The sequence below is a fragment of the Musca domestica genome, unplaced genomic scaffold (genome assembly GCF_030504385.1).
Source record: "Musca domestica strain aabys unplaced genomic scaffold, Musca_domestica.polishedcontigs.V.1.1 13, whole genome shotgun sequence".
Lineage (NCBI taxonomy): Eukaryota > Metazoa > Arthropoda > Insecta > Diptera > Muscidae > Musca > Musca domestica.
Window position 1 is genome coordinate 7,613,528 of NW_026712172.1, and position 144,179 is coordinate 7,757,706.

The 144,179-nt window shown below is 34.7% G+C and overlaps 1 protein-coding gene across 2 annotated transcripts; it reads left to right on the top strand.

Annotated features, from left to right (window-relative positions):
* Positions 1–30,434: 30,434 nt before the first annotated feature.
* LOC101892501 (calcitonin gene-related peptide type 1 receptor) lies at positions 30,435–94,169 on the top strand. Of its 2 annotated transcripts, none has more exons than XM_020037054.2 (11): positions 30,435–30,731; positions 75,193–75,347; positions 79,544–79,943; positions 85,303–85,393; positions 85,484–85,575; positions 85,758–85,884; positions 86,090–86,191; positions 92,866–93,008; positions 93,104–93,177; positions 93,286–93,392; positions 93,503–94,169. In XM_020037054.2, exons 2-11 carry the CDS (start codon positions 75,206–75,208, stop codon positions 93,773–93,775), a joined length of 1,551 nt encoding a protein of 516 aa, XP_019892613.1. In that variant the 5' UTR covers positions 30,435–30,731; positions 75,193–75,205; the 3' UTR covers positions 93,776–94,169. The 2 variants fall into 2 exon arrangements, with proteins under 2 accessions (XP_019892613.1, XP_011292894.1); XM_011294592.3 differs by having other exon boundaries at positions 92,890–93,008.
* Positions 94,170–144,179: the final 50,010 nt, after the last annotated feature.

The following is a 144,179-nucleotide window of genomic DNA, read 5'->3' on the forward strand; positions in this document are numbered from 1 at the left end:
CAATAACCTTAAAAATACCGAAAATCGGTAGCGAATAATTTTTGCAGGTCACCTACTAAGAACCTCAAAAGGAAGTTGTGGTAGAAACTTTGAAAATACCGAAAATCTGGAGACACCGTTATGTGAGGGCTATACTTAAACGTGCGCCAATATATTCCATTATCAATACCAATCATATAAACCATTTTGTGCCAAATTTCAAAGCTCTAGATTAAATAATGTGGACTCTATCGTGATTTCAACAGACAGACTGACGGACATCGTTAAATCGCCGTATTATTTTATTCTGTTCAGGAACTTATTTACTCTTTGGGATCTCCGACAAATATTTCGAGGTGTTGCAATAGTATGGTGGAGGGTCAAAAATAGTTTACATTCATATTTGATTTTCGGGCTACGTTGGTCTTACTTAGTAAAAAAATGTCCACATGGTAGTTTCAGACTGTTGCACAACGGCACTTTTTGTTACCTTGTATTCTTATACCCTATGGTTTCCAGTTAACATTATATATTTATTTCACGTTAAGAAGTTGAAAATCACGAATTTGTTCTTTTTTGTTTTAAAAAGTAATTTTAAATTCTTGAATATCTAACAGCTTAAATATTAAATCCACTAAACCAAGTAACTAACAAAATTCAATTTCCTACGGCATAACAACTAATCCTGCTTTTAACTGAATATCACCAGTTGTCGTTTAAAATTACAACTTTCCAGATATCTAGTTTAAATATATTGAATATGCTTCATTCCCCTCCCGAATGGCAAGGAGAACGCTCACACTTTCGTTTACGGCTCACTTCATCGCCAAGTAAAGTATTTCTCGTCATCATAAAGATATTTATGTTTCAGTTGGAATTCATCCGTATTGTTTTGCCGGATAGTTGTGGGTGTTGGATTTTATGGCAAGGTCACAAATAAATGAGAGAAAAATCGTAAACCACTGAGGCATAAATTTGTTGAATGAAAAGTTGAAATAAAAATGAAAAAAAAAATGCTGAAAATAATAGACGTCACTTGCAAATGTTTTCATCAGTATATGTAACTCAAAATTATGTGGGTAGGATTTTGGAATATTTCAAAGCTTTGAACAGCATTGAAGGTTAAAGCACTGGGCTCAATAGATCTACTGGGTCAACCTTGGGTGTTTACACGTAACCTTAGGTGGATATAAATGCCACTCTGTAGAAGTTTGTTTACGTATAAAAGAAATTTAACAAGAAAATAAATAAAAAAACATTAAGTTCGGCCGGGCCAAACTTTTAATACCCTCCACCTTAGGGTAATGGAAACATTAGAGCCCATTATGACCCACATATACCAAGTTTTAGAAAAAATCATTGGAAAATGTGCCAAAAACCATCAAAATACCGAATATCGGGATGTACGGCTATATGGGGCTATACAAAAACGTGGACCTATACATACAGTGTTTCGCCAAAGGAGCTAGAACCCATAATGACTTGCAACTACTAATTTTAAGAGAAATTCTTAAAAAATGTGTCAAAAATCATCAAAATATCGAATATCGGGAGGTACCGTTATATGGGGACTATACCAAAACGTGGATCGATATATCAATACCACCCATCCTAGACACAATACAAATTGCTCTACTACGCTCTACGTCAAATAATGTGGGCTGTATCGTGATTTCAACAGACTACAGACGGACATCGTTAAATCGACTTAGAATTTTATGTTGATTATGAATATATATACTTTATGGGGTCTACGACGAATATTTAAGGATGTTACAAACGGAATGACAAAGTTAATATACCCTCCTTTCCAAGGTGGAGGGTATAAAAAGCTGTAAGTTCGGCCGGGCTGAACTTTGAATACCCTCCACCATTTGGTAGAAATTTAACAATTTTAAAAAATCCGTTAAAAATTTTGTTCAAATCTTAAAAATACCGAATTTTGCCGTATATTAGGGTCTATACGACGACGTGGACCTGCATAGGCAACTTTTGTCACAAGCTATTACAATATTCAAATGCGAAACTTGAAAAAAATCTGTTTATAATGTAGCTAAAATCATTAAAATATCGAATATAGGGAGGTACCATGGGGGTTATAAGACGAAAAATTTTAAATTTTAAAACGCAAATACCGCATACCGGTAGGTATCGTTATATGGGGGCTATACGAAGACGTGGACCTACGTGGCCCATGTACAATACCAAAAGTCCTGCAGACATAATACACGTTTGAGTAAAATGTTATCAACCTACTTCACTTCGTTCGGAAGTTTGAGTGATTTCCACAAAGGGACAGACGGACGGACATTGATATATCCACATAGAATTGTATGCTGATCAAGAATATATATACCTTGTGTGGTCTAAAATGTATATTTAGAGGTGTTACAAACGGAATGACAAACCTAAAATACCCTCCATACTATGGTGGAGTGTATAAAAATAGCTATAAACGCTAATGTAGACAAAATTTATATTGAAATCCCAACACCTGTTCACTTCTGTGAGGGTCTACAAAGAAAGAAAGTACATGTTAGTTGGAGCAAACACAATTTTCGGTTTTCATTTATTTTCGGTCGAAAACAATCGAATTTCGCCGACAGAAAACGCATTACTAATTTATGGGTTTATAAGGAACATTTTGTAACACTAGTAACACGGACATGTCATAATAGGTAAGAACTTACTAAACTGCTACCAATAGTAAATAAATAAGTTCGAAAAGCGCTTATATTATTTGTAGAACACTAAAGGTGGGTTTGGTCTCATTTTTATCAGACCTAATTTTTTGTTTTCTTCTTGTTGTTGTTGTAGTAGAAATATATTGCTCTTTATGGATAGCTAGTTTATTCTACTCATAGGCCAGATTTAGTAACTCAGTTACTCTTATGGTCTGTGGTCTCTTGAGTGAGTTGGTTGAGTTGGTTTAAGCCAAACTAGATAAACTTGGTTTGTGTACGCAGCCGACGTTATTCGGCTGCAAATTCAGAATTGCCGATAGGCTTCCTGATTTAGAGGTTATCTCTTGTATCATTCGACCTGCCTTTCTTTCTACACCAAGTAGATCCTTCCTGACACGCCTGGGTAGGGAAGTTCACCTAAAGCATATGGTGAATTTTGAGATAACCCAATTGAATAATGTGTATAAAATGGCAAGATACCGAATATCGTAAGATACAATTATATGGGGGATATACGATCACCTGGTCAGGGTGAGATAAAAAAAAAACTGCAACAAAGTCAAACGCCATAATTTTTACATTCTTTTTTTATAAATTTTATTGAATGAAGCAAAAAATGTCAAAAAATTTCTGAAGTAGTGTCAGATTTTAGAAAAAGCTTAGATTTGTTCCAATTGGTACGAATTATGGCCATCAAACGGCCAATGAAACCGTCACACTCTGCCCGAATGTTGCTCTGCGGTATTTTGGCCATTTCCCGGCGAAGCGCTTGCTTGCTTTAGGTGATCGACACATTGATATTTGTTAGTGCCAACCTTGCTTTCCACACAATAGTCCAGCGGATTGGTAGCCGGAGATTTTGGTGGCCATTGTTTCCAGGAAATGAAGTGAGGAACCTCATTTTGTAATTTTTTGCATTGCATTTTCAGGTGGCGCGTGCTGAGTGCGATGGTGCTGAGTCCTGTTGGAATGTCCAATGTCTGCGGCCAAAATGTTTGCGTGTCCAAGGCTTTAATACACCCTCCAGAATATTTCTCGATAATATTCGGCATTTATTCTGAACCATCGGCTGTTATGGCGGCCCACACCATCACCATGGCCGGCGCTTGAGTTCTGGTGGCCAACCGAAGGTGTACATTTTCAGCTGGCCCCTTTGGAGAGTAAACACGATCATTTTGTTTATTCTTGCACTCTTTGGAATTTCAATGGCTTTACCCCCAGCTCATTTTTCAATATTTGCCGAATGGAATATTGCGATATGTTCTGCTCACGATCCATTTTCGGCCACTGCGACGCGGGTTTCGATCAAGTCGCTTCTTTACTTTTCGAACCATTTCTGCTGATGTTGCTGTTTTCTTCCGTCCACTTCCTGGACGTCGGGCTACCCTACCAGTATCGCGGTAACGAGCGATGGTACGAGACACAAAAGATTTATTCACATTGAAATGCTGGAACGTTCTAACGACAGCCACTTGTGTTTTTCCAGCTAAATATAAAGAAATCACACTATCACACTTGAATTCCATCACGAATATATTTTTTTGTGGAAAATTCTTACCAAAATTCTTTTGTACGCTTATAAACAATATAATGAGCTGTCACTGGAATAATTTTAACAGCTGTCGGACGAGTGACAGCAGTCTGAAGTTTGTTGCAGTTTTTTCATCTCACCCTGTATATATATGAGGGCTATATGAAAATGTGGTCTTGTATAGCCCGTTGTCTGCTAGATAAGGCGGCGCGAAATCAAAACAATAATTTTTAGATAACACCTTTGAAAAATGTGTTTGAAATGGCTGGATACCGAATATCGTAAGGTACAATTATATGGGGGATATATTTACGAAGACCTGTATACATAATTTTCTGTCAGAAGAAATGAGACATATAGATAATATCTATGTATAATTTTCTATCAGAACAGTATCGCTAAAATCATCAATATACCGAATATAGCCGATATGTGGGAGCTTTTCCAAAACATGTCCCTACCTGGACAATATGGCTTTTTTAGTCATACCAGTACCAATTTACAGTAAATTCGGTTTAAAACACCTTAAATCTGCCGATACAGTTATATAAAAACGTGGACCTATATGACCCATTTTCAATACACTAAAAATTCTACTGGCCTAAAATACACTTAAGTAAAATTTATTCAACCCAATAAATTTCATCCGGAAGATAGAGAGATTTTTCGGATGAACATAGCTAAATCGATATGGAATGTAATGCTGGGGTCTAATATTTATATTTCAAGGTTTTACAAGCGGAATGACAAACGTAAATGGGCCATGTAGATCCACGTTTTCATATAGCCCCCATATAACGGTACCTCCCGATATTCGGTATTGGAGGTCCACGTCTTCGTATAGCCGCCGTGTAACGGTACCTCCCAATATTCGGTATTTAGATGATTTTAGCGACATTATTCCCCCGGAATTGTTTCAAATTTAGTATTTGAAGTTCGTAATGGATACTACAGCCTATGGAAAAAATTGGCTGTACAGGTCCACGACTTCGTATATTCCTTATATAACGGTACCTCCTTATATTCGGTATTTTGATGATTTTAGCGACATTATTAACCGGAATTGTTTCAAATTTGGTATTTGAAGTCAGTAATAGATACTACAGGCTATGACAGGAAATTATCTGTGCAGGTCAACGTTTTGGTATAGCCCCCATATAACGGCACCTCCCAATATTCGGTATTTTGATGATTTTAGCGTCATTATTCACCGGAATTGTTTCAAATTTGGTATTTGAAGTCAGTAATAGATACTACAGGCTATGACAGGAAATTATCTGTGCAGGTCAACGTTTTGGTATAGCCCCCATATAACGGCACCTCCCAATATTCGGTATTTTGATGATTTTAGCGTCATTATTCACCGGACTAGTTTCAAATTACGTATTTAGAGTTCGTAATGACAACTACAGTCTGTGACAGAAAATTGCTTGTCCAGGTCCAGGTCTTCGTATAGCCCCCATATATCAATACCTCCCTACATTCGGTATTTTGACGATTTTAGGTAGAGTACTCAACAAAATTGTTTGAGATGTCGTATTTGAGGTTCTTAATGGATGTGACAGAAAACTATTTATGCAGGGCCAGGTCTTCGTATAGCTCTAATATAACGGTGCCTCCCGATATTCGACACTTTGTTGATTTTACCGGAATTGTTTCAAATTTGGTATTTGATGTTCGTAATGGATACTACAGCCTATGACACTAAATTGTCTGTGCATGTTCGCGTCTTCACAAAGCATTATATGGCTTATGACAAACAATGCCTATGTAGGTCTACGTCGAATAGACTCCAATATAACAGCTACATTCGCTATTTTTAAGATTTTAACATAATTTTTTTATGGATTTTATTTTTTGAAAATTTCCAAATTCGCTCCAAATGGCGGAGGTTATTCAAAGTTCGGCACGGCCGAACTTATTGCTTTTTGACTTGTTTAAATTGAGTTTTCGTTTATGGATATAGCTATAGCTCTCAAATATAAATGTTTTAAGCAAATTTGATATTAAAGCGCTCTCAAAATCATAAATATGCTTTCATCAATTTTAGTGAAAATCGATTTAGATTAATATGTAGTTCCCATATATTAGCTATATTCGGTTCATTTAATTCACACATGACATTTTTAATGAGAAATATTTTTCAACAGTTCCTTAAAAAAATTGTCAAATCAGTTCACTAATTTTGTCTCGAAAGATAAATGCTCGAATTCCAACTAATCCAACCGTTGAATTTATTAATCATATATGTAAATAAGTTCATTTCTTAGTAATTTTGTTACATTTTTGTAGAGTAAATATTTCAAATCGTCCTTTTCTTCCAAACGACAAATAATTTCCTCCTACGGCATTTATTTATTGGTTTTGGCCTTTCCAAGGCGCAACATTCTCTTAAATATTTAATTAAAATCTCATAGTCTTCTTATATCGTCATTTGTTTTGTTCTCCCCCAACAAAAAAAGGTAGGGTCTGCTAAATTTATCGCAAAGTAAAAAGGTCGCTTCCCTTATTTAAATTTCACAATTTACATTGTTACTTTAATTTATGGCCGTTGTTTGTTAGGTTTTAGCCAATTTGTTGCAAATACAGGATTAAATTTCTATTCTTATTGAGGAAAATTCACTTTGGGTAAATACCTGGTTTCTTTTTCAGCATAGTATTTTCATTAACACATTTTGTTTATTGAATAATCCTTAAGGGTTATACAAAATTAAAAATTAAGAATAATTAAAAATGATTTTTTAATGTGAAATTTGCAATTTCATAGTTGTTATTAAATGCATTCGGAAATAATATTAACATAATTTCACACATTCATAGACATTTAGGGCATAGGGTGAATTTTTAAGAGCTATAGAAAAGTTTTTTAAAGAGAAACCAGTAAGGAAAGCTGGCCGACTAGATGATACCCTACACAACTATGTGTATTTAGTAGAGCTCTCGTAAAAGAAAGGTTTATATTGGACACTTCTAGCTCTATGAGATATCTGGTACCAAATATCATTTTTGTGGAGTGTATATTACGAAAGCGAGAGACTTAAACACCACATCGGATGAAACATATATATGGAGCTAGAGCTATATCTGAAGCGATTTTCACCAAGTTTTAAATGTTAACTTCTAGAATGAATTCGCTCGGAGGTGCAACTTTTCACTCACTTTGGGCTGAAATTAGTCATTTGGTGCACAAGAAACCTGAAATCGGACGAAGATATATAGGGGAGGTATATCCAAATCTGATCTAATCCTGATAAAATTTGAATCATGTATTGCTAGGCTGAATCTAATATCTGGTACCAAATATCATTTTTATGGGGTGTATATTACGAATGTAAGGGACTTAAACACCAAAATCGGATGAAACATATATATGGGAACTATAGCTATATCTGAAGCGATTTTCACCAAGTTTTAAATGTTAACTTCTAGAATGAATTCGCTCGGAAGTGCAACTTCTCACTCACTTTGGGCTGAAATTAGCCATTTGGAGCACAAGAAACCAAAAATGGTACGAAGATATATAGGGGAGCTATATCCAAATCTGAACCAATCTTAATAAAATTTGAATCATGTATTGCTGGGCTGAATCTAATATCTGGTACTAAATATCATTTTCGTATATTACGAATGTAAGGGGCTTAAACATCAAATCGGATGAAACATATATATTGGAGCTAAATCTAAAGAGCCGACCATGTGATACCCTACAACACTACAATATGTTAGAAGCCCCTTTATGTCCAAATCCATTTTGGAAGATTTCGCTTTTGAAATTATATCACGGTGCACTGCCCAGCATTTTGACCAGGGACATTTGCCCAATATTTACGCACTCCGTCTTGCTGTTAGTTGTTGTGGTCCATATTATAGCTAAATATAATCCTTATCCATCTCCAAAAACAATAGGGCTCTATTCTGGCCCTAGCCCCATCTCCACTCTAAATTTCGTGAAGATCGGACAATAATTGCGACCCGTAGAGTGATTACGAATTAACATGGACAGACGGACGGACGGACATCATAGCTAGATCGACTCAGCTCGGCGAGATAGGAAGATCCATACATACTTTCCTATGTGGGAAACCAATATTTCGAGGTGTTACATAATTTTTGGCCCTTGTGTAGAATTTCAGAAAGTTCTATTGTAAATGTGGCTAAAATCATCAAAATACCGAATATTGGGGGATACCGTTATATGGGGGCTATACTATATCGTGGACTGATATAGACCATCTTCGGAGGAACGGACGGACAGGGCTAAATCGTCTTAGAATTTTACGCTGATCAAGAATATATATACTTTGTTGGGTCTAAAATTATTATTTTGATGAGTTACAAACGGAATGACGAACTTAATATACCCTCCATACTATGTATGTTATAATATTATATTATATTCGATATCGTGAACCTATATAGATAATTCTCTTCCAAGGGATGACGTACCCACAAGGAACTCCTTGTGTGGATTATCAGACAATTCCGTTGAAAAATGTGGCTAAAATCATATCAGAGGGTACCGTTATATAGGGGCTATACGATATCGTAAACCGATATCGCCCATATTCGAACATTCTAGCTTCCTATCTTTTTTCGTTTTGATTCTTACGTAATTACAACAGACAGACGAATTTTACGCTGATAAAGAATATATATATACTTTGTTGGGTCTAAAATTATTATTTCGATGAGTTATATACGGAATGACGAACTTAATATACCCTCCATACGTATGGTGGGGGATATAAAGACGTACTTAACGTGAGTTTGCGCAAAAAGCAGTATTTTTGGTTTTTTTTTTTTTTTTTTGCTTTATTTTTGACCCCAACCCTACCCCATGCATGTGAGGCTCGGACGATAATTGCGACTGTATATAATACCCTCAAAACGTCGTGTTGCGGGGTGTACAAATTTGGAAAATTTGCAATTCAAAATTGTAATTCAAATGGAAAAAATCTCATGCGATAAAAAATATGACAAAAATGTAACAAAAAATATTTACTTCTTTATTGGTATATTTTTCCGCGAGTTTTTTTAGATTTTAATGGGAATTGTGGAAATCGGCCAGGCGGTTCTTGACTTATGAGCAGAATAAATAAGATCTATTTCTTTTAAATATATATTGTACATATTTTGCTATATATACGATTTCTTGGCTTTCAACATCCCTGTAAATGTCAGAAGTAATCTTTTAATGTATTTGTAATATGGCTGGGACTAAAAATATTCGGGGTTTAGTGGCAATTTTCGTACTTTCTTACATAAAAATTATTACTATTTTACCCGCTAAATATTGTCCGATGGCTTCTGCCCAGTCCTAAACTCTAGCCTCATGTAAATTTTCGCGTCGATTGGTTCATAATTGTAGCCTTTTTTTGGTCCATTTCAACCCTAAATATTATGCAATCATCTCCAAAAATAATAGGGTTCTATTCTGACCCCAATCCCACCTCCATTTTCAATTTCGTGAGGATCGGACCATAATTGCGACCTGTAGAGTGATTACAAATTAACATGGACAGACGGACGGACGGACATATATAGATAGATCGACTCAGCTCGGCGAGATAGGAAGAACCATATATACTTTCCTATATGGGAAACCAATATTTCGAGGTGTTACATATTTTTTGGCCCAATCAAACTTATAATACCCCCAACACATAGTGTTGTAGGGTATAATAAAATAATGTCACAAAATACTTCAAAATCTATATTAACATCATTATTGGCATATTTTTATGCGATTTTTTTAGATTGTCTTCTTTTATGCCAAGAGGGCATTCTGAATTGACAAATTTGTCAAAATCGGTTAAGCCATTTTTGAGATATAAGTATTCTAGCTAAAATCCCCTCCTTTTGTATATACACATTGTATATGTTTCGCTATATCCTATATCCGATATATTTACTATTGGCATCTATGTAACGGTCAGAATTGACCTGTTCGTCTATTTGTGATTTCGCCGGGATTAAAAATATTCGCGGTTTAATGGAAAATTTTACTTGTATTTAACACAAATGTTATGGTCTATTTCGCCCACCAAATATTACCCGATGACCATCAAAATAGGAAGGCTTCTGCCCAGCCCTAAGCTCTAGTCCCATGCTAACTTCTATAATTGCGACCTGTAGATCAATTGTAAAATCAGGAATATTTTCAATTTTTGGTCCATTTCAACCCCTAAATATTATGAGATCACCTCCAACGGCTTCTATTCTGGCTCTAGCCCCACCTCCACTCTAAATTTCGTGAAGATCGGTCCATAATTGCGTAGACTGTAGAATGATTACAAATTAACATGGACAGACGGACGGACGGACATATATATCTAGATCGACTTAGCTCGACGAGATAGGAAATATGTGGGAAACCAATATTTCGAGGTGTTACATAATTTTTGGCCCAATCAAACTTATAATACCCCCAACACATAGTGTTGTAGGGTATAAAAACTAAAACGAAGGGCCAGCAACGTGGTCTGGGTCAGCTGGTTACTTACATTTTTAACTTACAATTTCATAAATATTCGCTCTAATATAAGGTATCCTGGAAAGGTTTGGTTTTATCAAAAAGGTTGTTATTATTATCTTTCCTTTGTGCAGTTATACTTTGGGCTGGTAGTCATTGTTTTTTTGTATTGTTACATCATTCCCTTGACATGATTTTAAATTAAATACTTGTTGCCGTTGTTTTATTCACGCGGCCGCAAAGTATGCTTTAAATTGATGAATTTTTTCAACATGATTTTATTTTTTTATTACACGAGCACGATTTAAATGTGATTAACACCTCCCACAAATGGTGCCTTTTTTGGAGAGTATGTTATAGCCAAAGCGATGTGCATGTGCTTGTGTTAATACGTGAGAATATTAATTTGGCCGTATTGACATTTGTTTTGCTGGTACATATAATATTAAACCATCAAAGTTTAATACAAGTGGGCGTTTTAAATAAATATAAAAAAATAATTTTAATTATTCACATTTTTACTTCAATGACAAGAGAATTCTGAAATGGACAACCAGTGTTTAATGAGTTCAATACAATAAAACTTTTTTAAATTGAAGTGAAAATTTCATTGTTATTTTGTCTTATATTGAGAAATGAATACGAAACCTTATCAGAGATCACGAAGGATGTGTAAAAGGCAAAAAGAAATGTAATATTATATTGGAAACAATTTGAGCAAAATACAAAAATAAAGAAGGCGTAACTTTATTGTTGTTCAATTTGACTTGCCAAACAACAGCTTCAAATTTGTGGTAAATTGAGCAGACCTTTTTGCGAACAAAAAAAAAAATGAAAATAAAACATCAAATAAACATTGAGGTTTTAATTACATATTTTACAACCCTCAAGGGTCTAACTCGATAAATAATCAAAAGGACTATTTAAATATTTTTCACAAATCTGGTTGAAATCAATGAACAGAAGCAAGAGTTACTTAATCGTTACTCGAAAAAATAATGTTTTACATCTAATATATTTGGTATCAAGAATGAATAATATCTGTTGTTCCATACGAAGAAATACCTTTATTATAGGTATTTCAAAGTTAGTAATCAGATATATTGAGGAAATAAAATACATGCTGCAAAAATGTAAGTCGACTTTTAGTCCCCATAATAATGCCGATCTTCATGTATAACTTAGTATATCGAAAAATTCGATAAAACAAGACATTCGTGAAATCAACACACAGCCCACATTATTTGACGTAGAGCTTTGGAATTTGGCAAAATAGTTTGTATTGTGTCCAAATTTTTTGTTTGGTGTTTTGCCAATTTCAGCCATCTTTTTAAACAGATTTATCTGAAATAAGGTTTTTTTTTCTAATTCGAATTAGTATCGATGGCCGAACATTATTTATATATATTATGTATTGTAAGTATATATATCTGCGTTTTACGTTTGGCGATTGATGCCTCATTTTTTAACGGATTGGTCTAGAAATTGGTACTTGTAGTTTGTAATGGATTCTAGCTCCAGTAGCAGATCTTAGTATATATATATTTTTTTTTCCATAGCGCTAATATAATGTACCTCTCTATTTTCGGTACTTTAATCATTATAGCTTGCAATTCGATTAATTATACCCTCATCCATATGGCTACAGAGGGTATATATCATTTGATACGGCCAAAATGTGCCAAGTCGAAATATCGGTTTTAGACCCTAGGTCTCTTTGGACCAAATCCGTTTCCGAACATTTGGAGTCGATCTAGCGATGTCCGTCCGTCCGTCTGTCTGGCTGGCTGGTGCGCACGATAACTCTCGAAGGGAGTATCCGATTTGGTCCAAACTTGGTACATCGTAATATTTTTGTCAAACTTAGATCGAGTTCGGAGATGGGCAATATCGGTCCACTCCTTCTGGTACCTCCCCCACAAAAGGTCGAAATTTTCAAAAAAAAATATTTTTTGCACAGAAAGTGAAAGGATAATCCGATTTTGCTCCAACTTGTTACATCCTAATATTTGCGTCAGTGCTAGGCCTGGTGAGAGAATGGACAATACGGGTCCACTCCTTCTGGTACCTCCCACACAAATGGTCAAAATGTTGAATAATTACAACTCTCATAAAATGTGATGCAAGAATCCGATTGTCTTCAAATTTCACACATCTCAATATTTATATAGACCCAAGGTATGGTGTTAAGAAGGAATATATCGGTCCACTCCTTCAGGTACCTCCCCCACAAATGGTCAAAATGTTTAATAATTACAACTCTCATAAAATGTGATGTAACATTCCGATTGTCTTCAAATTTCACACATCCCAATATTTATTTTAACCCAAGGTCTGGTGTTAAGATGGGCAAAATCGGTCACCTCCTTCTGGTACTTCCCCAACAAATGGTCAAAATCTATATATATAAATGAAAGTTGTGTTAGTTACTACGCTTATAACTTAAGAACCGCTGAACTGATTTTAATGATTCATACAAATTCGGAATTGTCTCTTATCCGAATAGGATAATATCCAAAAAAATCGCGTAATAATGTGATATATTAACATTTTCATTTTGACTTTTGAAATGTACAATAGTAATGTTTTATTTTGCATGATTTTTTCCATTTTAATTTACTTTTTTCTAATGTACATTTGTAGTGTTTTTTATATTTTATTTTTGAATTCGAATATTAATACCAATTTATTTAATTGACTTGATTTCTTGAGAACTGAAATTGATGGCGGGTTACATGGAAGTGTAGTACCGAATTATGTGGTGGCGAAACGGAATAGATGATACCGAAATAATTTAATGTGGTCACACCTAAGTTAAAAGAAAATTACTTTTTCAAAATCGTTAAAAATATCCCGAAAAAAGAGATCTCATTGCAACAATTCTCAAAACGGGAAAATATCGAAAAAAATTTCCAATGGAATTGAATTTTAAAACAAAAGTACATTCTATTGACAAACTTTGTAAGGATCTTTAAACAGTTGCTGTAAAAAATCAGCGAACAAGTTGAAGATTTTTTCAATTTGTTATTTTTCTTTTGTCATTTTTTTCTATTTGTAATATCATATTGAATTCAGTGGATTTTTGTGAACAAAATAAAGAATTATTTTTCACTATATACAATTTTTCACCAAAAAATGAAATAAGTGCGAAATACGATGGTAACTGACATCTACCTTTCAACTCCAGGGCCTACATCGTGCTTCAGCTGGAAGATGCGCAGACATTTAAACAAATAAAAATGACATAAAAAGACTATTGGGGCTTATTTCAAAGCGTGGCCCTACTTCTTTCATGTGACAATAATCCGTCCAATTAGAGCTCAAAATGCAAACATTTTTGGGAGTACAATCACTAAAATACCAAATATAATTGGTGCAAAATAGTAGAGCGAATGGGATTTTTATTCTTCCAAAAATTCTTCCTGAACATTTAAGATACCTTAAATCGCCTTTGCTGGTCATGATATCGATCATGAATAACCATCGTATGATTTAAGCCATTTTTGGAGTCTTCGCCACTTTCTTCTATTTTTGGCCCTTATTTGGCATCTTTGTTTCTAAGGGGGTAGAGAACCTCTTCGCATAAGATTTTCGGAGTAGGGCCCATATTGTTCTTGACCATTAAAAAATTGTATTTATGCTACCCTGGGGTAAAGAACCATCGTACAGATAATTGCCACATATAAATTTATTCATGTAAAGTCCCCACATTGGAGTATCCCCAAGTCCACTTTCACATCTAATGTGTGGTCAGTAAAGAAAAATTTGTAACCCCAAGAGAATATTGGTTGGGAACGTAGATTTGGGATATAAATCTATATGAAATAAATTGTGAAAACATGAACAAATTACAAATATAAGAAAGTAGCACGGGACCGAACATTTCTTGAATCGTCATTGAATTATGCTATGATGAAAAATGTGGACTTTATGAGGTCTCCAATTTACAATATAACAAATAAAATTAGTTCCCATATTACAGTAATGGGTGTAAAATAGTAATTATATTTGACTATTCTGAAATCAGTCTGACCTCAATTATGAGGTGGATAAAACTATTTTTACTTATTTAAATAACGTGATTTTTTTCGGTTTGACATGCTGTGTTGTTCTGCTATATTTTCGATTTGGCCTCTATTTGTCATCTTGGATTATAAGGGGTGAAGAAAGTTTTCAATGTAGGTCGATGTTTCGCAGTAGTGCCCATATGAAGGTACTTCCTGATTTTACCTTATTTCAAAGGATTTGGCTAAAAATGTGTATTTGGGGGGGTGAAAATCGTACACAAAAATTTCAACATATCTACAAATTTTAGAATTTTCTCCGTGTAATAGTACCCCCACAAGTCCACCTTTTGGCGGACTTATGAGAACTCTAATGCATAATCTGAGGTGTTAATGGGTTTAAAAAAGTAATTAACTTTGGCTATTCTTAAATCATTCAGCCCTCAATTATTATTCCAAATTACTGCTCATTTGACTAAAAACTAAAAATTAATCGACCAGTACATGAACACTTATAACAGTCATATCTTTGAATAATTATGCTTTGACAAATATGCATAATAGACTAAAACTACGGGCCGGCAACGCGGACAGGGTCAGCTAGTGTTTAATAATTACAACTCTCATAAAATGTGATGTAACATTCCGATTGTCTTCAAATTTCACACATCCCAATATTTATTTTAACCCAAGGTCTGGTGTTAAGATGGAATATATCGATTCAATCCTTCTGGTACCTCCCCCACAAGCGGTCGAAATTTTCAAAAAAATACAGAAAGAAAAACGACGAAAAACAGAACGCTCAAAGAAGGCGAAATAAGAATCCGACTCTCTTCAAATTTCACACATACAAACATTTTTGCTAACACAAGATCTGTTGTGAAGATGCTATATATCTGCGAACCCCTTCTGGTACCTCACCCACAAAGAGACACAATTTTCAATACTTTTATCTGTCATAAATTGCGAAACAACTCAGCCCAAAATGTTTGCGTGCCCAAGGCTTTAATACACCCTCCAGAATATTTTCGCGATAATTTTCGGCATTTATCCTGATGCCACGGTCGATAAATACGAGCGGAGATCGACCATTGGCTGTTATGTCGGCCCGCACCATCACCATGGCCGGCGCTTGAGTTCTGGTGGCCAACCGAAGGTGCATATTTTCAGCTGACCTCTTTGGCATGTAAACATGATCATTTTGTTTGTTTACAAACTGCTGGACAACGAATGTTTTCTTATCGGAGAAACCCAAATTCGGCAGTTCACCACTTTCGGTCAAGCGAAGCATCTCTTTAGCTCTTTTGAGTCTATTTTCTTTCTGTTGTGGTGTAAGTTCTTGCACTTTTTACAATTTCAATGGCTTTATCCCGAGCTCAATTAATTTTATATATTTAAATTTTTACCGATTATCTCCAATTTCAATAGGGTTCGTCCTTGGGCCAAACAAATGACTTGTGCAAAATTTCATCTTAATTGGATAATAAATGCGACTTGCATTTTGTTCACAAGAATACATGGACCGACGGACGGACGCACGGACAGACGGACTGACATGCATAAATCAACTCAGAAAGTGATTCTATGGAGGTCCTCAAAAGTAACGATGGGTCTATCTCGTTTCCTTTTGCCTGTTACAAACTAATGCACAAAAACATAATACCCTTACCACTATGTGGTGTAGGGTATAAAAAATTTGGATGCGTCTTTTTTGAACACCTGTTTCTATATAAAGGAGTTGCCAAAATTTAACATGTGTTCATAACAGAAATGGAAGTTTCCAAAACACTTAACTTCATTCTGTTTATACCGCGCTTTTTGTGCTAAACTAAGAAGTTTCCGAACTGCCATCGTAGTATGGATTGTATATTAAGTTCGTCATTCAGTTTGTAACTCATCGAAATAATAACTTTAGACCTAAAAAAGTATATATACTCTTGATCAGCGTTAAATTCTAAGACGATTTAGCCATGCCCGTCTGTTGTAATCACGCTACATTCAAAACGAATTAAGATAGGAAGCTAAAATTTTGCACAGATCGGTCTTTTGTCTGCAGGCGATATCGTATAGCCTCCATATAACGGTACCCCCCGATATTCGATATTTTGATGATTTCATCCAAATTATTTAACAGAATTGTCTTAAAATCCACAAAAAGGAGTTCCTTGTGAGTACATTACCCCCTACAAGAGAATTTGTCTATATAGGTCCACGGTCATATATCCTCTATGTAACGGTTCCTCCCGATATTCGTTATTTTGATTATTTTTGCGACGTTATTCACCGGAATTGTTTCAAATTTCGTATATAAAGTTCGGTACAGTTACTGGAGTCTATTACACAAATTACATATGCAGGACCACGTCTTCGTATAGCCCCCATATAACGGTTTTCATTTGAGCGGTATTTTCCGACGGATTCTTTTTTTTTTTATTAATTTTTCAGGTTTCTTCTAAATGGTCGAGGGTATAAAAAGTTTGGTCCGGCCGAACTTTGCTGCTTTTTTACTTGTTTGTCGCATTTTTAACGCATAAGAGACCACATAGTGGTATGGGTATTATGTCTTTGTGCATTTGTTTGTAACATGGAGAAGGAAGCGAAATAGACCCATAGTTACTTTTGAGAATCTCCATAGATTCACTTTGATTTAGGCATGTCCGTCCGTCTGTCCATTTATTCTTGTGAACAAAATGCAGGTCGCATTTATTATCCGATAGAGATGAAATTTGGCACAAATCATTTGTTTGGTCCAAGGACGAACCCTATTGAAATTGGAGATATAGCTTCCATATATATCTTCGAATGATTTGCCTTTTATTGTGCACCAAACATGTAACATCAGCCCGAATAGTATGGAATTTTGCACATACAACCAAATTAGGCCTGAAAATAAGTGTGCCAAATTTGATCGAAATCGGTTCAGATATAGCTACAGCTCCCATATATATTGTTCATCCGATTTGTTATTTTTGTCCTTCTGAGCCGTAATATGCACTCTGTAACAACAATATTTGGGCAAATATATCAAATGCAGCTCAGAAATACCTTTGCTAAATTTTATCGAGATCGGTTCAGATTTGGATATAGCTCCCATTTGGTGCAAAATTAGTCCGAATTTAAAAGATACAAATGCTTCGGCATATGTAGTCCTTTGATCTTTAAATTATAATTATAATCATAGCGTGTATGATTAAATTCTCCCATAAAATCTTTTATTTGTTATGTGGAGCTCTACAAAATTAGCAAAGTGGTGTAGGGTATCAAAAAGTCAGCCCCGCCCGACTTTAGAACTTTCTTTACTGTTTTTTTTTTTAATGTTCTGCTATATGGTACACTACGATTTTATAGTTCTCCGGCTGCGGAATACTACGATTTTGTAGTGCTCCGACTGCGGTACAGTACGATTCTCGTTGTGCTCCGGTACCGCATCACTAAAATATTTTTCAAGGGTTGTGTTGCGGTTCGGTACATTATCTTAGTGTATCTAACCCACCTCGGAAAGGTACAGAACACTACGGTACAGTACCATACTGTTTATTTTTGAACGCTGGTATTTATTACTATAAATCTGGCTGTCTAGATTAAGTCAATACATTTTGAAAATGGGGGTTAATCCCACCAAAAATGTGTATGTAATCGTTATATAGAATTGGTAATGAGCTATGCTTCGTAAAATATTAAATATAACTTATTTTTTTAACTAACTCCTTAAATTTTAAAAGCTTTCAATGGATAGTCAACATTTTATTATTATTTTAATATCGCACATCATTCCCTTGGCATGAATTTAAATTGAGTACTTGTTGCCGTTATTTTATTCATGCTGCCGCAAAGTATGCTTTAAATTTATTCATTATATCAACATGTTTTTGTTGTTTGATAGTGTTATACTCCAGCACGTTTTAAATGTGATTAACACCTCCCACAAATGGAGCCTTTTTTGTAAGTATGTTATAGCCAAAACGATGTGCATGTGCGTGTGTGGGAGTGTCAATACGTGAGAATATTAATTTGGTCGAATTGACACATTTTTTTGCTGCCATATATTATATTAAACCATCAACACTTAATACAAGTCGGTGTTTTAAAATAAGTAATAAAAATAATTTTAATTATTCTAATGTTTCTTTCAATGTCAAGAGAAATCTTATGGATGGACAACCACTGCTAAATGAGTTCAATACAATAAAACTTTTTTTTATATTGAAGTGAAAATTTCATTGCTATTGTGTCTTATATTGAGAAACGAATACGAAACTTTAACAGTGCCCACGAAGGATGTGTAAAAGGCAAATAGAAATTTAATATTATATTGGAAACAATTTAAGCAAAATACAAAAATCAAGTAGGCGTAACTTTATTGTTGTTCAATTTGACTTGCCAAAGAATCTTTAAATTTGTGGTAAATTGAGCAGACCTTTTTTGTGAGAAAACAACAATGTTGAAAAAAAAAACTTTGAGGATTTAATTAAACATTTTAAAGAATTTTACACCCTTCAAGGGTCTAACTCAATAAATAATCAAAATGCCTATTTAAATATTTTGCAGAAATCTGGAATAAATCAATGAAAAGTAGCAAGAGGTGTAAATTTTACTCGGAACAAATAATTCAAAGGAAAAAAAACAGTTTTAGTCAATTTTATATCAGATATCTTTGGTATCGAAAATGAATCTTATCTTTTGTTTTATACGAGCAAATAACTTGATTTTAGGTATTTCAAAGGTGGTAATCACATTTCCTAAGGGAAATGTGGCAGTTTCTCATTTTATAAGGCAGTTCCTCTTACATGTCGTATTATCTCGAAGTAGCTCATGTCTCGACATAGCTCATGATTTTCTACACATACATTGTATATTCTCATAGATGCTTGACATTTTAAGATTTTTATGGATTATAACAGTTGTTTTTGTGGAACACCTCCGTCCTTTGAACACGGACAAAAGTCGGACGGGGCTGACTATAATATATACAACTATGTAGATTTAGTAAGCTACTCGTAACACATAAAGCTACCGTAACAAATGTATAATAAAACCAGTAATGAAAGTCTTAATGTCGGGCGGGCCGACTTTATGATACCCTACACCACTTTGCTAATTTAGTAGAGCTGCGTATAACAATTAAAAGTTTTTATGGGAGAATTCAATCATACACACTATGATTATAATTATAATTTAAAGTTTAAAGAACTAAATATGCCGAAGCATTTAAATTCGGACTTGTATTGCCCATTTGGTGCACAATTAATTTGAAATCGGATAAAAATATATATGAGAGCTATATCCAAATCGGAACCGATCTCGATAAAATTTGGCAAAGATGTTTCTGAGCTTTATTTGATATATTTCCCTGAATATCGTTGTTACGGAGTGCATATTACGGCTGTGGGTAACAAATATGACAAATCAGATGAACAGTATATATGGGAGCTATTGCTATATCTGAACCGATTTTCACCAAATTTGACATACTAGTTTCTAGACTCAATTCGGTCGTAAATGCCAAATTTCATCCAATTTGGGCAAATATTAGACGCTTGGTGCAAAATCCAAGGTAAATCGGACGAAGTTATATATGGGAGCTATATCCATATCTGAACCGATCTCGATAAAATTTAGCAAATGTATTTCTGAGCTGTATTTGATATATTTCCTCAAATATTGTTGTTACAGAGTGCATATTACGGCTGCGGAGGACAAAAATAACAAATCGGATGAACAATATATATGGGAGCTATAGCTATATCTGAACCGATTTCGATCCAATTTGGCATACTTATTTTCAGGTCCAATATGATCGTGCGTGCAAAATTCCATACTATTCGGACTGATATTACACGTTTGGTGCACAATAAAAGGCAAATCGGACGAAGATATATATGGGAGCTATATCTAAATTTTTACCGATTATCTCCAATTTTGAATAGGGTTCGTCCTTGGGCCAAACAAATGATTTGTGCAAAATTTCATCTGGATAAGGCAATAAATGCGAACTGTACTTTGTTTACAAAAATACTGGACAGACGGACGGATGGACATGCATAAATCGACTCAGAATGTGATTCTATGCATATCATCAAAAGGAACTATGGGTCTATCTCGTTTCCTTTTGCCTGTTACAAACAAATGCACAAAGACATAATACCCTGGGTATAAAAATAACCAGTTAAAAGTACCAGTCCGTTTTACCGACAGATCTATACCCTCAGCCAATGTTCGATCATTTAAATATATATTGACTTCTGTTATGATTATTCAAACTCTTGGCCCTCTATGGAGTGGATTTTGAAAGAAAAAGCCAATCGCTGACTTGTTTCTCAAGTTATTACAGATAAAAGTATTGAAAGTTGTGGCCCTTTGTGGGTTTGTGGCATCTTCACAACAGATCTTGTGTTAGCACAAAAGTTTGTATGTGTGAAATGTGAAAAGAGTTGGATGCTTATTTCTTTTCTTTAAGCGTTTTGTTTTTCAAAATCTTGATTCCTATGTGGGGCAGGTAGCAAGATAAATGGTCCGATGTCTTATCCGATTTTATATTAAAAGGCTCCTCAATGACATAATGTTTACTCTGTGATCAATGATATTGATGACGAGAGCTCACGTACGGCAGATGAAATACCTTCGTAAAATTTAATAGAAATGGATTCAGGATTAGATGTAGTTGTTATGATTTTCCTTTCACAAGTCCCCAATATAAATGTAAATTGTTACGGGTGGAACTACTAGATGTGCATAGTGGTGTAGGGTATCATAAAGTCGGTCGCGTCCGACATCTGTCCTTTTCTTAATGTGTTTTTAATGTATATACGTTACGAGATTCTATGTGCTAAGTTTTTATACTCTCCACAATGCATAGTATGAAGGGTATATTTAGTTTGTCATTTCGTTTGTAACTCATCGAAATAATAATTTTATGTCCTTGATCAGCGTAAAATTCTAAGACGATTTAGCACTGTCCATCCGTCTGTTGTAATCACGCTAGAGTAAAATGGAATAAAGGTAGGAAGCTAAAATTAAAAGATCAGTATTTTGTCTGCAGGCAGGTCAAGTTCGAAGATGAGCTATATCGGTTCGCGATATCTTATAGGTCAGTACCCTTTGCTATTTGATACTATGATGATTGTAGCCAAATTTTTCAATGAAATTGTCTGAAAATCCAAAAAAGAAGTTCGTTCTACGTACTTTACTTCCTGGAGGTGTACTGTCTATATAGGTCCACGATATCATATATCCTCATATAACGGTATCTCTCTATAATCGGCATTTTGATTACCTTAGCTTAATTTTTTAAGGGAATTGTCTAAAAATGTATGCAAGAGTTCTTTCTAAGTACTTTACCCCCTTAAAGAGAAAGGTCTATATAGGTTAACGATTTCGTATAGCCCGTATACAACGGTACCCCCGATATTCGATAATTTGACGATTTTAGGGACATTATTCACCGGAGTTGTTTCAAATTTCGAATTTTTAATTCGTAATGGGTACTTCAGCCTATGACAAACATGTTAAAAAGCAGTTAGTTTGGCCGGGCCGAACTTTGAATATCCTCCACCATTGGGAACGAATTTGGAATTTTTAAAAAGAATACAATCCGTTAAAAATTTTGTAAAATCTTAATATAAATAAAATTAAAATATAGCCGTTATATTGGAGTCTATACAACGTGGGCTACACATAGGCATTGTTTGTCATAAGCAATTACCTTATTCAAATTCGCAACTTGAAATAAACGGTTAATAATGTAGCTAAAATCATCAAAATACCGAATATCATACCGTTATATGGGGGCTATATGAAGACGTGGACCTGCACAGAAAATTTTCTGTCTTAGGCAGTAGTATCCCTTTGGAACTTTAAATAACAAATTGAAACACTTCCGGTGATTAATGTCGCTAAAATCATCAAAATACCGAATATCCGGAGGTACCGTTATATGGGGGCTATATGAAAACGTGGCCATTTACGAACTTAACCTGCCTACTGGCAAAATAAACATGGCTGCAAAATTTTAGCCTTCTATCTCGATTTGTTCGAAAGATAGCGTAATTACAACAGACAGAGAGGGAGAATTTTACTCTGATCAAGAATATATATACTTTGTTGGGTCTTACATGAGTATTTCCAACATAGTATGTTGGAGGGTATAAAAATTACATGCAGGCCCACGTCTTCGTATAGCCTCCATTTAACGGTACCTCCCGATATTCGGTATTTTGATGGTTTTAGCGACATTATTCACCGGAATTGTTTTAAATTTTGGTATTTGAAGTTTGTAATGGATACTACAGTCTATAGCAAATTGTCTGCGCAGGTCAACGCTTTCGTATAGCCCCATATAACGGCACCTCCCGATATTTGGTATTTTGATGCCTTTAGCCAAATTATTCACCACAATTGTTTCAAATTTTGGTATTTGAAGAAATATAACGGGACCTCACGATATTTGGTATTTTCATGTTTTTATCTACATTACTAACCGGATTTGTTTTCAAGTTTCGTATTTGAATATTGTTTCGTATTTGAATATACGTCATCGTAAAGACCCCAATTCCGTATTTTTATACCCTACACCACAAGGTGGTCAGGGTATTATGTCTTTGTGCATTTGTTTGTAACAGACAAACGGAAACGAGATAGACCTATAGTTCCTTTTGATGATCTGCATAGAATCATATTCTGAGTCGATTTATGCATGTCCGTCCGTCCGTCCTTGTATTTTTGTAAACAAAGTACCGTTCGCATTTATTGCCCTATCCAGATGAAATTTTGCACAAATCATTTGTTTTGGCCCAAGGACGAACCCTATTGAAATTGGAGATAATCGGTCAAAATTTAGATATAGCTCCATATATATCTTCGTACGATTTGCATTCTATTGTGCACCAAACATTCAATATCAGTCGGAATAGTATGGAATTTTGCACGTACGGTGAGATTGGACCTAAAAATAAGTATGCCAAATTTGATCAAAATCGATTCAGATATAGCTATAGCTCCCATATATATTGTACATCCGATTTGTTATTTTCGTCCTTCGCAGCCGTAATAATACTCTGTAACAACAATATTTGGGGAAATATATCAAATACAGCTCAGAAATATCTTTGCCAAATTTTATCGAGATCGGTTCAGATATAGCTATAGCTCCCATATATATGTTTCATCCGATTTGGTGTTTAAGGCCCTCGCATTCGTAATATGCACTCCAAGAGACTGATATTTTGCACCAGATATCAGATACAGCCTAGCAATTCATGATTCAGATTTTATCAATAGCTCTTATATATAGCTCTTATATATATCTTCATCCGATCTTAGGTTTATTTTGCACCAAATGTCTAATATCAGTCCAAATTGTGTGAATTTTTGCACTTCAGACTTCAGAATTTAGTATAGAAACCAGTAAAGAAAGTCTTAAAGTCGGGCGGGGCCGACTTTATGATACCCTACACCACTTTGCTAATTTAGTAGAGCTCCGCATAACAATTAAACGTTTTTATGGGAGAATTCAATCATACACGCTATGATTATAATTATAATTTAAAGGTCAAGGACTAAATATGCCGAAGCATTTGTATCTTTTAAATTCGGACTTATATTGCCCATTTGGTGCACAATTAATTTGAAATCGGATAAAAATATATATGGGAGGTACATCCAAATCGGAACCGATCTCGATAAAATTTGGCAAAGATATTTCTGAGCTGTATTTGATATATTTCCCTGAATATCGTTGTTACGGAGCGCATATTACGGCTGTGGGTAACAAATATGACAAATCGGATGTACAATATATATGGGAGTTATAGCTATTTCTGAACCGATCTTCACCAAATTTGACATACTAGCTTTCAGACTCAATTCGGTCGTAAGTGCCATATATCATCCAATTTGGGTAAGGATTAGACGTTTGGTGCACAATCAAAGGTAAACCGGACGAAGATATATATGGGAGCTATATCCAAATCTGAACCGATCTCCATAAAATTTAGCAAATGTATTTCTGAGCTGTATTTGATATATTTCCCTAAATATTGTTGTTACAGAGTGCATATTACGGCTGCGGAGGACAAAAATAACAAATCAGATGAACAATATATATGGGAGCTATAGCTATATCTGAACCGATTTCGATCAAATTTGGGATACTTATTTTCAGGTCCAATCTGATCGTACGTGCGAAATTCTATACTATTCGGTACGATATTACACGTTTGGAGCTACGATATATATGGGAGCTATATCTAAATTTTGACCGATTATCTCTAATTTCAATAGGGTTCGTCCTTGGACCAAACAAATAATTTGTGCAAATTTCATCTGGATAGGGCGATAAATGCGATTTGTACTTTGTTTACAAAAATACATGGACAGACGGACGGACGGATAGACGGACGGTCGGGCAGACGGACGGACATGCATGAATCGACTCAGAATGTGATTTTATGCAGATCATCAAAAGGGACTATGGGTCTATCTCGTTTCCTTTTGCTTGTTACAAACAAATGCAGAAAAACATAATACCCTGATCACCTTGTGTTGTTGGGTATAAAAAGTATTTCAAATAGTTAAAGTATCTCCAACTTTCAGAATATGCACTCTACATAATGATATTTTGTACCAGATATGTCATAGAGCTCAGAAATTGCAATATAAACCTTTCTTTACGAGAGTCGGCACCGCCCGACTTTTGAGCTTTCCTTACTGGTTTTTTAATGAGTTTCAATTGGTGGAGGGCATTCAAAGCTCGGCCGGGCCGAACTTATTGCTTTTTGGCTTGTTGTTATTGTAGTAAGTGAAGTAAATGCCAAATAAATATATCTATCAAAACTCTATTGAAAATCCCTTTATTCACATGACCTTTTGAGCTACGTCATTACAATGACCCGTTTAATTACAACGTACGCAAAATTACACCACATTACTGGATCAAATTTCAATAGATTTCAGAACTGCCACCCTAACTGACGATATGTAAACATAATTACTGTTACAAAACATCAGCGTAAAGAGCGAATGCAAACATTTTCATTTTAATTAAGGTGTGCTATTTTCACATAGCCCAATTAACTTCTTAGCTGTACACTAAGCTTAGGAATATGAACAGTTCAAGAATTCATATCCTAGCCAAAGGAGAGACATTGAAAAATAATCAAAAAGAAAAAAATTAGAAATGATGTAATGAATGTTTACAAACTAATTAGAATGGTGATGGTGGGAGCCTTTGGATACGAGAAGCTAAGTTTTCAATTAAAAAAAAAAAAAAACTCAAAAATTCATCTAACCAAAGATGAGATATTAAAATGACAATCAAAAAATTACGAATTAAAAACTAAACTTCTAATGATGTAATAAATGTTTACACAGCACACAGTATACAGTTGGCAGTTTAGTATGCCAATGGTCGATTAGCAAAACATCATTCAAAATAGATGGTGCCTTGGAAGTGGTATGTTTTTCGTGCTCCACACCCTCACACCTATGTTGGAATCAAAAAATATCGCCAACGTGAAAAGAAACCCGAAAACAAGAACAAGTCCAGTATACAATTACTTGGTTCTGACGAGTAAAATGTGTATTCAGTTCTTAGGTAGGCTTTTTGAAGGATTAAACAGACCCCAAGTTTCGTCGACAAGGCAGGTCCAGGCGCATGAACATAAAGTTTATTTGTCTTAATATGTCTCAGAATCTACTATAGTCCAAGAATTTATATTAAAGAGTAATGAAATAACTGACTTGCTGAATCAACGCCCAGTTGTAACGGCTGAAACTAGAATCTTGAATAAATTTGCCATGAGAGTCAATCTTGATGTGTAGGCGTTTGATAAGCACTAAAATGTAATAAAAATTGTATACTATGTGTTGGTCAAACGGAACGATTTAAAATCCTGAAATTTGGAATGGGTGTCACTGGTGGAGTGCAGTTTAGATGTACCAAAGGGTTTTTATACCCTCCACCATACTATGGAGGGTATATTAACTTTGTCATTCCGTTTGTAACTCCTCGAAATACTCATGTCAGACCCAACAAAGTATATATATTCTTCATCAGCGTAAAATTCTAAGACTATTTAGCCATGTCCGCCTGTCTGTCCGTCTGTCTGTTGTAATCATGCTATCTTTCGAAGGAATTGAGATAGAAGGCTAAAATTTTGCACAAATGTTTATTTTTCCAGTAGGCAGGTTAAGTTCGTAAAAAGGCCATGTAGGTCCACGTTTTCATATAGCCTACATATAACGGTACCTCCCGATATTCGGTATTTCGATGATTTTAGCGACAATATTCAACGGAATTGTTTCAACTTTGGTATTTGAAGTTCGAAATGACTACTACAACCTATGACAGAAAATTATCTGGGTAGGTCCACGTCTTCGTATAGCCCCCATATAACGGTACCTCCCGATATTCGGTATTTTGATGATTTTAGCGACATTATTTAGCGGAATTATTTCAACTTTGGTAATTGAAGTTCGAAATGGATACTACAGCCTATGACAGAAAATTATTTGGGCAGGTCCACGTCTTCGTATAGCCCCCATATAACGGTACCTCCCGAAATTCGGTATTTGATAATTTTAGCGCCATTATTCACCGGAATTGTTTCAAATTACGTATTTTGAGTTCGTAATGGGAACTACAGTCTATGACAGAAAAATGTCTATGCAGGTCCAGGTCTTCGTATAGGCCCCATGTATCAGTACCTCCCTATATTCGGTATTTTGACGAGTTTAGATACAATACACGCCGAAATTGTTTGAGATATCGTATTTGACGTTAGTAATGGATGCTATAGCCTGTGACAGAAAATTGTCTATGCTGGTCCAGGTCTTCGCACAGCTCCGATATAATGGTACCTCCCTATATACGATATTTTGATGATTTTAGCTAAATTATCCACCGTTTATTTCAAGTTTCGAATTTGAATATGGTAATGGCTAATGGTAAACAATGCCTATGTAGCTCCAAGTCGTATAGATCCCAATATAACGCCCATATTTGGTATTTTTAAAATTTAACAGAATTTTTTAAGGATTTTATTTTTTGAAAATTTCCATATTCGTTCCAAGTGCTGGAGGGTATTCAAAGTTCGGCCCGGCCGAACTTACTGCTTTTTTAATTGTTTTTTCTTTTTTTTTTTGAAATTCGAACATTAAGGTTAGTAGAAGTTCTAAAATTGGACTAAATTTCTAAAATGGTACCGTTTGGTATTATTTGAAGGGATAGAGTTAAACCCTGAATCAAGTTTGAAAAGTAAGTTTGATGTATGAAGGTGATTTTGGAAATGTGTATTAGGTGCGCCAACTGTACTAAATGGTAAAAAAATTTGAAGTATGTTAATTTAGTATTAATGAATGAAGCAGGAATTTTAAAATTTTGTATTGGGTCACTGTTGGAAGTAGGTTTATGATAAGAGGGGGCTCATGAAAGGCTTTAACGATATGGTTGAAAATTGCTGAAGTCATAGCTTAGAGCGAGGAGACAGATATAGGAATAAGTTTTATTCAATAAGCGTACAGAAAATGCTCTGCTTACTTAAATATACTTTGTCTTGTGATTATTCATACTTTTGGCCCTTTTATGGGGGAGGTTCCGATGCAGAGGACTAGTATTATCCATTTCGTATCGAGCCACATTTGCACTATATCGACTTTTTTTCACTTTATGTGGGATATGTGATCATTTTTGGAAAATGCTAAAATCTACCCCACGGGAAGTGCAAATCAGAGAAATATTTAAATATTCAAAGTTTGAAAAGAATTGTTAACTTGTTTTGCAGTTTTGAGATATTAGCACTGCAATTCTGACCCTTTGTGGGAAAGGTGCAGAGGGTGTAGCTCGATGTATACTACCTTCATACCAGATCTTGTGTTAAAAGAAATATTTTTAAAATTTGAAAAGAATCAAATGCTTATTTCACGCATTAAAAGTTTCATGGTTATTCCAATTTTTAACCCGTTGTGGGGGTTGGGAGGTTCAAAAGAATTGGACCGATATATGACATCCTCATACCAGATCTTACTTTATCACAAATGTTGGGATGTGTTAAATTTGAAGCATATTTCGCATTTTATGAGAAATATAATTATTCAAAATATAATTATTCAAAAGTGGCCTGACATACTTCACCTACCCACCAGATCTTGTGTTAGTAGAAATTTTGAGGTGTGTGAAATTTGAAGAAAATCGGATGCTAATTTCGCGTTTTATGAGCTTTATGGTAATTCGAAATGTTGACCCCTTTGAAGGAGAGGTACCATAAGCAGTGAAACGATATACACCATCTTCAACTCTTTGATCTTGTGTTAGTAGAAATATTGAGATGTGTGAAATTTGAAGAGAATCGGATGCTTATTTCGAATTTTATGAGAGTTATAATTTTTCGAAATTTTGACCCGTTGTGGGGGAGGTACCAGAAGCAAGGGTCCTACATATTCCATTTTTACAAATATTGAGATGTGCTGAGTTTTAAAATTATCTAATGCTGAGTTTTATGAGTTTCGTTTCTATTCAAAATCTATCTATTGACCTGTTGTGGGGGATGTACCAGAAGGATATGTCTCTATCTTTACACCAGATAGTGTGTTACTAGATGTATGATGTATAGCCTCAATAGGTGGCTGAGGGTTTTTTATGAGCGTTTTTGTTATTCAAAATTTCAACAACTTTTGTGGGAGAGGTACAAGAAAAAGTGGACCCATATCGTCAGACCAGATCGATAGAGGGACATACACGGGGATGCGTAACGAGTGAGAATTTAACGCTGTTTGATGTTAAATAATTTCAGGCAATCATTTACATAAAGGGTTGCCCATATTCGACGGACCCATGCTTTTTTTTTTTTTTTTTTTTGATTACTCTTTATGCCCATTCCAATCGACGAGGCTTGTCCGCAGGCAACATTCTTTGCTTCAATTGAATTTTGTACGGGAACAAATGCAAATCAATGCGAATAATCCGTTGTAAAGTGGACCGAGCCATGCCCAACTGCTGAGAACGGCGTTTTTGGGATGTTCTTGGGGACCTCTCAACACTGGCTCGTACGGCAGCGATATTCTCGGCCGATCGCCTTGGTCGACTTTTATATGGCCTCTTCGGATTAGAAAGAGCCTTACCAGTCGAAAATGTTTCGTATAAACGCTTAATGGTGTTCTTAGAAGGCGCACTTCTCACATTTTTTAATGTTTTAAAAGCACGTTGAGTTTTCACAATTGACTTCTTCTGTTGAATGTAAATTGCAACTATTTCAGAGCGCTCACGTGGCGTGTATTGGTTCAAGGTAAAAATCTGCTTGGACTGACGCTTCAAACGCGGTATGTCATTAAGCGATGTGATATCTCTGTCAAAAGTTATGGTGTTGCCAGATGGGTCCGTCGAATATGGGCAATCCTGCACCTTAATTATTGTTGGGATAATAAGTATTAAATATTGTATATTATTTGTACGAGTAAATAACTAGTATATATCTCCATAAAAGTTGCAATTTGGCATTTTTTCTCAATATTTTTCATCTGTTTTCTTGTAGGATTTTAACTTATTCCAATATTTCTATTTTGTACTGGAAAAATTGTCGTATTCACCTATTATTTAAATGTTGCCTTAAAGCCATTGTTTATAAACATTTGTTTCCTCAACAACAGAGACCGTCGACTACGGCTGTGTTTTTTAAATGTTTAGATACAAAATGAATAGAATGTTGAAATGGATGCTGACAACGACAGGAAACCAGTGGTTGAAATCAGTTGTGCTTCGGGCATCTTAGAAAACGGTCGGTTAGCGGGAAACCCTGAAAAGGATATATTCAGTTTTTTCAGATGATACACAACTATAGAGTGTCTAATGTCGGGAACAAATGTACGTAATTAATAAAGTTTAAAAATACCAGAATTAAAATAATTAAAAAAATAAATTTGTGAAAGGGGTGTAATATTGCGCAGAGGAATGTTATACTTGGTCTAATTACCGAAACTTGTAAAAAAGTTGATTTAATATGTCTTTGGACAATCCTCAAGTGCTGTGGATATTCTAATAAATTCTATTGCATTGTGGATAGCAATAGAAGGTACGTAATTTTAAGAGAGGATTTCTGAATGATATATGTGTGAGAGTTATTTGAAGCGGTTTATATTAGGAGTAACCAAATTACTAGTATAAATAAACAAAGAAACCTTCAAATAGCTACGTGGTGATAAATTTAACACCATCAATGTCAATTTGTTTCCTGATTAAAAAAGGTTTCATAAATAAATCAATTGAATAATTAAAACAAGTGAGCAAAGGCTATAGTCGGGCGGGGCCGACCATGTGATATCCTACAACACTAAAATATGTTGAAGCAACCGTATGTTTACCATTTTGGAAGATTTCGCTTTTGAAATTATGTCATAGAGCACTGCCCAGATATTACCCTTAGCTTCTTGACCAGAAACATTTGCTGCTAGCTGTTGTCGCCCATTTTACAGTTAAATATATTCCAGTGGTCATCCAAAATGCTAGACCTCTTCCCTGGTATGGATGGTATTTTTTCCACACAAAAGTAGTGGTTCATTCTACCCGCTGTTCTAAACTCCAACTTCATGTGAGATTTCGTGTCCTTTGGTTTCTATTTGTGACCCTTGTAACGCCTGCATTGCGGACATCTTTAAAAACAATAGCCCTAGGCCTTCTGAGCCTAAGGCTCCCCTCTGAAAAATTTCTTGAGGACCGGACGATAATTACAATCTGCATATAATTACCTCAACTTGTGTTGTAAAGTAAAACAAGTAAAAAAGCTGTAAGTTCGGCCGACCCGAACTTTTAATACCCTCCACCATTTGGTACAAATTTGGCAATTTCCAAAAAATAAAATCCGTTAAAAAATTCTGTTAAAATCTTAAAAATACCGATTGCTTATGCGACGACGTGGGCCTGCATAGCCAACTTTTGTCATAAGTTATTACAATCTGTTAATAATGTAGCTAAAATCATCAAAATACCGAATATGAGGGGTACCGTTATATGGGGGCTATACGAAGACGTGGACCTGCACAGACAATTTTCTGGCATGGGCTGAAGTATCCATTACGAACTTCACATGCGAAATTTGAAACAATCCCGGTAAATAATGTCGCTAAAATCATCAAAATACCGAATATCGGGGGGTACGGTATATGGGGGCTATATGAAGACGTGGACCTATATGGCTCAGTTTTCGACATAGAATGTAGTATCCATTACGAACTTCAAATACCAAATTTGGAACGATTCCGCTATATAATGTCGCTAAAATCATCAAAATACCGAATATCGGGAGGTACCGTTATATGGGGGCTATATGATAACTTGGACCTACATGGCCCATTTACGAACTTAACCTGCCTACTGGGAAAATATACATGTGTGCAAAATTTTAGCCTTCTATCTCAATTTGTTCGAAAGATAGCGTGATTACAACAGACAGACGGACAGACAGACAGACAGACACACAGACAGACAGACGGACATGGCTAAATCGTCTTAGAATTTTACGCTGATCAAGAATATATATACTTAGTTGGGTCTGACATGAGTATTTCGAGGAGTTACAAACGGAATGACAAAATTAATATACCCTCCATAGTACGGTGGAGGGTATAAAAATATTACAAAATGTGTACTTCAATATTATAAGTCAAATTGAAAGAATCGCATGTGATAGAAAATATCTTATATAAAAAATATATATCTATCTTAACATCATTATTGGCATCTTTTAATGCGATTTTTTTAGAATTTATTCTGATGCACCAAGAGGGCATTCTGAATTGACTAAATTTGTCAAAATCTGTGCAGCCATTCTTGAGATATAGCATTCTATCTGGCATCCCCTTCCCTTGCATATATTTCGCAATATATATCCGAAATGTTTACTATCAGCATCTATGTTACCGTCAGAATTGACCTTTTCGTCTATTTGTGATTTCGCTGTGATTAAATATTATCCGATGACCATCAAAATTGGAAGGCTCTAGCCCCAGGCTAACTTCCTCGTCGATTGGTCTATAATTGCGACCTGTAGAGCAGTTGCAATATCAGGAAATTTTTCAGTTTTTGGTCCATTTCAACCTCTAAATATTATGAGATCATCGCCAAAAACAATAGGGTTCTTTTTTTTCCCTATCCCCATTTCCATTTTCAATTTCGTGGAGATCGGGCCACAATTGCGACCTGCAGAGTGTGTTCTCAAATTAACATGGACAGACGGACGGACGGACATACATAGCTAGATCGACTCAGCTCGGCGTGATAGGAAGATTCATATATACTTTCCTATGTGGGAAACCAATATTTCCAGGTGTTACATAATTTTTGGCCCAATCAAACTTATAATACCCCCAACACATAGTATCTATATCTATAAAAGAGGAAAATGTTTGTACGTTTGTTTGTTTGTTTGTTTGTAATTTATGGACTCGAAAACTGCTGAATAGATTTTTCTGAAAACTTCCATATATACTGCAACATCGCCTTCAAAAATGTATATAGCCTATGTTACTTGGCTATATACATTTTTGAATTTCCACTTGGAACTGGAGATATAGAATCAGAATCGGAGGTACCTCCCAAAAATTTAGATTTTATATGCACATATCTATTGATCGGTTAAAGATACAGTCTCCAAATTTGGAATGTGTAACGGAATTTGGAACAAAAATAAGTTTGCTAAATTATATTGTAATCGGTTCAGATTTGGATATAGCTCCCATATATATTTTCGACCGATTTCGTTCATTTGAAGCCTCAAACACAATATGAATGTTCGATTCCAATGAAATTTGGAATATGTGACGGGATTTGATCCGAAAATAAATTTGTCAAATTATATTGAAATCGGTTCAGATTTGGATATAGCTCCCATATATATTTTCGGCCGATTTCAAGCATTTGATGCACCAAACACGCTATGTATCCCCAATTTCAATGAAATTTGAAACGTGTGATAGATTTTATCTAAAAAAATTTATTTCCCAAATTATATTGAAATCGGTTCAGATGTGGATATAGCTCCCATATATATTTTCGGCCGATTTCATGTATTTGGTGGACCAAATAAGATATGTATGTCCAAATTTAATGAAATTTAAAATGAGTAACGAAATCGGGAGCAAAAATGAATTTTTCAAATTATATTGAAATCGGTTCAGATTTGGATATAGCTCCCATATATATTTTCGACCGATTTCATGTATTTGATGCACCAAACACGCTATGTATCTCTAATTTCAATGAAAATTGGAATCTGTAGGGGAAATTAAAACGAATATACATTTGTCAAATTATAGTAAAATCGGTTCAGATTTGGATAGCTCTCATATATATTTTCGACCGATTTCATGTATTTTATGCACCATGCACGATATGTATGTTCGATTCCAAAGAAATTTGGAATATGTAACGGGATTTTGATTAGAAAATAAATTAGTCAAATTATATTAAAATCGGTTCAGATTTGGATATAGCTCCCATATATATTTTCCGCCGATTTCACATATTTGATGCACAAAACACGATACGTATTTCCGATTCCAATGAAATTCGGCATGAGTGGCTAAATTTGGTACAAAAATAAATTTGACAAATTATATTCAAATACGCTCAGATTTAATTATAGCTCCCATATATATACTCAGCCGATTTCACATATTTGATGCACCCAAAGCGAGAAAGACGAAATCTGGCACCAGAAAAAATTGCCAAATTTTATTGAAATCAGTTGAGGTTTGGGTATAGCTAACATATGTGTGGTTACAATAATAAATGTGACAAATTAATTGGAAATTAGTTAAGATTTGGATACAGCTCCCATATATATATATATTCTCGGCCGATTTCACGTATTTGACGCACCAATTTCAATGAAATATGAAAGGTGTGGCGGAATTTGGTGTAAAAGTAATTTTTTTAAAATTATATTTAAATCGGATCAGATTGGGATATGATTTTAATAAGAACCATTGACCCACAACGCCTTAGGCTAACACTAAAAAACAACACAACAATTTATTTGAAATACGCTTATTACGGCGAAGTATGTTGCTATCTCGAATTCATTAATTGCAACAGAAATGCCACTCAACTTCAAAAGATTGCAGTTTACTGCACGCTTGGTATTTGCTATGAAATAAATAAATCCGAAGGACAAACCCTTCGTGTATATATGTCATGTTACTGTTTTTCTAATGGTTTTGTATATTTACGCATTAAAGTAGTGCAATAATTTTTTTTTTTAATTATAAAATTTGTTTTTTTTTAACCAACATATATTCGTAAATAAAATTTTGAATGCATATAAAATCAAAAGGGGTAGCGAAGCGCACCGGGTTCAGCTAGTTGTAGGGTATAAATATTTGATGTTTGTGGCCACTTGCTTGTGGACAATGTGATATAGTAACAACTAATTAAAATTTTTGAAGTTTTCGGATTAAGATTTCTTGGAATCTGTTGATATAAGCTACACAGTGTCTTTCGCAATATTGCAGATTCAAATACGAGGTATAGTTTAGTTGAAAATATTAACCCCTCAAATTAAATGTTACCTTAACGCCATCAATTCATACATATTATAAATAGATTTAAAGCTTCATTTAATGTCAGTTTTTGCAAAAATCTTCTACAAACCATCTGCAAGGATGACATCAAAGGCCAAAATCTTCCTCAATTTCCTCATCAATTTTCCCAAAATAAAATATAAAAAAATGATTCCTAATTGCTTTATTGCTGGTAATTTAACAGGGTTCCAATCCAAATCAAATCTCCCTTAAAGTTTAATATTTTTTTTGTGGGGAAAGTGTCAAAGAAAAAAATATTCTAGATCAATTGTTTTAATAAAGAAATTGTTAATTTTTCAAAAATTTAGTGCTATATGTGCAATTAGATTTTTAAAATAATTTTATATATTTGTAATTTTATTCATAATTTATGAATTTCAAATAAAAATTCGGATCTGATGCGACACGTTTTATGCTGATATGTATTTAGAAAAAGGAAATATTTTTCATAACCAAGTTATATTTTGTTTTAATTTGTAATGAAAAATCACTAACGCAGATATGTTAAAAATAATATTAATAATTAAAAGTTAATGAATTTTTGCTGCCTACAAAAAACATTAAACGGCAAATACTCTAATGAAAAGCAAAGATTGTCACGGCTATCGGAGTAAAGATTTAGTCTTCTAAAATTGAAGCAAATAAAATGAAATTTGTGGACAATAGCAAATAGCAAAGATATGTTTGTTTGTGTTTGCATTTGACATGTTGTCATTACACTCTAGGTTTTCAACATCTAAAAATATGGAAGTCTGGTGGAAGCATACGCATATTTGAGATGATGCGAATATATGAAGAAAATATTTAGAACAGAATGAAACGCATTTTTATACCCTCCGCCGTACATAGTATGAAGGGTATATTAAGTTCGTCATTCTGTTTGTAACTCATCAAAATAATAATAGTTTAGGCCCTACAAAGTATATATATTCTTGATCAGCGTAAAATTCTAAGACGATTAGCCCTGTCCGTCTGTCCGTCTGTTGTAATTACGGTACAGTCAAAACGAATTAAGATAGGAAGCTAAAATTTTGCCATGTCCGTCTGTCTGTCTGTCTGTTGTTACCACGCTATCTTTCGAACAAATTGAGATAGAAGGCTAAAATTTTGCACACATGTATATTTTGCCAGTAGGCAGGTTAAGTTCGTAAATGGGCCATGTAGGTCCAAGTTATCATATAGCCCCCCTATATAACGGTACATCCCGATATTCGGTATTTTGATGATTTCAGCGACATTATTCACCGGAATTGTTTCAAATTTGGCATTTAAAGTTCGTAATGGATACTACATCCTAAGTCAAAAAAAGAGCCATGTAGGTCCACGTCTTCGTATAGCCCCCACATACCGTACCCCCCGATATTCGGTATTTTGATGATTTTAGCGATATTATTTACCGGGGTTGTTTCAAATTTCGCATGTGAAGTTCGTAATGGATAGTTCAGCCCATGCCAGAAAATTGTTTGTGCAGGTCCACGTCTTCGTATAGCCCCCATATAACGGTACCCCCTATATTCGGTATTTTGATGATTTTAGCTATATCATAAACAGATTTTTCTTCAAGTTTCGCATTTAAATATTGTAATAACTTATGACAAAAGCTGCCTATGCAGATCCACGTCGTTGTATAGGCATCCGGTATTTTTAATATTTTAACAGAATTTTTCACGGATTTTATTATAATTTTTTTTTTTTGGGAATTGCCAAATTTGTACCAAATGGTGGAGGGTATTAAAAGTTCGGCCCGGCCGAACTTACAGCTTTTTAACTTGTTTTTACTTGTTTAGAAACAAGTTCTGACGTATTAGTATTTTTATACCCTACACCACAAGGTGGTCAGGGTATTATGTCTTTGTGCATTTGTTTGTAACAGGCAAAAGGAAACGAGATAGACCCATAGTTCCTTTTGATAGAACTTTTGATGATTCTGAGTCGATTTATGCATGTCCGTCCGCCCGTCTGTCCATGTATTTTTGTAAACAAAGTACAGTTCGCATTTATTGCCCTATCCAGATGAAATTTTGCACAAATCATTTGTTTGTTAGATATAGCTCCCATATATATCTTCGTGCGATTTGCTTTTTATCGTGCACCAAACATGTAATATCAGTCCGAATAGTATGGAATTTTGCACGTACGATCAGATTGGACCTGAAAATAAGTATGCCAAATTTGATCGAAATTGGTTCAGATATAGCTATAGCTCCCATATATATTGTTCATCCGATTTGTTATTTTTGTCCTCCGCAGCCGTAATATGCACTCTGTTACAACAATATTTGGGGAAATATATCAAATACAACTCAGAAATACATTTGCTAAATTTTATCGAAATCGGTTCAGATTTAGATATAGCTCCCATATATAACTTCGTCCGATTTATATTTGCCCAAATTGGTTGAAATTTTCAATTACGACCGAATTGAGTCTAGAAGTTAGTATGTCAAATTTGGTGAAGATCGGTTCAGATATAGCTATAGCTCCCATATATACTCTTTATCCGATTTGTTATATTTGTTACCCACAGCCGTAATATGAAATATATCAAATACAGCTCAAAAATATCTTTGCCAAGTTTTATCGAGATCGGTTTCGATTTCGATTTGGATATAGCTCCCATATATATTTTTATCAGATTTCAAATTAATTGTGCACCAAATGGGCAATACCGAATTTTAAAGATACAAATTCTTCGGTATATTTAGTCCTCTGAACTTTAAATTATAATTATAATCATAGCGTGTATGATTGAATTCTCCCATAAAAACTTTTAATTGTTATACGCAGCTCTACTGAATTAGCAAAGTGGTGTAGGGTATCATAAAGTCAGCCCGCCCGACTTTAAGACTTTCTTTACTGGTTCTATTATCGTTTACATGAATATTATCGCTAATAATAAATTGAATAAAAGGTTTAACCCAAGATATCAGTTTTTATGTGGGAAATTTTAAGACGAAAGGATGAAAATACCTCCAAGGTAGAGTTAGCAAACAATTAATAGTCATATCGATCGGCATTATTATATTCTTGCCAATATACATGAATGGTTTTAATACCTTCAGCCAATACGGTCCAAACCCAGGATACCCAGGATATTTGGAGTTGGTCTGCCATTTGTGTCTATTGGTCCACTTGTGTGTATTCTGTATCATGAATAGGTTAACTCCAGAACAACACTTGAAAATAGTGTACATTTATTTTCAACCTCAATGTTCAAGTAAAAATGCTTATAAAGCAATTCGTGAAATTTTAAAATTGTGTAGCAGTGGCCGAAAAAATGGCTCGAGAGCTGAACATATCTCAATATTCCATTCGGCAAATGTTGAAAAATGAGCTTACCCCGATCCATTGAAATTCCAAAAAGTGCAAGAACTTACACCGCAACTGGTAGAAAATAGACTCAAAAGAGCTAAAGAGTTGCTTCGCTTGGCCGAAAGTGGTGAACTAGCGAATATGGTTTTCTCCGATGAGAAAACATTCGTTGTCCAGCAGTTTGTAAACAAACAAAATGATCGTGTTTACTTGCCAAAGATGTCATAAATGTCGAATATTATCGCTAAAATATTGTGGAGGGTGTATTAGACATTGGACATTCCAACAGGACTCAGCATCATAGCACTCAGCACGAGGTTCCTCGCTTCATTTCCAACACACAATGGCCACCAAAATCTCCGGATACCAATCCGTTGGAGTATTTTTAAAGCAAGACTGGCTTAAAAAAATATCAAAGTGTCACCTCATGGGCCAACATACCGCAGACCAACATTCGGGCAGCGTGTGACGGTTTCATTGGCCGTTTGAAGACCATAATTCGTGCCAAAGGTGACCAATTCGAACAAATCTAAACTTATTCTATAATTTGATGCTATCTCCGATTTTTTTTAAATTTAAAAAAAAAAATTAAAAATTATGGCGTTTGACTTTGATGCAGTTTTTTATCTCACCCTGTATAAGTGTCATATGGGCCCACTCCTTCTGGAACTTTCTCCACCAAGCGTGAAAATTTTCAATAACTATTTATCCGATGATTATCTGAATTCGTTCAAACTTCGAAGATCGTTATATTTCCATCGATCGAAATTCAGGCGCGTAAGAGGAAAATTTTGAGCAAATTCTTCTGGAACATTTCTCACGGTGGGGAAACACTTTCACTAACATCAGAGCTTGTGCGTAGACCGGTATTTTTTGGTATCTTAAACAAAGATTCGAAATTCAAAATGCACAGTATATTCCAGTTTTAAAGTTGAAATATTTCCACCAACATTATATTAAATCAAAGACATAGGTCTTTGATTAAATATGAAGATGGGATGTGTAGGTCGAATTTTTGTTCTACGTCCCTCAAAGTTTGCATATAAAAAATTTTTCAAATTATGAGGGTATATATCAAAAGGAATCAAAATGAATCCCTTAGTCTTAATCAATCATTCATTTCTTGTTTGCTTAAATTGCCTTCATCCGATTTTTTTATACCCTCCACCATACTATGGAGGGTATATTAACTTTGTCATTCCGTTTGCAACTCCTCGAAATACTCATGTCAGACCCAACAAAGTATATATATTCTTGATCAGCGTAAAATTCTAAGTCGATTTAGCAATGTCTGTCTGTCTGTCTGTCCGTCTGTCTGTTGTAATCACGCTATCTTTCGAAAGAATTGAGATAGAAGGCTAAAATTTTGCACACGTGTTTATTTTTCCAGTAGGCAGGTTAAGTTCGTAAATGGGCCATGTAGGTCCACGTTTCATATAGCTCCCATATAACGGTACCTCCCAAAATTCGGTATTTTGATGATTTTAGCGACATTATTCGCCGGGATTGTTTCAACTTTGGTATTTGAAGTTCGAAATAGATATTACAGCCTATGACAGAAAATTGTCTGTACAAGTCCACGTCTTCGCATAGCCCCCATATAACGGTACCTCCCTATATACGATATTTTCATGATTTTTGCTACATTATTCACCGTTTATTTTAAGTTTCGAATTTGTATATGGTAATGGCTAATGGCAAACAATGCCTATGTAGGTCCACGTCGTATAAACCAAATATAACGGCTATATTCGGTATTTCTAACATTTTAACAGAATTTTTTAAGGATTTTATTTTTTGAAATTTTTCAAATTCGTTCCAAATGGTGGAGGGTATTCAAAGTTCGGCCCGGCCAAACTTACTACTTCTTAACTTGTTTTCGTTTAATTCTTTCAAAAACTCAACATTTGTTCTGTTTACGAAGCTATTGATTATTTAACAGCGGATTAAACATGATAATTAGTACTGAGCAAAATTCTTCTGTTAACATTGTTTTATCTCATTTTTGCAAAAAAAAAAAAAAAAAAAAAAAAAAATAGTACAAATTATCGAGTAAATGAACATTCCAAATTCTACATCATACTACAACATGTTGCAGTTATAATGTTCATATTAGTCCGTCCCCAATTGTTAATGAAACGACAAATCAGCTCATTTCCTCCTGTTGATTGGACAGTATTCAGGTTCTTTGTGCCATTCCCCTGAATTCATTCGACACAAATCAACCGAGAATATAAACTGTTTATTAATTGCCTTGGCTGGCACTACCCCCCAAAGTTTCACTGGAATACCAAAGACAAAAATTTTGTGAAAAAGTCGTAATAAAGGATCAACTAAATAATCTGATTTCAGTGTGAAAACTTTCTTTTTGTTTCCCAACAATTTTCTGAGATTTCAGATGTACAAATTATAACCTTTCCCCAACCCCTCACATTTATGCCACAATATAAGCAATTGAAATGATAACGACAACCATGAGAACCGAATAATTTCTGAAAGTTGGAGTGTGTGCAACAATTGAGTTTGGAAATGTGATCTTTATCAAAAAGTTGTCAAAGTTAATTTAGCTGTAATGACAGACAATAAATATTGTCGACATCGAGAGATGGAGAAAAAGTTTACCGAAAAATGAATGGGGTTTTATTTTTCCATTTGTGCATCATTAGAAAAATGATGAGAAAAACTAAGAAAGAAAGAAATGATTTGCAAATATGAATATATAAGTCATACAAAATCAAACTAAACAAGTATAAAAGCAGCTAAGTTCGGCCGGGCCGAACTTTTAATACCCTCCACCATTTCGAAGGAAATTGAAAATTTTCAAAAAAAAAAAAAAAAACAAGTAAGCAAAGGCTACAGTCGAGCGGAGCCGACCGTTGAATACCCTACAACACTATAATAAACGATACTGTTTATATAGGCGAGATACTCGAAAGAATTTCACAAGATATTGTGAGAAATAATAAAAGAAAACCATCAGGTTTCGTTCTCTAATTTTCGAATAATAGCAACTTAAACTAATTTGCTCATTTCCAATTTATTGGTAATTAAATGGTCTTCCTAGATCTGGAACCAATATTTCCCAAAGACCTAAAATCTCTCAGAAGTGGCAAAAGATTAACATTTATTATTGGTTTTTGACTGAAACGCATCTATATGAGATACAGATATTTGACTATATTCTTCCACGAAATCAGCTTTAACGAAATAGTCAGAAGTGCGTCTTTCCTGTATTTGTGAATTCTCCAAAGAGTCACTGGAATGGTCATTTTCGTATTTTGTCTGCAAAAGTTGGCAAGCTATTTCGCACATTGAATATTTTTGGATGGCCATCCAAAACTGCTTGGCTTTTGCAATGTCCGGTAACTAGGTAGGTAGCTAGATCGACTCAGCTCGGCGAGCTAGGAAGATCCATATATACTTTCCTAAATGGGAAACCAACATTTCGAGGTGTTACATAAATTCTGGCCCAATCAAACTTATAATACCCCCAACACATAGTGTTGTAGGGTATAATGAGGAAAAAATAAAAAAGTGTTGTACACAATTTTGAATTAGTCTGACAGGAAGCGGGCATAGCCTCAGACCTGTATTTCTGTAGTTTTACGAAGCTGTTCTACCTCTTTATTGTACCATGCCCTATTGTACTTTTTTGTATTTTCATACTTCTAACGACAGAGTTTTCAAAAATCCCTTAGAATGTCAACCCTGTACACAAACGATGAACCCCCCATAGAAAGTATTAGAAAGTTCAAATTCGCATCAATTGCTTGCTCTTGCATTTAGTGCGAACCAACCGAATTCCACACAATCCAAGAATATTTCTGACCCTAGACGAACATTATAAGATATTACAAATGCTATATCTTGAATATTGCTCAGAACTAAGCAAATCTCTAGCAATTAAGCAAAACCTAGAATAGGAAAAAAGGCGTTTTTTACATTCTAAAGCAAATAATTTATGTACCGCCCCTGATAGCCAAAACCGTATGCCTTGGCATGAACTTGTAATTTGCAGCTGTTTAATGACCATTAACAACAAAGTAACTTCCATGCATTCAATCTGTCCTGTGAACAGCTACAAATGTCTATGAGGCGAATGAGCGCACACACAGGAGCACACAATTGTAACAATAATGAACACAAGGACCTTTGAATTGTGAAAATAACATAAATTAAGCAACAATTGGCTTCAGCATTCCCATTGCCATCCTCATGGCTCAGTAACAGAGAAGAAGCCAAAAAAGGCTAACAGAGAGTAACAGAGAAGAAGCCAAAAAAGGCACTTTTACATACGTGCAAAGTAATTTACATACATACATATGTATGTGTGCACACAGTTGTGGAAATAAACTTAAAGAGAACGATTTAATTGAAACATTAGCTAGCGATGCCATAACATGGAGGTAAAAGTTAACTTCAAAATTAGTTTTTAACGTCAGCAATTGAATTCTTAAGTTATTTTGCCGCTGAAAGTGATAGTAAATTTGTCGTTTGTTCACGAAACTTTTTTTAAAAAGTTTATAATGTGCTATTTAAATAAAAGCAATAAATGTAGCAAACTTTCATAGATCATTTAAAAAAAAATCGATTTTTACATTCTCTGTTGAGTAAACGTAGCTATTAATTTTAAAAGTTTTCAACGTTAGAGAGTAATCAGTGAATATGATAGAGGAATAGAAAATTGGTATGCCTCGGATATTTCAATTTAGATATGATAGTAATATTAAAATTAAATAATACTTATCCAAGCTCTAGAAAGAACAAAACGCTGATAGGTGTGTACCGTCCAAATCCCCCAAAAATACTTATTACAAATCGGGTTATCAACGCATAATTTGTAAGGGCATGTTACGCGAAATAAGAAATCATTTCCTGGATACTAGAAGCGAAGACATAAAACTATAAACATGGGACAAAATACATATTTCTGTTTAGTTTATTCATTTGACAAGATATAGCCTTTTGGTAGCCAAAAAATTAATACAGGTTTTGTTTGATGGATACGAGTACCTAAATCGATTTTAGATTGATTGTGCGATTAAACGCCTCTAGACTTTGAAGCATAAATTCATGAGACACTGACCGAAATGTTGGGATATTAAATTTAATGTTACGTCCGAAGTAAAATTTGTCAACAAATTGGGAAATATTTTCTAGATTTTATTTGTAACATTTATGTAATTTTATACCCTCCACCATTCTATGGAGGATATAATAGCTTTCACATTCAATTTGTTTCTCCTCGAAATATTTATAATAGACCCTTCAAATAATAGAGGTTGAGATGAAAAAACCGCAACCACTTTAGGCTGCTGTCAGTTCTTAGCTCGTCCGACAGCTGTTAAAATTATTCCAGTGATAGCTCATTATATGGTTTACCAGCGTACAAAAGCATTTTGGTGAGAATTTTCCAGAAAAAAAGTTATTCGTGATGGATTTTAAGCTTGATAGTGTGATTTCTTTATTTTTGGCTGGAAACCCAGAAGTGGCTATCGTTAGAGCACTCCAGCATTTAAATGTGAATAAATCTTTTGTGTCTCCTGCCATCGCTCGTTACCGTGATACTGGTAGCGTAGCCCAACATCAAGGAAGAGTGGTTCGAAAAGTAACGAAGCGACTTGATCGAAAACCGCGTCGCAGTGGCCGAAAAATGGTTCGTGAGCCGGACATATCGCAATTTTCCATTCGGCAAATATTGAAAAATGAGCTCAAGGTAAAGCCATTGAAATTCCAAAAAGTGCAAGAACTTACACCGCAACAGAAAGAAAATAGACTCAATAGAGCTAAAGAGTTGCTTCGGTTTGCCGAAAATGGTGAATTTGGTTTTCTCCGATTAGAAAACATTGTTGTCCAGCGGTTTGTAAACAAACAAAATGATCGCTTTTGCTTGCCAAAGAGATCAGCTGAAAATGTGCACCTTTGGTTAGCCACCAAAACTCAAGCGCAGGCCATGGTGATGGTGTGGGCCGCCATAAATACCGAATGTTATCGCGAAAATATTCTGGTGGGTGTATTAAAGCCTTGGGCACGCAAACATTTTGGCCGCAGACCTTGGACATTCCAACAGGACTCAACACCATCGAAATTAGCAGGCGTCACCCAAGAATGGTTAAAAAATGATGTTCCTCGCTTCATTTCCAGTGCACAATGGCCACCAAATTCTCCAGATACCAATCCGTTGGACTATTGTGTCTGGAGTATTTTGGAAAGCAAGGTTGACACTAAAAAATACCAAAGTGTCGATCACCTCAAGCAAGCGATTCGCAGGGAATGGGCCAAAATACCGCAGAGCAACATTTGAAGGTCATTTTTCGTGCCAAAAGTGACCAATTCGAACAAATCGAAATTTATTCGAAAATTTGATGCTATTTCCGACATTTTTTTATATTCGGTATTTTGATGATTTTAGCGACATTATTTACCGGAATTGTTTCAAATTTGGTATTTGAAGTTCGAAATGGATACTACAGCCTATGGCAGAAAATTGTCTGTGCAGGTCCGCGTCTTCATATAGCCCTCATATAACGGTACCTCCCTATATTCGGTATTTTGATGATTTTAGCGACATTATTTAACGTTATTTTTTTTAAATTTGGTATTTGAAGTTCGAAATGGATACTACACCCTAAGTGAGAAAAATTTCTGTGCAGGTCCACGTCTTCGTATAGCCCCCATATAAGGGTACCTCCCAATATTCGGTATTTTTATGATTTTAGCGTCATTATTCACCAGAGTTGTTTCAAATTACGTATTTATACAATCTGTGACCGAAAATTGTCTATGCAGGTCCAGGTCTTCGTATAGGCCCCATATATCAGTACCTCCCTATATTCGGTATTTTGACGATTTTAGGTACAATACCCATTCCATTGTTTGAGATGTGCTATTTGAAGTTCGTAATGGATGCTACAGCCTGTGACAGATAATTGTCTATGCAGGTGCAGGTCTTTGCACAGCTCCGATATAACGATACCTCCCTATATACGATAATTTGACGATTTTTTTTAAGAATTTTATTATTTGAAAATTTCCAAATTCGTTCCAAATGGTGGAGGGTATTCAAATTTCGGCCTGGCCGAACTTACTGCTTTTTAACTTGTTCTGTTCTACTTTTATAACCTTTTTGATTTTCGTTTTAATTATTGAAAACATTGAAAATTTTCCTACATTTTATAGTACGCATTTCCGCCAACTGACCCTTTTTGTAAACGCTTCTCATTCACAGTGATCCAATGCCAAAATTCATTATTTCAGTTATATTCCTACACTATATCAAATTTCAAGATTTTATCTTAATTCGTTCACATAATTCCAAATAGTACCGAATTCAGAACATTTTGCACTTTTGGTACACCTATTGTCTGAATATTCGAAGACGCAACAACAAAGTCCCTCATTAAAAATTCAGATTTCCAACTCCATTCCACCAAAATACCAAGTGTAATTCGATTTATTATTTTACGACTTTTCAAGCTTTTTCATCTTTTCATTCGAACTTGGTATTATTTAGGTTAAGTTGGGGGAGCATAGCTGATTGCTATCGGGCGCGTCCACAGGTTACGGATAGTGAAAAGCTCTGTACGTGAACTGGATAGTTGCAAATTGAATAAGCAGTCGTAGACAGGCATTTTGTCCGGGGGAGAGTCTAGACTTAAATAACCGAGTGGCAATGATCTTTAGACTGACGAGGCGATTTTTCGGAGCTCCATAAAATAGCCAAACCTCTGTCTTGGTCTCTAAATAAAGACGACCTCTTAACCTTTATTCATAAGTGTTATAAGTTTATCCATCAGTGTAACATATGTTGATGTATGTTATAGTCAGGGCACCGACTGTTATGAAGATGAGATATTTCGGTTCTCTCCTTCTGGTACCTTTCCCACAAAAGCTCAAATTTTGAATAACCATTGAGCTCATATCCATGAAGCTCATAAAAAGCGAAATTAACATCCGATTTCAATCAAGACTTGGTACATCTCAATATTTCCATCAACACAAGATCTATTATAAAGATGGTAGAGATCGGACCATTTCTTTGCTTCCTGCCAACATAGGATAAAGCTAAATAAGCATTCAACACTCTTCAATTTACACACATACAAACATTTTTTTGTTGTGTAGATGATATACATCTGTTTTCAATACTTTTATCTGTCATAACTTGCGAAACATGGAATTTATGATTTGATATAAATATTCGATTTTCTTGTAATTTTGTTCATACCAATATTTTTTTATGTATTAGACGACGCATGAAAATGGAATACTTCTGTCGATATCTGGTAACTCACGCACATGCTAATATTTTCTAAAAAAAAAGTAATATTTAATATTTATTTTTTAATATTTTTTTTCCTATACGAAATGGCCAGTATTGGATCCATCCTTCGGAACCTACTCCATAAGGTGTTAAACATTTGAATAATAATCATAATAATCATAATCATGTCGGCAAAACCGACATATACAACATATGTAACAATGAATGGGAGTAAGGGAATCCTTTAATTTGAATTTATATCTTTTTTTGGGATCTAACCCCATTGGCTTCTGTAGAGACTTACGTTAAATGGTTATTCTATATTGGAAATTTTTATAGTTTTTTCCACTGAGAAACGAAATACCAAATTATACGTCTGTAAAAAACTCTGTCTAAACCCCTCAAAATACCTTAAATTAGGAAGTACCTTTACAAACTTTCGCAGGGAGAGATTCTTAAAACTAGGAAGTTCAGTTCTATATGGTCAATATATAATAGTGGACTTATCTTTACAAAATTAGGAGGGAGAGATGCGGTACTCAAAACGTCAAGTTACTCATGACTGGGTTTAGAATTGTGGTCAAAACCTTCAAAATATAGAAAATTTGGAGGTACAGTAATAAGGTGCCTATACCAAATACTGGAGCAATCTTAAAAATTTTTATTCTGAAGAGATTATTTCTACTCAGAAATCTAAATGAAAAGTTACAAATGATATGGTTTAAAATTGTGGTCAAAAGATTAAAAATACCGAAAATCAGGAAACAACGCTATGTAAGGGCTATATCGAAATGTGGACCGATATGTCCCGTTTTTACTTCAATCATACAAGGGGCAATATAAATGTCTGACCAAAATTTCAAAGCCATAGAATGCTTCCCGTTTTTGAGGATCTCACACCATTGCACAGTGGTCGCTGCCATTAGCCAAAATTCAAAAAATTAAAATCAGATATTTATTGTCAAATGTGTGCACATGAAGTCTTAAGAGGTTCAGCTTTTTAGAAAACATAATAATCTTGGCTTCATTCTAACGGGAAACTTCGAAAACAGCATCAAAAAAGAGAAAATGTAGTTAGTTGCTTTTTTCAGTGGGATCAGTAAAAAAAGAGCAAAAATAGATCTATATTACAAAATTAAGTACATTTTAAAATGACAATTCTTGGCATAATTATTGAAAAGCAAGGTATTGACTTATTTTTAGTGCAGTAATTTGTGTGTTTAGTAGTTGTGTATAATATGGACGATGTGAGTGTTGCCTTTAAGATTAATTTTGAAAATAAAATTGGATTTCAGTTAAAGTTTTAATTGTTTTCCCCGCTGAATCCTCCAATGTGATTTTTTTCACGCCATTAGTAATGGTCCTAAGATTCAAGAAGTGCTAATTTAACTTTCATATTTTGTCAGATGTGTATGTTATGCCCAATATACTGAAGTGACTTCTCTCCAATTTTGTCAGTTCTATGGTGCTAGTGACATAGAATATGTTTTTGTTGTTTGGGATTGATAAGAATGTAATTGAGGGGTGTTCAATAATGTTGCCTGCATTGTCTTCTGGGTATAATATTAATGTCCAAAAATGTAAGGCCTTTGGAAATGGCTAAAGAGTTAACAAATAGGTATCCATGGCACTATCTTTCACCCACAGCTAATAAAATTTTAATACATACAAATTTCTCATTGTATCGATTGGAGAATTATAGTAGGTGGCCGTCGAGTCTAGAAACAAAGATATAAAAAAGTTTCGACTAAATCATACCCGAAAAAAGTATTAATCGTCTTCTTCTGAGCTCTGACCCTTTTATAACGGGACAGCGAACGTTACCAATCAATAAAAAAATCTATATTATTAAAATCTGCAATTGATTTACTTGAATAACACTGAAATTTATAAATATCCTTTGATTTAATTTTATATTGAATTTTTTATTTTGTTTACAAAAAATGTCTATTTTGTTTACAAAACAATAATCAAATTTGAAATTTTGATTTGGGGGATTTGTATAAAAAATACTTCTATTTTTGGAGGTACCTTTACAGGGGGACTCTACCTGAAGGCGGGCCATTCCAATTTTTATCCCATCAAGGTACCATAACCAAAGAATCATATTGATATCTGCACTGAAAGTATTTTTGGCCGCTGTTCCCATACGACCTCGACCACTGTGCATTGTGAAACGGTGATCTATGTCTCGAGCTTTAGTCAGGGGACCTGAAGGCATTGATTTGATGTAATTTGCTAACATTTACATTTGTATTTAGCACAGTTTTTATATCCTACACCACAAGGTGGTCAGGTTGTCTATTTGTAAAAGGAAACGAGATGCACCCATAGTTACTTTTGATGGTCTGCATCGAATCACATTCTGAGTCGATTTATGTATGTCCGGCTGTCCATTTATTTTTGTAAACAACGGGCGAGATAAAAAAACTGCAACAAAGTCAACCACCATAATTTTTATTTTTTTAATTTAATAGCATCAAATTTTAGATTTGTTCGAATTAGTCACCTTTGGCACGAATTATGGCCTTCAAACGGCCAATGAAATCGTCACACGCTGCCCCAATGTTGCTCTGAGGTATTTTGGTCCATTCCCGTCGAAGCACTTGCTTAAGGTGATCGACACTTTGGTAGTTTTTAGTGCCAAAATACTCCAGACACTATAGTCCAACGGATTGGTATCCGGATATATTGGTGGCCATTGTGTGCTGGAAATGAAGCGAGCAACCTCATTTTCACCTCATGCTGCTGTTGGCCAACCAAAGGTGCACCTCTTTACAAACTAGCATGAAAGTTTTTTCATAGGAGAAAACCAAATTCGGCAGTTCATCACCTTCAGCCAAGCGAAGCAACTCTTTAGCTCTTTTGAGTATATTTTCTTTCTATTGCGGTGTAAGTTCTTGCACTTTTTGGAATTTCAATGGCTCTATCCCGAGCTCGTTTTTCAATATTTGACGAATGGAATATTGCGATATGTTCAGATCACGAGCCATTTTTTCAGCCACTGTTATGCGGGTTTCGATCAAGTCGCTTCTTTACTTTTCGAACCATTTCTGCTGATGTTGCTGTTTTCTTTCGTCCACTTCCTTGACGTCGGGCTACGCTACCAGTATCACGGTTACGAGCAATCGTACGAGACACAAAAGATTTATTCACATTTAAATGCTGGAGTGCTCCAAAATTCTTTTGTACGCTTGTAAACAATATAATTATCTGTCACTGGAATAATTTTAACAGCTGTCGGACTAGTGGCTTAGAAATGACAGCAGTTTGATGTTTGTTGCAGTTTTTTCATCTTACCCTTTATTGTTCATCCGATTTGTTATATTTGTTCTCCACTGCCGTAGAATGTACTGCGTAACAACGATATTCAGGGAAATATATCAAATTCAGCTTAGAAATACCTTTGCCAAATTTTATCGAGATCGGTTCAGGTTTGAATATATCTCCCATATATATCATTATATAAGTTAATTGGGCACCAAATGGCCCGAATTGAAAATACACAAATACCTCGGCAAATTTAGTCCTTTGGACTTTAAATTATAACTATAATCATAGTTGGTATGACTTAATTCTCACAAATTACACGTAAAAAATTTTATTATACCCTACAACACTATGTGTTGGGGTATTATAAGTTTGATTGGGCCAAAAATTATGTAACACTTCGAAATATTGGTTTCCCACATAGGAAAGTATATATGGATCTTCCTAGCTCGCCGAGCTGAGTCGATCTAGCTATGTATGTCCGTCCGTCCGTCTGTGCGTCTGTCCGTCTGTCCGTCTGTCCATGTTAATTTGTAATCACTCTACAGGTCGCAATTATGGCCCGATCTTCACGAAATTAAGAATGGAGGTGGGGATAATGACAGAATAGAACCCTATTTCTTTTGTAGATGATCGCATAATATCTAGGGGTTGAAATGGACCAAAAACTGAAAAATTTCCTGATTTTTCAGCTGCTCTACAGGTCGCAATTATGGACCAATCGAAGCGGAAGTTGGTATGGTTCTAGAGCTTAGGGCTGGGCAGAAGCCTTCCAATTTTGATGGTCATCGGGTAATATTTAGTGGGTGAAATAGGCCATAATATTTGTGTTAAATAAAAGTCAAATTTCCATTAAACCGCCAATATATTAAATCCCGGCAAAATCGTAAAAAGACGAACAGGCAATTCTGACCGTTACGTAGATACTGATAGTAAATATATCGGATATATATAGCGGAATATATACAATCTATATATATAAATGAAAGTTGTGTTAGTTACTACGCTTATAACTTAAGAACCGCTGAACTGATTTTAATGATTCATACAAATTCGGAATTGTCTCCTATCCGAAAAGGATAATATACAAAAAAAAAAAAAAAAAAAAAAAAAAAAAAAAATCACGTAAAAATGTTTCATTTTGACTTTTGAAATGTACAATAGTAATGTTTTATTTTGCATAATTTTTTTCCATTTTGACTTACTTTTTTCTAATGTACATTTGTAGTGTTTTTTATATTTTATTTTTGAATTCGAATATTAATATCAATTTATTTAATTGACTTGATTTCTTGAGAACTGAAATTGATGACGGGTTACATGGAAGTGTAGTACCGAATTATGTGGTTGCGAAACGGAATAGATGATATCGAAATAATTTAACGCGGTCACACCAAAGTTAGAAGATAATAACCTTTTCAAAATCGCTAAAAAAATTACGAAAAAAGAGATCTCATTACAAAAATTCTCAAAACGGGAAAATATCGAAAAAAATGTCCAATGGAATTGAATTTTAAAATAAAAGTACATTCTATTGACAAACTTTGTAAGGATCTTTAAACAGTTGCTGTAAAAAATCAGCGAACAAGTTGAAGATTTTTTCAATTTGTTATTATTCTTTTGTCATTTTTTTTTTCAATTTGTATTATCATATTGAATTCAGTGGATATTTTGTGAACGAAATAAAGAATAATTTTTCACTATATACAATTTTTCACCAAAAAATGAAATAAGTGCGAAATACGATTGTAACTAACATCTACCTTTCAACTCCAGGGCCTACATCGTGCTTTAGCTGGAAGATGCGCAGACATTTAAACAAACAAAAATGACCGAAAAAGACTAACGGGGCTCATTTCAAAGCGTGGACCTACTTCTTTCATGTGACAATAATCCGTCCAATGAGAGCTCAAAATGCAAAAATTTTTGGGACTACAATCAGTAAAGTACCAAATATAAAGGGTGCAAAATAGTAGAGCGAATGGGACTTTTAGTAAGAAAAGGATTTCTATCCTTCCAAAAATTCTTCCCGAACATTTAAGATACCTTAAATCGCTTTTGCATGACCTGCAATATGATATATGATATCGATCATAAATAACCATAGTATGATTTAAGCTATTTTTGCAGTCTTCGTCATTTTCTTCTATTTTTGGCCCTTATTTGGCATCTTTGTTTCTAAGGGAGTAGGAAATTCTCGGAGTAGGTCCCATATTGGTCTTGACCATTAAAAAATTGTATTTATGCTACCCTGGCGTAAGGAACCATCGTACAGATAATTGCCACATAGAAATTTATTCATGTAAAGTCCCCACATTGGAGTATCCCAAGTCCACTTTCACATCTAATGTGTGATCAGAAAAGAAAATTTTGTATTCTATTGAATTTGTAACCCCCAAGAGAATATTGGTTGGGAACGTAGATATAGATGTACATCCCAAATCAAATAAATTGTGAAAAACAAGAACAAATTATAAATATAAGAAAGTAGCACGGGACCGAATATTTGTTGAATCGTCATTGAATTATATTATGATGAAAAATATGGACTTTATGGGGTCTCCAATTTACAATTTAAATGACAAATAAAATTAGTTCCCATCTTACGGTAATGGGAGTAAAATAGTAATTATATTTGACTATCCTGAAATCAGTCTGCCCTCAATTATGAGATGGATAAAATTATTTTTACTTATTTAAATCACGTGAATTTTTTTCAGTTTGACATGCTGTGTTGTTCTGCTATATTTTCGATTTGGCCTCTATTTGTCATCTTGGATTATAAGGGGTGAAGAAAGTTTTCAATGTAGGTCGATGTTTCGCAGTAGTGCCCATATGAAGGTACTTCCTGATTTTACCTTATTTCAAAGGATTTGGCTAAAAATGTGTATTTGGGGGGGTGAAAATCGTACACAAAAATTTCAACATATCTACAAATTTTAGAATTTTCTCCATGTAATAGTACCCCCACAAGTCCACCTTTTGGCGGACTTATGAGAACTCTAATGCATAATCTGAGGTGTTAATGGGTTTAAAAAAGTAATTAACTTTGGCTATTCTTAAATCATTCAGCCCTCAATTATTATTCCAAATTACTGCTCATTTGACTAAAAACTAAAAATTAATCGACCAGTACATGAACACTTATAACAGTCATATCTTTGAATAATTATGCTTTGACAAATATGCATAATAGACTAAAACTACGGGCCGGCAACGCGGACAGGGTCAGCTAGTACATATATACATGGAAGGGGATGTTAGTTAAAATGCTTATACCTCAAGAATGGCTGGACCGATTTTGACAAATTTAGTCAATTCGGAATGCCCTCTTGGCGTAAAAGAATAAAATCTAAAAAAAAAAAAAACCCTAAAAAGATGTCTATAATGATGTTAATATGGATTTTGTAGTATTTTGTGACATTTTTTTTATTTTTTCATATTTCTTATCGCATGCGATTTTTTTCATTTTGACTTATAAAATTGAAGAATACATATTATAATATTTTTTCATTTTACAACACAAGTTGGGGTTATTATATATAGATTGCAATTATCATCACGAAGAAAGGTAGGGTTAGGATCAGAAGGGTTAGGCCTATTGTTTTCAAAGATGTCCGCAATATATTTAGGGGTTGGACCACTACTTTTGTGTGAAAAAATACCATACAAATATCGTAGAGAAGCAAATCATGTAGATGAGTCTAAATTTGGAGATACAGAGGGGCCCCTTGCTTTTGGATATGATCGCAAAATAGTTAGGGGTTCAAATAAACCAACTACATAAAAAAAATCCTGATTACACAATTGAAGCCAATCGACATGCCTGAGAAGAATATTAAGGACATCGAAGAAGTCTAGTATTTTGGTTGACATTAGATTAAATTTATCCGTGACATAATTTCAAAGGCGAAATCTTCCAAAATGGATTTAGACATAAGGAGGCTTTTAACATATTGTAGTGTTGTAGGGTATCACATAGTCGGCCCCGCACGACTATAGCTTTTGCTTACTTGTTTTTTATATGAAGCTCTGCTACATATATAAAGTGGTGTAGGGTATCCGTCCGATTTTAAGACTTTCTTTAATGGTTAAATCATTGGGCAATGCTTTTTTGTGACCCACTGGTGGGTTGAGACTCATACCTTGGAAATATTGGTGTAAACTTATACAAACCGAAGCATCATAACGAATTGAGTACTTCGATATGAAATGTTGCCTAGTGGACAGTATTATCGATAATTTTATATTCAATTCTGAATGAATACCAAGTGCTTACAACATGTATGGAAACATTTTGCTGAAGGAACATAAACGTGGCAGACGACAATATAAAACACGAATGCTGCTGGTCGGTCGGATGCTGTTAGCAATCGATGGCGCCCAAATCAGTTGTCATTCGCTTGGCACACGTTGCGGTTGATTTTGTCGGTCAAAAAATACAAAAAAATTAAAGTGAAAAAATTAAATAATAATAAAATAGCGTAACATGTTGTGCCGTTTTTTGTTTTAATAAAATGTAAATATTTACTATTTCAACTAGAAAATGTACATACAATACATATTAATGTATGTATACATGTGTTTGTTTATACCACCGTTGAGAGGAAACGGAAATACGCTAAACAAGTTTCACTGAACGAAAGCAATTACGAGTTAAATTGAGTTGCTGTTGTTATTTGGTGAAAAGTGAAATGAAAACGATAGCAAGTGTGGGTGTTTATGCGAAGTTTTTAAGTGCCATAAAACAAAAACAAATATCAGCAAAAAGTACAAGTGTCTGTGCGGATCCAATGTTAAATATTTTTTTTTTATTTTTAACGTTTTCGATCCATAGGCCGCAAATGAAAATGACAATACAACAGGTTGTAGTCTATTTTAAGGAAACCTTTAGAGACTAATAAAACTACTACAACGAGGAATTTTAGCCACGTCTTAGCTGACCAGTCGCAGAACAGGTTGTTCACTAAAAACCAAATGGGTTTAGTTACTGTAAAATATAAGTCCTCAAAGACAATATTAATGTCTACGTAAACCTTTATGGTATTTCGAAATGGGATATTTTTTGCATTTTCTAGTGGTAACGTTGGAAAAAGATAAAATTAATGGGGAATTGAATAAAAATATACTCAAAGGGACGATTAAATTGGTTCAACTCCATGAAAAAGAAAAATATTTAAAGAACTTTATTACAAATGTTCAAGAAAACCCAGTAAGGAGGGTCATCACTATCCATACGTAGCAAACTAACCGCAACAAATATATATTTATCGTGGAAATTTGTGTGACCTAAATTTTAGGAGCTGTCATCGATATTGAATGCGTATTGCTGATTCGGAGCGATTTAGATTTTAATTTCGATAGAAACAAGTATGTGGTGTAGAAAATTGACTTGATTCTGGCACTTTTTGCATAATTTTCATCATTTTTATTTATTTATTTATTATACCCTACACCACAAGGTAGTCAGGGTATTATGTCTTTGTGCATTTGTTTGTAACAGGCAAAAGGAAACGAAATAGACCAATAGTTCCTTTTGATGATCTGCATAGAATCACATTTTGAGTCGATTTATGCATGTCCGTCCGTCTGTCCATGTATTTTTGTAAACAAAGTACAGCCCTATCCAGATAAAATTTTGCACAAACCATTTGTTTGGCCCAAGGACGAACCCTATTGAAATTGGAGATAATCGGTCAAAATTTAGATATAGCTCCCATATATATCTTCGTCCGATTTACCTTTTATTGTGCACCAAACGTGTAATATCAGTCCGAATAGTATGGAATTTCGCACGTACGATCAGATTGGACCTGAAAAAAAGTATGCCAAATTTTATCGAAATCGGTTCAGATATAACTATAGCTCCCATATATATTGTTCATCCGATTTGATATTTTTGTCCTCCGCAGCCGTAATATGCACTCTGTAACAACAATATTTGGGGAAATAATATTAACTGCAACTCAGAAATAGCCTTGCTAAATTTTATCGAGATCGGTTCAGATTTGGATATAGCTCCCATATATATATCTTTATCCGATTTCAAATTAATTGTGCACAAAATGGGTAATACAAGTCCGAATTTAAAAGATACAAATGCTTCGGCATATTTAGTCCTTTGAACTTTAAATTATAATTATAATCATAGCGTGTATGATTGAATTCTCCTATAAAAACTTTTAATTGTTATGCGGAACTCTACTAAATTAGCAAAGTGGTGTAGGGTATCATAAAGTCGGCCCCGTCCGACTTTAAGACTTGCTTTACTGTTTTTTTTTTTTGTAATAGTTGGTCCTTTCGAAATTTCCTTTTTAAGCTATATTTCAATAAGGGTGCATATAGAGTGCATATTATATTAAAACAAGTAAGGAAAGGCTATAGACGTGCGGGGCCGACCATGTGATACCCTACAACACTACAACATGTTAGAAGCCCTCACTTATCGCTCTTCCCAGGCATGTCGATTGGTTTCAATTTATTATCAGGATTTTTTTCTGTTTTTGGTTCATTTGAACCATCCCCAAAAGCAAGAGGCCCCTCTGAATCTCCAAATTTAGACTCATCTATATGATTTTCTTGTCCATGATATTTGGCTATCGTCGGATATCGCCTGTAAGTAATGCTGGTATTTTTTACACAAAGTAGTGGTCCATTCTACACAGAGTCCTTAACTCTACCTTCATGCGAGATTTTGTATCGTTTGGTTTCTATTTGTATTATAACGGCCGTAAAATCAGGAACATGTTTTGTTGGTCAATTTCAACCCCTAAATATATTGCGGACATCTTTGAAAACAATAGGCCTAGCCATTTTGAGCCTAACCCTACCCTTTTCGTGGGGATCTGACGATAATTGCAATATATATATATATATATATATATATATATATATATATATATATATATATATATATATATATATATATATATACAATATCCCCAACCTGTGTTGTAAGGTGAAAAAAATATTACAAAATATACACTTTAATATTATAAGTCAAATTGAAAAATCGCATGCGATAAAAAATATGAAAAAATAACAATATGTCACAAAATACTAAAAAATCTATATTAACTACATTACAGGCGTTTTTTTATGCGTTTTTTTTTAGCCATTCTTGAGGTATAAGCATTTTAGTAGTAGTAGTTGTCCGATATATTTCATCTTCATAACAGATATTGTGTTGTTAAAAAAATGGGATGTGTGAAATTTGAAGACCATGGGACTTTTATATCACATTTCATTAGAGAGGCTTTTATTCAAAATGTTGACCCTTTGCGGGGTATGTATATAATGGAGTGGATCGATATTGCCTATTTTCCCACCGGACATAGCGCTAATAGAAAAACATTAGAATGTAGGGGAGGTATCAGAAGGAGTGGACAATATTTGCCATCTCCGAACTCGATCTAGTTTTAAAAACAAGAAAAAAGAAACTGTTAGTTCGGCTTGGCCGAACTTTGATTACCCTCCACCATTCGGAACGAATTTGGCAATTTTTGAAAAAATAAAATATGTTAAAATCTTAAAAATACCGAATGCAGCCAGATGACTTTATATTTAGTCTGGTTTTACGAGATCCTCATGGACATTTAACCTCGTCTGATGCACGTCAACAGTTTGATACTCTATGTCTCACTGTAATACGGGGAGGATTTGTTTGTAACAGGCAGAAAGGAAACGAGATAGAACCATATTTTCATTTGATAATATTAGATGTTTCCTTGCATTTGTTCATCAAATATTTAATATCAGCCCAAGCTGGATGGACAAACACGACCGAATTTAGGAAGGGAAGCGTATATGTAAGATATACGGATATATTCATCCTTTGATATATCTCAAAGACATGACATGCATTCTATAGCAATTACATTTGGTACGAAAGGTCACATACAACATAAGAATACCTTCATCAAAAATAGTGGAAGTGTATTATGATATAGTTTCCATATGGTCGTTCAATCCGATATCGAATTTATGCCGCATTTGGAATGATCTACTTCAGATAAGTTCGATTCCTCCCGCTTTTGTCCTTCCTTTTCTAGTTAAAATTGTCCTTTCACTAAAATGTTGCTACTAATTTCGATTTAACAACAATTTCTGTCACAACCTGAGACACTACACATCAGCTCAGTTTAAAAATATCCATGAGTCTCTTTAATCAATCAACTTCTTTCACATTGTTGTTTTTTTTTTCATTCAATCAAAAACAATAGCAACAAAGAAAATAAATGTTTTTATGTTCCTGTCATAAAATCAGTGTTGCTGCCGAGGGCGATGTCATTTGATGTCAAACAGAAGTTGTAGATTTTCCATCAATAATCACGTGCGTACTGAGGACACTCATGCCAGGCGAAATCAATTTGAACAGATCTCACGGATACAAATTGATTAATGGAATGTAAAATAACAATGCTAACCGATGCGTGGTTGGAAGTTGGGGTAGAGATACCCAGAAATTAATCAATTGTATTTGAAGTCGATTTATGTACGTAAAAGTACCTGTTGGAAAAGTACAGTGCATTTAAAGGTGGAATTTTAAAGTAACTTTAAAAGCAACATGAGTATAAGTACAAAGAAGGCAAACATAAAGAGAAATAATTTGGTGTGCAGCTATATACAGGAAAACTTCTTCACTTAAGTAGATGACATCCATATTGTGACATTAAAAATATACAGGCAATAATAAAAAGTTTAAAAAGCTTTATATTCAAGAAAAGAAAAAAAAAACGAATAAAAACAGTCGAGTCATAATAGACTTTTGCCCAAATACCCACAAAATTTAATGTTTAGTTTAAAAAATACAATTTTTATAAAAATTTCATGTTCTACAACTTTTGCTTTAGGTGATTTTAAACCCTTGTCGAAAGAAACCATAAAAAACAAGTAAGCAAAGGCTACAGTCGAGCGTGGCCGACCGTTGAATACCCTACAACACTATAATAAACCATACAGTTTATATAGGCGAAAGAATTCCACAAGATATAGTGACAAATAATAAAAAAAGAATAATAAAGAATAATAAAAGAAAGAAAACCATCATGTTTCGTTCTCTAATTTTCGAATAATAGCAACTTAAACTAATTTGCTCATTTCCAATTTATTGGTAATTAAATAGTCTTCCTAGATTTGGAACCAATATTTCCCAAAGACCTATAATCTCTCAGAAGTGGCAAAAGATTAACATTTATTATTGGTTTTTGACTGAAACGCATCTATATGAGATACAGACATTTGACTACATTCTTCAACGAAATCAGCGTTAACGAAATAGTCAGAAGTGCGTCTTTCCTGTATTTGTGAATTCTCCAAAAAGTCACTGGAATGGACATTTTCGTATTTAGTCTACAAAAGTTGGCAAACTATTTCACGCATTGAATATTTTTGGATGGCCATCCGAAACTGCTTGGCTTTTGTAATGTCCGGTAACCCACATTCAAGTGTGCGTGAGGATCGGGCGATAATTACGACCTGCCGACAATTTTGCAGTTTTTTTGGTCCATTTCAACCCCTAAATATATGGCGATCATCTCCAAAAAGAGTAGGCTTCTATTCTGACCCTCATCTTATCCCCATGCAAAATTTCGTAAGGATCGGGCCATTAATGCGATCTGTATATGATATCCTGATATCCTAACTACTTAGTTTTGTTAGCTGTAGAAATATTACCAAATGTTTAATTCAAAATGAAAATATGCCAAAAATATGACAAAATTGAAAAAATATGAGAAAATATTACAAAATCAATATTTTCATCTTTAGAGACATTAGACCTTTCTCGACATATAAGAGATCTTTCAAGCATATCTTCTTTGATAGACATATATCGCACATATTTTGCTATATATCCGATTTGTTGGATGTTAACATCAATGTAAAGGTCAGAAGTAACCTTGTCATGGCCTCGTGATTTCGCCGGGATTTAAAATATTTGCGGTTCAATGAAAAAGATATGGTCTATTTTACCCGCTAAATATTATCCGATGACCACCCTAATTGGTAGGCTTCTTCCCCGCCCTAAATTCTAGCTACATACGAAATTCCGCGTCGATTGGTCTATAATTGCGACCTGTATAGCTACTGCAAAATCCGATATTTTTTCAGTATTTGGTCCATTTCAACCCCTAATCATTTGGCGATCATTTCCAAAAGAAATAGGCTTCTATTCTGACCCAAACCTCACCTCCATTTTAAATTTCGTGAAGATCGGACCATAATTGCGACCTGAAGAGTGATTACAAATTAACATGGACAGACGGACGGACGGACATACATAGCTAGATCGACTCAGCTCGGCGAGCTAGGAAGATCCATATATACTTTCCTATGTGGGAAACCAATATTTCGAGGTGTTACATAAATTCTGGCCCAATCAAACTTATAATACCCCCAACAAATAGTGTTGTAGAGTATAATAAAGCCTTCATAATCCGAAATTTCAGAAATTTTAGTAAATATTAAAAAAACAAGCTTAAAAAAGTCGCTTTTTTGTTCCAAGACACACACGTCTGAAGTATTCTAGGAATAGTTCATGTATTAGTCTTAACAATATAAACACAGTTTTTGAAAACTGGCATATGTACTTGTTCATTAAATTTCTCGAAGGAGATAGAGTCGAAGAACTCTGGCAAAGTTCTTTTATAAAATATACGTCTCTTCTTCCCTACCCTCATATGTTGCAGGTTCTGTCATATTTTGCTGAGAGTGTTCTTCCCTACCCTCATGTTTTGCAGGTTCTGTCATATTTTGCTGAGAGCGTAAATATTTCATTGAATGATTTGAAATTGATAAAGATTAATATGTATTATTACGGTAATAGATTAATTCAATTTAAAATTCATTTCCGTTGAAAAGAATTTTATTCAATTTTAAAAAGATTTCATTTCCCCTATTTAAGGTTTGGTTTCATTGGAAAACAGATATGATTTATTCCTAAAATTCCACACATGAGTATCCTATATTTTCACTTAGGCCTACTCTCGACACTAAACACTAGCAGGGACGACATTGTTCCGTTTCATAAATCAATCCCATGCGGAAATTCTTCGCATATTATTGGCAATTCAAAAAGAATCCTTGGGGAGAGCTGTCTGTTTGTTTTGTATGTTTTGACAGTGAAAGTTTCGAATTTTTCCCAATTCCCACACACACATATATATTTATGTTGTATACCCCCCCCCCCCCCCCCTCTTGACTGAATGTCTACGTGCCAGCAATGTTGGTTGTGTTTTCTGCTGTAACTTTTATCCTGCCATTTTTTTGTTGTTATTGATGGCAGCGTTCTCTGTGCGTAGCGTTTAGGTTTTGGTAAATTAATGAGTTATGCGGTCGTGCTCGTGCGTTTTATGGTTCGAATTCTTATGGCTTATAACATTAAGTTGATGCGGTAAACCAAACAATTTGCCATTTACGGGTTTTCATTTTTATTATTACCAGCGAATGTTTTACCAAAATATTTGTTAAAGAAAAACAAAACGTATGGTGATAAAAAAACACACATATTTAAAATAATCTGGACGTGAAAATTGATGGAAAATCAATCATTTGGTATTTAAATCGGGAACTGGAAATGCCAAAAATAACTTCAAATATTATTTTAATTTGACAAAGAGTCTTTAAAATACCTTCACAAGAGGTTCAAGTTTAATATGGCCATTCTAAAACAATGACAGCTATTAGCATGAAGGGATAAATTCATTGTAAAATATAGTAACCAGTAAAGAAAGAACAAAAGCCGACTTTAGGATACCATACGCCACTAAGCGTATGTACAGGGTTGCCCATATTCGACGGACCCATGTTTTTTTTTAAATCAAAGAAAAAATAAAAATTTGGCGGTTGGCAATGTTAATCATTTAATTTGTTCCAAGTAGATTTGTTTACATCAATTTTTGAATATGATATCTCTCAAATGGCCGCCTCTGGCGTTAATGACGTATTGTGCCCTTTTTGCTGCATTTTCCATCGTTTTTGCCAACATTTCGGCCGGAATATCGGCTATTTCTGCACGAATGTTGTCCTTGAGCTCTTCTACGGTCCTTGGCTTGTTAACGTAAACCTTTGACTTCAAATATCCACACAAGAAGAAGTCAGGCGGTGTCAAATCGGGCGAACGCGGTGGCCAGTCCAAATCACCACTTTTCGACATCAAACGGTGCACTTCTCACATTTTTTAATGTTTTAAAAGCACGTTGAGTTTTCACAATTGACTTCTTGTAAATTTCAACTATTTCAGAGCGCTCGCGTGGCTTGTATTGGTTCATGGTAAAAATCTGCTTGGACTGACGCTTCAAACGCGGTATGTCATTAAGCGATGTGACATCTATGTCAAAAGTTATGCGTTGCCAGATGGGTCCGTCGAATATGGGCAACCTTGTAGTACAACTAAGAAACAATATAATTAATTGCATGTTAGGATCCCATACAATTCGATGAGGATATTCTTGTGTGTTTGTATTTGATCTCTTTTACCAAATATAATTGTTATAGAGTACATGTCATGACTTTCATAAATACAAACCTAACATATTCTAAATTGGGTTGATATTACGCATTCAGATATAAATACAAATCGACAAAAATTTGGGAGATGTTTTTTAAATTTGGGATATGTATAAAATCAAATCAGATTAGACATATATATGGAAGCTATGGTTATATCTAAACCGATATTCACAAAATTTGGTACACTTGTTTTTGGCCGATCCGATCGAATGAGCCTAAATCCATCTATTTTGGGCTGATATTACGGATTTGGTGTACAACAAAACCGAAATCTGATGAAGATATGTATGGGAGCAGTATCCAAATCGGAAACGATCTCCCAAAATGTTGGCACAGGAAAAAAATGGTATGGAGTACATGTGAAGGCTGTGGGGGGCCTTAAATATGAAATAGGTGGACCCGCATACAGGGTGAGATAAAAAACTGCAACAAAGTCAAACGCCATAATAATTACATTTTTTTCTTAATTTTATTGAATGACAGCAAAAAATGTCGGAAATATCATAAACTTTTAGAAAAAGTTTAGATTTGTTGAAATCGGTCACCGTTGGCACGAATTATGGCCTTCAAACGGCCAATGAAACCGTCACACACTGCCCGAATGTTGTTCTGCGGTATTTTGGTCCATTCCCGGCGAAGCGCTTGCTTGAGATGTGCGACACTTTTGTATTTTTGAGTGCCAACCTTGCTTTCCAAAATACTCCAGACACAATAGTCAAACGGATTGGCATTGTGCGCTGGAAATGAAGCGAGAAACCTCATTTTGTAACCATTCTTGGGTGGCGCGAGCTAAATGCGATGGTGCTGAGTCCTGTTGAAATGTCCAAGGTCTGCGGCCAAAATGTTTGAGTGCCAAGGTTTTAATACATCCTTCAGAATATTTTCGGTTGTTATGTCGGTCCACATAATCACCAAGGCCGGCGCTTGAGTTCTGATGGCCAACCGAAGGTGCACATTTGCAGCTGAACTCTTTGGCAAGTAAACACGATCATTTTGTTTGTTTACAAACTGCTGGACAACGAATGTTTTCTCATTAGAGAAAACCAAATTCGGCAGTTCACCACTTTCGGCCAAGCGAAGTAACGCTTTAGCTCTTTTGAATATATTTTCATTCTGTTGTGGTGTAAGTTTTTGAACTTGGAATTTGGAATTTCAAAGGCTTTACCCCGAGCTCATTTATCAATATTTGTCGAATGGAATATTGCGATATGCCATTTTTGGCCACTGCGACGCGGGTTTCGATCAAGTCGCTTCTTTACTCTTCGAACCATTTCTGCTGATGTTGTTGTTTTCTTCCGTCCACTTCCTTGACGTCGGGCTACGCTACCAGTATCACGGTAACGAGCGATGGTACGAGACAAAAAATGTATTCACATTTAAATGCTGGAGTGCTCTAACGATAGCCACTTGTGGTTTTCCAGCCAAATATAAATAAATCACACTAGGGTAAGTGTACCAGTAGTCGGCACTTTTAGGATTTTCGTGTTTTTAATCGCTCACCATTCTAAGTGGAACTTTTCAATTAGTACAAAGTAATTTATTCAGATTCGAAATTTTGTATAGTTTTTGCAATAATAAATAAAGTTTTAATAACTTTTTATTAAATTTCATAAATTTGTAGTTTTATTAAAACAATGCTTTTTTGCCAGTAGTCGGCACCACTTGCCAATTGTCGGTATGGCATGTTCCAACAGTCGGCATACCAATTTTTTTGTAAGAATAATTAATAATAATGATAAATTAAATCATTAAAATATAATATTTTTGATTAGTTAAACTGATTCGACGTCTTTATTGTACTTTTCTTAAGAATATGAATTGTTGAGGACCTTCACAGACAAAAATTTAATTTTTATTAGAATAAATCATCTTTTCTTAGTGAAATTGTGCACAAAGATAGCTGACAATATATTTGAAGTAAACAAAATACATTTAGTTATAATAGTTTTATTTATTTGGGCTTAAAAATAAAAAGTGCCGACTACTGGGACATGCCGAACTTAGGCACACTTACCCTATCACGCTTTTTTTCTGGAAAATTCTCTCCAAAATGGTTTTGTACGCTTGTAAACAATATACTGAGTCACTGGAATAATTTAAACAGCTATCGGCAGTCTGCAGTTAGTTGCAGTTTTTTTCATCTAATTCTATGTCGATTTAGTGATGTCCATCCGTCTATCCGTCTGTGGAAATCACTCTAGCATCCGAACGAAATGAAGTAGGTTGATAAAATGTTACTCAAAGGTATATTACGTCTGACTTTTGGTATTGAAAATGGGCCATATAGGTCCACGTTTTGGTATATCACCCATATAATGGTACCTTCCTATTTTCGGTATTTTGGTGATTTAAGCCACGGAAATATTTCAATATTATTTGTCTGTACACATCTTCGTATAGCTCCCTTATAATGGTACCTCCCTATATTCGGAATTTTTTATGATTTTAGCTACATTATTCAACGAATTTTTTTATTCAAGTTTCGCATTTGAATATTGTGATGGTCTATGACAAAAGTTGCCTATGCAGGCCAACGTCGTCTTATAGACCCTAATATAACGGCTATATGCTGTATTTTTAAGATTTTAACAGAATTTTTGAATGGATTTTATTTATTTTTTTTTTTGAAAATTGCCAAATTTTTGTTTACAATTACATGTGTAAAATTTGTCAGATATATTTCTATCTACCAACTAGATTTCAAGTTCTGTATTTTCTTTATTTCGTTCTTTTATTCTGCTAAAATTTATTGTTTTCATATTTCTCATATTTTATCTCTGGATTTGTATTTTTCTTTTTTATCAACGCTCATTTGTGGAAATGAGAAAAATATGTTATCGTCACCTAGTTATAGCCGGTGTAAGAAAAGGCGAAAGAAACATTTTTATTGCATTATTTAAATCAACACAATTATTGAGAATATTTTCGTTGGAATATCGAAATATCGTTTATTTTGCAGAGGTATCAAATTTTTAATTAATGGGCTCATCACTACACCTGGTTTTTATCGTGTAAACACATCGTTTGGCCAAAATCAATGAACTTCGTCTACATATCTTTGTCTGTTAATGATTTTGTCGGATGATGATGTTGCTGTTATTATTGTAGCTGTTTGGATTATTTATTAGCTTCTGAGTAAAAGAATACCCAATTATACGAATGGTTTCCGTGTATAGGCACTTTTTAAATTTTGAGATTTTTAGCGAGCGTTGATTGCATTTCATTCTGATGTTTGTTTTTGATTTTGTTGTGTTTATTATTTTGAACCCCCTCCGTGTGTGTGCTTTTTGGCTAACAAAATTACAATGAAGACCATGTATTATGGCTTTTAATTGCCTCTCTGTGGGAAAATTGCACTTTATTTGTGAAAATAGTCAATACTTTATTATACCCTCCACCATACTATGGAGGGTATATTAATTTTGTTAATTTTGATGATTTTAGTGATATTATGTACTGGAGTCGTTTAAATTTGGTATTTGAAGTTCGTAATGGATACTACATTCTAAGTCAAAAAATGAGCCATGTAGGTCCACGTCTTCATACAGCCCCCATATAACGGTACCTCCCGATATTCGGTATTTTGATGATTTTAGCGACATTATTTACCGGAGTCGTATCAAATTTGGTATTTGAAGTTCGTAATGGATACTTAATCCTAAGTCAAAAAATGAGCCATGTAGGTCCACGTCTTCATATAGCCCCCATATAACGGTACCTCCCGATATTCGGTATTTTGATGATTTTAGCGACATTATTCACCGGAATTGTTTCAAATTTGGTATTTGAAGTTCGTAATGGATACTACAGCCTAAGACAGAAAATTATCTGTGCAGGTCCATGACAAAGTTGCCTATGCAGGTCCACGTCGTCGCATAGGCATTCGGTATTTTTAATATTTTAACAGAATTTTTAACGGATTTTATTTATTTGTTTTTTTGGAAATTGTCAAATTTGTACCAAATGGTGGAGGGTATTAAAAGTTCGGCCCGGCCGAACTTACAGCTTTTTTACTTGTTTTTATTTTACGAAGAATTATATTTTTTTAATGTGTTACAGAGTGTTATGAAATCGTCATTCGAATGTTGGATAGTGTTTCAAAGCCATTTGCATGACAAAATTCAAAGAGTTCAATAATTACATGAAAAATACAGCAGATTATTAAAGTAGAACTAAATCAATAAGGAAAGGTCAAAAGTCGGGCCGGCCCGACTTTATGATACCCTTCACCACGGTTCAAATTCAGTAGAGTTACTCGTAACAAACAAACGTTTTTATTGGGACTTTGTGTGAAGTAGATCATATGAACAATGATCGTTTTTGGATGCGTATTATGACTTTAGATCAGAAAACAAAAGTAACTAATATATGGGATTTTTATATTACACTTTTTGGCAGGCATATTCAAATCTCAACCGATCTCTAAAAATAATATATATATATATTTATATTCTACATATGATTGCTATAGTTATATGTGAACCGATTTTCACCAAATTTGACACAATTTTTTCCAGGATGAATTCGGTCATATGTTCCAAAATGTATTGCGATGTATATATTAACCATTCAGTAAAGAAAGTCCTAACGTTGGGCGGGGTCGATTTTATGATGCCCTAAACCACTTTGCTAATTTAGTTGAGCTCCACATAACAATTAAAAGTTTTTGAGGGAGAATTCAATCATACGCCCTATGATTATAATTATAATTTAAAATTCAAAGGACTAAATATGCCGAAGCATTTGTATCTTTTAAATTCCGACTTGTATTGCCCATTTGGTGCAAAATTAATTTGAAATCGGATAATGATATATATGGGAGCTATATTCAAATCTGAACCGATCTCGATAAAATTTAGCAAAGGTATTTCAGAGCTACATTTGATATATTTACCCAAATATTGTTGTTACAGAGTGCATTCTATGGGTGTGGAGGACAAAAATAACAAATCGGATGAACAATATATATGGGAGCTATAGCTATATCTGAACCGATTTCGATCAATTTCGATTTCAATTTCTGCTCTTTCCAATACTATTTTAGTTTACTCATAACGTTGTTGTATTTCTAAGTATGTGTATTTTTATACCCTACACCACAAGGTGGTCAGGGTATTATCTTCAGAGGAGGATATTCCCCTCATATATTAGTTCTTTTGGACTTTAAATTATAACTATAATCATAGTTGGTATGATCTAATTCTCACAAATTCCCCATAAGAACTTTTATTTGATATGTGAAGCTCTACTAAATATGCAAAGTGGTTTAGGGTATCTTCCCGCACATCATTACATAGGAGTCCTTGAAACACTTGTTTCATTTTCATTGCTCTATGGACACTTTTAGCTCTCCTGAGCCATAACATTTTCTTACTGGTTTTTCATAAATGTATTTACTTTGTAACTTGTCGGTGATTAAATCCTATAATTTTATTAACCTTGAAATTTTAAAGCTTACTTACAAAGTTGTTCTTGCTTTTAGCGGTTTTGCACATTAGAATTCCTCCATTCAGTTGATTTAATTAAAGTTATGTGTTTTATTATTCCATGTATTTTTAATGCACTTCTTGCAACCCGACAGCAAGCTGCTAAGTACTTTTATGTGCATGTGTGTGTGTGTGTTCACATATACATCACTTTTGTTGACATACATAAATACAGATGGATGGCTGGATATGCTTCTCACATTTCAGCTGGCGGCGACCTTTCACTTGCAGTCATTTCATTTCATTTAATGTATTCTAATTAGTCATGCCCAGAGCAAAGCAATCATTGTCGCAGGTAAAAGGCTACTCTGGCGTGCTCTCAGGCAAAATGTAATTCTGTTGCGTTTTTTTTTTCTTCCTTCTGATTTTCAGACCTAATGGACAGTAATGGAAATGTCAATACAAACTTGCATGGATTTTAAATGACATGGCATTTTTTCAAATCAAATGAAAGCAAATATTAAATCTGATTAGAAGAAATATAAATTATCACAGATTCTTTTCAGTACACCAGAGGTGGTCCATTAGTGTGTGTGTGTTTGTATGTGCGTTCCTCATTAAAAGCTTTAATTTGTATTGCTGCTTAAACAAAAAAAAAAATCTGTTTGTGTTCTGCTTTCTTCATTGGTATTTGCAATCGTACCTAATTTCACTGGTCAAAAACAAGCGATAATAAATCACTCAATCAACGATCCGCGAAGTAAATTCATCTTTCAACCGGATGGAAATGAAACTGCAATTTTCGCCTAAAAAGAAAAATAATTGAATGTTTATTTTGAGTTTCATTCTTAAATTGAAATGGAAATTTTGATATACAAACACTTAAATAAGAAATAACTGTGCCGCAACAATTCTTTTCATCCTTTCTATCAATCCTCGCCGTACATAATAAATTTTGCAAACTTTCTTTTTTCTTAATTGTATGCTAATACGAATGTGCTTCACTTATCTTGCCAGTTGATGTCATTTTATTGTGGAAAACAATATTTTCGCATTAGCAATGTCTGGCAAAATGCAGAATGATACGAAGGCAGGAGGATAAGACATCTTAATAGTTTAGCATAGTGACAATTGCCTGGTGGGTCATGAATGTTTTAGACCACAACTTAGAGAGTGAGATGAAAAAGCTGCCACCAACTTCAGACTGCTGGCATTTCTAAGCCACTCGTCCGACAGCTGTTAAAATTATTCCATTGACAGCTCATTATATTGTTTACAAGCGTACAAAAGCCTTTTGGTGATAAAATTTCCAGAAAAAAGTTATTCGTGATGGAATTCAAGCGTGATAGTGTGATTCCTTTATATTTGGCTGGAAAGCCACGAGTGGCTATCGATAGAGCACTCCAGCATTTAAATGTGAGTAAATCTTTTGTGTCTCGTACCATCGCTCGTTACCATGATACTGGTAGCGTAGTCCGACGCCAAGGAAGCGAATAGAAGAAATAGTAAAATCAGCAGAAATGGTTCGAAAAGTAAAGAAGCGACTTGATCGAAACCCGCGTCGCAGTGGAATAAATATGACGCGTGAGCTGAACATATCGCAATATTCCATCGGCAAATATTGAAAAATGAGCTCGGGGTAAACTCATTGAAATTCCAAAAAGAGCAAGAACTTCCACCGCAACAGAAAGAAAATAGACTCAAAAGAGCTAAAGAGTTGTTTCGCTAGGCCGAAAGTGGTGAACTGCCGAATTTGTTTTTCTCCGATGAGAAAACATTCGTTGTCTAGCAGTTAAAAAAAAAAACAAAATTATCGTGTTGGCCACACAGAACTCAAGCGCCGGCCATGGTGATGGTGTGGACCACCATAACAGCCGATGTTTGCTCTCCGCTCGTATTAATCGGTCGTGGCATCAGAATAAATGCCGCAAAAATATTCTGGAGAGTGTATTAAAGCCTTGAGCACCTTGAACATTCCAGCTGGACTCAGCACCATAGCAATCAGCATTTCTAGCGCACAATGGCCACCAAAATTTCCGGATACCAATCCGTTGGACTCTTGTGTCTGGATTTTTATACCCTCCACCATACTATGGAGGGTATATTAACTTTGTCATTCCGTTTGTAACTCCTCGAAATACTCATGTCAGACCCAACAAAGTATATATATTCTTGATCAGCGTAAAATTCTAAGTCGATTTAGCCATGTCCGTCTGTCCGTCTGTCTGTCTGTCTGTCCGTCTGTCTGTCTGTTGTAATCACGCTATCTCTCGAACGAACTGAGGTAGAAGGCTACAATTTTGCACACCTGTTTATTTTTCCAGTAGGCAGGTTATGTTCGTAAATGGGCCATGTAGGTCCACGTTTTCATAAGGCCCCCATATAACGGTATCTCCCGATATTCGGCATTTTTAATGATCTTAGCGACATTATTCACCGGAAATGTTTCAACTTTGGAATTTCAAGTTCGAAATGGATACTACAGCCCATGACAGAAAATTTTCTGGGCAGGTCCACGTCTTCGTATAGCCCCATATAATGGTACCTCCCTATATTCGGTATTTTGATGATTTCTGCGGCATTATTCACCGGAATTGTTTCAAATTTGGTATTTGAGATTCGTGATAGATACTACAGCCTATGACAGAAAATTGTCTGTTCAGGTCCAGGCCTTCGTATAGCCCCATATAAAGGTACCTCCCAAAATTCGGTATTTTTATGATTTTAGCGCCATTATTCACCGGAATTGTTTCAAATTACGTATTTAGAGTTCGTAATGGGAACAAAAGTCTGTGACAGAAAAATGTCTATGCAGGTCCAAGTCTTCGTATAGGCCCCATACATCAGTACCTCCCTATATTCGGTATTTTGACGAGTTTAGGTACAATACCCACCGAAATTGTTTGAGATATCGTATTTGACGTTAGTAATGGATGCAATAGGCTGTGACAGAAAATTGTCTATGCTGGTCCAGGTCTTCGCACAGCTCCGATATAATGGTACCTCCCTATATACGATATTTTGATGATTTTAGCTACATTATTCACCGTTTATTTCAAGTTTCGAATTTGAATATGGTAATGGCTAATGGCAAACAATGCCTGTGTAGGTCCACGTCATATAGACCTCAATATAACGGCATTATTCGGTATTTTTGAAATTTAACAGAATTTTTTAAGGATTTTATTTTTTTTTTAAATTTCCAAATTCGTTCCAAATGGTGGAGGGTATTCAAAGTTCGACCCGGCTGAACTTACTGCTTTTTAGCTTATTATTTTCTATTTTAAACTTACAAAAAAAAAAATATTAAATACGGCTCCAACCGACATTTGGTTCCAACTTAAACATATCTCTGAATCAGATCTAGTTCAGAAAGCCTTGAATGTTTATACCTCTCTAAAAGTTTGAAACCCGAGTTCGTACTTTTCAAACCTAGGACATTACAATATGTTACATGCTAATATGTCCAGGGAACATACAATAATTTGGGATTTGATAAAGGTAAACTTGTAGCTTTAACTATCGGTATTTAAATTTAGTGTCAAAAAGTTTGGGTTTATTTTAAAAAAACAAAATTCCAAAAAAAAAAAAAAATAAACATAATCATTTCTGTTTAAGGTTTTAATCTTTATCATAACAAGCAAAGATATTCTATCAAACATTAAACACGTGCCTGAATATTGTGTAGAAATTCCAAATTAATAGATATTACAAAATTTCTCTTGCAGCGATCAAAACATGTTTAACGTCCCAATGAAAGTATTTCACCTCTGCAACGTTTATGAGTAAAAAAACTCTGTCAACAATTTGTGCTGTTGTTTTGTAGGAAACTTTTTGTTTTTATACGTTTTTCCAAAAGTTTAAAAGAATGTCCTATTCCAAAGACAATTTGTAATCGCTTAGCAATAGTTCAACCATATCAAAACTTTTGACATTCATTCACTGCTTACTTACTCTCCTCCGGCAAATTATTTGCTGTCCCAACTTAGAATAAAAAACAACATTAAGTAAAAGTCTCATAATTAACGGTTGGAGAAGAAGAATTTATGAGAAAATCTGTTATTCTCATAATAAGTTGGGTTGGGTAAATAATTCGCAGTTTTTTTTGTTATTGAAGGTAGTGAGTCAATGGAAAAGTCGAAAACTGCAATCAAATTTTCATTAACTTAATAGCTATAAAGACATCGATACCGAAATAAAGATAGGTCCTTACCTAATTTTTTTTTTGTTTTGTAAATTTTGGGCAGAAAAAATGGGCTTGAAGAAGAACGACTTATGGGGTTATTCTTTGAAAAATTACAAATCAAAAGAACTTAATTTTTTTTTTATCATCATGTAATGAGTAACGTCGACCATGATCCCGAAGGTTCTAGTCCGAAACTCGACGTCGTAATAAAACACGATGAGTTGTAAATGTAAGACTTTAGTGTTCTTAACTACAAAACAACAAGTTCAAAAGTACCAGTCGGTATTGCCGGCAGATATATACCCTCAGCCTGTGTTCGATTATTTAAATATAATTTGACTAGTGCTACAATTATTCAAACGTTTGACCCTCTATGGAGCAAATTCCCAAGGAATGGGCCAATATTGTCCATTTCGTATCGAACCCAAAAATATTATATAAATATTCCGACGTTCCTTGTATGGATTATATCGACTCACTCCTTCACTTTATATGAGATATGTAATAATATTTAGAAAGTGTTAAAATGTGCGTGATTTACAAGATAGAGTCTACCGAAATAGTCCACTTTTATACTTCATCTAAAACAAATAAAAAATATTGAGCGAAATATTTGGCAACAATACAAGAAAGGATATTTATGCCCAATTTTATGCTAAATCATAAATACCGATAAATTTCGTATTCATATCAGGCTTCTTATTGAGAGAAATATTTGAGAATAGAAAGTAGTAAAGTATTGCAAAATTGTTTCGAAAGTTATAACAGATATAATTATCGTTGCATTACATTGTTTAAGAGTTATAATTATTCAAAATGTTGACCCTTTGTGGGGGAGGTACTTGATGGAATGGTTTCTCTTTCTGTGTAAAAAATATATTTTATATATATTTTTTGAAAATTTTTACCTTTTTTGGGGGAGGTACCAAGAGAAGTTGACCGATGTATTGCCTCTTAACAACAGACCTTAGGCTAATAAAATTATTGGGATGTGTGAAATTTGAAGACAATCACATTTTATAAGAGTTGTAATTATTCAAAATTTTGACCCTTTGTTGGGGAGGTCCCTGATGGAGTGGACCGATATTGTCCATTTTCGCACATGACCTAGCACTGATGAAAATGTGAGGATTCGCAAAGTTCGAGCAAAATCGGATTATCCTTTCTCTTTCTGTGCAATAAATTATTTTCTTTTAAAATTTTGACATTTTGTGGTGGGAGGTACCAGAAGGAGTGGGCCGATATTGCTCATCTCCGAACTCGATCTAAGTTTGACAAAAGTATTAGGATGTACCAAGTTTGAATCAAATAGAATACTCCCTTCGAGAGTTCTCGTGCGCACCAGCCAGACAAACAGACGGACGGACGGACGGACGGACGGACGGACGGACGGACGGACATCGGTAGATCGACTCCAAATGTTCTGAAACGAATTTGGTCCAAAGAGACCTAGGGTCTAAAACTATTATTTCGACTAGGCACGTTTTGACCGTATCAAATGATATGTACCCTCTGTAGCCATATGGCTGAGGGTATAATTAAACACGATCATTTTGTTTGTTTACAAACTGCTGGACAACGAAAGTTTTCTCATCAGTTTTTATATGCAGGACTTTTAGTATTGAAATTAGGCTATATTGGGGACTATACAAAGACGTAGACCTAGTCTTTGTATAGCCCCCAATATAACTGTACCTCCCCATATTCGGTATTTCGATGATTTTAGCGACATAGTTCACTGAAATCGTTTCAAATTTCGTAATGACAGTTCGTAATGGGTACTACAGTCTGTGACAGAAAATTGTCAACGTAGATCTAGGTCTTCGTATAGCCCCCATATAACTATTAGAAATTGTAATGATTTTAGTGACATTATTCACCCGAATTATTTGAAGTTCTTAGTAGGTACTACAATCTATGACAGAAAATTGTCTATGCAGCTGCAGGTCTCCGAATAGCCCCATATATATGTGCTTCACTATATTCGGTATTTTGATGATTCCAGCGACATTATTTACCGAAATTGTTTTCAATTTCGTATTTAAAGTTCTTAATAGGTACTTCAATCCATGACAGACATTTTTCTATGCAGTTCCTGGTCTCCGAATAGCTCCCATATATGGGTACCTCACTATATTCGGTATTCTGTTGATTTTTGCGACATTATTCACCGGAATTGTTTCAAATTTCGTTTTTGAAGTTCCTAATGGGTACTACCAGAATTGTTCCAAATTTCGTATTTGAAGTTCCTAACGGGTGCTATAGTCTATGACAAAAGTTGTCTATGTATGTCCAGGTCTTCGTATAGTCTCTAAATATCGGTACCCTATATTCGGTATTTTGATATTTTTGCAACATTATTCACCGGACTTGTTTAAAGTTTCGTATTTTATTTTTGTAATGAGAGAAAAAATGGTTATGCAGGTCCACGTCTTCGAATATAATACCCTATATCCGGTATTTTTAAGACTTCAACCGAATTGTTAAGGGATTCTAATATTTAATTTCTTTGTTCTGAAAATTTCCAAAATTTTTCCTTTTGACCTTAATGCTTTATTACTTGTTAAATTGTTAAAATTTGTTATGTTTCTGCGAAGTAATAAAAGAAGTGGACTCATATTGTCCATCTTAAAATTGCATATAAATATGGCAAAAATATTACGATGTGGAAAGTTTGGACCAAATCGCACCAGCCAGACTCCTATGGCTAAATCCACTTCAAATGTTCTGAAACGGATTTCTTTCAGAAACATGGGTCCTAAACCATTATTTTGATTAGGGATAAATGATATGTAACCTTTCTGACCAGATGACTGAGTATATGTACATGTTTTACATTAATTTTTTCTATTACTTCTGAATGTTCTAAAAGTGTTTATCAAGTAATGTGTTTATGTGCTCTAAGCCGAAAATCGTGTATGGGATATTAAAAACGTTTGTTCGTGTGTTTAATTATTTTGTTTTTTTTTTTATTTTGTGTCTCTTTTCAGCTTAATTAACAAAATGGATTTCATCTTAAGCCATCTACATCGGCCGAAACGGGAGGCCAATTTAAAGGAATTTCTCTCACATCTCTTTGTGGACTGCATGGTAAAGTACAAAAACCAGTCACAGCAGCTAAATGAAACGTCGGCCAGCAGCACAGGTAATTAATTAGTTAGTTAATTTGATCGTGGACACACAATTAATTAACTAAGTGCAAATGTATGAAGCAATTAGACAATAATATATTGCGAAGCACAAATCAATGTTGTAATACTAACAAACCAATGTTGTAATACTAATAATGGTTTTAAGTAAACCGGTATTCTAATAGTAGTAGTAGAAAAATATAAAAAAATTAGAAAATGAGCTGTAACCGATTAAACACGCGAAAAGTGGCTTCGTGAAACTTGTAAAGAACAAAAATATGGTGTACAATTTCGTACTTTTCGTTTCCTAAAAGTAATAATTTGCAAAAGTACAGACTCATTTTATATCCTGTGAAAATATAACAACTCAATAGCAATGTTGTACACTTTAGTACTTTTGTAAAAAAAGCCACAAATACAGATATATCTCAGCCCAAATGCAATTTAATCAAAGTTCTACCTATTTTCAAGCGCTCAATATTGATGTTGTACCGTTAAGAGTTTTTCATACCACTTGATTATAAAAAATCCATCTTTGTTCCAAATTTTTAATTTTAGAAGTCAAATTGTTTATGTTCCAACTCTTACCTGTATTTTAATAATAGTACATACTATTTTGTGCTCCATTGTAGTTTTGATACTTTTGGAGTACAAATTTTCAAAAATTCACAGGATATGTGACCCTTATACCCAGCTTATAAACTTCACATTTTTACATTTTAGATCTTTTAAGAATCAACAAGTCAAAAAGCAGCAACGTTCGGCCGGGTCGAACTTTTAATTACCTCCACCATTTCGAAGGAAATTGATAAATTTAAAAAAAATAAAAAAAAAATTCCACTTAAATGAAAATCTCTACACGAAATCTCACATGGAGGCTATACGACACGAGGACCTGCATACGATTTGTTTGCCATAATTTTGCTGAAATCGTCAAAATACCGTCTATCGGGAGGTACCGTTATATGGCGGCTATATGAAGACTTGGACCTGCATATAAAAATTGTTGTCATAGGCTTTAGTACCCGTTAAGAACTTCGAATACGAAATTCGAAATAATTCCGGTAATGTCGCTAAAATCATGAAAATCCGAATATCGGGAGGTACCGTTATATGGGGGCTACACGAAGATCTAAGTCTGTACACAGAAATTTTTGCCACAGGCTGTAGTACCCATTGGTTTCTTCCAGTACGAAATTTGAAACGATGCCGGTGAATAATGTTGCTTAAATCACCAAAATACCGAATATCGGAACTTACTGTTATATGGGGGCTATATGAAGACGTAGACCTGCATACAAACCTTTTTTCATAGGCTGTAGTACCCATTACGAACTTCAAATACGAAATTTAAATAATTCCGGTTAATAATGTCGCTAAAATCACAAAAAAAAAACAGAATATCGGGAGGTACCGTTATATGGGGGCTATACGAAAACGCGGACAGACATGGCCCATTTACAAACAGCCGGACAGACAGACTGACATCGCTATATCGTCTTAGTATTTTACGCTGATCAAGAAAAAATGTTACTGAACTTGGTATACATAAATATTTAAAAACTGGAGCTCATAAGGTCGGAAATTATGCCGGAAATATACAAATATAGCATTAAATATAAATATAAATATAAATATAAATGAAATTTCAGCAAACTATCTTAAAAAATGCAACTCTATCGAAACTTTAGCGGACGGTCAAACAGATATTAAAGCCTTGGTTTCCTTGTTTAGGGCTTTTGGAGCTGATCTAGTGGTGTCCATCCGACTGTCTGTCTGGCGGACAGGTGCGCACTATAACTCTCGGAAGGAGTATTCGATTTTATCCAAACTTGGTATATCATAATATAATTGAAAATAGCCAGCCTTCGGCCGGGCCTTGAGATTTTATCCTCTGGGTATGTCCGACACCGGCTAAAGCGAACAAAAGGTTTCTAAATTCGGCACTTTTTGTAAATAGCCAAATAATAACTTAGACCGAGTTCGGAGATGGGCAATATCGGTCCACTCCTTCTGGCACCTGACCCACAAAAGGTCGAAATTTTCAAAAAAAACATATTTTCTGCACAGAAAGAGAAGCGATAATTCGATTTTGCACCAACTTTGCAAATATTTATTTAGGTCCGATACGAAATGCACAATATTGGCCCATTCATTTGAAAACCTACTTCATAGAGGGTCAACAGTTTGTATAATCCTAACACAAGTTTTAATGTTCCTAAAATATGCATTAAATAACAAGTAAAAAAGCAGTATGTTCGGCCGGCCGAACTTTGAATACCCTCTACCATTTAGAACGAATTTGAAAAATTTCGAAAAAGATAACATTCGCCAAAAATTATTTTAACATTTTAAAAATACCGAATATAGTCATTTTATTAGGGCCTGTACGACGTGCACCTACATAGGCATTGTTTGTCACTAGGGAGGGGAGGTACCGTTATATAAGAGCTATACGAAGACCTGGACCTGCATAGGCAATTCTCTGTCACAGGCTGTAGCTTCTATTACGAACTTTGAATACGACATCTCAAACAATTTCGGTGAGTATTATACCTAAAATCGTCAAAATACCGAATGTAAGGAGGTACTGATATATGGGGCCTATACGAAGACCTGGACCTGCATAAGAAATTTTCTGTCACGGACTGTAGTTCCCATTACGAATTCTAAATACGTAATTTGAAACTACTACGGTGAATAATGACGCTAAAATCATCAAAATACCGAATATTGGGAGGTACCGTTATATGGGGCTGTACGAAGACGTGGACCTGCACAGACAATTTTCTGTCTTAGGGTGTAGTATCCATTTCGAACTGCAAATACCAAATTTGAAACAATTCCGGCGAATAATGTCGCAAAAATTATCAAAATACCGAATATCGGGAGGTACCGTTATATGGGGGCTATATGAAAACGTGGACCTACATGGTCCATTTACGAACTTAACCTGCCTACTTGCAAAATAGACGTGTGTGCACAATTTAAGCCTTCTATCTCAATTCGTTCGAAAGATAGCGTGATTACAACAGACAGACAGACGGACAGACAGGCGGACATTCCTAAATCGTCCTAGAATTTTAAGCTGGTCAAGAATATATATGCTTTTTTGAGTCTAAGATCATTATTTCGATGAGTTACAAACGGAATGACAAAATGAATATACCCTCCATAGTATGGTGGAGGGTATAAAAAAAACAACTCGCCAGAAACCCGTACCGGGCCAGCTGGAAAAATCATAAAAACGATAAATTGGGGATATAAATGATATAAGTACATGACATTAAATCGATCTAAATTTTCGAAATAATGGTATAGTTTATGGTGTGTTTAACTACAAATCAACGATTACAAGTTCAATACGAGCAGCGAACAATATAAGCTGGATTTTAAAAATAAACAAATCCTTTTTCTGCTTATCTGTCGGGGCTATAAGAAATGACAACCGAAATTGTCCATCTTCGAAGTTGGTCTACAGCAGTATCTCTCAAAGTAAGGTTGCGACCCACTGGAGAAAATATTGTTTGGGCCCCGAAACCTTCTTTGTGGCCAGAAGATTAAATGTTGGAAGAAAGTGCTATACAATTCAACTAGATGAGTCTACCGACTGTCGAGGCTTTTTCTATATTTATACGTTATATATGGCAAGAAAATGATGATGAAAATATTTTATTTCTTGTAATGACTGATGGATCGCAGACTATGTCTATGTTTATTAGATTTAAAAATTTGCTAATATCCAAATTTGCCCTTAATTGGGGGTGCATAAATTTTCACAGATTCAGACACGCTTAAGCAGGGTAGCCATTTCCTCGAGAACCTTTTTGAGGCTATACCTATTCCTTATTTTAGGAAGTCTCTGCGGAAAAAGTAACTTTTGAAGAACTGAATTCTTCATAGACATGTTCGTGTTTGGACAAATGAACGAGGACATTTTTCCCCAAGACAATCTCAATTCAACGTGCTACCTCGTTCACTCTTCCGCTTAGCTGTCGTTGCATTAATGACAAGAATTTCAAGAATTCCACAAAATAAATAAAGTTTAAAGTTCACATGGTTTGCAGCAGTAATTTTCTCCGCAAATAAAATGTCAAACGAAATGTAACAATCAAATTAGTGCCACTCATTGCTGGCAATTGTTATCATTTATTACCTATAACTGTATTCGCATTTTCATCTTCTGTTTTGTCTTTGTCTTCCATTGCAGAATATCCCACAGCAATACCACGTTACGTTGAAGATGCCATACTGAATGAGGGTTCCATCGATATTGAAAATGTCGATGTGACCGATGCTGAACGTAATGAACTGTATGCCACAATAAGTGCAGCTACACTGACACCAAATCTAATTACCACACAAACCGATGCACCATCTGATGCTACCACTCCATCATCGGCCCTGCAATATTCTACCGCTCTCGTGCTAAACGCCAGTGAAAAGGGTTCAACCACAACAACACCATCTACACCCGGTGGACAATTGTTTTGTCCACTTCGTTTCGACGGTTATCTCTGTTGGCCACGTACGCCAGCTGGCACTGTGTTGAGTCAGTATTGTCCGGACTTTGTTGAGGGCTTTAGTAGTAAATTTCTGGCCCATAAAACGTAAGTATCCTGTTGGACATGTACGAAACCTACTTACAACGACAACAACTATGTAAACTATGCGGGTTGTGGGGTTTTCTCCTGCATTTTTTTTTTTTGAGTTTGTTGTCGATGTAGTTGTTGTTGTTGCTACTTCTGAAAGCTGTTTGATAGTGCCGTAGTCGTTTGTAACACATTTGAGTGGCTTACCTTTGGTCTGAGGAATGCTTTTAAAAGATTACCACCAACAGAAATGGTGGTGATGGCAGAAAATGCTACAAAGTTGTCTTACTTAAACATAAATGAGACCTTTGGGTAAAAAGCAAAAGCAAAAAAATATTGTCTGCTCCTTGGTTTTGCCCCAAAGATACTTCGAGACATACTTTTATATTCATAAAGCGTTTTTCCAACATTTCTTTTAATTGTTCCATTCATTTGGGGAATATGGAAAATTGAATGCCAAAAAAACAAGCACGTCCTTTTATGTTTCATTATTCTGCCGAGATTGGCAAAAGTTTATAAAGGAAATGATATTTGAAAGATGAAGATGCAAATGAAAGATGTTTTGGGAAACAAAAATTATTGGATAAAATTTGGATGGAATTTAGTTGCATGTGTTTAAGAAAACTATGTTGAGGTATGTTAACTTTGGTGTTTTGTGGGAAGGGCACTAGTATATATACAGGGTGACATGAAACAAGTTAAAAATCAGTAAGTTCGGCCGGGCCGAACTTTGAATACCCTCCACCATTTGGAATGAGTTTAGAAATAAAATTCTGAAAAAATTTTGTTAAAGTTTTAAAAATACCGAATATTGCCGTTACCGAATATTGTCTATACGACGTGGACCCACACAGGCATTATTTTTCATAAGTCATTACCAAATTCTAATTCGGAACTTGAAATAAATGGTGAATAATATAGCTAAAATCGTCAAAATATAGAATATAGGGAGGTACCGTTATATCGGAGCTGTGCGAAAACCAAGACCATAATTGACAATTTTCTCTCATAGGCTGTAGCATCCATTACGAACTTCACATACGACATTTCAAACAATTTCGGTGAGTAATGTACCTAAACTCATCAAAATATCGCATATCGGGAGGTACAGTTATATGGAGGCTATACGAAGACGTGGACCTACATGGCTCATATTCTGTCTTAGGATGTAGTATCCATTACGAACTTTAAATACCAAAATTGAAACAATTCCGGTAAATAATGTCGCTAAAATGATCAAAATACCGAATATCGGAGGGTACCGTTACATGGGGGCTACACGAAGACATGGACCTACATGGCCCATTTTCTGTTTAGTGCTGTAGAATCTATTAAAAACTTCAAATACCAAATCTGAAACAATTCCGGTGAATAATATCGCTTAAATCATCGAAATACCGAATATCAGGAGGTACCGTAATATGGGGGCTATAAGAAGACGTGGACCTGCACAGACAATTTTCTGTCTTAGGCTGTAGTATCCATTTCGAACTTCAAATACCAAATTTGAAACAATTCCCGTGAATAATATCGCTAAATCGACTCAGAATTTTACGCTGGTCAAGAATATATATACTTTGTTGGGTCTGACATGAGTATTAAGAGGAGTTACAAACGGAATGACAAAGTTAATATTCATTCCATAGTATGGTGGAGGGTATACAAACTGCAACAAAGTCAAACGCCATAATTTTGGAATAAGTTTAGGTTTGTTTGAATTGGTCACCTTTGGCACGAATTATGGCCTTCAAACGAATGTTGATCAGCGGTATTGTGGCCCATTTGCGACGAAGGGTGATCGACACGTTGGTGTTTTTTATTGCCATCTGAAGGTGCACATTTTCAGCTGACCTCTTTGGCAAGTAAACATGATCATTTTGTTTGTTTACATACTGCTTGACAATGAATGTTTTCTTATCGGAGAAAACCAAATTCGGTAGTTCACCACTTTCGGCCAACCGAAGCAACTCTTTAGCTCTTTTGACTCTATTTTCTTTCTGTTGTGGTGTAAGTTCTTGCACTTTTTGGAATTTCAAGGGCTTTACCCCTAGCTCATTTATCAATATCAAGTTTCGTATTGGGTGTTATATGTTCACAAAGATGTTCGAAAGACGTCCATTGTTTAGTATAGCTCCTCCTTAATATCATGTTATGTTCGACAATATTTATGTTTATTGAGAGGTAGAGTTAACCGATATGGCGTACCTTCATTCCAGACCTAGGGGTCATTATTGTATGAAATAGACCCTAATGGTATAAAAACTTATAATCACCAACGATTGCAAAACTAAATAGGTTTTCGGTAAGCGGTGTTATTTTGGAATATTTTTGATGGTTAATTAGAAAAGTTCACAGTGTGTTTTTATGGTTATGGAAATGTATACTAGTGTAACAACTTTATTAAAATGAATAAGGCAGGACTTCAGAAAACTTGGTACTGAAGATAAATTAGCACGGATTAGCAGCATTTTTCTAGACTATCTTCAGTTCAATAGTTGTAGATTTTTTAAGACTTTTCAAAGATCATCTTCAGGTCAATAGGCATAGATTTTTTTAATAATTTTCCAAAGACTGTCTTAAGTGCTTTAGGCGTGAATTTTTTAAAAATTTTCAAAGAATATTTGCAGGTTAATAGACGTGGATTTATTAAGAAATTTTCAAGACTATCTTCAGTTCAATAGGCGTGGATTTTTTAAGAATTATTTAAGACCATTTTCACAACAATAGGCTTCGATTTTTTTAAGATTTTTTCAGGACCATCTTCAGTTCAACAGGCGTGGATTTTTTTAAGGATTTTTCAAGACCATCTTCAGTTCAATAGCCGTGGATTTTTTTTTTTGAAATTTTCAAGACCAATAGACGTGGATTTTTTTAAAATTTTTTCTAGACCATTTTCATTTCAATAGGCATGGATCTTTTTAAGAATTTTTCAAGACCATTTTCAGTTTAATAGGCATGGCTGTTTTTAAGATATTTTTTTGGTCAATAGACCTGGATTTTTATACCCTACAACACTATGTGTTGCGGGTATTATAAGTTTGATTGGGCCAAAAATTATGTAACACCTCGAAATATTGGTTTCCCACATAGGAAAGTATATATGGATCTTCCTATCTCGCCGAGCTGAGTCGATCTAGCTATGTATGTCCGTCCGTCCGTCTGTCCGTCTGTCCATGTTAATTTGTAATCACTCTACAGGTCGCAATTATGGCCCGATCTTCACGAAATTTAGAATGTAGGTGGGGTTGAGGTCAGAATAGAACCCTATTTCTTTTGGAGATGATCGCCAAATGTTTAGGGGTTGAAATGGACCAAATACTGAAAAAATATTGGATTTTGCAGTAGCTATACAGGTCGCAATTATAGACCAATCGACGCGGAATTTCGCATGTGGCTAGAGTTTAGGGCAGGGAAGAAGCCTACCAATTTGGGTGGTCATCGGATAATATTTAGCGGGTAAAATAGACCATATCTTTTGTGTTGAAAAATTCAAAATTTTTCATTAAACCGCCAATATTTTAAATCCCGGCTAAATCACAAAGCCATGACAAGGCTACTTCTGTTCTTTACATTGATGTTAACATCCAACAAATCGGATATGTAGCAAAATATGTGCGATATATATGCTTGAAAGATCTCTTATATGTCGAGAACGGCTGAACTGATTTCGATAGTTCTCATTAATTCAGAATGGTCTCTTGGCAGGAAACAAAAAACGTCTAAAAAAATCGTATAAAAATACCTCTCTAAAGATGAAAATATTGATTTTGTAACATTTTCTCATATTTTTTCAATTTTGTCATATTTTTGGCATATTTTCATTTTGAATTAAACATTTGGTAATATTTCTACAGCTAACATAACTAAGTAGTTAGGATATCAGGATATCATATACAGATCGCATTTATGGCCCGATCCATACGAAATTTTGCATGGGGATAAGATGAGGGTCAGAATAGAAGCCTACTCTTTTTGGAGATGATCGCCATATATTTAGGGGTTGAAATGGACCAAAAAACTGCAAAATTTGTCAACAGGTCGTAATTATTGCCCGATCCTCGCGCACATTTGGATGGGGGTTATCGGACATTGCAAAAGCCAAGCAGTTTTGGATGGCCATCCCAAAAATATTCAATGTGTGAAATAGGTTGCCAACTTTTGTAGACAAAATACCAAAATGTCCATTCCGGTGACTTTTTGGAGAATTCACAAATACAGGAAAGACGCACTTCTGACTATTTCGTTAACGCTGATTTCGTTGCGTTTCAGTCAAAAACCAATAATAAATGTTAATCTTTTGCCACGTCTGAGGGATTATAGGTCTTTGGGAAATATTAGTTCCAGATCTAGGAAGACAATTTATGTGCAACATCTACCAATAAATTGGAAATGAGCAAATTAGTTTAAGTTGCTATTTTTCGAAAATTGGAGAACGAAACCTAATGGTTTTCTTTTATTATTTGTCACAATATCTTGTGGAATTCTTTCGAGTATCTCGCCTATATAAACTGCATCGTTTATTATAGTGTTGTAGGGTATTCAACGGTCGGCCCCGCTCGACTGTAGCCTTTGCTTACTTGTTAGGTTTGGATTTGAATTTTTCAAAGATTTTTTTTCAGTTCAATAGGCGTAGATTTTTTTAGAATTAATCAAAGATTTTATTGGTCAATAGGCGTGAATTTTTAAAAATTTTTCAACGTTTTTTTCAAGTCAATAGGCGTGGACTTTTTTTTGAATTTTTCAAAGAAATTTTTCAGGTCGATAGTCGTAGATTTTTTTAGAATTTTTCAAAGATTTTTCCGGGCAATAGGCGTGGATTTTCTAAAATTTTTTCAAAGACCATCTTCAAGTCAATATGCGTGGATTTTTTAAGAATTTTTCAGGTCAATATGCCGGATTTTTTTATGATTTTTTAAAAATAATAGGCGTGGATTTTTTAAGATTTTTAGACACAATCGTTCCAAATTAAAATAATATTTGTTTCAAGATATCAAATACAGCCTAGAAATACCATTGTAAAATGTTGTCTCCCTTCAATTTAATGTAAATGGTGCATCAAACATGTTAAGATTTGTAATATTATATACCCTAATAATCTATAGCTGTTATATTTGATACGAGAGGATACATGCGACATAGAAACACCTTCGATAAATTTAGTGGCACTAGATTATGTTTTCAAATTTTAATCGCCCAAATATTGGTATCTGTCACCTCAAACCGTATAATACAGAATAAGGCCTCTTTTTGGAAAACTTAAATTGAACAATTTTTGTCTGTCAGCAATTAAGGTCTATCTTCAAATTGAATATTTCCCCCTCAACACAGATAACGAGCACACACACACCTACTCATTTAAATTTCAATTTAATTTCAGTTGTTTAGAAAATGGCACTTGGTATCATCATCCGGACAGTCTACAAGAATGGTCAAATTATACAAACTGTATAGATTACGAGGATTTAGAGGTAAGATGCCGAAACTAGCAATGACACAATTCAAAATTGAATTTCGGCCAAGAAAAAAATTAAATTTGAATATCTTTTCATGTACATCAGTTTCGTACGTTCGTCAATGAGCTGTATGTAAAAGGCTACAGTGTATCCTGTGTGGCATTATTCCTGTCATTGATAATATTTTTGGGTTTCAAGTGAGTAAACAATGCCGAAGTGTAAATTAAATGGATTTCACGCAAATCCATTTGCTCAGTGGTATAGCGTCAATCTTCCAATGTAAACAGTGTTTTTTTTTTCTTATTTATGTCTTTCAATTAAACTTCCACTACAACTTTACTATGGCGTTTTTTTTTTTTCGTTTTGCCTTCTGTTTCAGGTCCTTACGATGCACCCGGATACGTATCCATGTTCATTTGTTTGCATCGTTGGCATTTACATGTATCACCTGGATTATGTGGTATAAACTTATTGTCGAAGATCCACAGATTATACGTGACAATCCGGTAAGAAGACAAACTTTGAGTGCGTGTCTGTATTGCAGTATGTTTGTGTGTATTTTAATTTAAAATGTTAAAGTACATTTGGTTTGTGAGTGTGCGTGTGTGCCGATGACCCTTGAGGTCGTACATCCATGTATGCAATAATACAAATATTTTATTTTTTTTTTTTATCCTTTTCCAATTCTGACTATCGAATGTCAATTCCCAGTACTGGTGCATAATACTTCATTTGGTCATCCACTATTTCATGTTGGTCAATTACTTTTGGATGTTCTGTGAGGGATTACATCTTCATTTGGTATTAGTTGTGGTAAGTACAAAGGGGAAACATTTCCATATATCAACTGTCAAGAAGATTGAAGAGGACTACCATTATGCTTTAATTTCAAAAGGTTATTGAAAATTTAAACAATCGCAATAAATATTTATCGTCCACATTTAATCCCTGTATATTTGGAGTCATGGGAAAGTAATTAAGTCGTTTAAGTTCTTCGGCAGCTATCCATGTCACTATAAGTCCACCACCATGTCACCATAAGTCGTTTTGGACAAGCATAAGTCAGAACAAGTAAAAAAGCAGTAAGTTCGACCGGGCCGAACTTTGAATACCCTCCATCATTTGGAACGAATTAGAAAATTTTCAAAAAAATAAAATCCATTAAAAATTCTTTTAAAATCTTTAAAATATCTAATATAGGAAGGTGCCGATATATGGGAAGATATACGATATTGTGAACCTATAAAGACAAATCTATGTCTGTGTGTAAAGTACTCACAAGGAACTCCTTGTGTGGATTTTCAGATAATTCCATTGGAAAAAGTGGCTAAAATCATCAAAATACCGAATATAGGGGAGTACCGTTATATGGGCGATATACGATATTGTGGACCTATATAGACAATTCCGTTTCAGGGGTAAAGTGCTCACAAAGAACTCCGTGTGTGGATTTTCAGACAATACGATTGGAAATGTGGCTAAAATCATCAAAATACCGAATATCGCAGTGAGCTAGACGTTATCGTTAACCTATATAGAGAATTCTCTGTCGGGGAGTAAAGTGCTCACAAAGACCCCTTTGTGTACAAAGAACCCCTTGTGTACAATGAACCCCTTGTGACCATTCCGTTGAAAAATGTGGCTAAAAACATCAAAATACCGAATATCGGGGGTACCGTTATATGAGGGCTATACGATATCGTGGACCTATATAGATGATTCTCTGCCGAGGCATAAAGTACCCACAAGGATTTTCAGACAATTCCATTGAAAAATGTGGATAAAATCATCAAAATACCGAAAATCGGGGGGGGGGGGGGGGGGACCGTTATATGGGGGATTTACGATATCGTGGACCTGTATAGACAATTCTCTCGCTGGGGCTAAAGTACTGGCAAGGAACTACTTTTGTGGATTTTAAGACAATTCCATTGAAAAATGGGGCTAACTTCATCAAAATATCGAATATCGGGTGGTACAGTTATATGGGGGATGTACGATATCGTGGACCTATATAAACAATTCTTTTTAAGGGGGTAAAATGCTTACAAGAGACTCCTTTTGCGGAATTTCAGGCAATTCCATTGAAAAATGTGGCTAACATCATCAAAATACTGAATATCGGGGGTACCGTTATATGGGGGCTATACGATATCGTGGACCGATATAGCCCATCTTCGAACTTGTCCTGCCTGCAGAAAAAAGAGAAATCTGTGCAAAATTTTAGCTTCCTATCTTAATTCGTTTAGACTTTAGCATGATTACAACAGATGGACGGACGGACAGGGCTAAATCGTCTTAGAAATATACGCTGATCAAGAGTATATATACTTTGTTGGGTCTAAAATGATTATTTCAATGAGTTACAAACGGAATGACGAACTTAATATACCTTCCATACTATTTTTGGTGGAGGGTATAAAAATTTGGAAAAAAAAAATCATAAACATATGATCTACGCCTTAACGAGACAAAAGACAAACATTAACCAGTAAAGAAAGTCTTAAAGTCGGGCGGGCCGACTTTATGATAGCCTACAACACTTTGCTAATTTAGTAGAGCTCCGCATAACAATTAAAAGTTTTTATGGGAGAATTCAATCATACACGCTATGATTATAATTATAATTTAAAGTTCAAAGGACTAATTTGTAGCATTTGTATCTTTTAAATTCGGACTTGTATTGCACATTTGGTGCACAATTAATTTGAAATCGGATAAAAATTTGCTATATATTTCCCTGAATATCGCTGTTACGGAGTGCATATTATGACTGTGGGTAACAAATATAACAAATCGGATGAACAGTATATATGGGAGCTATAGCTGTATCTGAACCGATCTTCACCAAATTTGACATACTAGCTTCTACACTCAATTCGGTCGTGAGTGCCAAATTCCATCCCATTTGGACAAATATTAGACGTTTGGTGCACAATAAAAGGTAAATCGGACGAAGCTATATATGGGATCTATATCCAAATCTGAACCGATTTCGATCAAATTTGGCATACTTATTTTCAGGTCCAATCTGATCGTACGTGCAAAATTTCATACTATTCGAACTGATATTACACGTTTGGTGCACAATAAAAGGCAAATCGGACGAAGATATATATGGGAGCTATATCTAAATTTTGATCAATTATCTCCAATTTCAATAGGGTTCGTCCTTGGGCCAAACTAATGATTTGTGCAAAATTTTTTTTGCGAACTGTACATTGTTTACAAAAATACATGGATAGACTGACGGATAGATGCATAAATCGACTCAGAATGTGATTCTATGCAGATCATCAAAAGGAACTATGGGTCTATCTCGTTTCCTTTTGCCTGTTACAAAGAAGTGCACAAAGACATAATACCCTGACCACCTTGTGGTGTAGGGCTTAAAAATTCAGCTGAGCCTGGAACTTAAAGTAACATTTAGTACTTTTCGTTGAATTTTAGTACTCATTTTCAAAACCGTTCCATATATCAATCCTAGACACCAACAGTTATCTCCAAGACCAAGTTTAATACCATTTAGTACTTTTCGTACAATTATAGCACACATTTCCGAAATCACATCCATATGTCCAGTCCACAAACGAACTGCAACCATAACATCAAATTTCAAGCATTATCTTTTCACCTAAAAATTTACGAAATATAGTACTATATAGTACAATTTAGTACTTTTCGTGCACTTGAAATATACATTTCCAAAATCACCTCCACATTTCAATCCCAGATACCAAGTGGAGGATTTCAGCTCTAACCCTTCACTCGATACTGTAACACTTAGTGCTTTTCGAACAGTTGTAGTATCCATTTCCAAAACCACCTTCATGTATCAAACGTACTATCCAGCTTTGATTCTCATACCAAAATTTTTAGCTCCAACCGTCTATCCCTTTTTCATTCTAAATTTCAGAATTCTGGCTCATTCCGTTTGTTCAATTCAAAGTACTAACTTTTTAGTACATTTTAGCACATTTTTTATCCTTTTAGTACGGATTTTCAAAAACTCTGACTTATTACACGTTTACGCAGCAAGACGTGCAGATTTTAGATATTCCAGTTTTAGCCGGTTCGTCTGGACGTTGATTATATCTTCCTTTATATTTATAAAAGAATGAATGTCTGTACGTTTGATTGTTTGTTTGTTATTTATAGACCCAACAAAAGCTAAACAGATTTTCCTGAAAAATTTCAAATACAGCATTGTATATAGAATTAGCATTGTATAGCATTAGAATCGGAGGTACCTCCAAAAAATTTAGTTTTTGTATACACATATATATTGATCGGTTATAGATACAGTATTCAAATTTGGAATATGACACGGAATTCGATACAAGAATTAACTTTGAAAATCATAACGAAATCAGATCAGATTTGTATATAGCTCCCATATATATACTCGGCCGATCTCACTTATTTAATGCAATAAACACGCTATGTAACTATATTGAAATCAGTACAGATTTGGATGTAGCTACCATATATATTTTCGGCCGATTTCGGGTATTTCATGCATCAAACACGCTATGTATCTCCAATTTCAATAAAATCTAAAATACGCAACGGAATTTTGTACAAAAGCTTATTTGCCACATTATAGAAAAATCGGTTCAGATTTGGATGTAGAGGGTGAGATAAAAACTGCAATAAAGTCATAATTTTTAATTTTTGTACCCTCCACTTTGGAAAGGAGGGTATATTAACTTTGCCATTCCGTTCGTAACATCCCTAAATATTCGTCGTAGACACCATAATGTATATATTCATAATTCAAAGACGATTTAACGATGTCCGTCTGTCTGTCTGTCTGTTGAAATCACGATACAGCACACATTATTTGATGTAGAGCACCAAAATTTAGCAGAGCAATTTTTATTGTGTCTAGGATGTTTGGTATTGAATATTAGATATATCGGCCCACATTTTGGTAGAGTCCCCATATAACGGTACATCCCGATATTCGGTATTTTGATGATTTTTGCCACACTTTTTCACGGATTTGTCTGAAAATTGGTATTTGTAGGTCATAATGGGTCCTAGTTCGTGCGGCGAAACATTGTATGTATAGGTCCACGTTTTGGTATAGCCCCCATATAACGGTACCTCCCTATATTCGGTATTTTGATGATTTTTACCACATTTTTTCACGGATTTGTCTAAAAATTAGTATTTGTAGGTCATAATGGGTCCTAGTTCGTGTGCCGAAACATTGTATGTATAGGTCCACGCTTTGCCTCCATATAACGGTATCTTCCGATATTCGGTATTTTGATGGTTTTTGTCAGATTTTATCACGGATTTGTCTAAAAATTGGAATTTGTTGGTCATAATTGGTTCTAGTGTTTCCATTACCCTGAGGTGGAGGGTATTAAAAGTTCGGCCCGCCCGAACTTAATGATGAAACCGTCACACGCTGCCCAAATGTTGCTCTGCGGTATTTTGGCTAATTTCCGGCGAAACGCTTGCTTGAGGTGATCGACACTTTGGTATTTTTTAGTGCCAACCTTGCTTTCCAAAATACTCCAGACACAATAGTTCAACGGATTGTCATCCGGAGATTTTGGTGACCATTGTGCGCTGGAAATGAAGCGAATAACCTAATTTTGTAACCATTCTTGGGTGGCGCGTGCTGAGTTCTGTTGGAATGTCCAAGAGCTGCGGCCAAAATGTTTGTGTGTCCAAGGCTTTAACACAACCTCCAGAATATTTACGCCATAATATTCGGCATATATTCTCATGCCACGGTCGATTAATACGAGCGGATAGCGACCATCGGCTCTTATGACGGCCACACCATCACCATGGCCTGCGCATGAGTTCTGGTGGCCAACCCAAGGTGCACATTTTTAGCTGACTTCTTTGGCAAGTAAAGACGATCATTTTGTTTGTTTACACACTGCTGGACAACGAATGTTTTCTGACCGAAAAAAAAAAAACAATTCTTTTTCGAAGCGAAGCAACTCTTTAGCTGTTTTGAGTCTATTCTCTTTCTATTACGGTTTACGGGTTTTCTGGAATTTCAAAGGCTTCACCCCGAGCTAATTTTTCAATATTTGCCGAATGGATTATTGTGACATGTTCACCTCACGATCCATTTTTCGGCCACTACGACGGGGGTTTCGATTAAGTCGCTTCTTTACTTTTCGAACCATTTCTGCCGATGTTGCTGTTTTCTTCCGTAACGGTAACGAGCGATGGTACGAAACCCACAAGATTTATTCACATTTAAATGCTGGAGTGCTCTAACGATTGCCACTTGTGGTTTTACAGCCACATATAAAGAAATCACACTATCACGCTTGAATTCCATCACGAATAAATATTTTTCTGGATAATTCTCACTAAAATTCGTTTGTACGCTTGTAAAATATATAAAGAGCTGTCACTGGAATAATTTTAACAGCTATCGGGCTAGTGGCTTAGGAATGACAGCAGTGTGAATTTGCTTGCAGTCATTCCGTTTGTAACTCATCGAAATAATCATTTTAGACCCAACAAAGTATATATATTCTTGATCAGCGTAAAATTCTAAAACGATTTAGCCCTGTCCGTCCGTCTGTCTGTCTGTCTGTTGTAATCACGCTACAGTCTAAACGAATTAAGATAGGAAGCTAAAATTTTGCACAGATCTCTCTTTTGTCTGCAGGCAGGTCAAGGTCGAAGATGGGGTATATCAGTCCACGATATCGTATAGCCCCCATATAACGGTACACCCGATATTCGATATTTTGATGATGTTAGCCACATTTTTCAACTGAATTGTCTGAAAATCCACACAAGGAGTTCCTTGTGGGTACTTTATACCTCGGCAGAGAATTATCTATATAGGTACACGATATCGTATAGCCCCCATATAACTGTACCCCCCGATATTCGGTATTTTGAGGATTTTAGCCACATTTCCCGATGGAATTATCTGAAAATCCACACAAGGAGTTCCTTGTGAGTACTTTACCCCCAGACATAGATTTGTCTATATAGGTCCACAATAGCGTATATCCTCCCATATATCGGCACCTTCCGATATTAGGTATTTTAAAGATTTTAACAGAATTTTCAATGGATTTTATTTTTTTGAATATTTTCTAATTCGTTCCAAATGGTGGAGGGTATTCAAAGTTCGGCCCGGCCGAACTTACTGCTTTTTTACTTGTTTCATCTCACCCTTTATTGTTTTGTATGGTATATAGTTTGTATAGTATAGCGATTCTTTTGAGTCTAAACATCGCTTTAAGTGCTGACAGGTTTGCTATCAAAATGCAAAATAAACGATTGAAAAATCTCACGTTACCAATGACTGTAGCACGATGTGTAAACTATGCTTTAATAATCATTTCGCTATTTCAAACACACTTTAATCGAGGTAAATTTTTTATTTGGTGACGAACATGTTGTGGATTCGTTTGAATTTTACAAAATTATATTTTAGCTGCATGCTCCCCCGCCCCCCGAAAATTAAAAATTAACGTTGAATTCTCCAGTACCCCTTATGTTTTCCACCAAAGGTCTTCGTCAAGGACACCATTGTGATGCGTTGGTTCAAAATCTTCTCCTGGCTATCGCCGTTGATTTTTGTGGCAGCATACGGAGTGGCACGATACTTTCATCCCGAGGACAATAAACAGTAAGTAATTAATATTCATGAGAGCGAAACGAAACGAAAATCTCATATCCTGTTTTTTTTTTCTCCTCTTCTGCTCTGCGATTAAATAAAAACAGTTGCTGGATGAATGATAGTTTTTTGCTTTGGATATTTTCGGTGCCGGTGTGCATATCTTTGGTATCAAGTTTCTGTAAGTTTGTCATTAAAACCAAGAACAAAGTTTCCTTTAGTCAATAATGATTTCCTGTAATCGGGAGCAAATGACATATGTATGTTTTCACCCCCTCCCCTCTTACAGTTTTCCTCATCAATGTCCTGCGTGTTATTGTGCGAAAATTACATCCACAATCAGCCCAACCGGCCCCCTTGGCCATACGCAAGGCAGTGAGAGCCACCATTATTTTGGTAATGTATCCATCCATCCATTATCCATCCACCGTTCACCTGTAATCGATTTATGTTCATTGGACTATAAAATTAATTTCCTCCATCTTTGTTTGTACATTTATTGACAGGTCCCCCTGTTTGGGCTGCAACATTTTCTGCTGCCCTATCGTCCGGATTCCGGCACCCCTTTGGAGCGCTTCTATCAACTGCTGTCTGTCATTTTGGTTAGCCTGCAGGGTTTTGTGGTGTCATTCCTGTTCTGTTTTGCAAATCATGATGTGACGTTTGCTGTGCGTAGTCTGCTAAATCGTTTGATGCCCAGCATTGTGTCACCGCCACCTCCGACGAGCAGCACAGGTCAAGTGGCCACAACTACTCCCAGTCGGGAGTTGGGTGTTTAAGAGATCAATCTGTTTGGACATATAAAAATGTCATATATTTCAACATAAATGTAACCCTCCAAATTAAATGTACAACCTATATGACACATGATAATATTAAGAAGAACAAAAAAAAAAAAAAAAACACATGAACAACAAAGCATATAATCGTACCTTACGCATCTAATAGAGTTTGATCTGTTTAGGTTCGAAATCTCTAGAGAGAAAAAATCAACTATTTATAATTTTTTTCAGTATCCGTGCATTTATTTTCGAACATTCTCTACTATTATTAATTATTGTGATTATGAAATATTAATACTCTACCTGATAACAAATATAAAAAGAACAAATAAAGATGTATGTATATGTGTGAATGCAGTATGTATGTATAGTCTAAGTGAAAAGAAAATGTCTCGTTATAACTTATATGTAACAATAAACTATATTAAATCTATGGTTTTATTCTGAATGATCCATGAGGGAAGGTGTATATTCGATATGGAATTGAAGGTAAGTTTAGCCATAGCCATTTGAGTTTACATCCGCACTATCCTCATACACACCGAAAAACACACCGAAGTAAGTTATACCCTACTCTCAATAAATCAGTTCTGAAAAGCAGTCGATCAATTGTTTAAACACTTGAGTGGTATTTTTGTTTTGTTTCCCTGATGGGCGGAAAATATTCCACCTTTTGGAATATTTAAAACTCCGATTTCAAGTATTTTTTTATGTTTTTGTCATGTTTTCTGTTTTATTTGAAATTTGGCCATTTTGAGTTCTTCTTATGTCGAAACGGTATTTACGAACAAAAAAAAACAGTAAAGAAAGTCTTAAAGTCGGGCGGGGATGACTTTATGATACCCTACTCCACTTTGCTTTTTTAGTAGAGCTCCACATAACAATTAAAAGTTTTTATGGGAGAATTCAATCATATACGCTATGATTATAATTATTATTTAAAGTTCAAAGGATTAAATATGCCGAAGCATTTGTATCTTTTAAATTCGGACTTGTATTGCCCATTTGGTGCACAATTAATTTAAAATCGGAAAAAGATATATATGAGAGCTATATCCAAATCTGAACCGATCTCGATAGAATTTAGCAAAGATATTTCTGAGCTGTATTTGATATATTTCCCTGAATATCGTTGTTGCGGAGTGCATATTATGGTTGTGGGTAACAAATATAACAAATCGGATAAATAATATATATGACATACTAGCTTCTAGACTGAATTCGGTCATAAGTGCCAAATTCCGTCCCATTTGGACAAATATTAGACGATTGGTGCACTATAAAATGTAAATCGGACGAAGTTATATATGGGAGCTATATTCAAAACTGAACAAAATTTCATACAATTCAGGCTGATATTGCACGTTTGGTGCACAATAAAAAGCAAATCGGACGAAGATATATATGGGAGCTATATCTAAATTTTGACCGATTATCTCCAATTTCAATAGGGTTCGTCCTTAGGCCAAACAAATGATTTGTGCCAAATTTCATCTGGATAAGGCAATAAATGCGAACTGTACTTTGTTTACAAAAATACATGGACGGACGGACAGACGGACATGCATAAATCGACTCAGAATGTGATTCTATGCAGATCATCAAAAGGAACTATGGGTCTATCTCGTTTCCTTTTGCCTGTTACAAACAAATGCACAAATACATAATACCCTGGCCACCTTGTGGTGTAGGGTATAAATAGCGAATATCGGGGGTACCGTTATATGGAGGCTATACGATATCGCGGCTCCTCTTCGAAGTTGACCTGCCTGCAGGAAAAAGACTGATCTGAGCAAAATTTTAGCTTCCTATCATAGACGGATGGACAGGCGGGCGGACGAACATTGCTAAATCGTCTCAGAATTTTATACTGGTCAAGGATATATAAACTTTGTTAGGTCTTAAGTTATTACTATGTATAATGAATAACGTGAAGATATACATTACCTGTAGTAACAACATAAAACCACACCCATTGTATCAATAGTAACAACAGCAACAACCACTACAAGACTTCAAGAACATGCGACGATAACTGTTTGATCGAACCACCCTAGTATTTGTTGGTCACGTAATGGACACTTCTGTTTTCGGCTGTATGCCGTTTACCGCATAAGTCGAATAATTCTGATTGTCTTGGTGGGACCGGTCATATGTAGTGTTCGGCTTGGGCTACGACGAGACAGGCTTGCCAAAGGGTAGCTAGAGATTTCCTGAATCATTTGCCGTCTTCCGACGGTTTTCGGCTAGCTGTTCCGTATCATAGTCAAATATTGGTAGTTGAATAGAGGAAGTTATAAACCGTAGCTAGAATATTTACCTGGTCATTGTAGACAACCCAATAGCTAAACCTGAGCTAATCCTCAGCGAGCTGACGAACCCGAATGAGACCCCGTCTGCGAAACGAGTTCTGGTCTATCTGCCCACACAACGGCAGCCGATGCTATATATTCATTCTGTGAGCTGTCAGATCCAAACGAATCTCAATCCGTCTACGAAGACCTGGGCAGCCGCTTCCGAGTATTTCCACAGTGTACTGCTAGAAATTATACCACAAGTCTCCAATCCGTTTCTGATGACCTGCACATCAATATCCCAACCACCTATATCGTAAACCCTGATTACCTCCAAATCTTCAAAATCCCGAACCCAGACGTCATATAGAGCACCAACCTCATTTTTCCTGGTATCATTGAACCCGTCACATTTAAATTGTCGACATCCTGATCGCAACATCGTAACTCTTCCTACGATCCGATCTTCCGCACAACTCAATATTTGACAACCATACACAAGCGCCACACCCGAACGCCGAACCCAAGCATCGTAATTCCTGATCTCTCGCAGCAATCAACATTTGGCCGAACACAAGCATAGTAATTTCCGATCTTCCTCATTTGTCAACCTCCGACGGTAATCCACGAGAACCGGATAAAAAAAATGAACAGATATTATCCATATTCAATACCAATATTTCTGGATGTATTCCAGAGATGGTCAAAACTATGTAAAGCCCTAATAAATATTGTCCTAAGAATTCGAAATTCCTTTGAGATTTTCATATAGAACCTTAGTGCTATCAAATCTGCTTTGAATTTTCTAAAGGCCAGACTGGAAAGAATGGGGAAATGTACTATATTTTTTTCAAAAATAAGCAATGCCTTTTATTAACAAAAATTGATGATATTTTCATAGTACAGTACGTCCTCTTAAGTTGATTATTTATTGACTATATTAGTATATACTCACATAAAGTACGGCTTTAAACCCAAAATGTGTTTTAATATATGCATTTCTGGCGTTTAGGTAAGCTGTGAATTTTGACGTCGTCTAGTAGAATTTTATGATAAATAATTTTGTAGAATTTTTAGATGAGCTACAACCTCGCTTCAAGGTAATTTTAATCATAATTTCAAAAAAGAACAAAAAATACCCCTTTGTTGACTCACTTGAGGGCTAATATTTTAGACCTAAATAATCTTCGTGTTTTGTCGGCAGTATTTTCGTAGGCACTGTATACCCAAAATCACGAAATTCCAAGAAATCTTAATCCGAAAATAACAGAAAAAGTGGAAGCAGCGGAAACTTATCCCCTCTGTTTATGTTACTTTGCAATTTTAAACAAGTAAAAAGCTGTAAGTTCGGCCGGGCCGAACTTTTAATACCCTCCATCATTTGGTACAAATTTGGCAATTTCCAAAAAAAAAAAAAAAAAATAAATAAATAAATAAAATCCGTTAAAAATTCTGTTAAAATCTTAAAAATACCGAATGCCTATACGATGATGAAGACCTGCATAGGCAAATTTTGTCATAAATTATTACAATATTTAAATGCGAAACATGAAGAAAAATCTGTTTATAATGTAGCTAAAATCATCAAAATATCGAATATAGGGGGTACTGTTATATTGGGGCTATAGGAAGACGTGGACCTGCACAGACAATTATCTGGCATGAGCTAAAGTATCCATTACGAACTTCACATGCGAAATTTGAAACAATCCCGGTAAACAATGTCACTAAAATCATCAAAATACCGAATATCGGGGGGTACGGTATATGGGGGCTATAGGAAGACGTGGACATACATGGCCCATTTTCTGTATTATGCTGCAGTATCTATTACGAACTGCAAATACCAAATTTGGAACGATTCCGTTATATAATGTCGCCAAAGTCATCAAAATACCGAACATCGGGGGGTATCGTTATATGGGGGCTATATGAAGACGTGGACCTACATGGCTCATTTCTTTATTTAGGATGTAGTATCCATTACGAACTTCAAATACCAAATTTGAAACGATTCCGGTAAATAATGTCGCTAAAATCATCAAAATATCGAATATCGGGGGGTACCGTTATATGGGGGCTATACGAAGACGTGGACCTTCACAGGCAATTTTCTGTCTTAGGCTGTAGTATTTTTTACGAACTTTAAATGCTAAATTTGAAACAATTCCAGTGAATAATGTTGCTAAAATAATCAAAATACCGAATATCGGGAGGTACCGTTATATGGAGGCTATATGATAAATTGGACCTACATGGCCCATTTACGAACTTAACTTGCCTACTGGAAAAATATCGCTAAGTCGTCTTCGGATTTTACGCTGATCAAAAATATATATACTTTGTTGGGTCTGACATGAGTATTTCGAGGAGTTATAAACGGAATTACAAAATTAATATACCCTCCATACTATGGTGGAGGGTATAAAAACGCTGATACACGTATCTCTTTTAAACTCTACTTTCATAATCTGCTAGATCTTCCCTGTAATTATTCAAAAAATTAAATTTGTGTTAAGTTTTAATGTTTCTAATAAACATTTCATTTCGCAAAGTTCTCAATAGATGCGGTTCATACCAACTTTAAATCTATTCCGTTAAAAATTCGGCTAATTGATCCAACCGATTCGTAACCGATTTAATCCAAGCATGGTACAACGTATTGTTTTTTTTAAACTTAGATCGAGTACAGAAATGGGTAATATCGGCCCGCTACTTCTGGAACCTAGCCCACAAAAGGTCAAAATTATCCTAGAATATAATTTACCGCATAGAACAAGAATGGATCATTCAATTTTGTACAAACATTGTAAATCCAATTGTTTGTATCTGCGCTAAGTCTGGCGTAGTAATGGACATTATCGGCACACTTCATTGAATTGATCAATGTTCTGTGCTCGCAATTAAACAACTCACACGAGTTCTTTGTTTACGAACCAATTTTGAATTGTCGACAACGGGACGATCATCTCAGATGAACATAATCGGTTAGATTTGATTAGAACCCTATTCTAGATCTATATAAGAGGGGAATGTTTGTCTTGTTTTGTAATATATCCGCTCGAAAACCGCTGCCTAACGTCTCCAAAATTGGAATGCGCAACGGAATTCGGAAAAAATAAATTTGCCAAATTGTATTGAAACCGGTTCAGATTTGTATAGCTCCCATATATATATATATATATATATATATATATATATATATATATATATATATATATATATATATATATATATATATGTGAAAGTTGTGTTAGTATATATAAATGAAAGTTGTGTTAGTTACTACGCTTATAACTTAAGAACCGCTGAACTGATTTTAAAGATTCATACAAATTCGAAATTGCCTCCTATCCGAAAAGGATAATATCCAAAAAAATCGCGTAAAAATGTGATATATTAAAATTTTCATTTTGACTTTTGAAATGTACAATAGTAATGTTTTATTTTGCATGATTTTTTTCCATTCTGACTTACTTTTTTCTAATGTACATTTGTAGTGTTTTTTATCTATATATATAAATGAAAGTTGTGTTAGTTACTACGCTTATAACTTAAGAACCGCTGAACTGATTTTAATGATTCATACAAATTCGGAGTTGTCTCTTATCCGAAAAGGATAATATCCAAAAAAATCGCGTAAAAATGTTATATGTTAAGATTTTCATTTTGACTTTTGAAATGTACAATAGTAATGTTTTATTTTGCATGATTTTTTTCCATTTTGACTTACTTTTTTTCTAATGTACATTTGTAGTGTTTTTTTTTATTTTATTTTTGAATTCGAATACTAATACCAATTTATTTAATTGACTTGATATCTTGAGAACTGAAATTGATGGCGGGTTACATGGAAGTGCAGTACCGAATTATGTGGTGGCGAAACGGAATAGATGATATCGAAATAATTTAATGCGGTCACACCAAAGTTAAAAGAAAATTACTTTTTCAAAATCGCTAAAAAATCACGAAAAAGAGATCTCATTGCATAAATTCTCAAATCGGGAAATAATCGAAAAAAAATTCAATGGAATTGAATTTTAAAATAATAGTACATTCCAGTGACAAACTTTGTATGGATATTTAAACATTTGCTGTAAAAAATCAGCGAACAAGTTGAAGATTTTTTCAAATTGTTGTTCTTCTTTTGTCAATTTTTTTTTTTTTTTTTTCAATTTGTATTACCATATTGAATTCAGTGAATTTTTTGTGAACAAAATAATGAATAATTTTTCACTATATACAATTTTTCACCAAAAAAATGAAATAAGTGCGAAATACGATGTTAAATGACATCTACCTTTCAACTCCAGGGCCTACATCGTGGTTCAGCTGGAAGATGTGCACACTTTTAAACAAACAAAAATTAACGAAAAAGACTAATGGAGCTCATTTCAAAGCGTGGACCTACTTCTTTCATGTGACAATAATCCGTCCAATGACAGCTCAAAATGCAAACTTTTTTGGGAGTACAATCAGTAAAATACCAAATATAAAGTGTGCAAAATAGTAGAGCGAATGGGACTTTTAGTAGGAAAAGGATTTCTATCCTTCCAGAAATTCATCCCGAACATTCAAGATACGTTAAATCGTTTTTGCAGGTCATGATATCGATCATTATAACCATCGTATGATTTAAGCTATTTTTGGGGTTTTAGCCACTTTCTTCTATTTTTGGCCCTTATTTGGCAACTTTGTTTCTAAGGGGGTAGAGAACCTCTTCGCATAAAATTTTCGGAGTAGGGCCCATATTGGTCTTGACCACATTCATGAATTGATTTCGCTAAAAAATTGTATTTATGCCACCCTGGGGTAAGGAACTATCATACAGATAATTGCCACATAGGAAATTATTTAAGTAAAGTCCCCACATTGGAGTATCCCTAAGTCCACTTTCACATCTAATGTGTGGTTAGAAAAGAAAATTTTGTATTCTATTGAATTTGTAACCCCCAAGAAAATATTGGATGGGAACGTAAGTATGGGATGTACATCTATATCAAATAAATTGTAAAAACATGAACAAATTACATATATAAGAAAGTATCACGGGACCGAATATTTGTTGAATCGTCATTGAATTATACTATGATGAAATATATGGACTTTATGGGGTCTCTAATTTACAATTTAAATGACAAATAAAATTAGTTCCCATCTTACGGTAATGGGTGTAAAATAGTAATTATATTTGACTATTCTGAAATCAGTCTGCCCTCAATTATGAGGTGGATAAAACTATTTTTACTTATTTAAATCACGTTTTTTTTTCATTTTTTTCTTACACAAAAATTTTTTTCTTACACAAAAATTTCAACATATATACAAATTTTAGAATTTTCTTCATGTAATAGTACCCCTCAAGTCCACCTTTTGGCAGACAAACAGACCGACATGGTTTGGGGGACTTATGTGGACTCTAATGCACAATTTGAGGTGCTAATGGGTTTAAAAAAGTAATTAACTTTGGCTATTCTTAAATCATTCAGTCCTCAATTGTGAGGTGTACAAAATACAGTAAATTCCAAATTACTGCTCATTTGACTAAAAATTAATCGACCAGTACGTGAATACTTATATCAGTCATATCTGTGAATTATAATGCTTTGACAAATATGCATAATAGACAAAACTACGGGCCGGCAACGCGGACCGGGCCAGCTAGTATATATATATATATATATATATATATATATATATATATATATATATATATATATATATATATATATATATATATATATATATATATATATATATATATATATATATATATATATATATATATATATATATATATATATAATATAATATAAACCGTAGCTAGAATATTTACCTGGTCATTGTAGACAACCCAATAGCTAAACCTGAGCTAATCCTCAGCGAGCTGACGAACCCGAATGAGACCCCGTCTGCGAAACGAGTTCTGGTCTATCTGCCCACACAACGGCTGCCGATGCTATATATTCATTCTGTGAGCTGTCAGATCCAAACGAATCTCAATCCGTCTACGAAGACCTGGACAGCCGCTTCCGAGTATTTCCACAGTGAACTGCTAGAAATTATACCACAAGTCTCCAATCCGTTTCTGATGACCTGCACATCAATATCCCAACCACCTATATCGTAAACCCTGATTACCTCCAAATCTTCAAAATCCCGAACCCAGACGTCATATAGAGCACCAACCTCATTTTTCCTGGTATCATTGAACCCGTCACATTTAAATTGTCGACATCCTGATCGCAACATCGTAACTCTTCCTACAATCCGATCTTCCGCACAACTCAATATTTGACAACCATACACAAGCGCCACACCCGAACGCCGAACCCAAGCATCGTAATTCCTGATCTCTCGCAGCAATCAACATTTGGCCGAACACAAGCATAGTAATTTCCGATCTTCCTCATTTGTCAACCTCCGACGGTAATCCACGAGAACCGGATAAAAAAAATGAACAGATATTATCCATATTCAATACCAATATTTCTGGATGTATTCCAGAGATGGTCAAAACTATGTAAAGCCCTAATAAATATTGTCCTAAGAATTCGAAATTCCTTTGAGATTTTCATATAGAACCTTAGTGCTATCAAATCTGCTTTGAATTTTCTAAAGGCCAGACTGGAAAGAATGGGGAAATGTACTATATTTTTTTCAAAAATAAGCAATGCCTTTTATTAACAAAAATTGATGATATTTTTCATAGTACAGTACGTCCTCTTAAGTTGATTATTTATTGACTATATTAGTATATACTCACATAAAGTACGGCTTTAAACCCAAAATGTGTTTTAATATATGCATTTCTGGCGTTTAGGTAAGCTGTGAATTTTGACGTCGTCTAGTAGAATTTTATGATAAATAATTTTGTAGAATTTTTAGATGAGCTACAACCTCGCTTCAAGGTAATTTTAATCATAATTTCAAAAAAGAACAAAAAATACCCCTTTGTTGACTCACTTGAGGGCTAATATTTTAGACCTAAATAATCTTCGTGTTTTGTCGGCAGTATTTTCGTAGGCACTGTATACCCAAAATCACGAAATTCCAAGAAATCTTAATCCGAAAATAACAGAAAAAGTGGAAGCAGCGGAAACTTATCCCCTCTGTTTATGTTACTTTGCAATTTTAAACAAGTAAAAAAGCTGTAAGTTCGGCCGGGCCGAACTTTTAATACCCTCCATCATTTGGTACAAATTTGGCAATTTCCAAAAAAAAAAAAAAAAATAAATAAATAAATAAAATCCGTTAAAAATTCTGTTGCCTGCATAGGCAAATTTTGTCATAAATTATTACAATATTTAAATGCGAAACTTGAAGAAAAATCTGTTTATAATGTAGCTAAAATCATCAAAATATCGAATATAGGGGGTACTGTTATATTGGGGCTATAGGAAGACGTGGACCTGCACAGACAATTATCTGGCATGAGCTAAAGTATCCATTACGAACTTCACATGCGAAATTTGAAACAATCCCGGTAAACAATGTCACTAAAATCATCAAAATACCGAATATCGGGGGGTACGGTATATGGGGGCTATAGGAAGACGTGGACATAAATGGCCCATTTTCGGTATTATGCTGCAGTATCTATTACGAACTTCAAATACCAAATTTGGAACGATTCCGTTATATAATGTCGCCAAAGTCATCAAAATACCGAATATCGGGGTGTACGGTTATATGGGGGCTATATGAAGACGTGGACCTACATGGCTCATTTCTTTATTTAGGATGTAGTATCCATTACGAACTGCAAATACCAAATTTGAAACGATTCCGGTAAATAATGTCGCTAAAATCATCAAAATATCGAATATCGGGGGGTACCGTTATATGGGGGCTATATGAAGACGTGGACCTTCACAGGTAATTTTCTGTCTTAGACTGTAGTATTCTATACGAACTTTAAATGCTAAATTCGAAACAATTCCGGTGAATAATGTCGCTAAAATAATCAAAATACCGAATATCGGAAGGTACCGTTATATGGAGGCTATATGATAAATTGGACCTACATGGCCCATTTACGAACTTAACCTGCCTACTGGAAAAATATCGCTAAGTCGTCTTAGGATTTTACGCTGACCAAAAATATATATACTTTGTTGGGTCTGACATGAGTATTTCGAGGAGTTAAAAACGGAATTATAAAATTAATATACCCTCCATACTATGGTGGAGGGTATAAAAACGCTGATACACGTATCTCTTTTAAACTCTACTTTCTTAATCTGCTAGATATTCCCTGTAATTATTCAAAAAATTAAATTTGTGTTAAGTTTTAATGTTTCTAATAAACATTTCATTTCGCAAAGTTCTCAATAGATGCGGTTCATACCAACTTTAAATCTATTCCGTTAAAAATTCGGCTAAATGATCCAACCGATTCGTAACCGATTTAATCCAAGCATGGTACAACGTATTGTTTTTTTTAAACTTAGATCGAGTACAGAAATGGGTAATATCGGCCCGCTACTTCTGGAACCTAGCCCACAAAAGGTCAAAATTATCCTAGAATATAATTTACCGCATAGAACAAGAATGGATCATTCAATTTTGTACAAACATTGTAAATCCAATTGTTTGTATCTGCGCTAAGTCTGGCGTAGTAATGGACATTATCGGCACACTTCATTGAATTGATCAATGTTCTGTGCTCGCAATTAAACAACTCACACGAGTTCTTTGTTTACGAACCAATTTTGAATTGTCGACAACGGGACGATCATCTCAGATGAACATAATCGGTTAGATTTGATTAGAACCCTATTCTAGATCTATATAAGAGGGAAATGTTTGTATGTTTGATTATATGGAAATCGGTTCAGATTTATATATCTATATATATAAATGAAAGTTGTGTTAGTTACTACGCTTATAACTTAAGAACCGCTGAACTGATTTTAATGATTCATACAAATTCGGAATTGTCTCTTATCCGAATAGGATAATATCCAAAAAAATCGCGTAATAATGTGATATATTAACATTTTCATTTTGACTTTTGAAATGTACAATAGTAATGTTTTATTTTGCATGATTTTTTCCATTTTAATTTACTTTTTTCTAATGTACATTTGTAGTGTTTTTTATATTTTATTTTTGAATTCGAATATTAATACCAATTTATTTAATTGACTTGATTTCTTGAGAACTGAAATTGATGGCGGGTTACATGGAAGTGTAGTACCGAATTATGTGGTGGCGAAACGGAATAGATGATACCGAAATAATTTAATGTGGTCACACCTAAGTTAAAAGAAAATTACTTTTTCAAAATCGTTAAAAATATCCCGAAAAAAGAGATCTCATTGCAACAATTCTCAAAACGGGAAAATATCGAAAAAAATTTCCAATGGAATTGAATTTTAAAACAAAAGTACATTCTATTGACAAACTTTGTAAGGATCTTTAAACAGTTGCTGTAAAAAATCAGCGAACAAGTTGAAGATTTTTTCAATTTGTTATTTTTCTTTTGTCATTTTTTTCTATTTGTAATATCATATTGAATTCAGTGGATTTTTGTGAACAAAATAAAGAATTATTTTTCACTATATACAATTTTTCACCAAAAAATGAAATAAGTGCGAAATACGATGGTAACTGACATCTACCTTTCAACTCCAGGGCCTACATCGTGCTTCAGCTGGAAGATGCGCAGACATTTAAACAAATAAAAATGACATAAAAAGACTATTGGGGCTTATTTCAAAGCGTGGCCCTACTTCTTTCATGTGACAATAATCCGTCCAATTAGAGCTCAAAATGCAAACATTTTTGGGAGTACAATCACTAAAATACCAAATATAATTGGTGCAAAATAGTAGAGCGAATGGGATTTTTATTCTTCCAAAAATTCTTCCTGAACATTTAAGATACCTTAAATCGCCTTTGCTGGTCATGATATCGATCATGAATAACCATCGTATGATTTAAGCCATTTTTGGAGTCTTCGCCACTTTCTTCTATTTTTGGCCCTTATTTGGCATCTTTGTTTCTAAGGGGGTAGAGAACCTCTTCGCATAAGATTTTCGGAGTAGGGCCCATATTGTTCTTGACCATTAAAAAATTGTATTTATGCTACCCTGGGGTAAAGAACCATCGTACAGATAATTGCCACATATAAATTTATTCATGTAAAGTCCCCACATTGGAGTATCCCCAAGTCCACTTTCACATCTAATGTGTGGTCAGAAAAGAAAAATTTGTAACCCCAAGAGAATATTGGTTGGGAACGTAGATTTGGGATATAAATCTATATGAAATAAATTGTGAAAACATGAACAAATTACAAATATAAGAAAGTAGCACGGGACCGAACATTTCTTGAATCGTCATTGAATTATGCTATGATGAAAAATGTGGACTTTATGAGGTCTCCAATTTACAATATAACAAATAAAATTAGTTCCCATATTACAGTAATGGGTGTAAAATAGTAATTATATTTGACTATTCTGAAATCAGTCTGACCTCAATTATGAGGTGGATAAAACTATTTTTACTTATTTAAATAACGTGATTTTTTTCGGTTTGACATGCTATGTTGTTCTGCTATATTTTCGATTTGGCCTCTATTTGTCACCTTGGATTATAAGGGGTGAAGAAAGTTTTCAATGTAGGTCGATGTTTCGCATTTTACCATATTTCAAAGGATTTGGCTAAAAATGAGTATTTGGGGATGAAAATCTTACACAAAAATTTCAACATATCTACAAATTTTAGGATTTTCTCCATGTAATAGTATCCCCTCAAGTCCACCTTTTGGCGGACAAACAGACCGACATGGTTAGGGGGACTTATGAGGACTCTAATGCACAATCTGAGGTGCTAATGGGTTTAAAAAAGTAATTAACTTTGCCTATTCTTAAATCAAATAGTCCTCAATTACGAGTTGTACAAAGTACAGTAAATTCCAAATTACTGCTCATTTGACTAAAAATTAAAAACTAATCGACCAGTACGTGAACATTTATAACATTCATATCTTTGAATAACTATGCTTTGACAAATATGCATAATAGACAAAAACTACGGGCCGGCAACGCGGACCGGGCCAGCTAGTATATATATATATATATCTATATATATAAATGAAAGTTGTGTTAGTTACTACGCTTATAACTCCAGAACCGCTGATCAGATTATAACGATTCATACAAATTCGGAATTGTCTCCTATCCGAAAGGGATAATATACAAAAAAATCACGTAAAAATGTGATATATTAACATTTTCATTTTGACTTTTGAAATGTACAATAGTAATGTTTTATTTTGCATGTTTTTTTTCCATTTTGACTTACTTCTTTCTAATGTACATTTGTAGTGTTTTTTATATATTTTTTTTAATTCGAATATTACTACCAATTTATTTAATTGACTTGATTTCTTGAGAACTGAAATTGATGGCGGGTTACATGGAAGTGTAGTACCGAATTATGTGAAATAGGTGCGAAATACGATGGTAACTGACATCTACCTTTCAACTCCAAGGCCTACATCGTGCTTCAGCTGGAAGAAGCGAAATGCAAAAATTTTTGGGAGTACAATCAGTAAAATACCAAATATAAAGGGTGCAAAATAGTAGAGCGAATGGGACTTTTAGTAAGAAAAGGATTTCTATCCTTCCAAAAATTCTTCCTGAATATTTAAGATACCTTAAATCGCTTTTGCAGGTCATGATATCGATCATAAATAACCATCGTATGATTTAAGCCATTTTTGGAGTCTTCGCCACTTTCTTCTATTTTTGGCTCTTATTTGGCATCTTTGTTTCTAAGGGGGTAGAGAACCTCTTCGCATAAAATTTTCGGAGTGGGGCCCATATTGGTCTTGACCACTAAAAAATTGTATTTATGCTACCCTGGAGTAGGGAACCATTATCCTGATAATTGCCACATAGGAATTTATTTAAGTAAAGTCCCCACATTGGAGTATCCCCAAGTCCACTTTCCTATCTAATGTGTGGTCAGAAAAGAACATTTTGTATTCTATTGAATTTGTAACCCCCAAGAGAATATTGGCTGGGAACGTAGATTTGGGAAATACAATTATATGAAATAAATTGTGAAAACATGAACAAATTACAAAATATAAGAAAGTAGCACAGGACTATGATGAAAAATATTGACTTTATAGGGTCTCCAATTTACAATTTAAATGACAAATAAAATTAGCTCCCATATTACGGTAATGGGTGTAAAATAGTAATTATAATTGACTATTCTGAAATCAGTCTGACCTCAATTATGAGGTGGATAAAACTATTTTTACTTATTTAAATAACGTGATTTTTTTCAGTTTGACATGCTATGTTGTTCTGCTATATTTTCGATTTGGCCTCCATTTGTCATCTTGGATTATAAGGGGTGAAGAAAGTTTTCAATGTAGGTCGATGTTTCGCATTTTACCATATTTCAAAGGATTTGGCTAAAAATGTGTATTTGGGGGTGAAAATCTTACACAAAAATTTCAACATATCTACAAATTTTAGAATTTTCTCCATGTAATAGAACCCCCTTAAGTCCACCTGTTGGCGGACAAACAAACCGACGTGGTTAGGGGGACTTATGAGGACTCTAATGCACAATCTGAGGTGCTAATGGGTTTAAAAAAGTAATTAACTTTGGCTATTCTTAAATCAATTAGGCCTCAATTATGAGGTGTACAAAGTACAGTAAATTCCAAATTACTGCTCATTTGACTAAAAATTAAAAACTAATCGACCAGTACGTGAACATTTATAACATTCATATTTTTGAATAATTATGCTTTGACAAATATGCATAATAGACAAAAACTACGGGCCGGCAACGCGGACCGGGCCAGCTAGTATATATATATATATATATACTAGCTGGCCCGGTCCGCGTTGCCGGCCCGTAGTTTTGTCTATTATGCATATATTCCCAAGCATAATTATTCACAGATATGACTGATATAAGTGTTCACGTACAGGTCGATTTAAAGTGTTTTAAAATACCTGTACCCATTTTTAACCAGTGGGCTTCAATATTTAAACCGTGGGCTTCAACTGTGTGGATGTGCTATACAAATCTATTAAAAAGTATATATCAATCTTATCGCCATATAAGGGATCAAATTAATTTTTAATATGGTAAAAATCGTAGCAAAATCTTCCAGTCAAATGAGCAGTAATTTGGAATTTGCTGTATTTTATATACTACATAATTGAGGGCTGAATGATTTAAGAATAACCAAAGTTAATTACTTTTTTAAACCCATTAGCAACTTAGATTGTGCATAAGAGTCCTCATAAGTCCCCCTAACCATGTCAGTCTGTTTGTCCGCCAAAAGGTGGACTTGAGAGGGTATTATAACATGGATAAAAATTCTAAAATTTGTAGATATGTTGAAATTTTAGTGTAAGATTTTCACCCCCCTAATACGCATTATTAGCCAAATTCTTTGAAATGTGGTTAAATTAGGAGGTACCTTCTTTATATGGGCACTACTCCGAAACATCGACCTACATTGAAAACTTTCTTCTACCCCTTATAATCCAAGATGACAAATAGAGGCCAAATCAAAAATATAGCAGAACAATATAGCATGTCATAGCATTTCGCGTGATATAAATAAGTAAAAATAGTTTTATCCACCTCATAATTGAGGGCAGAATGATAAGATGGGAATTAATTTTATTTGCCATTTAAATTGTAAGTTGGAGACCCCTTAAAAGTACGTTTATATATATGAGGGTTAACCCACTGGATTTGGATTTAAATTGTCATATCCATTACTTTTACTTCAAATAAATCCTCTCAAAGTAGGTTAACCCTACAAAAAGTTCTAACGTAAACATGGCATAAAGTCCATATTTTCATCATAGGATAATTCAATGATGATTAAACAAATATTCGGTCCCGTGCTACTTTCTTATATTTGTAATTTGTTCATGTTTCCACAATTTATTTCATATGGATGCACATCCCAAATCTACGTTCCCAACCAATATTCTCTTGGGGGTTAAAAATTCAATAGAATACAAAATTTTCTTTTCTGACCACACATTAGATGTGAAAGTGGACTTGGGGATACTCCAATGTGGGGACTTTACTTAAATAAATTCCTATGTGGCAATTATCTGTATGATGGTTCTCTACCCCAGGGTGGCATAAATAAAATTTTTTAGCCAAATCAATTGATGAATGTGGTCAATACCAATATGGGCCCTACTCTGAAAATTTCAAATTTTATGCGAAGAGGTTATCTACCCCCTTAAAAACAAAAATGTCAAATAAGGGCCAAAAAATTAAAAAAGTGGCCGGCCAAGACCCCAAAAATAACTTAAATCATATGATGGTTATATAAATATGAAATCGGGTTGTTCCCTTATCCGTGAGTTATGATCGATATAAAGACCTGCAAAAGTGATTTTAGGTATTTTGAATGTTTGGGACTAAAAGTCCCATTCGCTCTACTATTTTGCACCTTTTATTTCAATATTGGTATATTACTTATTATTCTCCCAAAGAATTTTGCATTTTGAGCTCTCATTGGACGGATCATTGTCACGCTTTGAAATGAGCCCCATTAAGCTTTTTCGGTCATTTTTGTTTGTTTAAATGTGTTCGCATCTTCCAGCTAACCCACGATGTAGGCCCTGGAGTTGAAAGGTAGATGTCAGTTAACATCCTATTTCGCACTTATTTAATTTTTTAGTGAAAAATAATTCTTTATTTTGTTTACAAAAAATCCACTGAATTCAATATGATAATACAAATTGAAAAAAAAAATTGACAAAAAAAAGAATAACAAATTGAAAAAGTCTTCAACTTTTTCGCTGATTTTTTACAGCAAATGTTTTAAGATCCTTCCTTACAAAGTTTGTCAATAGAATGTACTATTACTTTAAAATTCGATTTCATTGAAAATGTTTTTTTGATTTTTGCAATGAGATCTCTTTTTCATGATTTTTCAGCGATTTAGAAAAAGTAATTATCTTTTAACTTTGGTATGACCGCGTTAAATTATTTCGATATCATCTATTCCGTTTCGCTACCACATAATTCGCTACTACACTTCCATGTAACCCGCCATCAATTTCAGTTCTCAAGAAATCAAGTCAATTAAATAAATTGGTATAAATATTCGAATTCAAAAATAAAATATAAAAAAACACTACAAATGTACATTAGAAAAAAGTAAGTCAAAATGGAAAAAAATCATGCAAAATAAAACATTACTATTGTACATTTCAAAAGTCAAAATGAAAATGTTAATATATCACATTTTTACGCGATTTTTTTGGATATTATCCTTTTCGGAGAGGAGACAATTCCGAATTTGTGTGAATCGTTAAAATCAGTCCAGCGGTTCTTAAGTTATAAGCGTAGTAACTAACACAACTTTCTTTTATATATATAGATATATACTAGCTGGCCCGGTCCGCGTTGCCGGCCCGTAGTTTTTGTCTATTATGCATATTTGTCAAAGCATAATTATTCAAAAATATGAATGTTATAAATGTTCACGTACTGGTCGATTAGTTTTTAATTTTTAGTCAAATGAGCAGTAATTTGGAATTTACTGTACTTTGTACACCTCATAATTGAGGCCTAATTGATTTAAGAATAGCCAAAGTTAATTACTTTTTTAAACCCATTAGCACCTCAGATTGTGCATTAGAGTCCTCATAAGTCCCCCTAACCACGTCGGTTTGTTTGTCCGCCAACAGGTGGACTTAAGGGGGTTCTATTACATGGAGAAAATTCTAAAATTTGTAGATATGTTGAAATTTTTGTGTAAGATTTTCACCCCCAAATACACATTTTTAGCCAAATCCTTTGAAATATGGTAAAATGCGAAATATCGACCTACATTGAAAACTTTCTTCACCCCTTATAATCCAAGATGACAAATGGAGGCCAAATCGAAAATATAGCAGAACAACATAGCATGTCAAACTGAAAAAAATCACGTTATTTAAATAAGTAAAAATAGTTTTATCCACCTCATAATTGAGGTCAGACTGATTTCAGAATAGTCAATTATAATTACTATTTTACACCCATTACCGTAATATGGGAGCTAATTTTATTTGTCATTTAAATTGTAAATTGGAGACCCTATAAAGTCAATATTTTTCATCATAGTCCTGTGCTACTTTCTTATATTTTGTAATTTGTTCATGTTTTCACAATTTATTTCATATAATTGTATTTCCCAAATCTACGTTCCCAGCCAATATTCTCTTGGGGGTTACAAATTCAATAGAATACAAAATGTTCTTTTCTGACCACACATTAGATAGGAAAGTGGACTTGGGGATACTCCAATGTGGGGACTTTACTTAAATAAATTCCTATGTGGCAATTAGTATACATTACGATTTTAAGGACATACCCCGCAAATTGTCAAAATAAGTCCAGCCATTCCTGAATTATATGCGTAGTAAGTAATATCACCTCACATCTGATTTTAAATATAATTAGTTTTATTTTTCTGTTGAGCGAATATGGTTGTGTATACGGTTGAACAATGCTGGGGAAATATTGCCAGAATTGATATTACTATAAAAATCGTGGTAATGTTTTCCCGATTTCGGAAGCAGGGAATGACTGTCAGCTCTGTAAGTAAACAAGTAAAACTGTCGTATGGGCATAAAAACCCGCACGCATACATTAACAAGTAAGCAAAGGCTATAGTCGTGCGGGCCGACCATGTGATACCCTACAACACTACAAGATGTTAGAACCCTTTTATGTCCGAATACATTTTGGAATATTTCACTTTTGAAATAAGGTCATGGAACACTGCCCAGATATCACTCTTAGCGTTTTGACCAGGGACATTTGCCCAATATTTAAGCACTCCATCGTGATGTTAGTTGTTGTGGTCCATTTTACAGCTACATATACCAATGTTTATCCAAAATGCTAGAATTCTTCCCTCTTTTTAACTCTCTTCAATTGTGTGAGCAGGAAATTTTTTCTGTTTTTGGTTCATTTGAACCCCTAAATATTTTGCGATCAACTCCAAAAGCAAGAGGCCCCTCTGTATCATCAAATTTAAACTCATATATTTGATTTGCTTGTCTACGATATTTGGCTTTATTCATCTCAACTTCATGCGAGATTTCCTTTGGATTCAATTTGTTAACTTTATAACGGCTGCAAAATCAGGAACATTTTTAGTTGTTGGTCCATTTCAACCCTTAAATATATTGCGGATATATTTGAAAACAATAGGCCTAGCCATTCTGAGCCTATACATACCCTTTTTCGTGAGGATAATTGCAATCTGTATATAATTACCCCAACCTGTGTTGTAAAAAGAAAAAAATATTACAAAATGTACAATTCAATATTATAAGTCAAATTGAAAAAATCGCATGCGATAAAAAATATGAAAAAATAAAAAAAATGTCACAAAATACTACAAAATCTATATATATATCATCATTTTTATGCGATTTTTTTAGATTTTATACTTTTATGTTAAGAGGGCATTCTGAATTTGCCGAAATCGATCTAGCCGTTCTTGAGATATAAGCATTCTAGCTAACATCCCCTTCCTTTCTATATATACATTGTATATATTTCGCTACATACATCCGATATATTTACTATCGGCATCTACGTAACAGTCAGAATTAACCTGTTCATCTACTTGTGATTACGCCAGGATTAAAAATATTCGCGGTTTAATTTTGACTTGAATTTAACATAAATGTTATGGTTTTTTCACCCACTAAATATTACCCGATGACTATCAAAATTGGAAGGCTTCTGCCCAGCCTTAAGTTCTAGCCCCATGCTTACTTCCGCTTCGATTGGTCTATAATTGCGACCTGTAGAGCAGCTGCAAAATCATGAAATTTTTCAGTTTTTGGTCCACTTCAACCCCTAAATATTATGCGATCATCTCCAAAAGCAATAGGGCTCTATTCTGGCCCTACCCCCACCTCCATTCTAAATTTCGTAAAGATCGGGCCATAATTGCGACCTGTAGAGTGATTACAAATTAATATGGATAGACGAACGGACGGACATACATAGCTAGATCGACTCAGCTCGGCGAAATAGGAAGATCCATATATACTTTCCTATGTGGGAAACCTATATTTCGAGGTGTCACATAATTTTTGGCCCAATCAAACTTATAATACTCCAAACACATAGTTTTGTAGGGTATAAAAAGTCGATACACCCGAAGCCAGTTACTGTTTGGTGCAGATTTGGCCCAGAGGCTCAGTTGGGCAATTTTTCTTTGAATATGAGCAAGGAATGACCGTTACGTAATTCGACCTACGGGCACCTGCATAGGCAACTTTTGTCATAAGCCATTACAATATTCAAATGCGAAACTGCGAAAAAATAAATCGATGAATAATGTTGCTAAAACCAACAAAGTACCGAATATCGGGAGGTACCGTTATATGGGGGTTATACGAATACGTGAACCTGCATACGAAATCTCCTGTCATAGACTGTAGCAATCATTGCGAACTTCAAGTACCAAATTTGAAACAATTCCTGTGAATAATGTAGCTAAAATCAACAAAGTACCGAATATCTGTAGGTACCGTTATATGGGGTTATACGAAGACGTGGACCTGCACAGACAATTTTTATGTCTTAGGCTGTAGTATCCATTTCGGACCTCAAATTCCAAATTTGAAAAAATTCCGGTGAATAATGTAGCTAAAATCATCAAAATACCGAATTTCGGGAGATACAGTTATATGGGGACTATACGAAGACGTGGACCTGCACAGACAATCTACCGTCATAGGCTGTAGCAACCATTACGAACTTCAAGTACCAAATTTGAAACAAAACCTGTGAATAAAGTAGCTAAAATCATTAAAACGCCGAATTTCGGGAGATACCGTTAATGGGGGCTATACCAAAACATGGACCTACATTTTCAATACCAAAAGTCCCGCAGACATAATATACATTTAAGTAAAAATTTATCAACCTACTTCATTTCGTTTGGAAGCAAGAGTGATTTCCAAAGGCGGATAGACGGACGGACATCGACATAGAATTCTATGCTGATCCAGAATATAAATACTTTGTGGGGTCTAAAATGTATATTTCGAGCTGGAATGACAAACTTAATATACCTCTATACTATATACATATGTGAAGGGTAGATAAATAAATTTGGTGAGCTACAACTATAACTAAGCCTTTTCAAGCCTAAGCCTTAAAGTGGTATTTTTAAAACGGTATTTTTTTAATGCTGCTACCGACAACATTCATGCATAAGAAACATATATAAGCAGTGTGCTTCATTTTGGTCTCCTTTTCCAATTTATTATTTTTTAATAGGCGTCCCAGCAAACTACATTCTATTTAAAAATCTATGAACTGTATTTCTTTATGCTCCCAAACGATAAAAAGGAGCCACTTGCCCATTTTCTTGTACCCAATCCATTTTTTGAGAAAGTCATGAAACAACATGTATTCAATATTGCTTGTTGCCAACAGAAAGGATTACCAAGGATATGACAACAATGTTTTAAATTTTGTCAATGCCATAGCATAACATATTATCTTATTTCCGCCTGGTGTATCCTATAGTCATTCATCATTATTTTTCGTACAATGTGCAGAAGCTACAGCCTTCATTGTCCCAAATTGATATACAGCTAAAACTTAAAGTAACAAATTGATATAATGTATACAAATATAAACTGTTAATGCTATTAAATAGAAGATGGGAGTGCATATGCATCTGATGTCAATACGTATACTGTTTGAAGAGGTAAAAAATTCAATATTCAATTAAAAATATTCTTTTGGGTATAGCTGCCATCTCCACACACGATTTAAATGTTTGACTTTGGAATGTGGCACGATTTGTGCAATACAACCAGATGTGTTTAAATGCGAGAGACATTGTTAAGCATTCAAGAGGAACCTACGAGAAGTACAAGTCTACGTCTACAAGGATACGTAAAACTATATGAGGGCAATACCAAAACCTACAAGTTCCATTTTAAATACCAAAAGTCCTACACATTTGAGTACAATTTTATCAACTTACTTCATTTCGTTCGGAAGCTAGAGTGATTTCCACAGGCGGACAGACGGATATCGCTAAATCGATATAGAATTTTAAGCTGAACAAAATATGTATACTTTGTTGGGATTTAAAATGTATATTTCGAGGCGTTACAAACGAAATGACAAACTTAATATACCCTCCATACTATAGTGGGCACGCAAGCATTTTGGCCGCAGACCTTGGACATTCAAACAGGGCTCAGCGGGCGCCACCCAAGAATGGTTACAAAATGAGGTTCCTCCCTTCACCTCAAGCAAGGGCTTCGTCAAGAATGGGCCAAAATACCGCAGAGCAACATTCGGGCAGCGTGTGACGGTCTCATTGGCCGTTTGAAGGCCATAATTCATGCCAAAGGTGACCAATTCGAACAAATCTAAACTTATTCTAAGATTTGATGCTATTTTCGACATTTTTTGCTTTCATTCAATAAAAATTAAAAAAAAAATTTAAAAATATGACTTTGTTGCAGTTTTTTCCAGACATCGTTGACGTATGTAGTCACACATCGGAGTTAAAAAAAAAACTAGATTAAAAAATTCATTTTCAAATATATATAACCGAAATAATAATTTTGCTTGTTAAAGGGTCGCCAATTATAGTTTTTATACCCTCCCCAATACATAGTATGGAGTATATTAAGTTTTTCATTCATGGTTACTCATCGAAATAATCATCTAGGATTCAACGAAGTATATATACTTTTGATCAGCGTAAGATTTTTAGTAGATTGAGCTATGTACGTACGTCCATCTCTTGTAATCGCGCTAGAATCCAAACGGCATGTCATGTAAAGGTAAGATCTCGCATAGGGTTGTTTCTGACTGCGGCTGGTGTCAATTTTGATTAGATATGAAAATAATCCATCCAATGAGAACTCAAAATGCAAAAGTCATTGGGACTTTAATCAGTGAAATACCGAATATGCATGCCACTGTAATATACGGACTATACAAAATAGTGGAGTGAATTGAAAATATAGTAGGAAAAGGATTCATATACTCGGAAATTTCTTCCGAACACTTAAAAGTAACCTTAAATCATAGGTAACGTTATACGGGCACTATGCGCTATCGTTAGTAATTACACTGCCCCGCAGACAATCTTGGGGTTAGGAAATTTTTCGGTTGGTAAATAAAAATCCCAAAAGAGGGGTTCCCGGATTTAACTTTTTAGAATCCATTTTATATAGCTTAACAATACTCAAAGGACCGCAAATATTTTGCCCTATACTCCGCAAAAGTTACGATGAAGTTTTAAATTTGATAGAGTCCTAGGGGTTACATGAAGAATCATTTGTACAACATATGTATCGTGTTGGTCTACATTGTGATATACCCCCTTCCAAATTCCTCAAATGTTGGTAATTTGAGATTTTAGATAGAGGAACAAATTCTCTTATGTCAATGTCTATGTTTCGGAGTAGCACTCATTGTGATCATATTTTCAAATCAATTTGACTTAAAATGTGTGTTTAGGCTACTTTGGGTGTAGAAAAACATCTTACATGGGCCTATTATAAACAGTCAATGTATAGTTTTTAGTATATATAAAATAGTTTATAGTATATAAAAAATAAGTAAAACCTCTTACTGAAAAATAGGATCTGTTTTTTTTAAGTATTTATTTCTATTTAATCGAGTCATCATTTATACTAAAAATTGTGCCGCTTATGTGAGCCAGATTTGTGAATTATTATGAAGACTAAAGATACGGCCGGCAACGCAGACTGGACCAGCTAGTGTTAATATACTAACTTTAATGACAATATCATAAATAAATTGGTACCATAGCTACTAACTTTTGCAAGTCCCTGTTGGTTGCAGAAAAAATTAACTTTTTTTCTGGCTCGTTCTCGTTTATGGCAGCTAACTCCAGCACAACACACTTACCATTCATGATTACTTTCACATAATCCAGACATCTTTGGAAAACTTTTGTAATAGTAAGAACTCTAGGCATCCTTTATTTTGCTTCCTTTAAATAGGCTTTAATAGAAATCAAACAAATGTTGCTACGGGTGAAGTTAATCCTCCAAGGAGTTTGCTAAATGATAGAACGCACATCAGTTAGATTTAATTATGGGCTTATATATTTTTAACACCAAGTAAAATGTCCCACATGTAAGTATGAACTATAACTTTAATGTACTTTTTGATTCTTTAGAAATATCTTAGAAAAAAAAAAAGTAAGCAAAGGCTATAGCCATGCGGTGCCGACCATGTGATACCCTACAACACTACAATATGATAGAAGTTAATTTTGTGCAATCCATTTTGGAAGATTTCGCTTTTGAAATTATGTCAAGGAGTACTGCCCAGATATTACTCTTAGCATTTTGAACAGGGACATTTGCCCAATATTTACGTCGTGCTGTTAGTTTTTGTGGCTATCGGCATCTACGTAACGAATTGACCTTTCCGTATATTTGTGATTTCGACGGGATTAAAAATATTCGTGGTTTAATGAAAAATTTTACTTTTATTTCACACAAAACTTATGGTCTATTTCACCCACTAAATATTACCCGATGAACATCAAAAGATGAAGAAGGCTTCTGCCCAACCCTAAGCTCTAGCCCCCTGCTAAATTCCGCGTCGATTGGTCCATAATTGTGACCTGTAGAGCAACAGCAAAATCAGGAAATTTTTCAGTTTTTAGTCCATTTCAACGCCTACATATTATGCGATTTTCTCCAAAAATAAAAAATAGGCTTATATTCTGGCCCTAGCCACACTCCTATTCTAAATTTCGTGAAGATCGGGCCATAATTGCTACTTGTAGAGTGATTTGGTATACCCTCCTTTTCAAGGTGGAGGGTATAATAAATTATTTATTTCATCGAATGGTGCAAATAAAAATGTGATATAAAGCGTTTAGGCAATGACTGTCAATAGTCAATAGTATTAATTTTCAACAGTTCTTCAAACCAAAGGGCACATTTACCATTTACCCACCATACATAGTATGGAGGGTATATTAAGTTCGTCATTCCGTTTGTAACTCATCGAAATATTGGTATAATCCCCATATAACGGTACGCCGCGATATTCAGTATTTGGTGATTTATTGTGTGAAAAATACCAATATTTCCATTCTACCGAAACGCTGAAAATAACTTACGGGCGAAATCCAAAATACTCATTAGGCGGACTTCTGGCTTTTTTACGCTGATTTTTTGACGAATATAGCCAAATATCATAGACAAGCATATCATATAGATGAGCCTGAGTTTGTTTATACAGAGGAGCCTCTTGCTTGTGAAGATGATCGCAAAATATTGAACCAAAAACAGAAAAAAAAATCCTGATTACACAGTCGACACCAATCGACATGGAATTTTGCATGGGAATAGTACAGCGACGACATAAGAATTGAAAATGAACCACAACATCTAACGAAGTGTGTAAATATTGAGCAAATGGTGAAAAAGCTGGGGGTATGACATATTTTCAAAAGCGAAATCTTTTATATTGGATTTGGATACAAGGGGGCTTTTAACATATTGTAGTGTTGTAGGGTATCACATGTTTGGCACCGCACGACTACAGCCTTTGCTTACTTGTTTAATATTTCTTCACCATATAACAGAGGTTGGGGTTTTTGTATACAGATTGCAATTATCGTCCGATCATCACGAAAATTTTTATAAGGGTAGGGTTATGCCTAAATAGCTAGGCCTATTGTTTTCAAAGATGTCCACAATATATTTAAGGGTTGAAATGGACCACATTTAAAAGTGTTCCTGATTTTGCAGCCGTTGTAAAGGTCATAAATAGACCTTATATCCGTTGTAAAGGTCTAAGGACACGAAATCTCGCATGAAGTTAGAGTTTAGGACAGCGTGCAGAATGGACCACTACTTTTGTGTAAAAAATACCAACATTAGTTACAAAAATGTCACAAAATACTACAAAATCTATATTAACATCATTATTAATAACTTTTCCTGTGATTTTTAGATTTTATGCTTTTTTCAGATTTTATGCTTTTATGTCAAGAGGGCATTCTGAATTGAGAAAATTTGTAAAAATTCTTGAGATATAAGCATTCTATCTAACATCCCCTTCCTTTGTATATGCACATAGTATATATTTCGCTATACATATCCGATATATTTACTAGTGGCATCTACGTAACTGTCGAAATTGACCAGTTCGTCTGTTTGTGATTTCGTCGAGATTAAAAATATTCGCTGTTTAATGGAAAATTTGACTTTTATTTAACACAAATGTTGTGGCCTATTTCACCCTCTAAATGTTACCCGATAATTGAAAGGCTTCTGCCCCTGTCCTAAGCTCTAGCCCCTGCTAACTTTCGCCTTGTTTGGTCTATAATTGCGACCTGTAGAGCAACTGCAAAATCAGGATTTTTTTTCAGTTTTTGGTCCATTTCAACCCCTAAATATTATGCGAAGAAACAGGGTTCTATTCTGGCCATAGCCCCACTACCATTTCAAATTTCTTGAAGATCGGTCCATAATTGCGACCTGTAGAGTGATTAGGAGAGATAGGAAGATCCATATATACTTTCCTATGTGGGAAACCAATATTTCGAGGTGTTACATAATTTTTGGCCCAAACAAACTTATAATACCCCCAACACATAGTGTTGTAGGGTATAAAAATGATAAAAATTATAAATTATATAAAAGAAAGTTGTGTTAGTTACTACGCTTATAACTTAAGAACCGCTGGACTGATTTTAACGATTCATACAAATTCGGAATTGTGTACTGGCCGAAAAGGATAAAATCCAAAAAAAAAAATCGCGTAAAAATGTGATTTTTTAATATTTTCATTTTGACTTTTGATGTTTTATTTTGCATGAATTTTTTCCATTCTGACTTACTTTTTTCTAATGTACATATGTAGTGTTTTTTATATTTTATTTTTAAAGTCGACTGTTAACACCAATTTATTAAATTGACTTGATTTCTTGAAAACTGAAATTGATGGCGGGTTACATGGAAGTGTAGTACCGAATTATGTGGTGGAGAAACGGAATAGATAATATCGAAATAATTTAACACGGTCACACCAAAGTTAAGAGATAATTACTTTTTCAAAATCGCTAAAAAAAATCACAAAAAAGAGATCTCATTGCAAAAAATCGAAAAAGAATTTAATGGAATCGAATTTTAAAATATTAGTTCATTCTATTGACAAATATTGCACGGTCCTTAAGACTTCTGCTGTAAAAGCTCATCGAACAAGGTGAAGATTTTTTTTTTTAATTGTTTTTCTCTTTTTTTTATTTTTTTTTACGATTAAATTTGAAGTGATTTTTCAATTTGGCTTATCATTTTGAATTCAATCAATTTTTTTGTAAACAAAATAAAAAATTATTTATACCCTACAACACTATGTGTTGGGGATATATATATATATATATATATATATATATATATATATATATATATATATATATATATATATATATATATATATATATATATATAAATCAATTGTTGTTTGTTGGTAACGGAATCAGTTGAAAACGGCTGGACCGATTTGCATAATTTTTTGTACAAACGTTCGTCATACCCCGAGTTAGGTTTTTAAAGAAAAAAATATTGACTACGCCTCCTTTTACGCCCACTATTACGATTTATCTAAAATCTTTATATTTGCCAAAATAGTGAAGATATCGGTTTGAGAATTATTACACGAGATGCTGTTGGCTTTCCATCCAACCCTAAGTACTTATTTAGGGGCTGAGGAACGCGCCTACTTTTAAATCTATCTCTCTGTATGTAAAAGAAAGTTGTGTTAGTTACTACTCTTATAACATAAAGACCGCCGGTGTGATTTTAACGATTTAGACAAATTCGGAATTGCCTCTTGGCAGAAAAGAATAAAATCCAAAAAAATCACGTAAAAATGTGAAATTTGAACATTTTCATTTTGACTTTTAAAATGTACAATAGTAATGTTTTATATTGCATATTTTTTCCATTTTGACTTACATTTGTAGTGTTTTTTTTTTTTTTTTTTTTTTTTTTTTTGAATTCCAATATGATGTGTAGGTTTTTTTGGGTAGTATAAACCTACAACGGATAAAACTGTTATTTTTAGATTTTATCCGTTGTCGCTTTATACGAAAATTCTAAAATCGGGAAAAAATCGACAATGGAATCGAATCTCAAAATAATAGTACATTCTACAGACAAACTTCGTAAGGACCTTTAAAAATTTGCCGCAAAAAAATCAGCGAACCAGTTGAAGATTCTTTTTCTTTTTTCTATATTGAAGTGTACATATTTTATTAGTTTGAATTCTGAATGAATAATATTAAAAATGAAATGAGGGCGCAATACGATGTTAAATGCTTTCTACTCCAGGACCTACATCGTGCTTCAGATGGAAGATGCAAACACATTTAAACAAACAAAAATGACCAAAGAAGCGTTATGGGGCTAATTTCAAAAAGTGGACCTGCTTCTTTCATATGACAATAAATTGTCAAATGAGAACACAAAATGCAAAATACATTGGGACTGCAATCAGTCAAATACCGACTATAAAGAACGCAAAATAGAAATTCTACCTAAACATTCAAGATACCTTTAATCGCTTTGGCCAGGTCATGATATGGATCATAACCCCTGATAACGGAACAACCCGATTTCAAGTATATTCTACATTTTAACCATATTTATCGTACTAATTTTAGCTTATGTTGATAATTTAAGAAGAAACCATCTTTGCAAAATATTATCACGTTTTGGTATCACCATCATATGATTTAAGGTATTCTCGGCGTCTTGGTCACTTTTTTCATTTTTTGGCCCTTATTTGACATCTTTGTTTCTAAGGGGGAAGAAAACCTCTTCTTATAAATTTTTATTTTTCGGAAAAGCGTGCATCTTAGTCTTGAGGCTACCTGGGGTAAAAAACCCTGGGGTGGAAAATCATCTTACAGATAATTATCCTCATAGGAATTTATTTAAGTATAGTCCCCACATTAGTATACCCCCAAGTCCACTTTCCCAACCAATGTGTGGTCAGAAAAGAATATTTGGTATTCTATTGAATTTGTAACCCCCAAGAGAATATTGGTTGGGAACGTAGATTTGGGATGTACGTCTATATGAAATAAACTCCGAAATGTACGTCTATATGAAATAAACTCCGAAATAAACTTAGTCATGGAGTCATTACTCATAATCAAGTCATTACTTATAATCAAAATTGTGCCGCCAACATAAGTCAGATCTGTGATTTATTATGCTTTAAAGACTAAAAGTACGGGCCGGCAACGCGGTATTTTCAAGATTTTAACAGAATTTTAACCGAATTTTATTTTATCTATACATATAAAAATCAATTGTTGTTCGTTGGTAATGGAATCAGTTGAGAACGGCTGGACCGATATGCATAATTTTTGTACAAACGTTCGTCATAATAATTTTACGCCCACTATTTCCATTTATCTAAAATCTTTATATTTGCCAAATAATGAAGATATCGGGTTTAAAATTATTACACGACATACTGTTGACCTTCCCTCCATTTATCTCGATTTATCTAAAATCCTAATATTTGCCAAAATCATGAAGATATCTGTTCCACAGTTAGTATACGATGTAATCTTGACTCACATTCCACCCCCAATCCTACGTATTTGTTTGGGGTCAGAGGAACTGGCCACACCTACTTCTTTAAAATTATATGTAAAAAATTTGAAAAAGTGTAGTTGAGAACTGGGCCGATTTAACTCAAATTTTCTTTTGGTTATTTGTAATTACAGTGGAAACGTTGTCATGAAAGAAAATTTTGAGAAAAATCGATATGGAATTTTGTGTAGAATTGTTTCAGAATTCCTTTTGGAATTGAAAATTCTTATTAAAAAAAAACCGAAAAAATTGTCTATGCATGCTGTTATATGGTTGCCATACCAATTTTTTTTTCAAATTTTCAATTTTGATTAGATATGGAAATAATCCATCCATTGAGTACTCAAAATGAAAAATTCTTTGGGACTTCAATCAGTGAAATACCGAATATGAAGAGGCACTGTAATATGCCGAATATACAAAATAGTGGAGTGAATTGAAAATAAGGTAAGAAAAGGATTCTTATATTCGGAAAATTCTTCCGAACCCTTAAAAGTAACCATAAATCATAAATAACGTTATACGGGCATTATGCGCTATTGTCAGTAATTACACTGGGGTGCATACAATCTTGGAGTTAGGACATTTTTCGGTGGGTATATAAAAATCCCAAAAGAGGGGTACCCGGATCTAACTTTTTTAGAATCCCTTTTATATAGCTTAACCATCTTCTGGTAACGCCTCAAAGCTTAAGCATACACAAAGGGCCGCAAATATTTTGCCCCATAACCCGCAAAAGTTACGATAATGTTTTAAATTTGATACAGTCCTAGGAGTTACATGATGAATTAGTTGTACAAAATATGTATAAGGTTGGTCTACATTGTGATATAGCCCTTTTCAAATTCCTCAAATGTTGGTAATTTGAGATTTTAGAAAGAAAAACAAATTCTTTCAAATAATTATAAGTGTAGGACCATGCTTCATTATAACTCTTATGTGAAGGTATCCGGGATTTAGCTATTACAAGGGTCTTGGTCACATTTTTCAATCGATTTTGCCCTTATTTGGCATCTAGCTTCTGGTAAAAGGCCTCTTCGCGGAAAATTTTCAATATCAATGTTTCGGAGTAGGGCTCATATAAAAGTACCTCCTGATATTACCTATTTCGAGGGTTTTGATTATATTTTCCAATCGAGTTGACTTGAAATGTGTGTTTAGGCTACTTTGGGGGTAGAGAACCATCTTACATTGGCCTATTATACACAGTTAATGTATACTTTTTAATATATACGCTATATTATTTAGGCTTTTAACTCTAAAACTAAAACCTCTTACTGAAAAATAGGATCAGCTTTTTTAAAAGACGCATTTATTTCTATTTATTGAGTCATCATTTATACTAAAAATTCTGCCACTTATGTGAGCCAGATTTGTGAATTATTATGCCTTAAAAACTTCGGGCCGGCAACGCGGACTGGGCCAGCTAGTATATATATATATATATATATATATATATATATATATATATATATATATATATATATGCGTAAATAACCAAAACCATTAGAAAAGCAGTAACCTGCAATCTTTTGAAGTTGAGTGGCATTTCTATTGCAATTAGTGAATTCGAGATAGCAACATACTTCGCCATAATAAGCGTATTTAAAATCAATTGTTGTGTTGTTTTTTAGTGTTAGCCTAAGGCGTTGTGGGTCAATGGTTCTTATTAAACTCATATCCCAATCCGATCCGATTTAAATATAAATAAAAAAAAATACGTATCGTGTTTTGTGCATTAAATATGTGAAATCGGCGGAAAATATATATGGGAGCTATAGCCAAATCTGAACCGATTTTAATAAAATTTGACTAATTTATTTTCTAATCAAAATTCCGTTACATATTCCAAATTTCTTTGGAATCGAACATACATATCGTGTATGGTGCATAAAATACATGAAATCGGTCGAAAATATATATGGGAGCTATATCCAAATCTGAACCGATTTCAATTTAATTTGACAAATTCATTTTGGCTCCCAATTCCGTTACTTATTTTAAATTTCATTACAATTAGAAATACATATAGTGTTTGGTTCACCAAATACATGAAATCGGACGAAAATGTATATGGGAGCTATATCCAAATCTGAACCGATTTCAATATAATTTGGGAAATCAATTTTTTAGATAAAATATATCACACGTTTCAAATTTCATTGAAATTGGGGATACATAGCGTGTTTGGTGCATCAAATGCTTGAAATCGGCCGAAAATATATATCGGAGCTATATCCATATAAGAGTAATTATCTTTTAACATTGGTTTGAGATACAATAGATTTATTCACATTTAAATGCTGTAGTACTCCACTCTCGCTGTAGTGGTTTTCCAGCCAAATATAAAGAAATCACACTATCACGCTTGAATTCCATCATAAATAACTTCTTTTCTGGAAAATTCTCACCAAAATGCTTTTGTACGCTTGTAGAAAATATAAGGAGCTGTCTTTGCAATAATTTTAACATCTTTCGGACGAGTGGCTTAGAAAGGACTGCAGTCTGAAATTGGTTGCAGATTTTTCATCTCACCCTGTAAATGTTCGATTTTGCCTCTACCAATATTTTAATCTGTATATCTGACTATATGTGGTAACTCACGCACATATTAACTTTTTCTAAAAATGAGCACATATCTCAAAAAAATATCACATTACACCTGGCACGTATTTATATTTTGGTTGCTCGCCCAAGACACGTTCATCATTCCACAACTTTTTCATAAATTCCTTTGTCATCATAGCGGACCCATCCCTTTACAAATTCATATCCCTTCACAAATTCATTTATTATTTTAGATTGTACAGAACACCTTTCATCCATTACTCCACATGATTTCGCACAATGTTATACTGTATTAAATATTCTATTATGTAAATTGTGTCCAAGGAGATGGGTTCGGACAGTGACACATTCACAAACGTAACTTCCTAACATTGGTGCTAATTCTGAGACTATTCGACCGCTTTTATTTATGTCTAGTTGAAAACATTTGCCGAAATTTATTGTTCCAACCAATGCGAAGCGAATAGATAGGCAAATATTTATATTTCCGTAGCGTTGTAAATTTTACCGGGCACATTCCTCGTCCATAGCTTCATATATTTTAACGACGAACGCCTCGCCCGCTTCGCATAAAATATTTTATTACAGGATAATTCCAACATTAAACAGGTAATGATGGAATTCTAATCAGTGTATAATAGAAAAATGTACGTAGGAGAAGCAGATGATGACCCAGTTTATTGCCGGCATAATTGGCAGTGTCAGGAAGGCAATAAAGACAAGTTTATGATCGACACAAATGGCACAATGGCTTAATAAAATGTTGTTTTGGGAAATTTTGGCGTAAACTTCGTATTATACGCAAAACAAACAAAAAACGAGTTAGCAAAGGCTATAGTCGTGCGGGGCCGACCATGTGATACACTACAACACTGCAATATGTTAGAAGCCCTGTTCTGTCCATTTTGGAAGATTTCGCTTTTGAAATGATGCCATAGAGCATTGCCCAGATATTACCATTAGATTTTTGACCAGGGCCATTTGCCCAATATTTACGCACTCCGTCCTGCTGTTAGTTGTTGTGGTCCATTTTACAGCTAAATATAATCCAATGGTCATAAAAAATGCTAAACTTCTTCCCTGTCCTTAACTCTCTTCTCATGCAAATTTCTGTGTCGATTGGTTTCAATTGTGTGATCAGGATTTTTTTTTCTGATTTTGGTTCATTTGAACCCCTAAATATTTTGCGATCATCTTCAAAAGCAAGAGGACCCTCTAAATCTCCAATTTTAGACTCATCTATATGATTTGCTTGTCTACGATATTTGGCTATATTCGTCAACGAAATCAGCATAAAAAAGCCAGAAGTTCGCCTATTGTTCATTTTGGATTTCGTCTGTAAGTTATTTTCAGCGATTCGGTAGAATGGAAATGTCGATATTTTTTACACAAAAAAGTAGTGATACACCCGACACCCGATGTTCTAAACTCTAATTTCATGCGAGATTTCGTGTCCTTAGGTTTCTATTCGTGTAATTTTTAACGGCTGCAAAATCAGAAACATTTTTATTTGTTGGTCCATTTCACCCCCTAAATATATTGCGGATATATTTGAAAACAATAGGCCTAGCCCTTCTGGGTCTAACCCTACCGTTGTGAAAATTTTCCTGAGGATTGGACGATAATTGCAATCTGTATATAATAACCCCAACCTGTGTTGTAAGTTGAAAAAATATTATAAAATATACACTTCAATATAATAAGCCAAATTGAAAATATCGCATGCGATAAAAAATATGAAAAAATAAAAAAATGTCACAAAATACTAGAAAATCTATATTAACTCATTATAGATATCTTTTTATGCGAATTTCTTATATTTTATTATTTAAGGCCAAGAGGGCATTCTGAATTGACAAAATTTGTCAAAATCCATCGATCCAGCCTTTCTTGAGATATAACCTTTCTAGCTAATATCCCCTTCCTTTGTATATACACATTTCGCTACATATATCCGATATATTTAATATCGGCATCTACGAAACGGTTAGAAGTGACCTGTTCGTCGATTTGTGACTTCGCGTGGATTAAAAATATTGCGGTTTAATGGGAAAAATTGACTTTTATTTAACACAAATGTTATGGTCTATTTCACCCACTATTATATCACCCGATGACCATCAAAATTGGACGGCTTCTGTCCAGCAGGCAAACTTGAAAATTAAAAAAAAAAACGATAACTACCACTTAAGTGGAACCCGTTATATGGGGACTATATGAAAACGTTGATCTGCATACGAAGTTTTTTGTAATAGGCTGTAGTACCCATTACGAATTTCAAGTACGAAATTTGTTACAATTCTGGTGAATAATGTGTCAAAAATCACCGTTATATGGGGACCATACGAAAACGTGGACCTGCACAGACAATTTTCTGTCATAGGCTGTAGTATCCATCACGAATTTCAAATACTAGATTTGAAACAAATCCAGTGAAAAATGTCGCTAAAATCATCAAAGTACCGTATATTGGGAGTTACAGTTATATGGGCGCTATACGAAATCGTGGACCTGCAAAATGTGGTCTACCACAAATATTTAGAGGTGTTACAAAGGGAATGACAAATGTTCCTCCTTTTCAAGGTGGAGGGTATAATAAAATATAAAAACTTTAAGTCAGATATACATCTCGTTTTTTTTCTAGCAAAATACTCCTAATTTCATTTTAGGCTAGGTATATGCCCCGAAGCATAACATGTATAAGTTAAATTATGGCCTTTAAACGGCCAATCAAACCATCACACGCTGCCCGAATGTTGCTCTGCGGTATTTTGGCCCATTCCCGGCGAAGCGCTATCTTGAGGTGAGCGACACTTGAGTTCTGGTAGCCAACCGAAGGTGCACACTTTCAGCTGACCTCTTTGGCAATAAATACGATCATTTGATTTGTTTACAAACTGCTCTCCCCAAGACACGTTCATCATTCCACAACTTTTTTCATAAATTCCTTTGTCATCATAGCGGACCCATCCCTTTACGAATTCATATCCCTTCACATTTATCCCTGCATTAATTATTTTAGATTGTACGGAACACCTTTCATCCATGATTTCGCACAATGTTATACTGTTTTAAATATTTTATTATGTAAATTGTGTCCAAGGAGATGGGTTCGGACAGTGACCCTTCAAAAATGTAACTTCCTATCAATGGTGTTAATTCCTGCGACTATTCGACCGTTTTTATTGATGTCTAATAAAAAAAAAACATTTGCCGAAATTAATTGTTCCAACCATTGCGAAGCGAATAGATTGGCAAATATTTATATTTCTGTAGCATTGTAAATTTAATGAGAACATTCTTCGACCATGGCTTCATCCATTTTAAAGAGCAACGCATCGCCCCCATCGCATAAAACATTTTATTACATGATAATTTCAAAATTAAACAGGTAATTATGGAATTATAATCCGTGTATAATAGAAATCTGTTCGTATGAGAAGCAGATGATGACCGAGTTTATTGCCGGCATAATTGCCACTGTCAGGAAGACAATAAAGACAAATTTATGTTCTACACAAATGGCACAATGGCTTAATAAAATGTTCTTTTTGGGAAAATTTTTGCGCACACTTCATAATATAAGAAATCAAAAAGAAAAGTTAAGGTAGAGCTACCAGCTGACTACAGGTCGCATTTATTATCCGATTAAGATTAAATTTTGCACAAATCATTTGTTTGGCCCATGGACGAACCCTATTGAAATAGGAGATAATCGGTAAAAATTTAGATATCGCTCCCATATATATCTTCGTCCGATTTGCCTTTTAGTATGCTCCAAACGTGTAATATCAGCCCGAATAGTATGGAATTTTGCACATACAACCAAATTAGGCCTGAAAATAAGTACGCCAAATTTTATCGAAATCGGTTCAGATATAGCTATAGCTCCCATATATATTGTTCATCCGATTTGTTATTTTTGTCCTCCGCAGCCGTAATATGCACTCTGTAACAACAATTTTTGGGTAAATATAGCAAACACAGATCCGATTTGGATATAGCTCCCATAAAAAACTTCGTCCGATTTACCTTTTATTGTGCACCAAACATCTAATATTTGACCAAATGGGATGGAATTTGGCACTTGAATCTTGAAGCTAGTATGTCAAATTTGGTAAAGATCGGTTCATATATAGTTATAGCTCCAATATATATTTTTCATCCGATTTGCTATATTTGTTACCCATAACCGTAATATGCACTCCGCAACAACGATATTCAGGAAAATATATCAAATACAGCTCAGAAATATCTTTGCTAAATTCTATCGAGATCGGTTCAGATTTGGATATAGCTCTCATATATATCTTTTTCCGATTTCGAATCAATTGTGCACCAAATGGGCAATACAATTCCGAATGTAAGAGATACAAATGGTTCGGTATATTTAGTCCTTTCAACTTTAAATTATAATTATAATCATAGCGTGTATGATTGAATTCTCCCATAAAAACTTTTAATTGTTATGTGGAGCTCTACTAAATTAACAAAGTGGTGTGGGATATCATAAAGTTGGCTCCGCCCGACTTTAGGACTTTCTTTACGGTTTTTTTAAGTATGTCCGACTGCTACCAATTTTTTGTATGTATTTATTGTTTTGAAAAATAACAAGTAAAAACTGTAAATTTGGCCAAACCGAACTTCGAATAGCCTCCACCATTTGGAACGAATTTGGCAATTTTCAAACGAATATATTCCAAAAAAAAAAATCCGTTAAAATCTTTAAAATACCGAACTTAGCCATGCATAGGAACTTCTGTCATAAGACATTACATTATATTCAAATGCGAAACTTGAAAAAAATTTCGTCGAATAATGTAGCTAAAATCATTAAAACAGCTAATATTGGGAGGTACCAAAGTACGATTCGTGGTCTTACCAGTTCTGACCTATGCGTGCCTTATCTTGTTTAAAACAATTGAATCCAGAACGCTCTTGTCCAAATTAACCACCGTTAAAAGAACACATCCTTACTGATAACTGTAGCACTAGAGAGCAATCTGATTGGCTCGTTTAAAGCAGAAAGGAGCAGGAGAATGGCAATTTTGGCGTTTTGGTTATGCACGAATCTTGGACATACCGCAATATCTTAGGTGAAGTGAGTAGTGATCATATGTCTACTTTTTATGACTTTAATTTCATTGATGTACCAAAACCGGGAAGGTTCCAAAGCCAAATGGTTCCAAAGTTGATGATGGCACCGGTGCTCGCACATACCGTCAAAATCCAATCATTAAACGCTCATATAAACTTAATGACAATTGTAGCGTTTTCAAACGATGATTCCTGTAATCAAGAAGTCCGCCGAAAAGATAAAAGGACTATGAAATAGCATAACATGATCAGTAACTGTATATGTCACGAGGCCCTCTCGCCTGCCCTCTTCAATGAATTAGTAGGCTTGATCTGATAGGTCTACCAAAAACATATTAATTCCATAATCCCTTCTTTCATTCTCGCTTTATATCTTTCCATCACCTGCCGAGTTCAGTGTAGAGGCGCGTCCTGTAACTTAAATTTACCTATAATTACGTTATCTTGCCGGTCTAAGTTTTCCTATAGTTTGCATCTTTAGGTATTTCAAATGTTGGATTTGAAACTCGTAGTAGAACATAACTAATACAGCAAAAAATTGTCTACGTAGATCCACATTTTGGCATAACACCCATATAATTGTACCGACCACTTTATAGAATTTTGAAGATTTATTTATCATTTGTAGTTCGTTAGATCTTCTGATTGGTAGTTGAACACATCATTCACTCAGATGCTGTTGCGAACATTAATTGTTGTTTAACGACTTATATTTGCGCCGGCAAGTTCAACGCAGAGATTCGAATCAGCGACCTTACTTTTTGTAGCCGGACGTGTGCACTTTGTGCTACTGTTACTCATTACTTGTTATGATAAAAGTAATGTTTTAGAGTTCTGGTAGTGCTTGTTCTGTCATAACTAGTAATGACAAACACATTCTCTCTACATTACCAGCATACCAAAAATAATGTAATGGTTTGTGGGTAGTTAGGCGGGTTTATTATACCAAAAAATATTCTTTGGGACCCAGAGAGCTAAATTTCACGTCGATAAAACAAAGTCTGTCTGCCCGTCCCTTGAGATTGTGATAGAAGTGTCGATGTCTATGATAGATTGTTTTGCCCGATAAGTTATAGACCTCATGTAATTCCACCTCTTGGTACTCGTCATTTTGCGTGTTTCTGTCACAATTTGTATATCGAGTAATATATTTTAAGGCAATAATTGTGTGATATAGGTTAACCGACGTAGACACAAATGCGTTCCGCGAGCATTTCTAGGCGTCCAAGAGATAAAAGATTTTTTAAGCAAACTGTTCATAAAATATATAAAAATTTACCTGACTACGTCGGTATACGGTGCCCATATCTCGGCGCCACCAGATTTCATACTTTGAGATCATTTTCCAATCAAATTAGTATTTTAGCGTTTCAGGCTTTTGGAGGATATAAATGAACCTCATAAAATGATATTCCTTGTGATATGTTACTTTCACTATCAAACCATAGGAACCATAGGCTTATAGGAAGATAACGGAAATAAAAGACCAACGTTAAAGTCCATAATTTAGGATAGATAGACAACTACCATCTTATAGATCATTAATTTAATTTGCTTCAAAATGTGCAATTAAATGTAAAAAGTCGAACTGATCAAGAACAAGTAAAAAAGCAGTAAGTTTGGCCGGGCCGAACTTTGAATACCCTCCACCATTTGGAATGAATTAGAAAATTTTCAAAAAAAATAAAATCCATTAAAAATTCTGTTAAAATCTTTAAAATACATAATATCGGAAGGTGCCGATATATAGGGGGATATACGATATTGTGGACCTATATAGACAATTCCGCTTCAGGGGGTAAAGTGCTCACAAAGAACCACATGTGTGGATTTTCAGACAATTCCGATGAAAAATGTGGGTAAAATCATCAAAATACCGAATATCGGGGGGTACCGTTATATGGGGGATATACGATATCGTGGACCTGCATAGACAATTCTCTCTCTCCGACAGCCTATGTTCGATTACTTAAATATATTTTGACTTCTTTTATGATTATTCATTTATTGTTTACCCTCTACAGCGTAAGGCAAAAAACTGCAACAAAGTCAAACGCCATAATTTTTAAATTTTTTTTAAATTTCATTGAACGAATGCAAAAAATGTCGGAAATAGCATCAAATATTAGAATAAATTTAGATTTGTTCAAATTGGTCACCTTTGGCACGAATTATGGCTTTCGAACGGCCAATGAAACCATCGCACACTGCCCGAATGTATTCCCGGCGAAGCGCTCTCTTGATCGACACTTTGGCTTGAGTTCTGGTGGCCAACCGAAGGTGCACATTTTCAGCTGACCTATTTGGCAAGTAATCACGATCATTTTGTTTATTTACAAACTGCTCTCCCGAAGATACGTTCATCATTCCACAACTTTTTCATAAATTCCTTTGTCATAATAGCGGACCCATCCCTTTACGAATTCATATCCCTTCACAAATGCATTTATTATTTTAGATTGTACAGAACACCTTTCATCCATTACTCCGCATGATTTTGCACAATATTATACTGTTTTAAATATTCTATTATGTAAATTGTGTCCAAGGAGATGGGTTCGGACAGTGACCCTTCAAAAATGTAACTTCCTATCAATGGTGTTAATGCCTGCGACTATTCGACCGTTTTTATTGATGTCTAATAAAAAAAAAAAAACATTTGCCGAAATTAATTGTTCCAACCATTGCGAAGCGAATAGATTGGCAAATATTTATATTTCTGTAGCATTGTAAATTTAATGGGAACATTCTTCGACCATGGCTTCATCCATTTTAAAGACCAACGCATCGCCTGCATCGCATAAAACATTTTATTACATGATAATTTCGACATTAAACAGGTAATTATGGAATTATAATCCGTGTATAATAGAAATCTCTTCGTATGAGAAGCAGATGATGACCGAGTTTATTGTCGGCATAATTGGCACTGTCAAGAAGGCAATAAAGACAAATTTATGTTCGACACAAATAGCACAATGACTTAAAACGTTCTTTTTGGGAAATTTTGGCGTACACTTCATAATATAAAAAAAAAAAAACAAAAAAAAAATAATAAAACCAAAAAAAAGTTAAGGTAGAGCTACCAGCTGATTACATATTTTTTCTAAGTATGTCCGACTGCTACCAATTTTATGTATGTATTTCTTGTTTTGAAAAATAACAAGTAAAAACTGTAAATTTGGCGGGACCGAACTTCAAATACCCTCCACCATTTGGAACGAATTTGGCAAGAATATAATCCATTAAAAATTCTGTTAAAATCTTAAAAATACCGAACTTCGCCATGCATGGGAAATTTTTTTATAAGCCATTACAATATATTCATGCGAATAATGTAGCTAAAATCATCAAAACAGCTAATATTGGGAGGTACCGAAGTACGATTCATCGCATAAAAAGGTGATATTAATGATGCTACTTTAGATTTTGTAGTATTTGTGATATATTTGGATTTTTTCATATTTTTATGGCATGCGATTTTTTCTATTAACTTATAATATTAAAGTATACATTTTGTAATATTTTTATACCCTTGGAAAAGAGGGTATATTAACTTTGTCATTCCGTTTGTAACATCCTTAAATATTCGATAAAGTATATATATATATTCATAATCAGCATAAAATTCTAAGTCGATTTAACAATGTCCCTCTGTCTGTCTGTTGAAATCACGATACAGCCCACATTATCTGACATAGAGCGTCAAAATTTAGCAGAGCAATTGCCATTGTGTCTAGGATGGTTGGTATTGAAAATGAGATATATCGGTCCACGTTCTGGTATAGTCCCCATATAACGGTACCTCCCGATATTCGGTATTTTGATGATTTATGCCACATTTTTTCACGGATTTGTCTGAAAATTGGAATTTGTAGGTCATAACGGGTCCCTGTATGTGTGGCAAAACATTGCATGCATAGGTCCACGTTTTGGTATAGCCCCCATATAAAGGTACCTCCCGATATTCGGTATTTTGATTACTTTTGCCACATTTTTTCACGAATTTGTCTTAAAATTGGAATTTGTTGGTCATAATGGGTTCCAGCTCCGGCGGCGAGACATTGCATGTATGGGTCCATGATTTGGTATAGCCCCCATATAACGGTACCTCCCAATATTCGGTATTTTGATGGTTTTTGCCACATTTTTTTCACTGATTTGTCTAAAAATTGGAATTTGTGGGTCATAATGGGTCCTAGTTCGTGTGGCGAAACGTTGTATGTAGCGGTCCACGTTTTGGTATAGCCCCCATATAACGGTACCTCCCAATATTCGGTAATTTGATGATTTTTGACACATTTTTTCACGAATTTCTCTGAAAATTTGGTAGTTGTAGATCATAATTGGTCCCAGTTCGTGTGGCGAGTCATTGTATGTATAGATCCAAGTTTTGGTATAGCCCCCATATAACGGTACCTCCCAATATTCGGCAATTTGATGATTTTTGGCACAGTTTTTCACGTATTTGTCTGAAAAATGGTATTTGTATTTCATAATGGGTTTTAGCTCCGTTGGCGAAACCTTGCATGTGTAGGTCCACGATTTGGTATAGCCCCCATATAACGATACCTCCCGATATTCGGCATTTTAATGGTTTTTGCAACAATTCTTCTAATGTTTTCTTTACCCTAAGGTGGAGGGTATTAAAAGTTTGGTCCGGCCGAACATAATGTTCTTCTACTTGTTTCACTTAACAAAACACATTGGGGATATTATATAAAGATTGCATTTATCGTCCGATTCTCCCGCAAATTTTCACAAGGATAGGGTTAGGCTTAGAAGGCATAGGCCACTTTTTTTAAAGATGTCCACAATATATTTAGGGATTGAAATGGACCAAAAACAGAAATAAATTCCTGATCACACATTGAAGACAACCCACACGCCTGAGAGTTAAGGCCAAGTTGACCAATCGACCGGAAGTTAGCATGGGACTAGAGCTTAGGGCTGGGTAGAAGCCTTCCAATTTTGATTGTCATCGGGTAATATTAAGTGGGTGAAATAGATCATTACATTTGTGTTACATAAAAATTAAATTTTCCATTAAACCGCGAATATTTGTAATCCAGGCGAAATCACAAATAGACGAACGGGTCAAGTCTGACCGTTACGTAGATGTCGTTAATAAATATATCGGATATATATAGTGAAATATATACAATGTGTATTTACAAAGGATAGGGATGTTAGCTAGAATGCTTATATCTCAAGAATGGCCGGACCGATTTTGACAAATTTTGTCAATTTCGAATGCCATCTTGGCATAAAAGTATAAAATATAAAAAAATCGCATAAAAAGATGATATTTTGTGATATATTTTGATTTTTTCATATTAACTTACAATATTAAAGTATACATTTTCACCTTACAACACAGATTGGGGATATTATATACAGATTGCAATTATCGTCCGATCTTCCCGAAAATTTTCACAAGGATATGGTTAGGCTCAGAAGGCCTAGGCCACTTTTTTCAAAGATGTGCACAATATATTTAGGAATTAAAATGGACCAATAACAGAAATAAATTCCTGATCACACAATTGAAGACAACCCACACGACTGAGAAAAGAGTTAAGTGCGGGGAAGAATTCAAGCATTTTGGATCACCATTGGATTATATTAAAATGGACCACAATAACTAACAGCACGACGAAGTGCGTAAATATTGGGCAAATGTCCCTGGTCAAATGGCTAAGGGTAATATCTGGCCAGTGCTACGTGACATAATTTCTAAAGCGAAATCTTTCAAAAATGGATTTGGACCTAAAAGTCGGCCCCGCACGACTATAGCCTTTGCTTACTTGTTTTTCTCTTTTTTTGCGGAAATATAAAAATTGTGCTGAAGTTTATGAAGTGTCTCTTATCAATTGATTTTTGTGGTCATCTGTGTTTGTTTTACTTTTCTTATCATTCAAAGACAAACAGAAATCTAATTTAATTCATTACAAATATTTGCCATTGTTAACAACACGTCAATAGAACTTCTAATCACTTGGAGTTGGCATATTGTTGTCGTGCTATCAACCGTTCCCCCTCAACATCTCACTGTCAAGAAATTTTTTGAATCAAAACAAACCTCAGTAGTGGATAAAAGTTTTTTTTTTTGTGAAATAAGTTTACACTCCCTCTTTGTGCAGTTGTTTGTTTGTTTAAGACATTAAATTTATGCCAGAACCAAAAGTGTGTATTTTAATGTCAACATAATCAAGGAATTCGAATTGTGGTACCACAGAGACTGTCTTAGACGGTTGCTGTCAACTTGTCATTCTGCTGAAGTTAAAACTAGGAAATTGTGCTTATGCTATTATGTGCCTGCTTCTAAAGGATACGTTGAAAATGAAACTGTTGTGTTCATATGTTTTTGACGGCAATAAAAATGAAGCTGACAGCACATAATGAGTGTGTCATTTACTTTTAAATTCATTTCGACTACTAAAAGTTTTCTCTCGTGCGTATGATGTTTAAATACTCAATTTGGCTGGTGATAACTCATACGTCACAGAGCTCCAATATGACATTGATATCAAAGCTGTAATGCAAAACTCAAAACCAGTGTGGGTGTACTCAAAGAAAATTACATATTAAATCTCTTATAGAAGAAAAAATTATTTTCTCATAGAAAATGTAGAGAACAACAAGTAAGCAAATGCTTACTATTTTCTTATAAAACAAGTTCTCAAGAAAACATACTCTAATATTTTAGATGTTATTTCTATAGATATAGATAGTTTTTGTAAACTGCAAATGCAAATATTAAATTTTTTATTTTCTCATTTCTTTGAGTATTTCTTTGAGCTTTAGGTCTGGTTTTTTTCTCTATTAAAATCGGATATTCCATAATGGCTTACATTGCATCTTCAGGGAGATCTAGGATGGTTGGTATTGAAAATGAGATATGTCGGTCCACGTTTTGGTATAGTCCCCATATGACGGTACCTTCCGATATTCGGTATTTTGATGATTTTTGACACGTTCTTTTTATGAAATTCTGTAAAAATTGGTAGTTGTAGGTCATAATGGGTTCTAGCTCCTTTGGCGTAACATTACATGTATAGGTCCACGATTTGGTGCAGCCCCCATATAACAGTACCTCCCTATATTCGTCATTTTAATAGTTTTTGCCACATTTTTTAATAGTTTTTGCCACATTTGCGGATTTGTCTAGAAATTGTTATTTGTTGGTCTTAATGGGTTCTAGCTCTTTTGGCGATATACTGTATGTATAGGTTTACGTTTTTGTATAGCCCCATATAGCCGTATTTCCCGATTCCCGAAATTCTAAGTCGATGTCCGTCTGTCTGTTGTAATCACGCTATCTTTCGAACGAATTGAGATGGAAGGTTAAAATTTTGCCCACATGTTTATTTTTTCAGTAGACAGGTTAAGTTCGTAAATGGGCCATGTAGGTCCACGTTTTCATATAGCCCCCATATAACGGTACCTCCGGATATTCGGTATTTTGATGATTTTAGCGACATTATTAACCAGAATTGATTAAAATTTGGCATTTGAAGTTCACAATAGATACTACAGCCTAAGACAGAAAATTGTCTGTCTTCGTATAGCCCCCACAAAATGGGGGCCAACTTTCGTTATTTTGATGATTTTAGCGTCATTATTTACCGGAATTGTTTCAAATTACGTATTTAGAGTTCGTAATGGGAACTACAGTCTGTGAAGAAATCTGTCTATGCAGGCCCAGGTCTTCGTATAGGCCCCATATATCAGTACCTCCCTATAATCTGTATTTTGACGAGTTTATATATCAGTATCTACCTATATTCGGTATTTTGACGAGTATAGGTACAATGCCCACCGAACTTGCCTATGTAGGTCCACGTCGTATAGACCCCAATATAACGCCTATATTCGGTATTTTTAAAATTTGAACATAATGTTTTAAGGATTTTATTTTTAGAAAATTTCCAAGTTCGTTCCAAATTGTGGAGGGTATTGAAAGTTCGGCCCGGCCGAATTTATTGCTTTTTAACTTGTTAAGATTTTAACAGAATTTTTAACGGATTTTAATATTTTGAAAATTACCAAATTCTTTCCAAATGGTGGAGGGTATTGAAAGTTCGGCCCGATCGAACTTACGGCTTTTTTACTTGTTTTTCTATTCATTTACCCAGATCTCATTCCCATTTTGCCAAACAAACTGTAGTTAACGATGGCCGCCTATTCTCATTTATCATTTGAATTTTGTTGTCACTTCAAAATTGCAAACGTGTCATGTAATAAGAATATTGCCCGCTATGCTGGCAGTATATGACAATAAATAATGACTTTAGAAACATAAATAATGGTGGGAGGTTATTAAAATAAATATATTCTTGTATCAAATATTATTTTATAATTTTTAATTTATTTCGTTTTTATGCAAACCTACGGCTGTTGAAAAGTGAGTCCCTTCTGTTGGGAGGCACAGGGAAATGTGGGCCAATACTTTCCACTTTCGGAGAAGACGTATGTTGTAAGCAAAATACATGGGATGTAAAAGTTATATAAATTGACCAAGATTTTGATCGAAATATTTGTGTATGCGAATATTCATTAAATGATAAACTTAATTCACATTTTATGAAAATAAATATTACTGAGTTGCCCATATTCGACGGACCCATCTGGCAACGCCATAACTTTTGACAGAGATGTCACATCGCTTAATGACATACCGCGTTTGAAGCGTCAGTCCAAGCAGATTTTTACCATGAACCAATACACGCCACGCGAGCGCTCAGAAATAGTTGAAATTTACATTCAACAGAAGAAGTCAATTGTGAAAACTCAACGTGCTTTTAAAACATTAAAAAATGTGAGAAGTGCGCCTTCTAAGAACACCATAAAGCGTTTATAGGAAAAATTTTCGACTGGTAAGGCTCTTTCTAATCCGAAGAGGCCATATAAAAGTCGACCAAGGCAGTCGGCCGAGAATATCGCTGCCGTACGAGCCAGTGTTGAGAGGTCCACAAGAACATCCCAAAAACGCCGTTCTCAACAGTTGGGCATGGCTCGGTCCACTTTACAACGGATTATTCGCATTGATTTGCTTTTGTTCCCGTACATAATTCAATTGACGCAAAGAATGGATCGCATAATTAGAGTAATCAACAAGAATAAGAAATAATAAATGTTTACTTTCAAAAAGCACCGTTATGTTGTATCTTATTAAAAAAGTTCAATTTTGCTTTTGGATGAGAACAACAAAGATATAACAAAAAAAGATTATTATGTGCGTTTATAGGAATGTGCCTCAGTGTATATGTTACATCCGATTTAATGTTTAAGTCCCTCAAATTCGTAATATGCATTCGACAACAATGGTATTTGGTACCAGTTATCAGATAGAACCCAGATATACTTCTGATACATTTTATCTGACAAATTTTATCGATAGGTTCAGATTTGGATAAAGGTCCCATATACATCTTCAACTGATTTCGGGATAATTGTGCACCAAATGGCAAATATCTGTCATAAAGTTCTGAATTTCGGTACATCCGACCGTATTCAGTCTAGAAGCAAGTACATTTAATTTGGAGAAAATCGTTTCAGATATAGCTATAGCTCCCATATAGTATGTTTCATCCGATTTGGTGTTTAAGTCTCGCACATTCGTAATATGGCTTCGATAACAATGATATTTGGTACCAGATATCTTATAAAGCGCGAGAGCGGCTAAGATTTGGATATAGCTAAAGCCAAGTGTTGATAGCTTGTATGATCTACTTGAAATAAATAATTTTGTTACGGGAGCTCTACTAAATATGCATAGTGGTGTAGGGTATCATATAGTCGATCCCACCCGACTTTTGACATTTCCTCACTGGTTCAAGTTTGTCACATATTATACGTTTTATTCTACGTTTTTTACAGGCGTATGAAGTATTCGACATTTATAACTTTTCAACAGTCCAAAAACCCAAAAAACTCCCTAGTGGACCATCTATGATATAATGGACCATCTATGATATCGATATTACTATCTCGACGAGCTGGATTGATCTAGCCATGTGTGTCCCTCCGCTTGTCTGTCCAGGTTACTTTGTAATCACGTATAGGTCGCATTATGGTTCAAACATCACGAAATTTTACGTGGAATTAGAGTAATGGTCAGAGGGTGGGGGAAGATGATCGAACAATATTCAACGAATGGATCAAAAACTTTTTTTTTTTCATTTGTTCCATAGTTCACATTTAAAGACCGACTGAACAGGGTAGGATCTTATCATTTTGGATGATAATCGGATAATATACAGCGGGTGAAAGGTACCATACTATTTAGGCGAAAAAATTGCAAAATTTCGATTCAACCGCGAATATTTATACCCTACACCACAAGGTGGTCAGGGTATTATGTCTTTGTGCATTTGTTTGTAACAGGCAAAAGGAAACGAGATAAACCCATAGTTCCTTTTGATGATCTTCATAGAATCACATTCTGAGTCGATTTATGCATGTCCGTCCGTCCATCTGTCCATGTATTTTTGGAAATAAAGTACAGGTCGCATTTATTGCCCGATCCAGATGAAATTTTTCAAACAACATTTGTTTGGACCAAGGACGAACCTTATTGAAATTGGAGATAATCGGTCAACATTTAGATATAGCTCCCATATATAACTTCGTCCGATTTGCTTTTTTTTGAGAACCAAACGTCTAATATTTGCCCAAATAGTACGGAATTTTGCACATACAACCAAATTAGGCCTGAAAATAAGTATGCCAAATTTGATCGAAATCGGTTCAGATATAGCTAAAGCTCCCATATATATTGTTCATCCGATTTGTTATTTTTGTCCTCCGCAGCTGTAATATGCATTCTGTAACAACAATATTTGGGGAAATATATCAAATGCAGCTCAGAAATACCTTTGTTAAATTTTATCGAGATCGGTTCAGATTTGGATATAGTTCCCATATATAACTTCGTCCGATTTACCCTTTTTTGTGCTCCAAACGTCTAATATTTGTCCAAATGGCATGGAATTTGGCACTTACGACCGAATTGAGTCTAGAAGCTAGTATGTCAAATTTGGTGAAGATCGGTTCAGATATAGCTATAGCTCCCATATATAATGTTCATCCGATTTGTTATATTTGTTACCCACAGCCGTAATATGCACTCCGTAACAACGATATTCAGGGAAATATATCAAATACCACTCAGTAATATCTTTGCCAAATTTTATCGAGATCGGTTCCGATTTGGATATAGCTTCCATATATATTTTATCCGATTTCAAATTAATTGTACACCAAATGGGCAATACAAGTCCGAATTTAAAAGATACAAATGCTTCGGCATATTAAGTCTTTTGAACTTCAAATTATAATTATAATCATAGCGTGTACGCTTGAATTCTCCCATAAAAACTTTTAATTGTTATGTGGAGCTCTTTTTTTTGCATTTGTTCCATAGTTCACATTTAAAGACCGACTACACAGGGTAGAATCTTAGCATTTTGGATGATAATCGGATAATATACAGCGGGTGAAAGGTATCATACTAATTGTGCGACAGAATTGCAAAATTTCGATTCAACCGGGAATATTTTTAATACTAAAAGTCATTTTCGACGATATTACCTGTCTTAAATCGAATATGTACCCACCTATACACACATAAATCTAAATTTTTAAATGTTGGCGTAAATATAAGGTAATTACCACGGAATTTGGCATTGTCTTCTGGCTCTGGGGCTTAACTCTAGTTTAGTAAAAACTCTTCAATTTTTTCGAAAATTTTTTCAGTGGTAGGTATTTTAACCATGATCCCGGGAAACTATTTTTTTCTTGGGGGACGGACCTGGGATCCGAAAGTCCGGGTTCGAGACCCCGATCCACTCACCCGATAGGAAAGCTTATGAAAGTACCTATCCAACAAGTGGTCACATGATGGGGTAAGATGTTTCGGTTCGGAAGTTATAGTCAAATTATCGATTTTTTGGACCCAGATTTTTTATAAAACCCCCAAAAAGTCAAAAAAGGGTCGATTATGGGGGATAACAAAATTGATGCTAAATTATAGCTGACACTTCTACCTTTCCAAAAAGGTTCAATTTGTGCTAATACCTTTACTGAGTCCAGAGATATGGGTCTTTCCATCCGCATAACCCGATTCTAACCAGTTCATTAAAACTATGTTTTCAATAAAAAAAAGGTATATTTTGCGTAAGAATGAAATTCCGAAATCTTTGGTTCGCGTTAGCCGATGTAGGACATACCCAGAGGAGAAAATCTCAAGCCCCGGCCGAAGGCCGGCTACTTACAAAAGGTATCCAATTTAGAAAACTTTGGTTCGCGTTAGCCGGTGTGGGACATACCCAGAGGAGAAAATCTCAAGCCCCGGCCGAAGGCCGGCTATTTACAAAAAGTGTCAAATTTAGAAAACTTTGGTTCGCGTTAGCCGGTGTGGGACATACCCAGAGGAGAAAATCTCAAGCCCCGGCCGAAGGCCGGCTATATACAAAAAGTGTCAAATTTAGAAAACTTTGGTTCGCGTTAGCCTGTTTAGGACATACCCAGAGGAGAAAATCTCAATCCCCGGCCGAAGGCCGGCTATTTACAAAAAGTGCCGAAATTATGAACCTTTTGTTCGCGTTAGCCGGTGTCGGACATACCCATAGGTGAAAACCTCAAGCCCCGGCCGAAGGCCGGCTATTTACAAAAAGTGCCAAATTTAGAAAACTTTTGTTATTCCGACGACTGCTACGCGAAATAAACACTTTTTTTTATTAAAAACATCATTGTAATGAACTGGTT

Excerpts from the sequence above, each read along its gene's own strand:
- LOC101892501 (XM_020037054.2), top strand. The coding sequence starts at position 75,206 with ATGGATTTCATCTTAAGCCATCTACATCGGCCGAAACGGGAGGCCAAT. Across the intron at positions 75,348-79,543 it reads AACGTCGGCCAGCAGCACAG|AATATCCCACAGCAATACCA; the intron begins GTAATTAATTAG and ends CTTCCATTGCAG. Across the intron at positions 85,576-85,757 it reads ATAATATTTTTGGGTTTCAA|GTCCTTACGATGCACCCGGA; the intron begins GTGAGTAAACAA and ends CTTCTGTTTCAG.